This window comes from Nycticebus coucang, chromosome 4, assembly GCF_027406575.1.
Source record: "Nycticebus coucang isolate mNycCou1 chromosome 4, mNycCou1.pri, whole genome shotgun sequence".
Lineage (NCBI taxonomy): Eukaryota > Metazoa > Chordata > Mammalia > Primates > Lorisidae > Nycticebus > Nycticebus coucang.
In genome coordinates, this window is record NC_069783.1 from 85,153,846 (window position 1) to 85,298,024 (window position 144,179).

At 38.4% G+C, this 144,179-nt stretch overlaps 2 protein-coding genes, 1 long non-coding RNA gene and 1 other non-coding gene across 5 annotated transcripts; all 4 read right to left on the bottom strand.

The window, feature by feature from the left end:
* Positions 1-7,928: 7,928 nt before the first annotated feature.
* On the bottom strand, positions 7,929-54,435 carry CHMP3 (charged multivesicular body protein 3). The gene is made up of 6 exons (XM_053588102.1): positions 54,241-54,435; positions 43,233-43,293; positions 37,190-37,369; positions 13,121-13,242; positions 9,517-9,631; positions 7,929-8,458 (listed from the first exon to the last, which is right to left on the bottom strand). Exons 1-6 carry the CDS (start codon positions 54,283-54,285, stop codon positions 8,316-8,318), a joined length of 666 nt encoding a protein of 221 aa, XP_053444077.1. The 5' UTR covers positions 54,286-54,435; the 3' UTR covers positions 7,929-8,315.
* On the bottom strand, positions 19,300-19,407 carry LOC128585187 (U6 spliceosomal RNA). Its single transcript, XR_008379920.1, has one exon. It is a non-coding gene; the product is annotated as a U6 spliceosomal RNA (small nuclear RNA).
* Positions 54,436-57,068: 2,633 nt separating the features above from the next.
* LOC128583672 (uncharacterized) lies at positions 57,069-107,829 on the bottom strand. The gene is made up of 4 exons (XR_008379518.1): positions 106,200-107,829; positions 61,799-61,867; positions 60,434-60,457; positions 57,069-57,240 (listed from the first exon to the last, which is right to left on the bottom strand). It is a non-coding gene; the product is annotated as an uncharacterized LOC128583672 (long non-coding RNA).
* Positions 107,830-119,293: 11,464 nt separating this feature from the next.
* Positions 119,294-142,859, bottom strand: RNF103 (ring finger protein 103). Of its 2 annotated transcripts, none has more exons than XM_053588076.1 (5): positions 142,329-142,859; positions 141,671-142,130; positions 139,122-139,261; positions 129,744-129,859; positions 119,294-121,308 (listed from the first exon to the last, which is right to left on the bottom strand). In XM_053588076.1, exons 2-5 carry the CDS (start codon positions 141,894-141,896, stop codon positions 119,736-119,738), a joined length of 2,055 nt encoding a protein of 684 aa, XP_053444051.1. In that variant the 5' UTR covers positions 141,897-142,130; positions 142,329-142,859; the 3' UTR covers positions 119,294-119,735. The 2 variants fall into 2 exon arrangements, with proteins under 2 accessions (XP_053444051.1, XP_053444052.1); XM_053588077.1 differs by adding an exon at positions 129,317-129,403 and having other exon boundaries at positions 121,170-121,308; positions 141,671-142,859.
* Between the last annotated feature and the right edge of the window lie 1,320 nt (positions 142,860-144,179).

Consider the following 144,179-nt stretch of genomic DNA (forward strand, 5'->3'; position numbering starts at 1 on the left):
TAAGCTCTTCTTTGAAGGTTTGATAGAATTCTGATGTGAAGCTATGTGGACCAGGACATTTTTTTGTTGGAGATTTTTTATTGTTTCTTCCATCTTAGTTCTTTAAATCAGTTCGTTCAAGAATCCCATTTCTTATTAAGTCTAGGGAGAGGGTGTGATTCCAGGTATGAATCCATTTCCTCATAACTTATGTCTTCTCAGATCACAAGACAATAAAGGTGGAACTCAACTCGAACAAAAATGTTCATCCCCACACAAACACTTGGAAATTAAACAACTTTATGCTGAATGATAGTTGGGTTCAGGAAGAGATAAAAGAGGAAACATTGAATTCCTCAAACATAAATTGTCAAATTTCCAGGCATAGAGTTTCTTGTAGTACTTAGTGATGATCTCTTGTATCTCTGTGGCATCTGTTATTTCCCTTTTATCATTTCTGATTGAGATTATTAGAGATTTTACTTTTCTGTTTCTAGTTAATCTGGCCAAAGGTTTATAGATTTTATTTCTTTGAAAAACCAACTTTTTCTTATGTTAATTTTCTGAGTGATTCTTTGGTTTCAATTTCATTAATCTCTGATTTAATTTTGGTTATTTCTTTTCTTCTGCTGGGTTTGGGTTTAGATTTTTTTTTCCAATTCCTTAAGATGGTTCATGAGTTTGTTGATGGACTCTCTGTTTTTCAAATGTAGGTATATAATGGGATAAATTTCATCTTAAGACTGCTTTTGCTGTATCCCACAGGTTTTGGTAACTTGTGTCTTGTTATCATGTTTGAGGAATTCAATGATTTCCTCTTTTATGTCTTCCTAAACCCAACTATCATTCAGCATAAAGTTGTTTAATTTCCAAGTGTTTGTGTGGGGATGAATGTTTTTGTTCGAGTTGAGTTCCACATTTATTGTCTTGTGATCTGAGAAGACATAAGTTATAATTTCTATTTTAATTTTACTAAGGTTTTATTTGTATCCTAGGATGTGGTCAATTTTGGAGTATGTACCAGGTGCTGATGAGAAAAATGTATATTCTTTAGCTTTGGGATTATGTGTTCTGTCTAGCATCACATTCAAGTCCTTTGCACCTTTGTTTAGTTTCTATTTAGAGGATTTGTCCCGTTCTGTCTTAGGGGTGTTAAAGTCCTCAGCTATTATGGTGTTATGGGATATCATATTGCTCATACCACTCAAGGTCTGTTTCATAAATCTGGGAACATTTAAGTTGGGTGCATAAATATTTAAAATTGAAATGTCTTCTTATTGTATTGTTCCTGGACCAGTATGAAGTTCCATCTTTATCTTTCTTAACTTTAGTTGCTTTAAGTCCACTTGTATCTGAAAATGATGATGTAGCTCCTCAGCCCCTCCTTTCTTCTGATTTCCATTTGCTTGAAATACTGTTTCCATTCCTTAACCCCGAGTCTTGATTTATCCTTCAAGGCTAGGTGTATCTCCTGGAGACAGCATATGGATGGCTTGTGTTTTTTATCCAATCAGCCAGCCTGTGCTTCTTCAGTGGTGAATTCAGTCCATTGACATTTATTGAGAGAATTGATAAGTGTGGTAGAGTTCTAGCCATCTTATTTGTTAAAGTCCATTGTGTAGTTTTATCCATTGTGCTGTTGTAGAAACGAAGTTTTGGCCTTTAGCTTTTGGGTGTTTACTTTGCTGGTGGTCCATTGTGATGGTCAGTGTTGAGAAAAGGTCTAAGTATTTCCTATAATAGAGCTGATCTTGTGGCAGATTTCCTCCGTGCTTGTATATCCACAAAAGATTTGATTTCTCTATCAATTTTGAATCTTAGTTAAGCAGGATACAGAGTTCTGGGCTGAAAATTGTTTTAAGAATGTTAAAGGTGGATGACCATGCTCTTCTGGCTTGGAAGGTTTCAGTTGAAAAGTCTGTCTTCCTAATGGCTCTGCTTCTGTAGGTCAGTTGGCACTTCCTCTGGGATGCTGGCAGTATTTTTTCTTTCATCCTGACTTTGGACAGATTCATTACAATATGTTTTGGAGAGGCTCTGTTTGAGTTGAGATGACCTGGGGTTTGATATCCATCTGAAAGGAGTGTGTTGGAGTCTTTTGTAAAACTTGGGAAGTTTTTATTCATGATAGTGTCCAGCAGGGCCTCCATTCCTTTGGAACAATTTTCTTCCCCTTCCAGAATCCCTATTCTTCATATGTTTGAACACTTCATGGAGCGTTGTAGTTCTCTGAGCAACTATTCTACTTTCTCTTCTTTTCTGCCTCTTTAAGAACTTTATCCTTTAGCTCTGAGGTTCTTTCTTCTCCATGGTCTAATCTATTTTTGATAACTTCCTTTTTTTTTTTTTTAATTTTTTTTTTTGTAGAGACAGAGTCTCACTGTACTGCCCTCTGGTAGAGTGCCGTGGCGTCACACGGCTCACAGCAACCTCTAACTCTTGGGCTTACGTGATTCTCTTGCCTCAGCCTCCCAAGCAGCTGGGACTACAGGCACCCGCCATAACGCCCGGCTATTTTTTGTTGCAGTTTGGCCGGGGCTGGGTTTGAACCCGCCACCCTCGGCATATGGGGCCGGTGCCCTACTCACTGAGCCACAGGCGCCGCCCTACTGCATCTTTACATTCCCTGATTTTCTCCTTCCTTTCCTTTATCTCCACAATATCCTTCCTATATGCTATATATCTCTCCTCCAACTTTTGGTTCTGTCTTCCCATTTTCTCATCCGTTCTTTTTATTGTCTTTATCATCCATATTTTAAATTCCCCTTCTGTCAAATCTATTAATTCTTTCTAAATGGAGTCTTCTGCCATAGCTGCCTTATGGTCCCTTTGGGGGAGTGCCTGTTTTGGTTTTTTATGTTGTCTGAATTTTTCTGTTGGTTCCTCATGTGTTCTTGTTGACCTCCTTGTCCTCCTTTTTACTTTTTACTGCCTCCTTTGCTTCACATTACCTTGTTTCAAGCTCAGGTCTTGAAGTGGCCTTAGCCTGAGCAAATTCAAACTCTTCTTATGGCCAAATAAACATAAGTCTCAATGTATTGCAATATATCATGGGGACATTAGGTGGTGCTGTGGTTTTTGTAGGAGACAGGACAGCCAGCAACCTCTATGGTCCTTATTCTAAACTTAGTTGCCTTTGGTGATGACCTGATTATTTCCACAGCATTCAGACCCTGCCAGATTGGGATCGTAAAAGTTCACAAAACCCTCCAGGGGCAGGTTTCACGGTGCCCCCTGACTCCAGTTCCTGTGGGGTGCAAGAGTCCCTCAGCCTGTCCCAAGAGTGGAATTCTGATTCCGACAGGCAAAATTATGATGGCCATGCTTTTGGGCCCTGCTAAGACCTTCTCATGACCTTCCCACAATGGCAGCCCACTGGCCACTGAGAACTTCTCAGTATGGGTGCCTCACTACCCCCAAACCTACAGCAAATCGACTCTAACACCAGCATTCAAATCAGGTTACTGTATACTGTTCAATTCTGTCCACTCTTCCAAGCTTTCTACTCAGTATGCAGCTTCCCCCAACAACTGAAAACTCTGGAAAGGCTTCCTCCCATCCTGGACTTCAAAGGGGAGGCTGCTGATCCCAACCAGTCACAATCACTTGCCTAATTCATCAGATTTCCACTGCTTTGGATCATTCGCTGTATCCAGCCAACCACCTCCTCCCTGTGCTCCCTGAGCTATAACTCTGGGTAAGGTGCCCTCACTAGGTATAGCTGGCTTCTCTCTTTCCCCCCAGTCGTTCTATGAGAGCTCAGCTCATGATCTTTCTGGTCCACCATCTTGCTCCACCCACCCCCGACCCCAGCTCTAGAATTTTTAATGTGGTTCCATCTTACTTTTCTTTTTTTTTGGTAGAGACAGTCTCACCTGATCACCCTCGGTAGAGTGCCATGGTATCACACAGCTCACAGCAACTTCCAAATCCTTGGGCTTAGGCGACTCTCTTGACTCAGCCTCCCAAGTAGCTGGGACTACAGACGCCCACCACAACGCCCAGCTATTTTTTTGTTGCAGTTTGGCTGAGGCTGGGTTTGAACCCGCCACCCTCAGCATATGGGGCCGGTGCCCTACTTGCTGAGCCACAGGCACCACCCCTACTTCTCTTTATTGATATTCTCACTTTATTCATATAGTATTTTTCCAGTTTCCTATAGTTAAATGCCCTTGGTTTCCTTTAGTAACCTAGCTTTTCTTTCCAGGTTTTAGACAATCCACTGTATGTTTCAATTACAAGCTTTAGCCTCAGGCAGGTACACAATTTTTTGATTGCCTTACAATCTTTTTAAGCAATGCCTGCTACTTTTCTGCCAAGTAGGTTCAGTTATGCAAACTGGAGGTAAGCATACTGTGTTAGTCCCCACAGACAAGTAAGGACAAACATGCTGATTTGTGAATAAGGTCTGCTTTGTTCCCTCTGGAACCAGGGCCTAAGGACCCATGCTGAGAATGTAGGCTGTGCAGTTGGGGAGGGAGTGGGTTCAAGCAATCCTCCTGTATCAGCCTCCCCAAATGGCTAGGATTGTAGGTGTATGTCATCATGTCTTGCTATGTTGCCCAGACTGGTCTTAAATTCCTGTGCTCAAGTCATCTGCTTGTCTTGACATTCCAAAGCACTGCGATTACACATGTGAGCCACCATCCCTTAAAAAAGGTATTTCCTTTCTGTGGCTTAGACCTGAATTTCTGAAATGGTTCACGGGTCTGGGGGATGTTAATTCTGATGTCTCAAAACTATGTTGGTCAAATAAATTAGGAAAAAGTATATGAAAGCTGAAAAGTTGTAAAGGAACCTGTTTTATGTTTAGCTTAACCACTTTCCATGTTCATTTTACTGTTACATATTAGCATTTGAAGAGCACCTATCTCTAGGTAAAGACAAGAAAAATGATTGCAGTTATTCAAAGCTTTGAAAGCAGTATGATTTTTCTGGTGTTCTCATAACCACAGATAATGGGGTTATGGACAGGCCCTGAGCAGATGTGATAGTACTATTAATATCTGGGGACAAATATGAGTCATAACCCTTTCCCTTCAGGACTTCTGAGACAAACATCTAGAAATACACGTGTACAAGACAAGGGTGCCTAAGGACATGTGAGCCTTTGCAACTTGCATTGCTTATTGCTCAGGAAGCATCTTTGATTGATAGAAGAAATGGAGAAAGTTGGGAGGGGCAGGGAAGGTCAGGTTACAGCCTGCCTACAATGAACTAGGTGACCACCTGAAGCTGGAAAGTGATTTTTCAAAAGAGTAAGCTGTTTTGAAACAAGGGTGTTGGTGTGGAATGATAGCTTAAGTGCCCTTACAATTGAATAAATGGTTTTAATAGAGCACCAATTAGATCCTTATCTATAGTTAGGCTAGGGGAAGTGAAGATGCTGTTACTGCTTGACATAAGTTGAGTATCTAGAAGAAAACTTTTACGGCAGGTCTGCATAACCACTATTTGCCTTCCAGATCATAGATTTTTAGGACTAAGAAAATATCTGGCTCACTGTGCCTCCAACAGTGCTGTTGACTTAGCCTAAAAGCAAGAATGAAAATAACATGACTTCTTTAAAAATTAAAACAAATCTTATGTTTAGATGAAGAGGCAAAAGACCTAGAATAGCCAGCAAAATATTGAAAGAAAAGAACAAATTCAGAGAACTGACAGTACCCATCTTTAAGCCATACTGTAAAGCTACAATAATCAAGATAATGTGATATTGTTTAAATAAAGAGACAAATCAATTATTGGAAACAGACCCACATAAAGATAGTCAGTTGATCTTTCAGAGGGGAGCAAATACAATACAATGGAGAAAAGATGATCTTTCCAACAACAAATGGTGCTAGGTAACTGGACATCCACATGCAAAAAAAGAACCTAGACACAGGACTTTAATATTCTTTATAAACACTAACTCAAAATGGATACAGAACTAAATGTAAAACACAAAACTATAACTGTTATAAAATACTACAGGAGAAAAATCTAGATGACTTTCGGTTTGGTGGTACTATACCAAAGGCACAATCCATGAAAAATTGATATGCTGGATTTAAATAAAAGGAAACCATCTCTTAGTAAAAGACATTGTGAATGGTATGAGAAGGCAAACCACAGGCCGAGACAAAATATTTGCAGAAGACCTGTTAAAGGACTGTAATCCAAAACACATGACACTTAAAATTCAATAATCAGAAAATCCAATTAAAAAATGGGCCAAAGACCTAACAGACACCTCACCAAGAAGATATATAGATGGTAAGCATATGAAAAAAAAGTTCAGAATCATGTTGCTTAAAGCAATAATGAAATACCATTAAAAACCCAATAGCCAAAATCCAGGTAACTGAAAATACCAATGCTGGTAAGGATGTGGAGGAGCGGGAACTCTCAGTTACTGCCAGTGTAACTGGATATAGTACAGCCACTCTGAGAGTCTCTTAGAAAACTAGACATTTGCTCATACAATTGAGCTCCTTTGCATGTATGCAAATGAATTGACTTATGTCCACACAAAAACCTGCACACAGATGTTTACAGCAGCTCTATTCATAATGACTTCAGAACCAACCAAGATGTCTTTCAATAAGTGAAGGAATAAATTATGGTACATCCAGACAATGGAATATTATTTAGCACTAAAAACTGAGTAATCAAGCCATGAAAAGACATGGAGGAAACTTAAATGCATATATTTCTAAGTGAAAGAAGCCAGCCTGAAAGGCAATATATTGTGTGATTCAAAATATATAACATTCTAGAAAAGGCAAAACTTTATAACAGTAAAAGAAAACCAGTAGGAATTAAGGGAGGGAGGAGGAAATAGGTGGGGCACAAAGGAGTTTCAGTGCTGTGAAACTATTCTATGGTATACCATAGTGCTGAATACGTGACATTAAGTGTTTGTCAAACCCATAGAACAGACAACACCAAGAGTGAATCGTCATATAAATGATGTACTTTGGAAGATAATGATGTGTCAATGTAGAATGGAACAAATATACCATTCTGGTGTGGGATATTGATAAGAGGTAGAGGCTATGCATGTGTAGGGGCAGGCAGTGTATAGGAAATCTCTACATTTTCTGCTCAAATATGCTGGACTTAACAAATGATCTAAAAAATAGTTTATTTTAAAAACTATACCCTTAAGATGACATCAGGAGTAATAAGAGGGTCCTCTGGATTCAAGATTGCCATCTTCTATGATGAGACTAGAAGGACCCCATTGTTTCAAGATTTTGCTACAGAATCAACAAAAACCTGCGAGTAGTTGGTGTTTTTTCCCTCCCTGGCTAAGTTAGTACACACACAGGACTTGGACCAGAGGGATCTGGGTTTAAACTCCAGCTCTGCCACTGGAGCTGTTTTCCTTGTGAAGACTGAATGAGATCATCTATGTCAAAGGGCTCTGTAAACTGTCACACATATACAATTATTAAGTGTTGCTGAAATTATCTATAAATGTACCTTAGGAATGTCCTAGATGCATGAGATTTGGTTATGATACACGACCACAACCTGCCTCTCTTGGTCAGCTCCTGGCTTTGAGAATGTGCTAATGGATAGGCCCAAGTCCCATGTACTAGACAACCAGCTCAAAGCAGGGATAAGTAATGAGAGGGTGAAAAACTCTAATCCTACAGCTGTCTGTTCTTGGTGCAACTTGCAAAGGGAAGGAAGGGACAAAGGCCAAAAACACACCAGCCATGATACAGCCAACCAGCCAATGGGACGAGCACCACAATTCCCTAATGTCCTTTTGGTTAAACAGAAGACAATGAAGAAGAATGGCTCCCACATCATGACTGTGATGTGAAGGCTGGAAATAGCACCCTCGGGGCAGAAGTGACTTCTGCTGAGCTTCCAAGTCCCATACTCCTGGCTATAGCCCCTCCTCTCTTTGCAACACCTTGAAAGTTCATTACACATGATAATCTATGATGGGGCCAAGTGTTAAAGCAGAAATTTATTAAATCCATTTATATAGTGTTTTACAGACAAAAAAATGTAAAGTCCTCAACATTCAGGCAATCGTCTCTTTCCAGAAGTGCTTCATGAAACGGTGGATTTCTTTACCCTCCCCCAATTAAGATACTTCTGTTTATGCTCCTGAAAATGATCCATTTAATTACACCACCTTCCAAGGAAGAATCCCTTTGAGGTCCCAAAACTTCTGCAGATAATGAAGAGATACTAGCAGAGAACTTTCTCCAAAATGCAATGCCTCATGACAGAGCTGTAGTGCAAGAGGTACATGATGGTGGCTCTTCAGAGGAGTGTGTGTACACCTAGCATGTGAGCCACGAGGAAAGCTCAAGGGCCCAGCTGGCCCCCTAGCTGCGGAGTGTGGCCAGCCGGGACTGCATGGCCTCCAGAGCCTCTTCTTCCTCCTCATCCTCTGAGGCGGCCATTGCTCCTACAGGTACAGTCTCTGGAAGGGCATCAGTCACTTTACTGGGTGCCTTGCCCAATGCCCCTGAAAAGAAAGAGCAGTTAATACCATATTGGCTTAAGAGTGGTTCTTCTCTTTTCCCTGCCTTTCACTCCTAGATCAATCTGACAAATAGAGAAAAGGGGCAGTAAAACGGGCTGTTTGGGAGGGGATCTGCCGTACAAACAGCAATGTTAACAATACCAAAGTCATAATAATTGCAAAGAGTTTTGATTTTAAGAATCTTGGTTCAACTAGAAACTAAATAAACACATAAACATGTATAGAGAAAAGAAAAAAAAGAAAAAAGAAAAGAATCTTAGTTCTGAAGGACCTAAATTCCTAAACACCATTGAAACTTAAATTTAAAATCTTCTCCCTAAATAAAACCAAACAGTTTCTAAATCTTCACAAAGTGTTTTCTTGGAGTAACTGTCTCCTTTCTCCCAACAACTTAGAACAAATACTAAATCCCACCTATGTTTTAATTAATTATAAAACTCAGAAACTCTAGAAGTAAAAATTAAGTTTAAAAACCAATTAACCATCACCTAGATATAACTTTTTATTTATTCTCTCTTCCAGATTCTTGTAGACATTTTGTACACAAAAGGATACATTTCAGTAGCAAGGTTTTTTTCACATAATATATTGGGAAGACCTTTGCATGTTAATGAATACTTCAATATCATATATCACAGGTGTATAGTATTCCATTAAAATAGATACAGCTGATCTGATTACTATTATATTAGGCATTTAGCTTGTTTCAAACTTTTTACTATTATAAATAATGCTATTAAACTCCCAGAAGTTAATCTTTTAGGCCAAGGGCAAAAGAGTTACTGCCAAATTGATTTCAAGAAAGTTTGTACCATTTAAATTCCTAACAGCAGTATGTGAGAGAGATATTGCCCTTTACCATTAGGGAAACTCTAAAAATTTTAAGAATTCTTTATTTTTGTATTTTTTTTAAGATGGTTATAGATACCATGCTTATTTTTTAAGAACTTTTATACTATTAAAAAAAGTAGAAAGGAGTTATAGCTTAAAAAGCAAGAATAGCCATAAAAGAAGAGAAAGAGTGAATCTCATGTTCATACCTGCTGTAATTTCAAACAGAATTTTGTCAATTTCCATCTCTGCTGCTTCCTCCATTTCTTCCTGATCATCCATGCTTTCAAAAGTGTCCTCTAACATCTCCTCTATGATCCCAGCCTACACACAGAATAAACACATTGCTTCCTTCAACTATTAAATCTATTTCCATCAAACATCAAGCACCCCTAAACACCATCAGGACCACCTTCCAGTCTCTCCAAGTCCAGTCTACCCTTCTGAGGGTTAACAGTTGGCCAAAGGAAACACTGGATGCTGTCCTCTGCAGAGAGCCAACAAAGGCCCAAAAAGAAATGGGTCTCCAAGTTCAGCACTAAGCTTGGGGAGTGCCACTACTAGCTAGCAGCAGAGCTTCCCAAGAAACTCAAACTATAAATGGCAATACTTGGGGAACAACTTGCTGATAGATGAGTGTGTTCCCTGCCTGTGGCTATTTTGGGAAGTACCCTAACATTGCAAATATAATCTGTGAATGCAGGAGCTAGAATACAGTATGAAAAATGGTTGGAGTCCCCTGAGATATCATCTAACCCCAGTGAGAATGGCCCACATCACAAAGTCTCAAAACTGCAGATGCTGGCGTGGATGTGGAGAGAAGGGAACACTTTTACACTGCTGGTGGGACTGCAAACTAGTACAACCTTTCTGGAAGGAAGTATGGAGAAACCTCAAAACACTCAACCTAGACCTCCCATTCGATCCTGCAATCCCATTACTGGGCATCTACCCAGAAGGAAAAAAATCCTTTTATCATAAGGACACTTGTACTAGACTGTTTATTGCAGCTCAATTTACCATTGCCAAAATGTGGAAACAGCCGAAATGCCCACCAACCCAGGAATGGATTAACAAGCTGTGGTATATGTATACCATGGAATACTATTCAGCCATTAAAAAAAATGGAGACTTTACATCCTTCGTATTAACCTGGATGGAAGTGGAAGACATTATTCTTAGTAAAGCATCACAAAAATGGAGAAGCATGAATCCTATGTACTCAATCTTGATATGAGGACAATTAATGACAATTAAGGTTATGGGGGGGGAGAAGCAGAAAGAGGGATGGAGGGAGGAGGGTGGGGCCTTAGTGTGTGTCACACTTTATGGGGGCAAGACATGATTGCAAGAGGGACTTTACCTAACAATTGCAATCAGTGTAACTGGCTTATTGTACCCTCAATGAATCCCCAACAATAAAAAAAAAAAAAAAGAAAAAAAAAAAGAAAAATGGTTGGAGTCATAGTAGTAGATACTGTGTTAACAAGAACAGTTAGGAATCCAGAAAAAGCCTGAAGGACTTTTTTTTTTGCAGTTTCTGGCCGGGGCTGGGCTTGAACCTGCCACCTCTGGCATATAGGGCCGGCACCCTACCCCTTTGAGCCACAGGTGCCACCCTGACTGAAGAACTTTGCAGGATATCCAAGTTACAGCTGCTGGCCTAGGGTAATCTGGTAGGTCTGCAAGGATCAATCAATTCACCCACTCCCAGCAAAACTAAAACAATGTTTCTAGGCCCAACAAGGTAAGGGAAGCCCTGTGCTTTGCCCTAACGGTGGCACCACTGCAGACACAAGTGAATGGCTCTAACACCAGCCCAACACAATCAGGCCTTGCAGTCTTCCTGCTTAGCAGTACCTTTAACCCCCAAAGTTCTACCAAGAGTTCTTTGTTATCGAAGCAGAACAGCTCCCTTCAGTGTCAAAAAGGGGACTGCTGACATCTCGAACAGAAGAGGTAGAAAGATGCTGAGCAGTTATAGTGGAGGGCAGAAGAAAAGCATGGATTCACGTTTCTGAGAAGTTGCCAGAGAAAAAAAATCTTGATTGCTTGTCACCTGAAAGAAATGAGCTCCTAGTTTTGTAATGTTCGGTGACTCAAGGAGCAGCAAGATGTGCAGCAACTACAGCTCTGGCCCCCTGTACTCAGCAACTCTCACTATGCTGACGGGATCAAACTTAAAGCAACTCTATCCTACCCACGTTTCTTCTAAGGATGAATCTAGCTAGTACCCTATACTTCCCTTCTTCAGATCCTTTCCTTCTAACCAAAATGAACAAATTCATTCATGGTCACCTAGCTGGGGTCTGAGGGCCTTCCAAAATGGAAGTCATCTTAGTGCTGGGAATACTATAAAACATGTTCAGCAAACACTTGCTAACTGGTTTAAAGAGCCCACAAGAATCCTGATTGTAATAGTCCTTCACATTCTGGAGGCAGAAGTTGTCACTCGTTCAGTCATTCAATTGGCAACCATTCAAATCCCTGCTGTGTGCCATAAAACAGGCTAGGCTCTGGAGATAATGAGAATGAATAGGATTGTGCCCCTGCCCTCCAGGAGATGAACTTCTATGGGAGCTTCAGTATTTACTATATGGAAGCCTTCTGCCAAATTTATATTATTCCACTATTCAGAAACCATTGTAAAAAATACCCCAGATTCTAAAAACAGCACTTCCCTCCAATCTTGGTGTCTATATGACCTAACATGAGTAGGCCTGAGAAGCATTCCAAAAATTTTCATGATATCCAGTTCTAGATCTACAGTCACCAACTTGGGGCCAAGACATCCACATACCACTTTTAAAGCACATACCCTCCTGACCCAGCTCCTTCCTTACTGCTTCTGCCCAAGGAATTCTCATTCCAAAGACCTGGCCCGGGGTGTTTTATGTTGCTTCTCTTTTCTATTATTTTCTTCACCAGTCCCTCTCACCATGTCTTATAACCTTCTGTATAGTTCAAGTTCATCACTGAAACTCCCCAAGAGAAAGGGAGGTGATTTCTATGCACAAACTCTACACAGTGATTTGAGATGCACATTCTTAGTTGTCAGGCCAAGTTCTGAAGCATGAAACAGTACTTGTATAAGGGATTTCCCATCACCATTTCCTCTGTGACAGCTCAAGTGATAAGGTCAGGCGCTTATGCTCCAACTCCGTATCTTCACTTACAATAAGGTGACTTCAGGCTAGTTACCTGGCAGCTCAAAGATTCAGCTTCCTTCTGTCTAAAAAGGTGACAAAAATACCTACCTTTCCAGGCTGGCTGGGAGAACTGGCTGGGATAACGAGTCTGGTGTATCCCTGGCTCTGGGGGCTCAGTGACAGTGCCCTCCTTGTCCCTATTACTATCTGAAGGCCACCAGAGACAGGCCTTTGTCAGACCCTGATCCTGGGGATTGGCAGCTATTTATGTACTTTCTATTTGGTTCTCAGTCTCTCTCTTTTTTAGTTTAAAATAGGGATCAGCAAACTACAGCCTGTAAGTTGAATCTAGTCTGCTACCTATTTTTGTAATGTTTCTTTCCACCATGGAGACTGCAAACCATAGCCCCTTAATTTCTAAATGGTTGTTCCCTGAATCTTCCACCTCCCCTAGAGCTCTGGGTGTACTTTTATGTCTTCTAAGGAACACTTTGCAATCTGACCCAGACTCTGCCATGTTCAGTTTCAACATGTTCACAGCTGCTCCTTAAATTCATTTCTGTCCAGCAGCTGCTGTCTGTCCATTCCTACCCACACATACTCCTAACCCCTGCTACTTCCTGAATCACTCAGTGCTTTGGGAAAAGAAGCAGGGCTAAGTAACCTTCATCATCTCTTTAGATAGTTCCCGCATGGTGGCCTGGATTTCTGGGATCTTCACAAGACTTTGCATAGCCTTCATCACTTCTGTGCTCTTCTGCAGGGAGCCAGCCACTCGCAGAACCGCTGAAAGCAAAGGGGTATAGTCAGGATTGCTCAACGAGATGGAATAAAGAGAGATAGCCAAATGATTAGCCATTCCAATAAATGGGATCAGTAGCAGACAGACTCCCAAAGTTATTTTATGTACCTTTAAACTACATTACTGTGTTGTGTTAGTTGAACAAAAGACTGACTTTTCTAAATTGTGAGCTACCTAGGGTTGCAATTCTCTGCACGTGCAGCCTACCTGGCCAACCTACAGATTGGCGTGCCTGAAGTCCTAAAACTGACCTTTTTAGGGAAGGAAGCCTGCTAGAAATCACTGTGACACCCAAGACAACTCACAAATCAGAAGAACAGCTCTAGATCTTGTAAGGGACACACTGGAAAACAGAATGTTTTAGGCTGCCCAAGTAGAACTACCCATATACCACACACCAGCCTACGGACAGTGTTTAGTCTGCCTGGACCTTGTCACTCACTAGTCCTCAGAAAAATGAGAGAAACTTGGATAAGATACAGTGAATGTGAGGTCTGACAATTAAGTTCGCAAATTTATCTTAGAAAAAAGTGGTACATACTTTTTGCTGAATGTCACCAGGGTCACCTTTGAAGAACTCCCCTTGGGAATCTATGCACTGACTCCAGTGCCTAGTCTACCCTTCAAAGCAATTTTGGAACTTTCTATCTGGAATGGCCATCTGGGCTCTCATATTACCCTTGATGTCCTGAATGCCACCAAAATGCCTTCCTTTCCATACTTCCTTTATCTCTGAGTAAAGGAAAAAGACCAGGCAAGAGGGAGAGTGTTCCAACACAATTATTCGTTTACTAACTAAATATTCCCTCATAAGACAGTACTGTGTGAGCTGGTACACTGTAGCGAAGTAAAAGCTATGAATTGCTGGCCAAGATTTTCAGTTATGATTTTCCTGTTTCCCTATCAATGTTTACTTGGTCTGCTCTGCTTCTCACAGTCAGTTGATGATTGTGATGCAAATTTAACAAATTTCTGCAATGTTTTCATCAGTTCTACTTGTTACTAGCTGCCCTGACCTCTCTTCATCAGTGGCGCTTTCATTCCCCTCAGAAAAAACATTTAATCCACTTGTACACAGACGTTTTCTTCATGATATTATTCCCATAAACTTAGGCTAACATGTCCCTGGATTTCACTTCCACTATTGCCAAGTTTAATAAGAAATTTATAAATTTTCGTTCACTGCTGTAATTCAAGCTCCAACATTCTTGCAACAGCACACAAAAACATGCAACAACAATAATGCCACTCAGCAAGACACTGCTACACGCTGACAAAAGCACAGACGTGAGACACTGATATATACCAAAGTTATAAAACCTTACCAAGTTGTTTACACAGTGCTGCCAATGTAAGTGCATATCGCAAGTTCAGGAACTTAATTGTCAGACCCTGGGTACTATATGTGTTATCAGTGTTAGGTGGTTACATTGCTTGCTGGGGAGAAACATTCTGTAGTCTGAGATCACATGAATACTACAATCTTCATTATAAGAAATCATGGTGGTAGCACAAGATTATTTCCTCCCCTTTATCCCAAATATCTTTAACATGACAAATAGTTGGCAACCCTCCAAATCTCTTTTGGAATTTCATAAGACTTAAAGTTCTGAGAACTGTTACACATCAAGCTCTTCACAAACAATGACACACAGACTTCCTCCAGGGCTATGGCTCTTGGCTAAGCCAGGAGTCACCACAAGTTTACTTCTAATGGAATCCAGACCCTAGGAAGCTTTCACATCCAAGGGAAAACAGAGTGACTGGGGAATTGTCTATCTGGCACATGTAACAATTGTGATTTTTCTAAAGGAGTAAAGAAGTTTGCTAGTTGCAAAGAATACTTCATTTCTCTTAACATCAGAATAGGAAAGTAAAATATTTACTAATTAAAATTAGTATAAAGATAGAAGAAGTGTCAAGAATCTGTGTATGGCTAAAATAAGCAATAAATTACATAAATATGGAATTATAATGATATCAAAAAGATATTCTAAAATATAAAGTTATTACTCATTATTGCATGAAGATGAAAAGAAAAAAGTAAACATAAAGCAAATTCCATATAATTCTATTTATTAAATGATAAAAGTTTGCTGTCTATATGGGCCTACGTCTTACCCTTAATTTGCATCCTGAGTTTGTAACCCAGCGAGAGTGCCTGAACATAGCCTACTTCATAAACTTTCTTGAGCTGAATTAGTAAAAATAAGTAGAAAGATGGGAGACAGGGAAAAAACTATGACTAGAAATATTAAATAACAAATCACTTGTATTTTGAAAAAGGTATAAATTTCTGATTATTAAACAAAACAAAGAGGCAATGTAGTAAGAAAAAAAGGAGCAAAAATAAACTCAGAAATAAAACTTGTTACAGAAAGATTTAAACTGATAACCAATCCAAATGGATTGGAGACATGGATTTTTAAAAGGTCAACCTAAATGCATATTGTACACTTGTTGACTCAAAAGAGGTTGCTATGTTTGGATGTGTCTCCCTCCAAATTTAGGTGTTGTCAATATGGCAGTGTTAAGAAGTCGGGGTTTTAAGAAGTGATGTGGCCATGAGGCTCCACCATCATGAATTGGAATGCTGTTATAAAAGACACTGAAGAGTGGAGTTCACCCTCCCATGCCCTTCTGTCTTCTGCAATATGAAGACACAGTGTTTCCATCCTCCATAGGATGCAGCTCTCACCAGATACTGACTCTGCTGGCACCTTGATCTTGGACTTTATGGCCTCTAGAACTGTACAAAATAAATTTCTATATTCTTTATAAATCGCCCAGCCTCAGGTATTCTTTAATAGCCGCACAAAATAAACTTAGATAAAAGCTTGGACAAAAATATATTTTTTACGTTCCAAAAAGAAAAAGGCAGGTATAACAGATAATTATTTCATAATAAAAAGTCGCACCTTCAAAAGAATGAGAAGCCACAAGTTGCAAGAAAATATTGACATTAATACTTTCAAAAAGACATTATCTGTTAAAGGACTATTATCCACAACATACAAAGAACTCTTAAAACTCAACAATAAGAAAACAATAAAATTAAAACATAGGCAAAAAGCCTGAATAGACACCTCACCAGAATGTTGTACGGATGGCAAGTAAGCATATGAGAAAATGTTCAAAATCATACGTCATGAAGAGACTGCACTAAAAAAACCTATTAGAATGGGCAAAATCCAGACCACTGACACTAAATGCTAGCAAGGATATGGAGCCACAGGAATTTTCATTCATTACTGAGGAGAATGCAAAATGGTATAGCCACTTTGGAAGACACTTTGTCAGTTTCTTAACAAAACTAGACATATACTTACCATATGATCCAGCAATCATGCAGCTTGGTATTTACCCAAATGAATTAAAAACTTACATCCACAAAGAAACCTGAACACAGACGTTAATAGCAGGTTTGCTTATAATTGCCAAAACTTAGAAGTGACTAAGATGTCTTTCAGTAGCTGTATGGATAAACCACTACATCTAGACAATGGAATATTATTCAGTGTAAAAACAAAAGAGCTATCAAACCATGAAAAGACATGGGGGAAACCTAAGTGCATATTACTAAGTGAAAGAAACCAATCTGAAAAGGCAACATATTGTATGATTCAAACTATATGACATTCTAGAAAAGACAAAACTATGGAGACAGTAAAAAAAAGTGCTTGCTAAGGGTTGGGGTGGGGAAGATGAATAAATGGAGTTTCAGGGCAGTGAAATTATTCCGTATGATACTGTGATGGTGAATTCATAGCATTATGTATTTGTCCAAACCTACAGGATGTACAGCACCAAGAGCGAGCCCTAATATAAATTATGGACTTTATATTACATTGTTACATAATGAGTAATAAGGACGTATCAATGTAGGTTTATTGATTGTAACAAATGTACCACTCTGGTTTGGGATGCTGATAGTGGTGGAGACTATGGGGTGAGGTTGCGGTACACGGAAATTTTGTACTTTCTACTCATTTTTTCTGTGAACCTAAAACTGCTCTCTATATCAGTTTACTGAAAAACAGCATCTATACCCTTAAGATTAAATTAAAAGTAGCAGCCTGGCCCTATAGATTTAAGTCTAAAATTGTGTATGCTGAGACTAGAAGGACCCCACTGCAGCCACACCCAACATAAGGATTTCCCTTCAAAATCTACAAAAGCCAATTTGGAAGAGAGTGGCTGGGCTTTTTTTCTCCCTTGTTAATTTAGTGCACATATGACTTGGACCACAGAGAGTTGGGTTTGAACCCCAGCTCTGTCATTTCCTGACTGTAATTTAGGACAGGTCTCTTCAGCCATCTGAGCTGTTTTCCTCATTTGTGAAGACTGAATGAGATCACATACGTAAAAGTCTTGTAAACTATCACACACATGCAAATATAAAGTGCTACTGCTGAATTATTTATAAACAAATGCATCTTATGAATGTCCCGGATGTGTGAGAGTTGGCTCTGATGGATGACACACCTCACCTCTCACTGGCTGACTCCTGACTTGGAGAAAGTGCTGATGAACAGGCCCAAGTTCCATGAACAAGACAACCAGCTGAAAGTAGGGACAGACAATGAGAGAGTAAAAGAAACCTAATCCCATAGCTCTTTTATAAGGCACTGTGGTCATGTTTTCTATTACCCACTGCTAAACATATTCTTCAATAATACAACAAAAGGAAACAAAAATCTCACTCATCATATTTTATGAAGTATATATAACACTAATTCTAAAGTCCAAACAAAACCCCAATCACAGAAGTACTATATGATATTCTATGGAACTCAGGTGCTATTTAAAATACTAACAGTGTCTTCAAATAGATTGTATGTGTATAAACCCATTAAGACCAAAGTTGATTCTTATTCAAAAGGCTTGGGAGGCTTACTGCCAAAATACTGCATTTAGAAAACAAGAACATACATCATATACTTTTTTTTTTTTTTTTAGACAGAGTCTCATTTTGTTGCCCTCAGTAGAGTGCCGTGGCGTAGAGTTCACAGCAACCTCAAACTCTTGGGTTCAAGCGATTGTCTGGCTTGAGCAGTAGCTGGGATCACAGGCACCCACCACAGTGCCTGGCTATTTTTTAGAGACTGGGTCTCACTCTTGTTCAGGCTAGTCTCGAACCCATGAGCTCAGGCAATCCACCAGCCTTGGCCTCCCAGAGTGCTAGGATTACAGGTGCACTTGGCCTAGTGTGTTTTTTTGAGCTCAGAACAGAGAATAAAATTTTTCTAATCAAAAAGAACTGCTCTCAACTGTCATTACTGTTGAGTAATGTTGAATGGCTTGAAAAAATAACTTTTGCTGCAGACTTGACAATGTTAATAAATTAAAATTAAAAGCCAAAATAGTCCTTTTACACATATGTGAAACTTATACTGCAGTAAAGTCATGATATACAAGAATATAAGTAGCATCAGGGTAGTGCATATGTCCAACTGGGTTAATAATATGTTGGGCACACAACACAATCAATAATTAGTTAGTTGAATGCAAAAATTAATCAATCAATCTACAAACAAAGAATTATTTAATAGCAGATGCCAGAAGTATGTGTTAGACTAAAACACAAATTCTTCTCTAAAATCTTCAAAAACCAAAGCATTTATAGTATTGTCTTATATTTAATCAAAGTATTCTTATATTTAAATGTTAAAATGTCACTAAATTTTATGTGTAAATGGTTAAATGGCAAATTTTGTCATGTATATTTTACCTACCATAATAAAAAAAGTCCCGCCCAAAAGTTAAAATTCCACAGAAAATATTACTAAGTCAGTACTATAAAAACTAGCTGATCACATTTAAAATTAACAAAATCAAAATAACACAGAGAGGATCATGAAATAAAATGGGTGGCATTTCACTGATCACAACTTTTGCTGCCCCTAGGCCTGACTGCAGACCTCCCTGGGTTCCAAGATCTCTCCAACTTGAGGGCCACTTCCCATGTTCCTCTCTCAGTGTGGGTTACCAGGCTCTACTAAAAGCTCTACACAATGGAGACTTTCTGGACAAAGTTTTTTAAAACTATGAAAATGCTTCACAAATTTGTATTCATCCTTGTTCAGAGGCCATGCTAATTCTCTCTGTACCATTCTAATTTTTAGTATACATGCTGCTCAAGAAAGCACTAGATTTCTTTTGTATTTGGCAAGGTACTCACTGTTTTATTTCCATTCCCTAGCATTGTGCCTGACAGAGCCAACACGCAAATATTTGTTGAGTGAACCAGTAAATGAATTCAGAAGAGAACAAGGAAAAATGGCGCAGTACCCATAGCTCAGAGGTTAGGGCGCCGGCCACATACACCAAGGGGTGGGTTTGAACCCAATCTAGGCCTGCTAAACAACAATGACAACCGCAACAACAACAACAAAATAGCCAGGCATTGTGGCGGGTACCTGTAGTCCCAGCTATTTGGGAGGCTGAGGCAAGAGAATCGCTTAAGCCCAAGAGTTTGAGGTTGCTGTGAGTTGTGATGCCACTGCACTCTACCAAGGGTGACATAGTGAGACTGTTCCAAAAAATTTGAATTAAATTAAAAAAAATAAAAAGAAAGAAAACTATCATATTCAAATTGGGGGAAAATGATAGCAAGCAACAGAAAGACTCAATCAAGTGCTTCCAAATACATACTACATATTTAATATTAGGTCAGAAAGATGGCTTTTTCTTTTTTGTTTTGTTGACCATAAAAATTCCAGAATATTTCTTCATAAAAATAGACAAGAACAAGTTTCAGATGGCAAAAGGGTGGAAAGGAATTCCAACAAATAGGAACAAACTAGTTCTCTAGTTTAAAAGTACAGACATAGAATGACTGTATCCTGCTGACAACTGATATAGGATAAGAAACTAAAAACCAGAAATAAAGAGAAAAGGATTAAAAGGACATTTTAAAAACATTTTATTGTGGAGAATTTATCATTTCACAAAAGAGATATGGATGTCAAATGAAAAGATATGTCTAATCATTAGCCATTAGGGAAATGCAAAATAAAAGTATAATCAGCACCACACACCTATCAGAATGACTAAAATAAAAACAGTGACAACACCAAATGCTGGAGAAGATGCATAAAACCTAGACCACTCAAACATTGGCTAGTTGGAATTTATAGTCTCTCTAGGCCAGTGGTTCTCAACCTTCCTAATGCCACAGCCCTTTAATACAGTTTCTGTGGGTTGTGACCCACAGGTTGAGAACTGCTGCTCTAGGCAATTTGATAAAAAAAAAATTTTTTTTTTTTTTGAGACAGACCCTCACTCTGTTGCCATGCGTAGAGTGCCATGGTGCATAGCCCACAGCAATTTCTACCTCTTGGGCTTAAGTAATTCTCTTGCTTTAGCTTCCTGGGTAGCTCAGACTCTAGGCATTCCCAACCACGCCCAGCTAGTTTTTTTGTTTGTCAACCATTTTTTTGGTAGAGATGGGGTCTTGCTCTTGCTCAGGCTGTTCTCAAACTCCTGAGCTCAAGCAATCCACCCACCTTGGCATCCCAAAGTGCTAGGATTACAGAAGTGAACCACAATGCCCGGCCTAATTTGATAATTTCTTATACACAAGAATAAAACCCAGCAATTATTTTATTGGGCATTTATCCTACAGAAATGAAGACTTATGTTAATATAAAAACATGTACACTTTTATAGCAGTTTTATTCCTAATAGCCAATAACTGGAAACAACCCAGAAGTCCTACGATGGGTCAGTGGTTAAAGAAATTGTGATATATCCATATGATGGAATATTACTCAGCAATAAAAAATTAACTATTGATACATTCAAAAACCTGGGTTTCTGGACAATTATGCTGAGTGAAGAAAAGCCGATCCCAAAAGGTTATATACTACATAATTCCATTTATGTTTTATTCTTGAAATGACTAAATTATAGAAATGGTAAACAAATTAGCAGTTGCCAGAGAACATGGAGAGGGTGAAGATGTGAGGAAAGTAGGTATGGCTATAAAGAGCATGGAAATGTTCTGTCGCTTGACCACATCAATGCTAATATCCTAACTGTGATACTGTACTCCAGTTCTGCAAGATACTACAGCTGAAGAATACCAGGTAAAGGGTCCACAGAATTATCTGCATTATTTCTTACAACTGCATGTGTGAGAGCTGTATTTTTCTAAAAATAAAACCTTAATTTTAAAAAACTGTCTAAAAAAAAAAATAGAAAAGAGAATATAAAAATAAAGGAACATTACACTGTTGTGCCTGACAGAAATTCAAATGAAAAACATACGGATAGATGAGAATATTTCAGATTGTATATGAAACCAGCACATTGTACCCCTTGATTGCACTAGTGTACACAGCTATGATTTAACAATAAAAGAAAAACATAAGGATATTATGTACATAAAAACAATTTCTGCTATAAACATTATATAATAACAATAACCAAATATGGAAGTGAAATAGCTAAATAGCTTCACAATCAGTACAATGCAAAAACTAATAGAAATATTCTGAAAAGAATTTGGATTCCAATAATGAAAGTAACAAAAACAGAAGTCACTCTACCTATCACAGCCTCTTATGGGAATTACAGATAAATTTTAAAAGTCTGAAAATAATATTAGAAATGTCGTCAACAGCAAAATGTAACTCTTTGGTAGAAATGGCCCAGGAGAATAATATAGTCACAAACTAGGATGATAGTGTGGTTTTTAAAAGCCAACTTAAAATTGACACAAGGAATAAGATTATAAGAAAATAGAGAATCTTATGATGCTATTTCACAATAATGACAAATGAAATCTAACATAAGTGATATTAACCACATTCAAGGCTTAAAAGTAAAATTCTTTTAAAAGACTGAGATACTTCTTTTTGTAATTAGATTAAGAAAAATAAGTTTCCAAAGACACATCTAAGACAATAAAAAATAAAGAACAGAAAGATAAAAGAAAAAGAAGCTGGCTTGGTGCTCGTAGCACAGTGGTTACGGCGCCAGCCACATACACTGAAGTTGGCAGTTTGGAACCCGGCCCGGACCAGCTAACCAACAATGACAACTGCAACAAAAAAAGCCGGGCTTTGTGGCAGGTGCCTGTAGTCTCAGCTACTTGGGAGGCTGAGACAAGAGAATCGCTTAAGCCTAAGAGTTTGAGGTTGCTGTGAGCTGTGACGCCATAGTACTCTACCCAGGGTGTCATAGTGAGACTCTGTCTCCAAAAAAAGAAGAAGCTAGTACATTCTACAATATGGGGAACCAAAACCTAAGAGGATGACAGTCATAAAATACTGTAACAATGTACCTTTAACAAACTTTTAAAATTTAAAGTCATGCTTATATAGGACTTCTATGCTACCACTTGAAAAAACATTTTGAAGTATTTTAAAAAGACATATATGGTAGAGACAATAAAATTAAAAGAAAAGCTCAAAAGGGTGAGTTGACTCCATAAATGTAGGCTAGAGTTTTTCAACAACCGCACTTTGACAGTTTGGGTAGGATAATTCTTTTCTTGTAGGTAGCTGTTTTATTCATTCTGGAGCATTTAGTAGCACCTTCGATTTCTGCTAGCTAGATTCCAGTAGCAATACTGCTAACCCCCAGCTGTGACAACCAAAACTATCTCCAAACACTGCCAAATGCCCCTCAATGAGAGCAGTGACCAAGGCTAACAAAAGTACTACAGCTGAGATTAAATTCAGCTGTGAGCATCTCTAGCGCTAAAGTGAAAGAACTGACCAGTGCCATCTTAGGAGTTAAGTTTCGCTTTCTCTGCCATATCACTCAGTAAGTTTCACTTTCCAGACAAGCCCAGGCAATTCCCCCAAATCATGAGACAACTGCCCACCAATCAAGGACCCCCACCTAACCAATCCAGAAGCACCTCCTTTGTTTCAAACTGTGCATGCCCACCCACTGCTCCAGACCATAAGAACCCCCTGGTCCAGAGCTCGAGGCTCCTGGCCCGGATCCATTGCAGCAGAGCCCCTCATTGCAAGCTCGAGCTTGCAATAAAAGGTTCTTTTGCTTTTACATCGGACTCAGCTCCCTGGTGGTCTTTGTGGGGGATTTCGAGATCTGGGCACAAGAAAAGCACAAGGGTATTTTGGTTGAAAGGTAGTATTGGTAGAGGCACACTATCTCACTGAGAAAGGTATTTCTTCAGCACTAGGTTCTAAAATAAATTTTTTTTCTTTTTCTTTTTTTTCTGGAATAAGTAACTTTTTATTTTATTTTTTTTTCTAAAATAAATTTCTCCCTTTTTTTTTATATTAAGGAATACTAAAGTACACAAAATTAACTGACTACACTAGTAAGTGTACAGAAGTCACAGAAATAATCTTCATATGGCTATTCTTACCCATAATCAAAAAAACAAAGAATTGTATGAAAAGAGCTCAGTAAAAACATTTCTTTAAGAAGCAAAGCTGAAAGGAGTGTGAAGGTCCAGCTTGCTGCAAGGATAGGACTTTAAAATTCTAGAGGGACAAATGTCTCATGTCACTCTCATTTAATGCCAATGATATGTTCTTCTTACACTATATTTACAGAGTATAAAATAAACATTTGTATGAATTACAATTAAATTAAATACAAAACCATCATCATTTGTTAGGGAGGTAGATGATGTTTTTCCTCCCTTTAAAAATTTTTCTTTTTTCAATACTCTATATATTCCATAGTTGTTTAAAAAATTTCATTTCATGTTATGTTTGTATAGGGGAAAATAATATTTCATTTGAAAAGAAATTGCACACTGTAGAATTTGAATTTATATAAGTTTTGAAGGAGAAAACTTAAAACCACTGTGTAAACAGCACCATGGACAGATAATACGTAACAAATACATACTTATTTTAGAAAACTACTTACTGTTCAGCAAGCCTTAAAAAAACTGAATTTTAATCTTGTATATACTGAATCACAGTTAAACATTAAATGCCAAATAAAGTTCTTTCTTACCTATGATAGTCTAGTAGTCCTGAAAGATAAGGTGCCTGAAGCCAAAACAAGGAATTGGTGAAGATTAACTTTCGTTTTATGTATTTCTGTACCACTTTTAAAGTAGTATGTCTGTATCACTTCTAAATTAAAGATACTAAAAAAGTATTTTAAAATGTGTTTTGATTCAACAAATCAGTTTAAATTTCACAAATGTTATGTCTGACCAAAGATTCATACCTTGCAGACTCACTTTCTAGTACTCCAATTAAAGCACAGAAACAAAACAAAGAAAAAAGGCGAATGTAGCTAGGCATCCTTTGTCTGACATCATCATGCTGTCCCTACCATCTATGAGCTTAGATATATGTATTTTAACAAAATATATCTATAACATAAAATTATTATTTATAACCATTTTTAAATGTATAGTTAAGTGGCCTCAGTTTGTGCAACCATCACCATCTAATCTCCAGAAATTTTCTCATTTTCCCAAACTGAAACTGTACCCATCAAACACTAAATCCCCACTTACTGGCTCAGTGCCTGTAGCTCAAGCAGCTGAGGTGCCAGCCACAAACACCAGAGCTCGTGGGTTCAAATCCAGCCTGCACCTGCCAAACAACAATGACAACTACAACCAAAAAATAGCTGGGTGTTGTGGTGGGTGCCTGTAGTCCCAGCTACTTGGGAGGCTGAGACAAGAGAATCGCTGAAGCCCAGGAGTTGAAGGTTGCTATGAGCTGTGATGCCATGGCACTCTACCCAGGGCAATAGCTTGAGGCTCTGTCTCAAAAATAAATAAATAATAAATCCCCACTTACTTATCCTCCTTATCCTTGGCAACCACCATTGTACTCTGTCTCTAAATTTGTCTACTCTAGGTACCTCATGTGAGTAGAATCACACAGTATTTGTCCTTTTAGATGTTTATTTCACTCAGCATAACATCTCCAAGGTTCATCTACATTGTAGCATGTACTGTAATTACCTTCCTTTTTAAGGCCAAATGATATTCTACTGTATGGACATAACACATTCTGTTTACCCATTCATCTGCTGATAGACACCTTCCATCTTTTGGCTATTATCAGTGCTGCTACTATGAACATAGGCATGCAAATACCTGCTTGAGTCCTTGCTTTCCAAATTTTTGGGGTATATACGCAGAAATAGAATTGCTGGATTATATGGTAATTCTATTTCCTGTCCCACCTTTGAACCTCTCTTTTAACCCTCTCCCCCAATCAAAACATATTCATCATCTGTCTCATTCTGCAAGGAGCTGCTGTCAGAAAGCTGTCACTTACAAAGCATGTAATCATGACAATGTATTAATAGCTGACAAAGCTTAACAGATTATCCCTCCTAGGGCATCTGCATTTTAATAGGGGAACATCTCAAGTAAAAGGAATGACTTTGTCAAAGTGTAGCTTTTCAAAGTAGTAATAGACTAGGGGTGGGATGGGGGTCATGGTAAGACAGACAAAGACTTCTCAGGAACTCTGGTTACTCTGGAAAACTATTTCTAGTTTCCTCCTTTTCCATTCCTTTCTACTCTGTCCCAAGTTCTCTCCTGTTATCTTCTCTACTATACTTAATCTCCTAACATGCAACACTCTACTATAAACCCTCTCAACAATACTCTCCAGGGTCCCTCCAGCCAGCATTATGCTTAGGTGCTGAGGAAGCAAGGTAAACCAAACAGCCATTAATCTCATGGAGCTAGTCCGGTCAGCTCCAAGGGGAATCTCCTTTCCCTCTTAGACCTGTTCCTCCTCCTGTGTTTCCAGTGTCTTTTTTTTTTTTTTTTTTTGAAACGAGGGTCTCACTTTGTCACCCAGAGTGAAGCTCAGTGACACTCACTGCAACCTTGAACTCCTGGGCTCAATTCTCCAGTCCCAGCCTCCTAGCAGCTGGATTACAGGCAAGTCCCGCCACGTCTGGCTAATTTTTCTTTTTTTTAATAGAGACAGGGGTCTCACTATGTTCCCTAGGCTTCCAGTGTCTTTTAATGGCCCTGTTATTTTTTCAGATTCAAGGGCTCAGAGCATCTCAGGTTTGTTTATACCTTCACCAAGTCCTATTCACTCTGCATCCAGAGTAGTTCATAGCATCCTCTCTTTCACTCTGTACCCACTAGACCAATTTTTTCAGTCACCCTATCCCATGCATTACTTCTCAGGTCCCCCTGCCTCCAATCTTATTGCATTGTCCCTCCCTGCAATGTGCTTACCACGTGCCTATGAAATGAAATAAAATTCCTTGGCCTCGGCCAAGTGTAGTGGCTGACCACCTGTAATACCAGCACTTTGGTCTGGACCAGACTTTGTCTCTTTAAAAAAATTTCCTCAGGCTAACTCTCAGAATTCTGACTCCAACTTACTCTTCCAGCTTCCCCTCTCACTGCTCCCTTTCGGTCTCTCCTGTCAAACTGTTTCCTGAACACAGCCTGAAACATTTCACCATGCCTTTGTGCATCTAATCCCTTTGTACTCAGATGCCTCCCTAATTCTCCCCAAAATAGTTTTCCTCTGAACTCCCACTGCATTTCATCTGCACCAGTGCTACAGCACATCACACTTGGATCTTTTCTTTCAAAACCTTGCTTTCCTAATGGCTATATGAATTATCTTCTTCACCTCCCTGCTCATCTTCTCAAGCCATCCCTCATCCTTGCTCCGTATCTCCCAGACCATCCTATGGTGCTGTGAAGACACAGTCATGTTAACCCTTGGGCCCCCATTTTCTTCTTGGCATTATCCCCATAAACTTAGAGTAACAAGTCCCTAATTTTACTTCCACTCTTGCTAAGTTTAGCAAGAAATTTACAAACATTTGTTCATTGTTTGAATTCAAGCTCTGACATTCTTGAATGGCATACAAAAACATACAATAATGAACACCATTCAGCAAGACATTGCCATACCTGGACACGAACAAACACAGCTGTGAAACACTGATATACCAAGGTTATAAACCCTTATCAAGTTATTTGTATAGTGTTGCCAACATAAGCACATGGTGGCAAGTTTACAAATTTATTGTTGCAAACTTAGTTTTGACCTTATAGATCCTCCTGAAAGAGCTCTGGAACTCTCCTGAGTCATGGAGACGAGACCTTGAAAATCACTGTTCTAGAAAGAATACATGCAGAATTGACGAATTCCTATATGAACCTACTGCAATTTAGTTTTGACACTTCAAGTGAAGAAAAGAGCAAAATTACAAAGGTATTATTCTAGACTGCACTTTCCACAGTAAACACTCAAACAACTCACACTATTGCAAAGAAATCTGTAAAACCAGCTTAAAAGCTCACAAAAAAAATACATTGAGAAAATGTGAAATAAGCCAATGACAAACTTCTTTTGTTAAATCATTCTGCTACTCATTTAATAATATCAAGGGTATATATTAGGAAAGAACAATACCATCATTTGAAGATGCTACCAGATTTATTCTCTTCACAAACATTAACTGAGCCAGACACTGTTTTGGTAGCTGGAGATATATTAGTAGAGATATATCAGTAGACTAGATAAGGTCTCTGGTTTAGATCTCTGCAAGGAGACATTCAATTTACAAGCTCAAAATAAATGAACAAGTTAATTTCAGATACTTATAAAGGCTATAAGGAAATTAAAGGTAATGTTGTGATAGTAATAAAATAATGGTGGGGGAGGGAGGCAGACCTTAAGAAAGGCTTCACCCAACACCTGAATCTGAACCATGACTTCAATGCTTGAATGACAAGAAGGAGTGATCCATTTAAAGACGTGGGGAAGAATGTGCCTAGCAGAGAAAAAAATCAAGTGGGAAGGTTCTATGACAGAAATAAGCTCAGCTAGTTCAAGGAATAGAAAAGTCAGTATGACTGGACAGAAAGTAGAAAAGTGAAAAGCAGGAGATGAGGTCAGAGAAACTGACAGACACCCAAGGTCTTATAGATCAAACTAAGAACCGGGGTTTTCTTTTCATTTGTTTGTTTGTTTGAGACATGGTCTCACTATGTCGCCCTGGGTAGAGTGTCCTGGTGTCACAGCTCATAGTAACCTCAAACTCTTGGGCTTAAGCGCTTCTCTTGCCTCAGCCTCCCAAGTAGTGGGGACTACGGGTAAGAACCCGGGTTTTAATTTAAATGCACTGAGAAATCAGTGTTTTAAAAATAGAATACCATGATCACATATTCATTTTGTGAAGATAATTTGAATTCTGTGTAACATATGAATTATAGTTGAGTGAGTATACAAGCAAGACGACTTTTAAGAGGCTATTCTAATCCAGGCAAGACCTGATACTAGCTTGACATAGGACGTCACTATTTACATAAGTAGAAAAATATAAAGCTCTACTATAGCGGCAGTGTTATAGGACTATGAAGGAAAGGAAAGATATTAAGAATGAATCCTAGGTTTTTGGCTTGAGAAAACTGGACAGATGGTGGTTCCAATGAAGACATGAAAAAGATTGGAAGATGAGCAAGTAGTAGGGGAAAAGAAATCAAGATTGTTTTATATGAGTGTATTAATTTTGAGATAAGACATCTAAGTGGAGATGCCGACAACCCACTCAGAGATATAAAGTCAGGCTTGAAGATAAAAATTTGAAAATCAATAGCATTTAAAGGCACAGAGTTAGATGAGATCAACTAGATGAAGGAGTACAGATGAAAGAGAGCAAAGGAACAGAAGGGAGCCCTAAAGCAGCGTCTTAACATTTTAAGACCAAAGGATACTGTTTTCAATTATGATAAAGCCACAGATATTTAAAACAAACATAATATATCATTAGGGTATATATTTAAAAAATATACCCTGGATTTATGTGCAGTACATATGAGAATATTTATGTTTACAACCGAAAGGGTATGTTAGGAAAAAGACGTTTTTCATGCATATTAATGGTTATTTATTATGATTATAACTGCTTGACAAGGTATTCTGGAATCAGTACACAGGAAGAAAGGGTGAAGACAAAGCTCAAGTTTAGTAGCTCCATTAGAAATACTAAACAAGAGCAGCCCTGCGACCCACGATCCCCACCTTCCCGGACTTCTAGAAGAGCTGCACCGCGACCTGCGACAGGCACCCTCCCGGACCTCCAAAGAGCTGCACCAGGACCCGGTACCCCGCCCTCCGGGCTTCCCCACGCCCTGACCAGAAACTCCCGGAACCGCACAACCCCGCGTCCTTCCTCCTGTACCCTCCCTGCCTCCACACCAGCCCACTCCTCTGGCCAGTGACTCTGGAAGCCGTGTGCCCACCAGAGCCCTTCCTGCCTCTGTGCAGAGCCCTTCTGGCCAGAGACTGCTGGAACCTTGGGCCCTTTGTGCCAAAGTCCATGGGTACCAGGCACTCCCAGAACCATGTGCACCACCCCCCCACCCTGTCCCTGGATCTGGGGGTGTCACACTCTGGAGCTGCTCCCACAACCAGAACTCCCTGGCTGGGCAGCCCCAGAAGAGCTACACAGGGTCACTCCCTACAAAGATCCAGCAACAATAGAGTGATCCCCCCGGGGTCTAATCTGGGAGAGACACTACCCCAACTCTGAGGACGGCCAGAGGCAGAGGTGAAAACAATCGTGAGACAAAATCAACAGAAAAACTTTGGCAGTCTGAATAATCAGAGTAGATCAACTCCCCCAAGAAACAATGGGGCAGACACAGCACAAGACCCCATGCACAAACAAATAGCTGAGATGACAGAAATCGAATTCAGAATCTGGATAGCAAATAAGATGGAATTAGAATTCCAAGCAGTAACCCAAAATATGTCTCAAGAATTCATCGAATTCAAAGACCAAATGACCAAAGATTTTGACACATTGAGACAAGAAGTTGCAGCCCTCAAAGATCTGAGAAACACAACAGAATCCCTCAGTAACAGAATGGAGCAAACAGAAGAAAGGATTTCTGACACTGAAGACAAAGCTTTCGAACGCTCCCAAACTCTCAAAGAGGAAGATAAATAGAGGGCAAAAACAGATCACTCTCTCAGAGAGCTCTGGGATAATTCTAAGAAAACCAATATTCGTCTTATAAGGATCCCCAAAAGCAACAAAGTGGCTTCACAAGGCACCGAGTCTCTTCTCCATGAGATTATGAAGAAGAACTTTCCAGACATGCCAAGAGATTCTGAAATTCATTTAGCAGACAGTTTCAGAACTCCAGCACAACTTAACCCCAATAAGACATCCTCCAGACACATCATAATCAACTTCACTAAAGTTAATATGAAGGAGAAAATTCTGAAAGCAGCCAGACAGATGAAAGAAAACCATTACCTACAAGGGGAAGAGTATTAGAATAACTGCAGATCTCTATGCTGAAACCTTTCAAGCTAGAAGAGGATGGTCATCGACTTTTAATCTCCTAAAACAAAATAACTTTCAACCCAGGATCCTGTACCCAGCTAAACTGAGTTTCATTTATGATGGAGAAATTAAATACTTCAATGACATTCACATGTTGAAGAAATTTGCCATAACTAACCAGCTCTTCAGGATATTCTCAGACCTATCCTCCATAAAGACCAGCATAATCCTCCACCACAAAAGTAAACCCACCCAGAAAATTTTGATCAAATTCCAACTTGCACAGTCGCAAAATGATTAACAATGTCTACTGGACTCTCGAAAGGCTTATCAATATTCTCAATTAATGTGAATGGTTTAAATTGTCCTCTAAAGAGGCACACGTTGGCTGACTGGATACAAAAACTCAAGCCAGATATCTGCTGCATACAAGAATCTCACCTTACATTAAAAGACAAATATAGGGCGGCGCCTGTGGCTCAGTGAGTAGGGCGCCGGCCCCATATGCCGAGGGTGGCGGGTTCAAACCCAGCCCCGGCCAAACTGCAACAAAAAATAGCTGGGCATTGCGGCGGGCGCCTGTGGTCCCAGCTGCTTGGGAGGCTGAGGCAAGAGAATCGTGTAAGCCCAAGAGTTAGAGGTTGCTGTGAGACGTGTGACGCCACGGCATTCTACCCGAGGGCAGTATAGTGAAACTCTGTCTCTACAAAAAAAAAAAAAAAAAGACAAATATAGACTCAAGGTGAAGGGATGGTCATGTATACTCCAGGCAAATGGAAAGCAGAAAAAAGCAGGCGTTGCAATCCTAATCACAGATGCAATAGGCTTTAAACCAACCAAAATAAGGAAGGATGAGGATGGACACTTCATATTTGTTAAAGGCAATACTCAATATGATGAGATTTCAATTATTAATATCTATGCACCCAACCAGAACTCACCTCAATTCATAAGAGAAACTAACAGACATGAGCAAATTGATTTCCTCCAGTTCCATAGTAGTCGGAGATCTTAACACCCCTTAAGCAGTGCTGAATAGATCCTCCAAAAAGAAGCTAAGCAAAGAAATTTTAGATTTAAACTTAACCACTCAACATCTGGACTTAACAGACATCGACAGAACATTTCATCCCAACAAAACTGAATACACATTCTTCTCATCAGCCCACAGAACATACTCCAAAATCGACCACATCCTAGGCCACAAATGTAACCTCAGCGAATTTTAAAAAATAGAAATTATTCCTTGCATCTTCTCAGACCATCATGGAATAAAAGTTGAACTCAATAACAACAGGAATCTGCATACCCATACAAAAACATGGAAGCTAAATAACCTTATGGTGAAGGATAGATGGGTTATAGACGAGATTAAGAAGGAAATCACCAAATTTTTGTAACAAAACAACAATGAAGACACGAATTATCAGAACCTCTGGGATACTGCAAAGGCAGTCCTAAAAGGGAAATTTATAGCACTGCAAGCCTTCCTCAAGAAAACGGAAAGAGAGGAAGTTAATAACTTAATGGGACATCTAAGCAACTGGAGAAGGAAGAATATTCCAACCCCAAACCCAGCAGAAGAAAAGAAATAACCAAAATCAGAGCAGAATTAAATAAAATTGAAAACAAAAGAATTATACAACTGATCAATAAATCCAAAAGTTGGCTTTTTGAAAAGGTCAATAAAATAGATAAACCTTTGGCCAACCTAACCAGGAAAAAAAGAGTAAAATCTCTAATTTCATCAATCAGAAATGGTAAAGATGAAATAACAACAGACCCCTCATAAATTCAAAAAATCCTTAATGAATATTACAAGAAACTTTACTCTCTGAAATATGAAAATCTGAAATATGAAAATTTGAAAGAGATTGACCAATACCTGGAAGTACGCCATCCACCAAGACTTAGGCAGAATGAAGGCGAAATGTTGAACAGGCCTATATCAAGTTCTGAAATAGCATCAACTATACAAAATCTCCCTAAAAAGAAAAGCCCAGGACCAGATGGCTTTATGCCAGAATTCTACCAAACCTTTAAAGAAGAATTAGTATCTATATTACTAAACCTCTTCCAAAATACAGAAAAAGAAGGAATAATACCCAACACATTCTATGAAGCAAACATCACCTTTATCCCTAAACCAGGTAAAGACCCAACAAGAAAAGAAAATTATAGACCAATATCACTAATATCACTAATGAATATTGATGCAAAATTACTCAATAAGATCCTAACAAACAGAATCCAACAACACATCAAAAAAAGTATACACCACAACCAAGTGGGATTTATCCCAGGGTCTCAAGGCTGGTTCAATGCATGTAAACCTATAAATGTAATTCAGCACATAAACAAACTAAAATAAAATAAAGACCATATGATTCTCTCAATTGATGCAGAAAAAGCTTTTGACAATATCCAGCATCCCTTCATGATCAGAACACTTAAGAAAATTGGTATAGAAGGGACATTTCTTAAAGTAATAGAGGCCATCTATAGCAAACCCACAGCCAATATCATATTGAATGGAGTTAAATTGAAATCATTTCCACTTAGATCAGGAACCAGGCAAGGTTGCCCTTTGTCTCCATGGCTCTTTAACATTGTAATGGAAGTTTTAGCCATGAAGGCTACGTTGAACAGTTTGATGAGAATATTTCAGATTGTATGTGAAACCAGCACATTGTACCCCACGATTGCACAAACGTACACAGCTATGATTTAACAATAAAAAAAAAGAAATATTAAACAAGATGACATTTCATGAAGATTAAAATGTCTGACAATATCAAAGGTTGGTGAAAGGTATGGAAAAACTCTCTTGTCCATTGCTACTATAAACATAAATTAGTAAAGCCTCTTTGGAAAGCAATTTTGTAATTCTAGCAAAATTTAAACCCAGATATTTACCAGCCATTCTACCCAGTATATAATTGTCTTAAACCTTTATACAAAATTGAAAACAACCTAAATGTTATTCCATCCAGTACTTCAAATGAATGAACTACCTCTACATTTATTATTCAAAATCACAATGATAAACAGGGGGAGAAGATGTGGGAAGGTGTATCTAGCACGATGCCATTTATACAAATTTTAAGATTCATAATTGTGGTTTCCTCTGGGGATGATGGGAGAGAAGAGAATGAAATTGAGAAGGGGCATTAAAGGAGCTTCAACTTAAGTAATAATGTTTTATTTCTTTTATAATATAAAAGCAGGAAAATACAACAAAATATTAAACTTTATCTGTTCCAGATAACAGGCACAGAAGCATTTAATATATTATCCTCTATGTTTTCATCTTCAAAACTGGGGAAAAGAGTTATACATACACTGTTTTATTTACAGGGGAAAAAAGGCAAAATAAGCAAAGTGTTTTCTGATGTTGGTTCAGTAAAGCCAATAGAGAAAAATTTTTAAATAAGCTTATCATAATCAATTTAACATGCATCTTTTCAGCATGTTACAGGAAAAATAAGGAACAAATATGCAACTTTCAAAGCTGGCTGTTAAGAGTCAAAAGTATTTACTCAAGCTTTTAAAATGACAGATAAGATTACACTATTGCTTTATGGCACTGAATACTCAGCTAGATCAAAAGGCATTATCTAAGTAATATATTCAGTATTTAAAGGCCTAAATTCCTCACTTTAGGACACAACTTATCTTTATAGGTGAAGATAATCTTTATAGTTTTTTAATAAGATGTGGTACAGTATGTTTTATATATATACATACATACATACATATATACATACAGTTTTTGGCCAGGGCTGGGTTTGAACCCACCACCTGCGGCATATGGGGCTGGTACCCTACTCCTTTGAGCCACAGGCACCGCCTGTGTTATATTTTTTTATTCCTTTCCAACCCATAATTATTCTCTTCAGTATCTCAAAAAAGAAATTAATGGCACATTCATTGTTAGACATATTTAAAAACACATTGAAAAATGTTAAAATTGAACATGAAGAAATACTTTCTGAGCCAAATACAAATAAATAATGCATTTGGCACCATCCTATAAATTTAAAATATTCAGTCTTCTAGCTTCTTACAACAGATAAAATGTATCTATCTAATGAAATATGCATCAATAGAGTAGGTGATAGAAAGCTGAAGATACTCTTTAGTGAAAAATTTCTCCATCATTTCTTTTTTTTTTTTGAGAGCCAAGGTCTTTTCATATTGGCCAAGCTAGAGTGCAGTGACTATTACAGGTACAGTTATTACAAACTGCACCTCCAAACTCCTGAGCTCAAATGATCTTCCCACCTGGGACTACAGGTGCATGCCACCACACCCAGCTTCTCCAGAATTTCTGAATCTGTATTCAATCTAAATATCCCAGTCACTTTGCTACCACTGTCAAGAACTATAATTCTGAGTTAAGACTTCCTAATTTGGGTGGCGCCTGTGGCTCAAAGGAGTAGGGCGCCGGCCCCATATGCTGGATGTGGCGGGTTCAAAGCCAGCCTCGGCCAAAAATTGCCAAAAAAAAAAAAAAAGAATTCATAATTTAATGAAAAAATGCTCATCATCCTTAATCATCAGAGAAATGCAAATCAAAACCACTGTGAGATATCATCTAACTCCAGTAAGATTAGCCCACATTACAAAATCCCAAAACTACAGATCTTGGCGTGGATGCGGAGAGAAGGGAACGCTTCTACACTGCTGGTGGGAATGCAAGCTAATATGACCTTTTTGGAAAGAAGTTTGGAGAACACTCAAGGAACTAAGAGTAGACCTACTGTTCGATCCTGCAATTCCTCTGCTAGGTGTATACCCAGATGATCAAAAATCATTTTACAACAGACATTTGCACCAGAATGTTTACTGCAGCCCAATTCATAATAGCCAAGACATGGAAACAGCCCAAGTGCCCATCAACCCAATCCAAACTGTGGGATTAACAAACTGTGGTATATATACACTGTGGAATACTATACAGCCATAAAAAAGATGGAGACTTCACATCTTTTCTGTTTATCTGGGTGGAGCTGGAACATATTCTTCTTAGTAAAGTATCTCAAGAATGAAAAAAAAAGTATCCAATGTACTCAATACTACTATGAAATCAATATATAATCACCTATACACCCATATGAATGGCAAAACATAACTATAGTCCAGAAAGTAGAAGGGAAGAGGAGAGAGGGGGAGGGCAGGGGGGAGGGCATTTGGGGGAACCTCACCTAATGTGCATGATGCAATGGTACATTTAGAAACTATTAAGAAATGAGTATAATTGTGATAGATGTGTTACTTAGTTCAATGTAAGCATTTCACATTGTATATCAAAGCAGTACCCTGAACCCCATAAATGCATAAATGTACAAAGTAATGATTTAATAAAAGAAAAGAAAAGAAAAGAAAAAAGACTTCCTAATTTAAGGTCAGGCACAGTGCCCCATGCCTATAATCCTAACACTCTGGAAGGCTGAGGTGGGTGGATTGCCCTGAGCTCACAGGTTCAAGACCAGTTTAAGCAAGAGATCCTGTCTCTAAAAATAGCCAGATGTTGTGGCAGGTGCCTGTAGTCCCAGCTACTCGGGAGGCTGAGGCAAGAGAATCGCTTAAGCCCATGAGTTGGAGGTTGCTGTGATATATGACGCCACAGCCCTCTACCAAGGGTGACAAAGTGAGACTCTATCTCAAAAAAAAAAAAAAGAAAGAAAGAAAAGAAAAAGACTTTCTAATGTAAAGAATAAGAAAAGAAACCACCTGGATGTAAAATTTAACCTGTGACTCAAGCCATCACTAACATGGAAACAGATACCTGTGAAAGACCACAAATAGCACGGTGCTAGATACTGAAAGGAAATAAAATGGTGTTTATTTTAATTTTAAATACCATGGGTTTTTAAAAGTCATCTAAAATTCATGGTTCACATGTATGCTGAATACCCATTATGTGGCCTGCAGATTCCTAAGATGTGAGGAAGCATTACGTAGACAGTCAGCCATAGGGCAGAAAAGGAGGCAGCTGAAAGCCAAAGCTACCCAACTTGGTTTAAAATTTTCTCTGGGAAAATTTGCTCTTGGCCAAGGCTTAGAGGAAATTTGTCTTCATCCTCCCTCTCATATACAGGCCGGCCTCTTACCCTTACAACTCAATTCTTAGGTCACTTGATAACATTGTTCAATTTACCCTAACTTCCAAACAAAGTAGATTTTTATTTTTACTTTGAAAACGATGGCAAAAGAAATGAATAATAAAATAATTATTACTATATTTTGTATTAGATCTAACTAAGACAATACAAAAAATAAAAAAAATTAGGCTCAGTGGCCCATGTTTGCAATCCCAACACTTTAGGAGACATAGGTGGGCAGATAATTTGAGGCCAGAAGTTTGAGATCAGCCTGGGCAATACAGTAAGTCTCTCTCTATATAAAAAATTAAGTATTAGCTGTGTATGGTAGTGTGCTCCTGTAATCCCAGCTACTTGGGAGACGGGATGGGAAGATTACTTGAGCCCAAGAGTTTGATACTGCTGTGAGTTATGATGACATCACTGCACTCCAGCCTGGGTGACAGAGTGACCTGTACCTAAAAAAGTAAAAAATAAAAACCAGTGCTGAGTTCTTCCTATTCAAGGAAACCCATATTGGTAGTAATAGTGACAACATCTGCATTACAAGGTGACTATAAGGTAACTGCAACCTTACCAAGTTGATTCTTCATACCCATAAGCACCGAGTTCATGTGCGCTTTGGATGCATAGAGTTTGCTCACAGCCTTCCTTGACCTGATCATCTCCTTGGCCAAAACTACACAGACATCCTTCTGACCCTTCTTGGCAGCATCTTTCACAGATCGTTTCACTTTTTCTTCTTCTCTTTGGATATCTAAATTTAGAACAAAACACCAAAAATCAAGGGTAAATCTGATTAATTGAAAATAAATCTGAAATCCATTCTTAACATGATATAAATGTGTCTATTAAAAACACAGGGGAATACAAATGAAATCGAAACAATGTGGTAGACAGTCATCATTTCTAGAAACATTAAAGTGGTTTAAAAGTTAAAAGAAAAGTATGATTTCATTATACTTGACAAAATTTCAAAACACCTTTGCAAACACATTCTAACATTTGTTGATATTGCTCTAAGGACTTTAAAAATATTGTAAATGCATTCCTGAGCTTATTCCAATAATCAACAAGTAGTATTCCTACTTGTTGGAATTACAGAAGTACAATTTTCATGCAATCACTAATGATTTACAAAAACTTGTAATTTAAAGAAACCCTGAATATATTAAAAGTCTCATATTGGCATCAGATAGAGGTAAGGTCTACATTATATCTCTTATGACTATCATTTTTTATAATTTTGAAAACTGTAATAAAACACACGTAACATAAAATTTACTATCTTAATCATTAGGTGTACAATCCAGTAGTATGAAATATAGTCACATTATTGTACAACTATTACTACTATCCAGAACTTGCTTTCATCTTTTAAAATCGAAACTCTGTTCCCATTTAACAGTAAGTCTCCTCTATTCCCCCTTCCCTCTGCAAACCACCATTCTACTTTCTGTCACTATAAATCTGACTAGGCTTGGTACTTCATATAAGTGCAATCATATAATACTTGTCTTTTTGTAACTTGCTTATTTCATTTAGCATAATGTCCTCAAGGTTTATCCACATTTTAGCATGTGCTAGAATTTCCTTCCTTTTTAAGGCTCAATAATACTATGTTGTATATTTATACCATATTTTACTTAACCATTCACCTGTTCATAGACATCTGGTTTTTGTGAACAATGTTATAAACTAAAAATATCTCTGAAAGACTTTGCTAAACTAAAAATATCTCTGAAAGACTTTGCTTTCAATTCTTTTGTGTATATTCTCAAAAGTGGAGAGGTAATTCTATTTTTGATTTTTGTGGATGTGCCATACTGTTTTCTATAGTGGCTACATCAGTTTATATTCGTAGCAACAATGCATAGGGTTCCAATTTCCCCACATATTTATTCAACACTTGTTGAGTTTTGTTGTTTGATTATAGTCATCCTAAAGGTGGTATCAAACTGTGGCTATGCCTTGCATTTCCCTAATGATTAGTAAAGTTGCACATCTTTTCATGTGGTTATTGAGCATTTGTATAGCTTTTTGGAACAATTCCAAAAGTATATTCAAGTCCTCTGAACATTTCCAAATCGAGTTTTTCTATTGTTGGTGAGTTTTATAAGCTCTGCATATATTCTCGATGACAATCCCTTAGCAGATAAATTATCTGCAAACACTTTTTACCATTCTATGAGTTGCTAATTTTTCCTGTTGATAAGTATCTCTTTATGCACAAAAGTTTTCAATTTCATGAAGTCCATTGTCTATTCTTCTTTATTTGTTATGGTATTTATTTGGTTTTAAGACAAGAGTCTTGCTCTGTCACCCTGCTAGAATGCAGTGGTGTCATAGCAGCTCACAGTAACCTCAGACTCCTGGGCTGAAAGGATCCTCCTATCTCAGGCTATGGAATGGCTGGGACAACTGGCACACACCACCATGCCTCACTAACTTTTGTCTATTTATTGTAGAGACAAGGTCTCACTCTTGTTCAGGCTGATCTCAAACTCCTGACCTCAAGCAATCCGCCTCAGCCTCCCAAAGTCCCAGACCAGTTTGTCTATTCTTAATATTGTGAAGTTTTGCCCTACATTTTTTCCTAAGAGTTTTATAGTTTTAACTCTTAAAGTCTTTATCCAATTGAGTTATTTTTGTATACAATGTTAGGTAAGGGTCCAAATGCAATCTTTTGTATATAGATATCCAGTTTTCCCAATACCATTTGTTGAAAAGACTACCCTTTCCCCCAGTGAATGGTACTGGCAACATTGTTAAAAACCAAGTGACAACAGACACTTGGTTTTAATTCCATTCCAAATTTTTTTTTTTTTTCAATTTTCAAGTAAAGCTTTATTCTTTTAACTCTCCATTCCAAATTTATGTATCTGTCTTTACAACAGTACTACACTGATTTTTTTTTCCTTTGTAGCTCTGCAGTAAGTTCTGAAATCAGGAAGTAAGTCCTCCAACTTTGTTCTTTTTTTTCCAACATTATTTCTATATTCAGGGTCCACTTCTGAAAAAAAGTCATCAACCTTGTTTTCTTTTTTGCTTTGTCACCCAGGGTAGAGAGCAGTGACAGTATCAAAGCTCACTGAAGCTTCAAACTCCCAGGTTCAATTAATCCTCCCAACTTAGCCTCCCGAGTAGCTGGGACTATAGACGCATGTCACCACAACCAGTTTTTTTTTTTTTTGGAGACAGTCTCACTTTGTCGCCCCTGGTAGAGTGATGTGCCGTTATAGCTCACAGCAACCTCCAACTCTTGGGCTCAAGTGATTCTCTTGCCTCAGACGCCCAAGTAGCTGCGACTACAGGCACTTACCACAACGCCCGGCTATTTTTAGAAATGAAGTCTTGCTCTGGCTCAGGGTGATCTCGAACCCATGAGCTCAGCCGATCCACCACTTTGGCCTCCAGAGTGCGAGGAGTACATACGTGATCCACTGCGCCTGGTCCACATCCAGCTATTTAAAAAATACTCTTTGTAGAGCAGTCTCACTGTGTTGCCTAGGCTGCTATCAAACTCTTGGCCTCAAGCAATCTTCCTGCCCAGGCTCACAAAGTGCTAGGATTGCAGGTGTGAGGACACTTCACCTGGATGTCATTAGGATTTTGACAGGGCTTGCATGAATCTGTGAGACTGTTTTGGGTAGTACTTATATCTTAATATTAAGTCTACAAACAATATTAAAATCTATGAACATGGATTGTCTTTCCATTTATGTATGTCTTATTTCTTTCAGCAATGTTTTGTAGTTTTTATTATACAAATCTTTCACGCATTTGGTTAAATAATTTCCTAAGTATTTTATTCTTTTTTATGCTAGTGCAAAATAGGTTTTCTTAATTTCCTTTTCAGATTGTCCATTTTTAGTATATAGAAATGCAACTGATTTTATTTTGTATCCTGCTACTTACTTTTTTAAAGTAGTTCTAATAGTCGTGGGGTTGTTTTGGTATTATATTTAGGGTTTTATACACACTTATGATACCTGTGAACAGCAATCTTCTTATTTCTTCCTTTTCTATTTGGATCCTTTGTACTTAATCAAACTGCATAATTCAGTGGTTCTCAACCTTCCTAATGCTGTGGACCTTTAATACAGTTGAGAACCCCTGGCCTAATTTCTCTGGCTAGAACTTCAGTACTATGTTTAAGAGAAATGGCAAAACTGAACATATTTCCCTTGTTCCTGATCCTAGAAGAAAAGCCTTCAGTCTTTCACTATTTAGCACAAAATCCCCTGTGGTTATTTTCATATATGCCTTTTACTATGTTAAGGTAACTTTCTTCTATTATTTCAAGGTTCTTATCATGAAAGGGTGTTGAATTTGTCAAATGCATTTCCTGTACCAATTGAGATAATCAGGTGAGTTTTTCTCCCTTTATTCTGTTAATGTGATATATATTACTTTGGTCAATTTCTGAATATTGAATCACCATTGCATTACAGGATAAATCACATTTGGCCATGATACATAATCCTTTTAATATGTTGCTGGATTTGGTTTGCTAGTATTTTGTAGAGGATTTTTGCACCAATGTTCATAAGGAGATGTTAGTCTCTAGTTTTCTCACAGCATCTTTGTCTGATTTGGTGTCAAGGCAGTGCTAGCCCCATAGAATGAGTTCATCAATTATTTTAAAGTTTGAGATGAACTGGTGTTAGTTCTTCTTTGAATGTTTGGTAGAATTCATCAGTGAAGCTATCAGCTCCAGGGCTTGTTTGTCAAGATGTTTTTTATTATTATTATTATTATTATTACTGACTCAATCTCCTTACTAGCTGTTTAAAAATCCTCATCTGCTAATTCAATCACCTGGCTTTCTCTGGGTCTATTTCTCTTGCCTGACTTTTCTTCTGTTTGAGGGTCACATTCCCCTGCTTCTTCATAGTAATTTTTCACAGGATATTGGCCATTGTGACTGCCTCGTTGTTGGGTGTCTGAATTTTGCAGTCCTCCACTGGACAATGTTAAGCCCAACTTTGTCAGGCAGTTAAGTTACTTGCAGGTCAGCTTTCTAGTCTTATTTTTAAGTCTTGTTTGTTGGTATGGGCTTATGGGTAGCCTTTACTCTAGGGCTACCTTACCCTTAGTACTAAGGTGTGACTGTTTTGAGGTCTCTACTGAATGCCCCAGAAGTTCAACAAAGTCTCTTTACTATGTCTAATCAGAATTCAGCTACCTCTCAACCTTTTATAAGCTCTGAGAATTGTTCAGCTTATACTTTCTTGGAGTTGTTCTGTTCTCTGTAATTCTTTTTTGCCCAGTGTCTTCAAGTTTCATTCTAAGTAAACACAGCTTAGTGTTCAGCCAAAGATGCAAAAAAAATCCTATGCAGATACTTGAAATACTGAGTATTTCCCTTCCCTTCTTTCTGAAACACTGCCCCACAAATCCCAGCCATTTCAGCCTCCCTGAACCCTGATTTCTGCCTCCTCAATTCAGTGAAACCTCTATGTTCTGTTTAGAATCTCCTTCTATGGGCTTTGATCCTACAAATATCTCTAGGCAGAAAGACAGGTCCATATTACGGCTTTCTGTTTCTTTTCTCTCAGTGATCACAATTCTGTATGGCCAGCTATTTTTGAAAACAGCTATTTCATAGATTTTTCATACTTTTTTCTTTCTTTCTTTGTCCAAATTTTTCTTTACAATAGGAGTGCAAGTTCAAGTCCAGAACCAATTTACTCCATTATGTCTTGGAATGGAATTCTCCTCTCCATTTTTTTTTTCTTTTAAAAGAGACAGAACCTCGGGGGCGGCGCCTGTGGCTCAAGGAGTAGGGCGCCGGTCCCATATGCTGGAGGTGGCGGGTTCAAAACCAGCCCCGGCCAAAAACCACAAAAAAAAAAAAAAAAGAGACAGAACCTCACTATGTCGCCCTCAGTACAGTGCTGTGGCATCATAGCTCACAGCAACCTCAAACTCCTGGGCTTAAGCGATTCTCTTGCCTCAGCCTCTCAGTAGCTGGGACTACAGGCGCCCACCACAATGCCTGGCTATTTATTTGTTGCAGGTGGCACCAGCCAGGTTTGAACCTGCCAACCTCGGTATATGTGGCTGGCGCTGTAACCACTGTGCTATGGGCACCAAGCCAACAGCAGTTACTTTCTGACCAACCTTCAATTCTTTATAAGGCAGTGATATTGAGATACATTTACGGTATTAATTCCTCTCCAATCATAGAAGTCTTAAAAATCATCGAAGTTTTAAACGTTACCATCTCTTTGCAAATCACCTTAATTAAAAAGTGGGACTCAAAAAAACCTAATTTTATTTAGAAATACATTTTTCTCAACTTACAGTCATGCTAAGATAAACAGTGTAGTAATAATGGAATTGCATTCTTTCTTATACGCAATTTATTTTATTTCAATTCCATAAAAGACATTTCTTTTATGGAAGAAGAGCAAGAGGTTTCTTTTGCTCTTACATAAAGTTTCTCTTAATCATCTCTTTTTAAATAGTAATAGAATTAAAAAGCAAAATCAGTAGAGTTGTAAATAATATAGGACTAACTATGTCTTACAATATGTAAATGCACTTTATTTTTATGAACTGAAGCAAAACATGCCAAGAGAGTGGAGAAGAGGAGACATAAAATGATAATTTACCTCTTATTTGCCTGTCAACAACTCTCATTTCCTTTCGTATCTTCAATGACCATTCATTGACCTGGGAAAGATTTTAGAAAAAGAATTACAAGAGAAGCCAACATTCCTAATTCAATCACTTTAAAAGAATTTTATAATAATTCTACATTTATTCCAGATCAAAAATAAAGCCATTTTCAAAGGTATAACTTTAGAGCCAAATTCTACTTTAAAAAATTCTCATCTTTTTATTCACAGTACATAGAAGTTGTAAGCTATTCAAAGAATCTTATCTAAAGGCAGGAAGTAAGAAGTACTTTATATAAAACCTAGGGAGTATGGCATTCTGTGGGTACCCAAAGAATTTATCAAGAAGATTTTTGAAATCTTCAAAATCCCAGAAGATTTTCAAGATATGCATAGGCACAGATAGTATTAAGGGCTTCAGAAGACGTTCATCTTTAACATGTAATCAGTTCAAAAACTGCTTTACCTATTGTAAGAATGCATCTTTTCTTTCTTCCCTTTAACAATAATACATTTCCATTTTACAAAAGAAGAACATTCCCCCACCCACGTCTCCTATTACCACAGTATAGTTCCCTGATGGGCAAAAAACTCTGAAGCTCTGAACATACAGCTGACTGAAAATACCATATTAGTGTAGGTGTTGAGAAAGTAGTAAACGACTCTACCGATTACTAAATTGTTATACAAATGAATTGTTTTCTTTTTTTTTTGAGACAGAGCCTCAAGCTGTCGCTCTGGGTAGAGTGCCGTAGCATTACAGCTCATAGCAACCTCCAACCCTTCCTGGGCTCAAGCGATTCTCTTGCCTCCGCCTCCCAAGTAGCTGGGACTACAGGCGCCCACCACAACGCCTGGCTATTTTTGGTTGCAGCCGTCACTGTTGTTTGGCAGGCCTGGGCTGGATTCGAACCCACCAGCTCAGGTGTCTGTGGCTAGCGCCTTAGACACTTGAGCCACAGGCGCCGAGCCCAAATGAACTGTTTTCTAATGCTTCACTTTTCAAAAAAAAAAAATTTGAAGGAAAACCTGAGTTGTCAGCTGATTAATCATTAAAAGTCAATTTTATATTAAATCACTGTGTGCTTCTTGGCAGATGACTCAGAGAAGGGACAATGCCATAACAAAACTCTTTCTATTATCATTTGTTTATTGTATTAACAGGGATTCCTAGCACTTGAGCCTAATAAATCATAAAAGAGAAATAGAATTGATGGTGAATCTTTTTAGCATTCATTCATATAGTATTCACCCATGGACACAAACTAAATGACATAAAAAGTCCATATCATTAGAAGATACATTTTTAATAAATTTCACTTTTAATATTTAATAATTATTTAACAAAATCTGTAAAATATTTTTATGCAACAATAATAGTAATAATTTATGGAAGTTGTTGGAATCAAAATGGACTAGTGTTTAAAAAACCCTAACCCAGCTGGAAAAGACTAAGAAGTGAGGGTTCTTCACATTTGCATGCCTTAACAAAAATTATTGCAAACGACTACAAAAACCACAACCTTACACAAAGGCCACCACAACTTTACACAAAAAATACTTCTGCAAGGACTTCTGCCTAGCAACTGCCTGTCCAACCTCAGACTGTCATCACCCTTGTTATTGGTCTTTCTAGCCAAGGATAATCATTTCAAAACAATTGTGTAATCCTTTTTTTCTTTAAAAACCTTTACCTTCATTTACCTCCATGAATACACATACAGTTTACTATTCCCACTTTAATGCTCTAGTCTCAAATAAACATTTTCTTTTAGAGAGCCTCTCTGCTTTTTATTTATTTAAATTGACAAACTGTACTCGGCAGAAATATTTAAGCATTTAAACTGTATATGATTATACAATTGTTTTAATTTTCTTTTTTTTTTTTTCTTTTAAGAACTACCAAGTAGGGCAGCGCCTGTGGCTCAGTGAGTATGGCGCTGGCCCCATATACTGAGGGTGGCGGGTTCAAAACCAGCCCCTGCCAAACTGCAACAAAAAAGTAGCCAGGTGTTCTGGTGGGCGCCTGTATTTCCAGCTACTCGGGAGGCTGAGGCAAGAGAATCGCTTAAGCCCATGAGTTGGAGGTTGCTGTGAGCTGTGACGCCATGGCACTCTACCAAGGGTGATAAAGTGAGACTCCGTCTCTAAAAAAAAAAAAAAGAAAGAAAGAAAGAAAAGAACTACCAAATAAAATGGACAATTTTAAAAATATAATGTTAGGTTTATGTACATTTTTTGCAAGTGAAATTATATAATAAAATTAACCATTTTAAAGTGGTTAATTTTAAATTCAGTGGCATTTAGCACATTTACAACGTTGTACAACCACCAACTCTCTAGGTTCAAAACACTTTGAACAATTCAGAAGAACACACTATATACCCTTTAAATAATCTTTCTACCACCCCCCAAATCCCCCCAAACATTAATTTACTATCTCAATGGAACTGAATATTTCATATAAAAGGAAGCATACAATGTGTGACCTTTTGTTTCTGGTTTCTATATTAAATGAGATGTTTTCAAGGTCATCCATGTTGTAGCATGTAACAGTCACCTTAGAAGCACTCCCCTTAGGAAGCTATGCACTGATGCCAGAATCTAGTCCACCCTTCAAAGCCAGCTTAGAACTCTTTTTCTGGAATGGCTACCAGAGCTGTCATTGTATGAAGTCTGACAATTAAGTCTGAAAACTCGTCCTTGAAAATGTGCTACATAACTAATTGCTGAGTGAGTATCACTACATTCACCAGATGATCAAGAGAAGTACTCTTAAGATGACTGTAGGGATATTCAGGAATAAGGTATGTAGCACTTTTTCTAGGATGAGTTCACAAATTTGTCAGACTTCATATGCCTTAAAGTGCAATTTCATGTCTTTTCACAGTGGAGTCACTATTTTACATTGCCACTGGCAATGTAAAACATTCCTATTTCTCCACATCTTATCAATACCTGTTATTTTCCAGTTATTTGTGATAGTTGATTTGCTAAGTGTGAAGTAGTATCTCACTGTGGTTTTGATTTGCATTTTCTTTTTTTTCCTCAGTAAAACAGATAGGCCTTTTTATTATGAAATGGTATTAACAATTATATATAAATGGCTCTGATTTGTATCTGATAATAATCCAGTTTTCATATGTGAACACTAAGTGAACTGCATTTTTTTAAATGCCTAATGAAGTTATACATCTTTTCACGTGCTTATTGGCTATTTGTATGTCTCCTTCAGAGAACTGTCTACTTATGTCTTCTGTTCATTTTTTAATTGGGTTGTACGTCTTCTTGTTGAGCTATGATCGTGCCACTGCATTCTAGGCTGGGTGACAGAGCAAGACTCTGTCTCAAAAAAAGAAAAAAGAAAAAGATATATTGGAAACACATGGGGTAATTTAAATATGACTTGATATTACACTAAGAAAATTTTGTTCATTGTATAGAATTTCTATATTTTCTAGAGACCACTCTGAAATGTGAAATCTGTAATATTCTTCAAAATGATTAAGCAAAAAAATTGTTTATCAAATTATAGTCAAAGGCTTTTAATATCTGAATTTAGATGATCAGTGCAGTATGTGGGTTTTCATTATACTATTTGCTATACTATGAATGTTTGCACATCACCCAAAACTCTTATCTTTAAATCTTAACCCTCAAGGTGATGGAATTATGGGGTAGGGCCTTTTGAGAAGTGATTAGGTCCCTTAGGAATGGGAATAATGCCCATATACATAGGCCCACAAGACCTTTTTTGCCTCCCTACTACATGAGAGAACAGCAAGAAGATGCCATCTAAAAAAAGCAGGGCCTTCACCAAACACCAAATCTTCCAGTGCCTTGATCTTGGACTTCCCAGTCACCATGTGCCTTGATCTTGGACTTCCCAGTCTCATAAATGCAGAAAATACATTTCTGTTGTACACAAGATATTTTATATTATTTCCATTGTTTAGGTTAAATAGTTGGCCAAGAAAAATGTCTATAAAAAGAAAATGAATAAAAATGAAGACTTTGACAACAGTCTTGGGTTTTTGTTTTTTCTAAGCGTTTCCAAATCTTAATATATGTACTCAGTTTTAGGTTACTGACTTGACATACAAAAATAAGGTAGGATGGGTGTGGTGGCTCACGCCTGTAATCCTAGCACTCTGGGAGGCCGACGTGTGTGGCTTGCCCTGAGCTCAGGAGTTTGAGACCATCCTGAGCCAGAGCAAGACCCCCGTCTCTACAAAAAAAAAAAAAAAAAGCCAGGCATTGTGGCAGACACTTGTAGTCGCAGCTACTTGGGAGGCTGAGGCAAGGGAATCGCTTCAACCCAAGAGTTGGAAGTTGCTGTGAGCTATGATAGCACAGCACTCTACCAAGGGCCACAAAGTGAGACTCTGTCTGAATAAAAAATAAATAATTAATAATAAAAAACTTCAAACTAAAACGATTGAAAACTAAAAAATAAATTCAAAAAATAAGAAAAATAAAAATAAGGTAGATAACTCTTTATAAGGAATAGTGCTGAAATTTGGAAAGGAGCACTTCCATGTTGTGATTGTTAATAGTAGACTGTTTGCTGTTGCTATTGCAGGTTACTTATTTCCTGTTCTTTTACAAGGTCATACAATTACATTGGTGAATTCATCCTAGAAAAAGTGCTACATACCTCATTGCTGAATATCACTGTGGTCACCTTTGAAGTAGACCCCACGGAAAGCTATGCACCAACGCCCATGGCTAAACCACTCTTCAAAGCACTTTTTCTAGGATGAGTTCACAAACTGTCGAACCTCCAAAAAATTCCATAATTGCTCTGAAGGGTGGACTAAACATTGGCCTCAGTGCATAGCTTCCCAAGAGGAGTAACTTGAAAATGACCATAGCGATATTCAGCAATGAGGTATATAACACTTCTGTGATGAGTTCAAGAACTTAGTTGTCTGATCTCGTATGTCAGCTCAATCATGCTGTATTATCAAATGTCCAAGTGCTTTCTCTCACCATCTCTATTTCTGTCCAAGTACTTAATGAGCATTTTACTTTTACTGGAGTTCAATGTTATGTCTACAAAGTAGGTGACAGAGCATAAATAAAAACATATTCCTCGCTTCCAAGTAGCTTACAATTTTGCTGAGAACACAAAGTAGAAGTGGAAAATATTCTCCCAAGTTAGCACTGTGTCTATCTTCTCTGATCTCTTTAATTTGTTCCAAAACCAAGCTTTTTAGCTTTTTTCCTCCATCATCACCATTCTCATCAAACCTGTTTTTCTGAATTCTCTCCATTTTAGTTCATGGCACTGCCATTCAGAGGAATGAATGGATAGGTTTGATTAGAGGGTAGGACTAAACTGAAACCTGAGAATCATCTTTGCACTCTTATTCCTCATGTAGTAGATATCACATTCTGACTATACAGCCTAAACATTTCTAAACTCGTTTTATCCTCTCCATTCCCACTGTTATTCAAGACCTCCATTACCTCTCACTTAGACCACTAACTGGCCTCCCAACATAAAACTCTTCTAACCACTATTGCCCTAAACCACTGTTCTGAATGCTCTCATCTTTAGTCAGCATGACACAAAGACCTTTGCTAATCTATCCTCCTACCTACCTTTCCAATGTTACATCTTACCACTACCATCACTACTCCTACGCCCTACTTAGAACAGCATTTCATTCTCCAACGATTCTGAACTTTCTCGTGGTTCCTCCAACCTATGTTCCACACTTCTAGCCTTGCACATGCAGTTCACTGTAGTAGGAACACCTACCTGCCCACCTGGCTCTTATGACTTCTTGTGACAAGACCCAGAGACCCTCCCTGACCCTCCCCTTCCCCAACCTGAAGAGTTAATCACTCCCTCCACTGTGACATCATAGACTTTGTATTTATTTATACTGATGCCCTAAAATATAAGTATTTGCTCACACGTCAGTCTCCCTAGTAAACTATATTTTTTAAGTCATCATTCTCTTCTTTTTTTTTGCAGTTTCTGGCTGGGGCCGGGGCTGAACCCACCACCTCCGGTATGTGGGGCCAGCGCCCTACTCCTTGAGCCACAGGTGCCACCCATCATTCTCTTATTTTTATAAACCTGACTTCAAATGAACACACACCAAAATATTGCAATCTTTGTTGAATGAACTAAGTGAATAAAGCTTTATCTTTTTCTCTATCTCCCTGTCTCATTTTCTTCCCTTTTCTGATAGTATCCTACAGGTCATGACTCAGTATAAGGACATAAGTTACACACATGAATTAAGAATTCTGATGCCACAGAAGGTGGCACTCCACCCAAAGGCTAAATCAGTGAAGTCCATAAGTAGGACAACACAATTTTCCAGAAGGACAGCAAGTCCAAAAGAAGAAATCTCTTTCCAACAGAATCTCATGTCCCCCGATTCCCATACCAAGAATGTCACAGGTTTCTAAATGGAGTATAAGGCACTCTTCATCTTCAGCAGGTCCAGTACTGTTTTCACCTGTACCCTTTAATTCAGAACAGGTTTTACCACTAAGATGTCTCCACCAAAGTGTCTGAGATGTCTACGGGTAAATAAAGACTTTAGTCTAGGGGTAAATCTAGACTTCAGTTTAGCAGTGATTGCCAACCAGTGTGCCATGGCATACTGGAACGCCACAAAAATTTTTAAAGACCATTAATTAAATATTTTTTGAAAGTTCAGAGCACAGTACATTCTTTTTCCATTCTTTTCATCAACATAATTTAAGTGTGCCATGGAATTTTAACTAGAGGTTCAAGTGTGCTGTGAGATAAAAAAAAAAAAAAGGTTGAAAAACACTGCTAGAGAGACTACTTACTTAGCTAATGTTTTCCTGGAAAATTCTTGAAACACTGCTCTTCTTGGGACTCCCTGACCTTAAACCTAACCTTATTCTGATACTCATCACTCAACAAACCTTAAACCTTACCTAACCTTATTCTGATACTCACTCATCATTCAACAAACATTTATTTAGCACCTATTCTATGCCGTATACTTTATCAGAGTACTTGGACCACCACCATAATGTATCTTACTTGCCTGACCTGATGTCATCATGGCCTAAATCGTACCATGTGTGACAACCACAATGGTATAGCATAACTGCATCTGGCCCCTGCTCATCCTCTGTCAGAACCTGGGCCCACATACCTACATCTTCCCAGCCCCCAGCAGAAGGCATACTCAAAAGAGTTGCCCAGCTGGGACTAGAGCATTTAGTCAATTCCCTCTTTCTCTAACCCCTTTCTGTCAACATTATCACATTTTTAAAAATGTGCTTTAGTTTCTATTTATGAAGTTGAGTATTTTATTTCTTACGGAAAACCAAACTAACATTATTTATCTTCTTGTTCATATATGGTTCTCAAACTTTGTGTGTGCTTCAGCCGCTTTACAGAGAAAAAAGAATTTTCCATCTGTTATGGTTAATTTTAGCTGTCACCTCAAGTGACTTTACAGATACCCACATAGCTCTAAAGCACTATCTTGGGGTATATCTACGAGGGTGTTTCTGGAAAAGACTAGCACTTGTATCAGTGGACTAAGAAAGATATACTCTCACTCAGTGTGGGTGGACCCCATCCAACTGATTGAGGGCCTGGATAAAACAAAAAGTAGAGGAAAAGTGAATTCTTATTCTGTCTCTTTTGAAGCTGAGACACCCTTTTTCTGTCCTTGGATATCAGAACTCCAAGTTCTCCAGCCGCTGAACTCTCCAACTTCCATCATCCATGACCCCGCCAGATTCTCAGGCCTTCAGCCTTAGAACGAGACACCAACTTCCATCATTCTCCAACTTGTCATGGGACTTAGCCCCCATAATCACAAGTTAATTTCCATATTAAATTCCCTCTCCTCTATCTATCTATCCATCCTGATGGTTCTGTTTTTCTGGAGAACCCTAATACACCATCCCTATTTTATTGGCATTTTCTTGAATTACAGATTCATGCTAAATAACTGTAGCAAGTGACAAAACTCCTGGTTTCTAAGTCACAAGGTGTGAAAGAGATTCTAATGGTTAGTAAAAGCCAAAACTAAAGCAGATAATCTTTCGACAAACTAAAACATATATTCAGAACTAAAAGGGTACCTTGAAGAACTGAAGAGAACTCGAAAGAAAATCTTAGCAGGGTTATCTCCAGCACCAGATAAAGTGGATCATCTAACACTAAAAATCCTACTAAATCAATGGTTCTCTACCTTTCTAATGCCACAATCCTTTAATATAGTTCCTCATGTTGTGGTGACCCCCAACCATAAAATTATTTTCGTTGCTACTTCCTAACTATATAATTTTGCTACTGTTAAGAATAGTAATGTAAATATCTGATATGCAGGATGTATTTTTAGTGCAACCCCTTTGTAACAACCCACAGGTTGTGAACCGCTGTACTAAATACTCAAGAACCCATTCCTAGTTGGAAAGGGTGTGGAAAACATGACAGTAAATGGTTAATTTATTGCTGATCATTCTGGCCTGGAGGTGCTCACTCTAATCTCTGAACTCCTATAACATATATATGGTACCCAATCCAAACTTTTTTTTTTTTTTTTTTTTTTGTAGAGACAGAGTCTCACTTTATCGTCCTAGCTAGATTGCCGTGGCGGGTCACACAGCTCACAGCAACCTTCAGTTCCTGGGCTTAGGCGATTCTCTTGCCTCAGCCTCCCGAGTAGCTGGGACTACAGGCGCTTGCCACAACACCCGGCTATTTTTTTGTTGCAGTTTGGCCAGAGCTGGGTTCAAACCCGCCACCCTCGGTATATGGGGCCAGCGCCCTACCCACTGAGCCACAGATTTGTTCTTGAAATGTTTATCTTATTTGCTAGAAGTTAAGCTCTTTGGCTTCTTATTTCATCTTTACAATCCCCCTTTGGGAGTCTGCATAAATACACGACATAACATTATGAATACAGGCCTTAGAATACTTAGTAGATTATAACCTTTGGTGCTATAATTTGACTTTGGGAAATTGCTCAAACACTCTAAGCCTCAGTTCCACACCTGTAAAGTAGGTAATAACAGTACCTACATTGTAACGTTCAGAGTCCCAACAGAGTATTTAGCACAAGGCCTGGTATGTTAGCTAAAAATGGTAGCTAAAACTAATCTTTATACATCCTACAACCTTGCTACTCAAGTGCAGAAATGCAGCATCAAAATCACCTGGAAGCTTGTTAGAAATCTCAGGCCCTACTCCAGACCTACTAAATCAAATTTTGAATTCTGACCCGATGCCTATTGAAAAGTACCCACATTAATGCTTAAGAAGTACTACTCTACAACACCTGGACTTATTCATAATGGGAAAAGTTCCTTTTACTTAATAATTTCCATTCCTTTTATTTAATAATTTCACTTGTTCAGTTCTGGTAGGCATGTTTTTAAAACCAGTCTCACACATCAACCCTACCACATTCTGGTGTTAATTAGCTTTCCCAGGAAGGTTACCCTCCTGAAAAAGTATACAGACATTGTGTTCTTAGCAATTATATTCATCATTTAAAAATAGTCAGAGTGTTACATAAGTAATACATACACTGTTAAACAATAGTTTAAACAGTAAAAAGACCATTTCCCCAGGATCTTTTTTATTTGCTTACCCAGAATCAATGAATGGCAACACTAAGACCAAACACTGAAGGTAATAAAAAATTCTCCCTAACATCAAAAACACACTTCTAAAATAACAAGCACATTAGAACATACACATGCTTCAAAATGTGCATCTATATGTATAATGTTCTGCAGTTTATAAAATGTTAACTCTTATTTAAGTTCCATAATTTTTATTTTACCAGGGAGCAAAACTGAAAAAGTTGTCTGATGAAAATACTGACCTTAGATTAATAAAATATTAACAGCAACACACATATTATGTGCCAGAAACTACATGATGCATGAGATGGTTTTAAAAATATGCCTGCCAGAGATAAGAAAGTAAAATCATGTATTAAAGGATTTTGGGTTTTTCCTGTTATGAACAAGTCTAGATGTTATACAGCAGTGCTTCTCTGGCATTAACGAGTATATCATTAGAGGTCCTGTCATAATTCAAATTCCTATTCAGGAGGTCTGGGGTAGGGAACGAGATTTCTAACAAGCTCTCGGGTAATATTTACGGTGCTGGTCTGCATCTGAACAGCAAGGCTGTAATTACCATTACTTAAAAAACTTTACATCATTTAATCTTCAATTACTCTGAAATTACAGTATTACCATTCTTATACAACTATTGCACAGGGAAGTTAACGTTCCCAAGCTCACAGAGCTAAGATGTGGGGAAGCAGGATTCCAACTTAGATTCAGATTCCTGACTCTGATTCCTGACTCTGCAGGCCACTTTCAACTGCTTGCCTCCCAACATTATCTCAATAAACAGGCAGAACCGGAGTTCGAAGCCCATTCCAGAGCTATCATCCGATCGTACTCTTCTGGGTTGGATTCCAGGTAGAACTAAAGTGTCTGACATCAACATAAAAGGTTGTATTGCAGAACAAAGAGGAAATAGAGACTCTCAGTCGATATAGGGAGGCAAAAGAAAAAGGGCTGCAGGTGCCTGGACCTTCCAGCGGTCGAAACCGATCCTCCCGGAACAACGCTCCGGGGAAAGGAAGGTTAGCCGGGTGGTCCACGGACACACCGGCGGGAGGAGGCGGGACCTGCGCTGGGAAAAGGTTCCGGGCGGGACATACCAACACGAGGAGGGGGAAGGGTTTCCAGAGCCCAGGTCAGCGTCGCTGCCTCTGCGCCCGGTGGCAAAGTTGAGAAAGTCGTCATCCAGCCCTTGGCCACCTGGTCGACAGCCGAGGTACCAAGAACTCTGTCCTACTACAGACGACTCCTTAAGGACTCTTCCTGCGGCCCCTCAGTCGAGTGGGAGGCCCCGGAAATGGGGGCCGGGCAGCCGGTGAGGAGAAGTGTCCGGTCGTTTACCAATTCTACTACGCCCCACAAAAATCCACCCGCTCATTTGCCGCCGCTGTAGCCTTACCAGCTCTTTGGGAGGCTTCTCCTGGGTTTTTCCAAACAGCCCCATGACGAACTAAACTCGTCTTGCCCCTTCCGGCTTTCCGTTCCCTGCGCCAAGGCAGGTCACGGCAGCCGCCTGGGCGGGGCTGGCCGGGAGAGAGAGAGAGTCCAGACGCCCAGAGAAGGGAGTGGCAGCAGTGGGGGGCGGTGCGCATGCGTGGAGGCATGCGCATACTAAGATTTGGGCGGGGGTATCTGGAAAGGATTACGTCATGTGTGCAAGTTCGCGGGGGGGGAATGTGTAGTGAAGACAACAAACTAGGCGTTTTTCGTGAGTTGTGGAAGTGAGTGCTGCGAAAGATACATATTTATTGACTACACTTGGTGACTGTAGTTGCTCCTGATACTTCACTCAAACTTACATGTTTTTGCATCCAAAATCTGTATTTCTGTCCAGACATGTACATTTACAATCACTTTCCGAACATCTTCGTCTTTGTGTGCTGTAGGTACTTCACAGGCACAAATCAGAAATGAACTCTTCTTCCTCCTGCCAAATTTACTCCTACGCTCTGCCGGCACCACCGTCACCTAGTCCCTAAAACTTAGACGTCGTGTTCTCTCCCCGTCTTCCCGAGGTCCAACGATTCTAAGTTTTCATTATGTGCAAATTTCAGTCCTCTCCTTTCCATCCCAACTGTCGCAGTTTTTATTCAGGCCATTTCCGACGTGAGTAATACCTACCTGGCACTTTTCATATGTGTGTAATCGTACACCCCACACCGACTGTCGACCAGCTGGCCAAGGGCTGAATGACGACTTAATCAGATTCTCAAAGGAATCTTACTAAAGAGGAGTACACACATTTTAGCAGGTTCCTGGTGGAACCTACGTGTAGGTAGGCTGTTGTTTGCTGTCATTAGCCCACCTGATGACAGAATATTTAGTACCTTAGTACTACATTCTCCCCCTGGTGGGAACGTAAAATGGTATAACCACTTTCACAAAATGAAAACATTTTGTCAATTTCTTTTTTCTTTTTCTTTCTTTCTTTTTTTTTTTTTTTTGAGACAGAGTCACACTATTTCGCCCTCAGTACAGTGCTGTGGCGTCACAGCTCACAGCAACCTCAAACTCTTGGGCTTAAGCGATTCTCGTGCCTCAGCCTCCGAAGTAGCTGGGACTACAGGCACCCGCCACGATGCCGGCTATTTTTTGGTTGTAGTTGTCATTGTTGTTTAGCAGGCCCAGGCTGGTTTGGAACCAGGCAGCCCCAGTGTTTGTGGCTGGTGCCCTACCCATTTCTTTCTTTCTTTCTTTTTTTTTTTTTTTTTTTTGCAGGTTTTGGCCGGGGCTGGGTTTGAACCCGCCACCTCCAGTACATGAGGCCTGCGCCCTACTTCTTTGAGCCACAGGCCCCGCCCCATGCCAATTTCTTAAAATGCTAACCATACACCCATCTTATGCCCCAGCCATTCCATTCCTAGCTGTTTACCTGAAAGGGAAAAAATTGAATATCCTTATAAGGACTTGCACACAAATGTTCTCAGCAGCTCTATTTGCAGTGGCAAAAAACTGGAAACAAGCCAAATATTCATCAAGTGAATGGATAAACCAATGGTGATAGATCCATCTAGAAGAATACTGAGCAGTAAAGAACAAACTATTAATAACTGCAACAACATAGATGACTCTTAAAATAATTATGCTGATAACTCTTACCTGAACAGGTAATATACAAGCTGAGATCTGAAGGATAAGCTAGCAGAAAGATGAAGACTATCCAGAGCAAAAGAAACAGATGCACCAAAGAGCCTTCCCTGTTACAAGGAGGTGTTTTAGGCAATGAGATACAGAGCCCATCAGTACTGACAGAATCTATAAACACATCAGTGTGGATCCTCCTCAGCACCTAATAACACTATACATCTTCTTTCCACACGTTTTCTGGGCTCCACCCTCAGCAATATGCGCTCTCCACTTGTGTCCTGATTTTTGCCTTGGCATTAGACAAAGCACTCCCTAGCTGCAGCTGAGGCTATAGTTTGTCCTTCCTACTTGGACCTCAGGAAGCAAGTTACAGATCCTCCCACCTGCTAAGACTCACACATCTGAGGGGGTGGGAAGAACTAAGTGAGCAGGCATTCTAGCTCTTTGTTCTTGCCAAACACAGCAAGTGTTTAGCAGGATCACACTCCCCTGCCATATGTTCATGTAGACGTTTATTCACACACATTTTCAAAGGCTTTATGTGCATTCTCCTGATCCCTGAAAAATATTATAAATAGGTGCATATCCTTGACTTGAGAGGCACATCAGTGCTTGTGCCTTAAATCTTTTCCTGAATTTGAATAGAAATAAATGAAAAAGAGAAAGGACTGTTTTTCCTTTATATCCTGGTTTGTCCTTGCTTATCTTACTAAAGCTATCTTAAGGAGCTTCCTGGCTCACATCTGTTCCCTATTTGCCAGGTAGATTGGTAATTGAAATGCTTTGGGCAAGAAAATCACAACCCAATTCTGACAAGAATTTTGGCCTGCTAAAGCCCAGATACACCTTGTTTTGTACAACAGATGGCCCCCAGAAATGTTGGATATAAACTAATCTTTGGAAACTGAATTCCCTTCTATGACTTATATAAGAATTTGGAATGGATTCATCTTCATTTCTGAGTAAGCTTCAGGACTAAGGAGCTCCTAACCCACGGCTGATGTCTTGCAATAAGGCAAAGACAAACCTTGAGTCATCATCTCCTGGCCATATCCAACCTTCCTTCACCAACTTTACCAATAATTCTGTTAGTTCCTAGGACTACAATGACAAAGTACCACAAACCGGGTAGCTTAAGATAACAGAAATTTATTATTTCAAAGTTCTTCAGGCTGGAAGTCCAAAATCAAGGTGTCAGCAGGGCCATACTCCCTCTGAGACTCTGGGGAGAATCTTTTCTTGCCTCTTCCTAGCTTCTGGTGATAGCTGCCAATCATTGGCATTCCTTGACTTGTAGCTGCATCACTCCAATCTGCTATGAAAATATGACAATTATTCTATTTCTAAATAAAATTGCATTACGAGGCACTAGCAGGGGTCCTCAAACTACAGCCCATGGGCCACATGAGGCGATGTGATTGTATTCCCATTTTATTTTTTTTACTTCAAAATAAGATATGTGCAGTGTGCATAGGAATTTGTCCATAGTTTTTTTTAAACTATAGTCTGGCCCTCCAATGGTCTGAGGGACAGTGAACTGGCCCCCTGTTTAGAAACTTTGAGGACCCCTGCACTAGGGGTTAGGACTTTAAGATAATCTTTTGAGAGGGCATGATTCAATCTATAAAAACCCTCATTTACACACATGGGTGCCTCACTTGAAAGGAACAAAGAGTTAGGTATTTTAAAATAACAAACATCTATCCTTCATAATGAACCCCAAAGTATGAGGCAATCTTCACTTGGAAGGGAAAGTAGATCTCTCAACCCACTTGAGAGGTAATGTTTGGAGGTTGTTTGTACCTTCACCTAGGGAATCACAATAATCGCCGTGGCGATGCTCCGCATTGCCCTTAGAGCATCTTTTCTACCACTAAAGCTCCTCTCCTGGTGATTCATGTGCCTTCCCTTATTTCCTCAAGCAAAAATAAAGCCTAAAGTTTTGTTTAAAATCCAGCTATCCAAAAACAGAATCAGAATTAGAAGAGTAACACACAACTTACACATTCAACGTTACTGTGGCCTGGGTGTTGTAAAAACCCACCATTAATACAGACATATGGAGAATTTTGATAAAGTACAATCAGAGTTATTTTATGGATGATCTCCTTAAAAAGTGAGAGAAATCAGGAATGTCTACTAATAACAGGAAAATGGGATCTTGTTTGTGTAACTTTTTAAAAAATATATAAAATCTATAGATGGCAAAGTGCACAGGTCTTAAGTATATAACATGATGAATTTTTACATATATAACTATAAAAGCAGTATGTAGATCAATGTTTAAAATATTTTCAAAGTCTAAAAGCTCCCCCTGGTTGGTATAGCATTTAGAAATAAAAAAAAGAAAAAAGGAAAAAGCTCCCTCATGCCCATTTTCAGTCAGTACTTTCAAAAGAAAACCATTATTCTGATTTCTATCTGCATAGATTAGTTTTGCCTGTTCTTCAACTTCATAAAAAGGGAATAACATACCATACTTGGTTTAAATGTTTGGGCAGTGGAACAAGAGGCAAGGCTTTTGGTTAGGCAAAGTGGTGAAGTAAAATTGAGATCCCTTAAAGTTGGGAGCTTTGAAGATCTCATCCTCAGAAAAAAAAAAAAAAGGCCAGGGAAAAAATAATCTATTTGCTGACAAAGGGAACCAACAAGAAAATGTATGTCTCAGGATATAGCTCTGGTGAAAAATTTAAAATAAGAGGTTTTCATGTTTAAATTTATACTACCTCCATAGTATTGGAAATTCTAAACCTAGATATTAATTTAAATTACTCCTAGATTTATAACATCATGGGTAGTTGGCAGAAGCCACGAAGGCTCTTTTTAAATGAATATACCCAAATCCAAGCAGTATATTGATCCTACAGAGTAAGAGCAACAAAAATTACCAAATACTACATATACAAGCAGACAAATAGCTACGGCCAAGGGTAAATTTAAAAAAGCATCACAATTATGCTCCACAGCACTTCAGATATTAGAATTCTCAAATGTAGAATATAAAATGTTATGCTTAAAATGTTGACAGAAATAAAAGAGGAACTTGAAAGAAACAACAGACCATAAAAAAATGACCAGGTAAAATTAAAAGAATTTAATTCTTTATTAAATTCTTAAATTCATTTATTTAAAAAAATGTTAAATTATTTAACATTCATTGAATAAATATTAATTAAATTTAATATTTAATAATTTTAATATTTATAAATATTAAATTTTAAATGTGATGTTTAATAAATAAATAATTTAAATATTAAATTTATTAAATAAATTATTTTAGAATAAAAGAATTTCTAGATATGAAAAATAATAGTAATTAAAGTAGAAAGGCTGAGTGACTAAATAAACTTCAGTGAATAAATTAAGTAGCAGATTAGGGCAGCACCTGAGGCTCAAGGAGCAGGGCTCTGGCCCCATATACCAGGTGGTGGATTTGAACCCAACCCCGGCCAAAGCTGAAAAAAAAAAAAATAAGTAGCAGATTAAACATAATTCAAGAAAAAATAAATGAGGAAGATAGGTATGAATTATCCAAAATAATAATAATCTTAGAGAGACATTAAAACATGAGCTTATAAGAAAGATGAGATACAGATGTTAGAATATGGGTGTCTCTTATATGTTTAATTGAAGTGCAAGAAAGATTGAAATGAGAAACTGAGACATGATTTTGAAAGGATAATGGCTACGAATTTCCCAAATTGATTAACATATTAATCTTAGCACTTGGGAAGCTGAGGTGGGTGGACTGGCTAAGCTCACAGGTTCGAGACCAGCCAGCCAGAACAAGAACCCATCTCTAAAAAATAGCCAAGTGTTGTGGCGGGCACCTGTACTCCCAGCTGCTTGGGAGGCTAAGGCAAGAGAATTGCTTGAGCCCAAGAGTTGAAGGTTGCTGTGAGCTGTGACACCACAGCACTCTACTGAGGGTGACATAGTGAGACTCTGTCTGAAAAAAATTAAATTAAATTTAAAAAGAATCAGGAAGTAGCCATATGTCACTTAATTATGAGGACATGTTCTGAGAAATATGTTGTTAGGTGATTTCATATTTGTGTGAATATCATGGAATATGTATGCTATATAAACCTAGATGGTACAGGCAACTACACGCATAGGCCATATAGTGAAGCCTATTGATCCTAGACTACAAATCTGTATAGCACATTATGGTGCTGAATAAAATAAGTAATTGTAACATAATGGTAAATATTTATATATCTAAACATATCTAAGGATAGAAAAAATACAGTAAAAATATGGTATTATAATCTTATGGTACTGTTTTAATATATATCCTCTGTTGTTGCCTAAAGATTGTTACGCAACGCATAACTGTATGCAACGCATAACTGTACATAAATCTCAGGCAGGTTAAATGAAAACAGCTACACTTTATAGTAGCAGTGCAGAATATCAAAGACACAGAAATGATCTTAGAAGCAATCAGAGAGAAAAGACAGACATATACAGAAGGACAACAATCAGACTGACACTGGCAATACCCTTCTCAGTAGCAACACAGGAAGCTGAAAGAAAGTAAAAGAACATCTTCAAAGTGCTGAGGGAAAAAAAAAATCCCCCAACAATTAACTTATAGTTATATGCTCTGCTAAGTAGTCACCCCTAAAAGAGGGTAAAATTAAGATATTTTCAGGGAGTATAAAAAAAACTAACAACACACACACAAAACCCACCAGCTAGCAGATCAACACTAAACAAAATTCTAAGGAATGTATTGTAGAAATACTAACAGTGTTCTCAGAAGGAAGGCCTTAGATACACGAAGAAAGTCATGACAAATAATTTAATGAACTTGTGGTTCACCTTTTAAAAAGTTGATTATGTTAAAAAATCTTATTAGGGAAGTTTTAAAAGGTAATTTTCAAAAATTTAAAACTTAAAAAGTATCTAGATATGGTAGTGCTTGTCTGGAGTCCCAGCTGCTTATGAGGCTGAGATAGGAGAATCATTTGAGCCCAGGAGTTTGAAGCAGCATTGACCTAGAAATAGACCACTGTACTTCACTTGGGAGACAAAGTGAGACCAACCTCATCTCAAAAAAGCAAAAAAAAAAAAAAAAAAAGCAGTACTTCCAAACAAAATGGTAGAGGAAAAATAGAATTAAGAATATTACTCTAACCAGGAAACTTTGATATCCTACAATGTCATCAGAGGGTAGATCAGTGTAAAGAGTAAAGAGATTTGGCAGAATACATCTGGCATCAGTAATTGCAGAAAAATATAACTGTTTAATGACTGTTATTTTACAGAATGAATAAAGCAAGCATACAAATTAAAAAAAAAAAGAATATTACTCTAAATAAGATAAGAAGGAAGACATAGAAAAGTCCAGAAAAGTAGAAGGCACAAAAGGAAATGGCAGAATTTAATTAATTAAATTAAAATAAAGCTGTGTCAATATTCATAATGAAATGGATAAACTTGGCTCAGCACCTGTAGTTCAAGTGGCTAAGATGCCAGCCACATACACCAGAGCTGGCAGGTTCAAATCCAGCCTGGGCCCACCAAACAACAGTGACAACTATAACCAAAAAATCGCTAGGCATTGTGGAGGGTGCCTGTAATCCCAGCTACTTGGAAGACTGAGGCAAGAGAATCGCTTAAAACCAGGAGTTTGAGGTTGCTGTGGGCTATGACGCCACGGCACTCTACCCAGGGTGACAGCTTGAGGCTCTGTCTCAAAAAAAAAAAAAAAAAAAAGAAAGAAGGAGGTAGGGAGGGAGGGAAGAAGGAAGGAAGGACAGAAGGAAGGAAGGAAGGAAGGAGGGAGGGAGGGAGGGAGGGAAGGAAGGAAGGAAGGAAGGGAGGGAGGGAGGAAGGGAGGAAGGAAGGAAGGAAGGACTTACCAGTAAAAAGAGATTTTCAGACTGGATTTCTTTACATCAAGTTTTAAGCTGTTTATATAAGACACACACCTACAACACAGGATATAGAAAGATTGAAAGTAAAAAAGCGAAGAAAAACATAGAAAACATATTTACCAAACATATATTTACCAAAATAAAGCTATTATAACTAGCTTATTATCAGATGAAATAGATTCTAAGGCAAAATAACTTTTTATGAATAAGGGTTTTCAATTTACCTGGAGGCTAATCATATAATCTCAAAAAAAAAAAAAGAAACAAAAATCAACAGAATTTCAAAAAGAAATACATAAACCCACTATATTAGTCTTCTTAAGCTGTCATACAAAATACCAAAGACTGGGTGGCTGAAACAACAGAAATTTATTTTCTCACAACTCTGGAGGCTAGAAGACCCAAATCAAAGTGCTAGCAATATGGTTCCTGGTATGGACTCTTCCTGGTTTGCAGATGATCACCTTCTCACTGTGACCTCACATAGCCCCTTCTCTGTGTACCCACAGTGAGAGAGAGAGAGATCAATCTGTGGGAGACTTTTCCTCTTCTTTTTTTTTTTGTAGAGACAGAGTCTCACTTTACTGCCCTCGGTAGAGTGCTGTGGCATCACACAGCTCACAGCAACCTCCAACTCTTGGGCTTATGTGATTCTCTTGCCTCAGCCTCCCGAGCAGCTGGGAATACAGGCGCCCGCTACAACGCCCAGCTATTTTTTTGTTGTTGTTGTTGTTGTTGCAGTTTGGCCGGGGCTGGGTTTGAACCCACCACCCTCGGTATATGGGGCCAGCGCCCTACTCACTGAGCCACAGGTGCTGCCCTGACTTTTTCTCTTCTTACAAGAACAGCATCAGCTCTATCAGATTAGGACCTGTCTTTATGACATCATCTGACCTTAACTGCCTCTCCAAAGGCCCTATCTCCAAATACAGTCACACTGGAAGTTAGAGCTTCAACATCTCAATTTTAGGGGAATGTAAATCAGTCCATAACACCCTCCATCATGATGGAAAAATTTTAAGACTTTTCTTTCATTATTAATGGATCAATAAGACAACTGTTTGATTAGGACAGAGAGAAGACATGAAAACAAGGTGTACTTTGTCATATACCATACATATCAAATAAAGAATAACTTACTACACATAGAATATTTACCAAAATTGGCTATGTCCTAGAATATAAAGGAAGTGAAGAAATCATTCTGATACACATCCCATTACATGACCACATTTCAATTGGGTGGATATCATTTACAAAAAGAACATACAAAAAAACTGGCAATGTAAGAATATATTTCCAAATAACTCATAAGTCAAAGAAGAAATTATAATGGAAATTGGGGAGTCTGGATTTCCCCCACACGTAGCATTAACAAGGTTATCCTAGGTGGTGTCAGAAGTGGCCTAGTGGAAATCTAGAACTTTCCTTGTCACCCAATGATAATGAGAACAGTCCCAGAACAGTGTCTTTTGTGACCAAATGAAGATTCAAAACTCCCAGGTTTGCCTCCACTAAAGAGGAACCTCTCCTGGATCTCACTGGAGATAGAGTAGTGAACTTGGACTTCTATCTGTGCCTGGAAGTAACAAGGTAGCACCCCCACTTTTCCTACCAAAGCAGTATCAGAGAAAGCCAGCAGAAATGGAGGTTTATATAAGATGCAGGGTCTCAGAGCATAATATGAAAATGTCCAGGTTTCAAATAAAAATCACTCATCATACCAGTAATCAGGAAGATTTCAGACTCAATGAAAAGAGATAATAGATGCTTTACTAGGTTGAATAGTGTCTCCCCCAAATTCATGTCTTCTCTGAGCATGAAAATGTGATGTTATTTGGAAATAGAGTCTTTGAAGATAAATCAAATTAAGATGAAGTCATACAGGACTAGGATAGGCCCTAAATCCAATATGACTGGTGTATGTGTTTATGATGGAAATTTAGACACACAGGGGAGACAGCCACATACAGACAGAGGCAAAGAATAGAGTGGTGTGTCTAAATACCAAAGAACACCAAAGATGTCTGCAATCACCAGAAGCTGAAAGAGGCAAGGAATGACTCATCCCTAGAGCCTTCAGTGGGAGTCTGGCCCTGCAACACTTTGATTTCAGCCTTCTGAGCATCAAGAACCATAAAAGAATAAATTTCTGTTGTTTTAAGCTACCTTGTTCATGAAATTTGTTACTAATAATAGATAACAAGACCAAGATGACTGAGATGTTAGAATGATCTAATAAAGACTTTTTAAAAGACTGAGATGTTAGAATGATCTAATAAAGACTTTTTAAAATTTATTTTTTAGTTGACAAAGATTGCATATATTTATGGCATTCTAAATGATGTTTTAGAATATGTGTATACTGTGGAATGACTAAATTGAGCTAATTAATCTATATGTTACTTTTTTGCGATGAGAACACTTAAAATCTACCTTTAGCAATTTTCAAGCATACAATACATTGTTACTAACTACAGTCTCCACGTGGTATGATAGATATTTTGAACTTATTCCTCCTAACTAAAATTTTGTATCTTTTGGTTTACATCTCCCTAATCCCCTTTCCCCCACCCTGATCTCCAGGAAACTATCATTCTATTCCCTGCTTTTCTGAGCTTGGTGTTTCTTTTAGATTCCACCTAGAAGTTATATCATACAGTATTTGTCTTTCTGTGACAGACATTGTACTTAACATGATGTCCTCCAGGTTCATTCATGTTGTCAGAAATAACAGGATTTCCTCTTTTTAAAGGCCAAATAGTATTCCATTGTGTATATATACCATATTTTCTTTACCAATTCATCCATTTGTGGACCCTCAGGTTTGATTCCCTATTTTGGCAGTTGTGAATAATACTGCAAATGAACATGAGAGTACAGATACATCTTTGACATACTAATTTCATACTATTTCTTTTAGATATATACTTAGTAGAGGGATTGCTAAATCATATGGTAGTTCTATTTTTAATTATTGAGGAAATGCTGTAATGTTTTCCATAATGGCTATATTCTAACAAAGAGGTTTAAACAGCTATGATTAAAATAAATGCTTCGACAGCAATTAAAAATATGCTTGAAAAATGAAAAAAAATAGAAAATCTCAGCAAAGAAAGGGAAGATTTAAAGAAGAACCAAATGTTAATTTTAGAATTGAAAAATGTAATAACCAAAATAAAAATCTCAGTGGATGGGCTCAACAGTATATTAGAGACAGCAAATGAAAAAAAACAGCAACAGTGAAATAGAAAATAGAACATTATAAAAATTACACAATCTGAACAACAGAGAGAAAATAGACTGAAAAGAAAAATAGAACAGAACCTCAGAGACCTGTGAAACTATATAGATACAGATATATAGATAGATAATATTTGTATCATCAAAGTCCCAAAAGAAAAGAAAGAGAGCAGAGCTTAAAAAGTACTAAAACCAGTAAGAGAAAAATGACACCTTACCTATATGGGAAAACTATTTAAGTAACAGTGGTTTTCTCCTCAGAAACCATAGAAAGTGATACAATGTTTTTTAAGTACTAGAAGAAAAGAAAATTGTCAATCCAGAATTCTGTAATTCTAGATGCAAAGAAAATATTCTTTTATTATTATTTTTTTTTATTAAATATAACCTTGTACATTGATGCATTTATGGGGTTCAGGATACTGCTTCAATATACAATGTGAAATGCTTAATGAAATAAGTAACACATCCATCACAATTATACTCATTTCTTAATAGTTTTGAAATGTACCATTGCATCATGCACATTAGGTGAGGTCCCCCCAAAGACCCTCGCTCCTCCCATACTCCCCCTCCCCTCCCCTCTTTCTCCTCTTCCCTTCTACTTTCTGGACTATGGTTATGTTTTGCCATTCACATGAGTATGTAGGTGATTATATATTGATTTCATAGTAGTATTGAGTACATTGGATACTTTTTTTCCATTCTTGAGATACTTTACTAAGAAGAATATGTTCCAGCTCCACCCAGGTAAACATAAAAGATGTGAAGTCTCCATCTTTTTATGGCTGCATAGTATTCCATGGTGTACATATACCACAATTTGTTAATCCATTCATGGGTCGATGGGCACTTGGGCTGTTTCCATGTCTTGGCTATTATGAATTGGGTTGCAATAAACATTCTTGTGCAAATGTCTTTGTTGTAAAATAATTTTTGATCATCTGGAGTAGAGGAATTGCAGGATTGAACGGTAGGTCTACTTTTAATTCCTTGAGTGTTCTCCAAACTTCTTTTTTTATTAAATCATAGCTGCATGCCTCAATGCAATCATGAGGTACAATGTGCTGGTTTTATATACAATTTGAAATATTTTCATCAAACTGGTTAACATAGCCTTCACAGCATTTTCTTAGTTATTGTGTTAAGATGCTTATACTCTACATTTAGTAAATTCACATGTACCCTTGTAAGATGCACTGTAGGTGTGATACTCCCTCCACCCATCCTCTCCTCTTTCCCCATATTCTGGGGCTATAATTGTGTTACAGCCTTCATGTGAAAGCTATAAATTGGTTTCATATCTAAACTTCTTTCCAAAAATGTCGTATTAGCTTTCATTCCCACCAGCAGTGTAGAAGCATTCCCTTCTTTCCGCATTCACACCAATGTCACATCTCATTCCTGACACCACTTGTCAGGGCCCAGGACTAGCCAGGTCTCAGGCCCAGCTTAACTAGCTTCCGACGCGGACTGCTAAGTTACCTTGCTCAGGTCTCTTAGGTGCCTAAGGGCTATCTACTTTAGCTGGAGAGAGAGAGTGTCTTAGAGACAGTAAAGCAGTCTTAGAATAGATAGATCTTAGTCTTTAGTATAGCCTGGTAATCTTCAGCAGAGAGACGCTGTGCTGGTGTTCTGCAGGCAGAAGAGGAGACAGAGTCAGAGTAAGCAAGTCCGTGATAGAAAATGCATGCCCCTGACTGCTTTCTCCTCCGGCCTAATATAAGGCTCATCTTGTGCCTCTCAACACGACAGGTGTAGAGACTGCCAATTCACCAGTGCTCTCATCTCGCAAGCTCTCATGCTTGTTAGGAGAGCTAAATCCCTCTCCATGCCCTTTCCACCCAGGTGTTTCATTATTGAGCTATACAGGTATTTCTATAACTCTAACTCCTCCTAGCCATAGGCTATGCGGGCTGCTACACACCAACATATGTAGTTTTGGGATTTTGTGATGTGGGCTAATCTTGCTGGAGTTAGATGATATGTCAAAGTGGTTTTGATTTGCATTTCTCTGATGATTAAGGATGATGAGCATTTTTTCATGTGTTTGTAGGCCATGTGCCTGTCTTCATCAGAGAAGTTTCTGTTCAAATCCCTTGCCCACATAGAAATGGGGTTGTTTATTTTCTTATCGATTAGTTTGAGTTCTCTGTAGATTCTAGTTATCAGACCTTTGTCAGAAGCATAACCTGCCAAAATCTTCTCCCATTCTGAATGTTGTCTGATTTACTTACTGTGCTCTTGGCTGCGCAAAAGTTTTTTAGTTTGATCAGATCCCAGTAATGTATTTTTGGTGTTGCTTCAATTGCCGGAGGAGTCCTCCTCATAAAATATTCTCCCAGGCCGGGAAGACTTCATGAAGAAGACTGCCATGGCAATTGCAACAACAACAAAAATAAACAAATGGGACTTCATTAAACTGAAAAGCTTCTGTACAGCTAAGGAGACAATAACCAAAGCAAAGAGACAACCTACACAATGGGAAATGATATTTGCATATTTTCAATCAGACAAAAGCTTGATAACTAGGATCTATAGAGAACTCAAATTAATCCACATGAAAAAAGCCAACAATCCCATATATCAATGGGCAAGAGACATGAATAGAACTTTCTCTAAAGACGACAGACGAATGGCTAACAAACACATGAAAAAATGTTCATCATCTCTATATATTAGAGAAATGCAAATCAAAACAACCCTGAGATATCATCTAACCCCAGTGAGAATGGCCCACATCACAAAATCTCAAAAATGCAGATGCTGGCGTGGATGTGGAGAGAAGGGAACACTTTTACACTGCTGGTGGGACTGCAAACTAGTACAACCTTTCTGGAAGGAAGTATGGAGAAACCTCAAAGCACTCAACCTAGACCTCCCATTCGATCCTGCAATCCCATTACTGGGCATCTACCCAGAAGGAAAAAAATCCTTTTATCATAAGGACACTTGTACTAGACTGTTTATTGCAGCTCAATTTACAATCGCCAAAATGTGGAAACAGCCTAAATGCCCACCAACCCAGGAATGGATTAACAAGCTGTGGTATATGTATACCATGGAATACTATTCAGCCATTAAAAAAAATGGAGACTTTACATCCTTCGTATTAACCTGGATGGAGGTGGAAGACATTATTCTCAGTAAAGCATCACAAGAATGGAGAAGCATGAATCCTATGTACTTAATCTTGATATGAGGACAATTAATGACAATTAAGGTTATGGGGGGGGGAAGAAGAAAGAGGGATGGAGGGAGGGGGGTGGGGCCTTAGTGTGTGTCACACTTTATGGGGGCAAGACATGATTGCAAGAGGGACTTTACCTAACAATTGCAATCAGTGTAACTGGCTTATTGTACCCTCAATGAACCCCCAACAATAAAAATAAATAAATAAATAAATAAATTTAAAAAAAAAGAAAAGCTTTGATATAAAAGAAAAAAAAAAAAATTCTCCCAGGCCAATTCCTTCAAGTGTTTTCTCTGCAGTCTCTTCTAGTATTTTTATAGTTCCATGTCTTAAGTTTAAATCTTTTATCCAGTGAGAATCAATTTTTGTTAATAGTGAAAGGTGGGAGTCCAGTTTCAGTCTTCTACAGGTTGCCAGCCAGTTCACCCAGCACCATTTGTTAAATAGGGAGTCTTTCCCCCACTGAATATTTTTGATAGGCTTGTTGAAGATCAAATGATAAGTAGCTGGGTTCATCTCTTGGTTCTCTATTCTGTTCCATAAACCCACCACTCTGTTTTTGTGCCAGTACCATGCTGTTTTGATCACTATAGATTTATAGTATAGCCTGAAGGCTGGTAACATGATACCTCCTGATTTGTTCTTATTTCTGAGTAATGTATTTGCCATTCGAGTTTTTTTCTGATTTCATATAAGACAAAGTACTATTTTTTCAAATTCTTTAAAGTATGACAATGGTGCTTTAATAGGATTGCATTAAATCTGTAGATTGCTTTGGGTAGTATGGACATTTTAACAATGTTGATTCTTCCCAGCCATGAGCATGGTATGTTTTTCCATTTGTTAACATCTTCAGCTATTTTTTTTCTCAGAGTTTCATAGTTCTCTTTATAGAGATCTTTCAAGTCCTCTGTTAGGTAAATTCTCAGATATTTCATCTTCTTTGGCACTATTGTGAAAGGAATAGAGTCTTTGACTATATTTTCAGCTTGATTATTATTGGCACATATAAAAGCTACTGACTTGTAAGTATTGATTTTGTGTCCTGAGACACTGCTGTATTCCTTGATCATGTCTAAGAGTTTTGAACTTGAGTCCCTGGGATTTTCCAGGTATAGGATCATATCATCAGCAAAGAGTGAGAGTTTGATCTCCTCTGATCCTATTTGGATACTCTTGATCGCTTTCTCTTGCCTGATTGCAATGGCTAAGACTTCTATTACTATGTTGAATAACAGTGGAGACAGTGGGCATCTTTGCCTCATACCTGATCTGAGTGGAAACGTTTTCAATTTTACACCATTCAATATGATACTGGCTGTAGGTTTGCTGTAAATGGCCTCTATCAGTTTATGAAAGGTCCCCTTTATGCCTGTTTTCTTAAGAATTCTGATCATGAAAGGATGCTGGATATTATCAAAGGCTTTTTCTGCATCAATTGAGAGAATCATATGGTCTTTGTTTTTTATTTTATTGATGTGATGTATTATATTAATAGATTTGCATATGTTGAACCAACCCTGTAACCCCAAAATAAAACCAACTGCATCACGGTGTATAATTTTTTTGATGTGTTGTTGAATTCTGTTTGCTAAGATCTTATTGAATATTTTTGCATCGATATTCATTAATGATATTGGTCTATAATTTTCTTTCTTTGATGGATCCTTCCTGGTTTGGGTATCAGGGTGATATTTGCTTCATTGAATGTGTTGGGAAGTATTCCTTCTTTTTCTATGCTTTGGAAAACGTTGTATAATATAGGCACTAATTCCTCTTGAAAGGTTTGATAGAATTCAGATGTGAAGCCATCTGGTCCTGGACTTTTCTTTTTGGGGAGATTTCATTTTGTTGATGCTATTTCAGTGATTGATATAGGTCTATTCAACATTTCTAATTCTTTCTGGTTGAGTCTAGGAAGGTGGTGTGCTTCCATGTATTGGTCCATCTCCTTCAGATTTTCATATTTCTGGGAATAGACATTTTTGTAGTAATCACTAAGGATTTTTTGAATTTGTAAAGCGTCTGTTGTTATTTCTTCTTTATGGTTTCTGATAGATGATATTAGAGATTTTACTTTTCTATTTCTGGATAGGTTGGCCAAAGGTTTATCAATTTGGTTAATCTTTTCAAAGAAACAACTTTTCGTTTTGTTGATCTTCTGAATGATTCTTCTGTTTTCAATTTCATTTAATTCTTCCCTAATTTTGGCTATTTCTTTTCTTCTGCTGGGTTTGGGGTTGCACTGTTCTTCCTTTTCCAGTTGCTTGAGATGATCCATTAAGTTGTTGGCTTCCTCTCTTTCTGTTTTCTTATTTTTTTTATTACATCATAACTGTATACATTGATATGATCATGGGGCATCATACACTCGCTTCATAAACCATTTGACACATTTTTATCACAGTGGTTAACATAGCCTTTCCAGTGTTATCTCAGTTACTGTGCCAAAACATTTACATTCTACATTTACCAAGTTTCACAAATACCCCTGTAATATGCACCATCTTTCTGTTTTCTTGATGAAGGCTTCCAATGCTATAAATCTCCCTTTTAGGACTACCTTTGCAGTATCCCACAGGTTTTGATAATTTGTGTCTTCATTATCATTTTGTTCCAAAATTTGGGTGATTTCCTTCTTAATCTTATCTTTGACCCAGCTATCATTCAGCCTAAGATTATTTAGTTTCCATGACTTCATTTGAGTATGAAGATTCCTGTTGCTGTTGAGTTCAACTTTTATTCCATGGTGGTCCGAGAAGATACAAGGAATAATTTCTATACTTTTACATTTGCTGAGGTTAGACTTCTGTCCTAGAATATGATCTATTTTGGAAGATGACCCAGGGGCTGATGAGAAGAATGTATATTCAGTTTTATTAGGGTGAAATGTTCTATAGAGGTCTGTAAAGTCCAGTCGTTCTAGGGTCAAGTTTAATCATATTTCTTTGTTTAGTTTCTTCTTGGAGGATCTATCCAAAACTGTCAAAGGGGTGTTAAAATCTCCAACTATTATAGTTCAGGAAGATACCAAGTTGTTCATATCTATTAGGGTCTGCTTTATGAATTGAGGAGCATTCTGGTAGGGTGCATAAATGTTAATTATCAAAATCTCTTCATATTGGGTGTTTCCCTTGACAAATATGTAGTGACCTTCCTTACCTTTCTTTATCTTTGTTGGTTTAAAGCCAATTGTATCTGCTACTGAAATTGTACCCCCTGCTTTTTTTCTGGTTTCCATTTGCCTGTATTATACAAGTCCATCCCTTCACCCTGACTCTATTTTTATCCTTTAAGGTAAGGTGAGATTCTTGTATACATCAGATATCCATTCTGAGTTTATGTATCCAGTCAGCCAGCCTGTGCCTCTTTAGAGGACAATTTAAACCATTCACATTAATTGAGAAAATTGATAAACCTGGCTGTGTTTTGGGTGTCATGATTTTCAGATGTCCAGTGGACATTTTTAATCCTTTCACCACTGTGGAAGTGGGTTTTGTTCAAAAATTTCTGAGTGAGTTTACTTTGGCGGTAGAGCATTGTGCTGGTCATTGAGGATGGGTCTGAGAATATCCTGGAGAGCTGGTTTAGTTATGGCAAATTTCTTTAATGTTTGTATGTCATTAAAGTATTTGATTTCTCCATCACAGATGAAACTCAGTTTAGCTGGATACCGGATGTTGTATCCAGCTGGAAGGTGTTTTGTTTTAGGAGATTTAAGGTCAATGACCATCTTCTTCTGGCTTGAAATGTTTCTGCTAAGAGATCTGCAGTCATTCTGATACTTCTCCCTTTGTAGGTGATACTTTTCTTACATCTGGCTGCTTGCAGAATTTTCTCCTTCATTTTAACTTTGGAAAAGTTAATCACAATGTGTCTAGGAGATGTTTTATTTGGATTGAGTCTTGCTGGGGTTCTGAAACTGTCTGCTATCTGAAGTTCTGTATCTCTTGCAATGCTTGGGAAATTCTCCTCCAAAATCTCTTGGAGTAAAGCATCTGTACCTTTAGGACCATCCTCTTCTCTTTTGGGAATTCCTATAAGACGAATGTTTGATCTTTTGGAGTGATCCCACAACTCTCTCAGGGAATGATTAGTTTTTGCTCTCCATTTGTCTGCCTCTTTGAGTGTTTGGGAATGTTCAAAAGCTTTGTCTTCAGTTTCAGAGATCCTTTCTTCTGCCTGGTCAACTCTATTAGTGAGGGATTCTACTGTATTTTGGAGCTCTTCAACAACGTTTTTGTTTCCTTGAGCTCTGCTATCTCTTTTCTCATTATGTCCATATCTTCGGTGACTTGGGCTTTGAGTTCATGAGTTTCTTGAGACAACTTTAGAACCACTCATTGGAATTCAATTTCTATCATTTCTTCCATTCTATTAATCTTATTTGCAACCCATATTCTGAATTTGATTTCTGATATTGCTGCCATTTGTCTATGCATGGCATCTTCAGTTGTACCTCCTTTGTCATTTCTTGGAGGGGAGAGGGGGTTGATCTACTTTGGTTATTCATGTTGCCAGAGTTCTTCTGTTGGGTCCACACCATGTTTATTTTCCACCATTTTGTTATTAAAATTGGTAGGGTGAGATTGAATTGGGCTTTCCAGGTAGTAGAGATAGCCCCTTACCAAAGTGCTAGGCTTTATAATTGTGGCTTATCTCCTACAACCTTACAAAGACCCTTTTCAGAGTTTTGGCCAGAGACTCTGAGAACCTACTTGGTGAGATAGCACAAGCTAGCTCTGTTTTGATATCAGCCAACCTCTACCCTATCCTAAGAAACCACAGTATTAGGTTTAAATCTCAACTATGTAGAGATACAAACAGCTGTGGTGCCCAGCACCCACCCTTCAGTTATTTTCTGCTACAGAAATTTGAAGGTCAACCTCAGAATGTCCGTGAATGGATAGCCCCAGGCATGGGTTCCAATTAAATTGTTACAAGCAGTGAAAATCCTGCTCAGCAGAGAGGGAGTCAAGGGTCTCCAACAGCACAATTGGAGCCAGGGATCCACAATCCCACCTGCCAGATTCAGTCCACACTGTTGTCCACTTCTCTGCTTACAGGCCCAGTTGGAGCCAAGGGCCACGCCCCCACCCTGGTCTCAGTCCACACCCAGCTAGCCTCTGCTTGCCAGACCAGTTGGAGTCAGGGGACTATGCCCCCACCTGCCAGTCTCAGTCCACTGCCTGGCAAGCCTCTGTTCACAGGCTTTGTTAGAGTCAGGGCACCAGACCCTGCCTGCAGGTCTCAGTTCTTACCCGGTAAGCCTCTGCTCACAGCCCCACTAGAGACAGGGGATCACATTCTAGTCCTTGGGTCTTGTTAACACCCAGCAAGTCACTGCTTGAGGGTTCTGTTGGAATCAGGGGACCACACCCTTGCTCTCAGGTTTTAGTCCACACCTACCAAGCCTCTACTCACAGGCCCAGTAGAGGCTGGGGACCAGCCCTGTCTGCTGAACTCAGTCCACATAGGGCAACCACTCTTCTGCTGTGGGTGCCGTCAGAGCCAGGGGTTCTGCACCCCCACCTGCCAGATACAGCCCAAACCGAGGGTCAACACCACCACTGGCTGGGCATAGTCATACCAGGGGACTGCTCATTCTCCCACCGAGTGTCCCTTTCTTCCTACACCCTCGTTCACAGATAGTCTGCAGCAGGCCTCCTACTTGGAGGAGAGGTCTCCCATCCTCTAGTTGATAGGATTTGTACCTGTAATTTCTTTTCTTAAATGGTCTTCTTGGAGTTACAGCTTGCCAAACTTCTTCTCCATTAGTCACAGATTCCATCCTGATGGTTGGCGGTCTACACTATGCCCAGATCACTCAGTACAAGACCAAACACTCTGTGCTGTGCAGGGGGCAGAACTTCAGACTGCCATGCAACGGGGAAAGGGTGGACTGGGAGTTTGGACTTGTTGGAGAAAACATCTGTTCGATTTTATGCATGGTGGGGTGTAGTCTAGGTTCATAAGTGAGACCTCCCTGAAGAAAGAGACCTGGAGTTTAGTGGCTCTCTCCAGCGAGGTAAAATGAGAGGTCTTTTGTTCCCTGCTTGTTCACAGATACTCTGATTCAGGCCTCCTACTTGGGGGAGAGGTCTCCCATCCTCTAGTTGATAGGCTTTGTACCTATAATTTGTTTTCTTGAATGTTCTTCCTTGGAGTTACAGCTTGCCAAACTTCTTGCTTGGCTCAGCTCCCCACCTTTGGCTTCATAGAGTCCAATTCCAGTTTTTCTTCCTTTGCTTAGGAGCCTCTGCAGAGGGTTGCTACCAGTCAGCCATCTTCCCAGAATTCCCAAAGAAAATATTCTTCAGGAATGAGGGCGTGGTGCTTAATTTTAAGGGTAAACATGACTAAATTAAGGGACACTTAGGTAGGTGGTAAGGTATTATTTCTGGGTGTGCCTATAAAGGTTTTTCCAGAGATGATTGGCATATAAGTCAGTGGACTGAATGGGAAAGATCCACACACAATGTGGATAGGCACCAACTTGGTTAGGGGCCAACACAGAAAAAAAAAAAAAAAAAGCAGAGGAAAGGCTCTCTTCTGGAGCTTGAACATCCTTCTTCTCTTGTCCTTAGACATCAGAATTCCAGATTTTCTGGCCTTTGGGATTTGCACCAGTGCCTTCCTGGATTCTCAAGCTTTTGGCCTTGGACTAAAAGTTATATCATCATGTTATGGGTTCTTTTAGACCTGGACTGAATCATGCCACCAGCTTCCCAGGGTTTCCATCTTGGGACTTGTAACCCTGCATAATCACATAAGCCAAATCCCCTAATAAATCCTCTCACATCTGTGTATCTATCTATCTATCTATCTATCCATCTATCTATCTCCTATTGGTTCTATTTCTCTGGAAAACTCTCACTATTATGAAAGAGAATCAAGAGATTCTTAAATAAAACTAAGAGAATTTGTCACCAGGTTTCAAATAAAAAAGAAAATTCTTTAAACAGAAAGGATATGATAAAAGAAGGAACTCAGGGACAGCAGAAAGGAAGAAAGAACACTGTAGACAAAAATATGAATAATACAATAGGTTTTTATTTACTTTGAATTCTCTTTGAATTTTCTAAATTGCTTTTATAGTTAAAGTGAAAATTGTAATAGTGGTAAGATGGTTCTAAATCCATGTAGAAGAAATAGTTAAGATAATTGTATTATCTTGTATTATATTATTATGAAAAAGGGACCCAAATCGAAGAAAGGTTTCTATGCGTCACTCAAACTGGCTAAATGATGGCACCAGTATCTGTGATAAGTTTTTTATATATAAGGTAATAGCTACAGCAATTCCTAAAGTTCTGTGTAAAGACATACACTCAAAAATACCACAGATGTTAATGATCAGGGAAATGCAAATCAAAACCACAGTAATATCCACTCTACACACAAAAAAATGGCTGAAATAATAATTTATAATAATAATAAAAGCCAGATAATAACAAACGTTTGTGAACATTTGGAAAAATTGGAACCATCTTACACAGCTGACAAGAATATGGTTACAAGCGAGTAACAGCCTCCCTGCAACACGGCACAGTGAGTCTGGGGAGATAAGACTTCAGGTATCTCTGGCTGGTGGGATCTGCCTATAATCATCCCTTTGAGGATACAGAAAGACAGCAAGGGACTTCTGGACCCCAAGAGGAGGATAAAAACAGTGGAAAAATGGCAAGTGGTTGTGTGTGTCTGATTGACCTAATGCCACCGGCAGCCATAAGTACAAGCAGCAGTGGGATGCAAACTGAAAAGGCCTTAACTGTGAACTGTTTTGGTGTTTTTGGACTTGGCACTCAGTTGAACTGCCTTCGGGGAGAGCTTGAGCAGGACTGCAGAGAACTGTGGGTATTGTCTAGGGCCCCAGACTGAGCCGCAGAGCCGGATGGAACTAATAGTGTTCAGCTGTGGGCCACTGGGAGCCATTGTGAGAGAACTGCACCAGCAAACTCCGCCCTTGGGGTTGTAGAGCAAGGATCAGGCAGGAGCTAGTAACCTAGTGACTGAGCAGCCTAAAAGCGGGGACTGAGCTGCCTTACAGCCTTAACCCTCAGGGGCAGAGTGAGACTGGTTTTGGCACACTGGAGCCTTGGGCTGTTGCCCTGGGTAGAGTGCCGTGGCATTACAGCTCATAGCAACCTCCAACTCCTGGGCTTAGTGCCACCAGGACCTCCATAAGAGCTGTGCTGTGACCCCCAATCAACGACCCATGCCCACCTGGCCTCCGCATGTCCCGACCAGGAACTGCGGGAGCCGCGCAAACCTGCATCCTTCCTCCTGTACCCTCCCTGCCTCCACACTAGCCTGCTCATCTGGCCAGGGACTCTGGTAGCCGTGTGCCCCCCAGAGCCCTCCCTGCCTCTGCGCAGAGCCCTTCTCCAGGCCAGAGACTGCTGGAGCTTGGGTTCTCTGTGCCAAAGTCACTGGGCACCAGGCACTCCCAGAACCGTGCGCACCACCTCCCACACTGTTGCTGGATCTGAGTGTGTCACACTTCGGAGCTGCTTCCACAACCAGAACTCCCTGGCTGGGGCAGCCCCAGAGGAACTATGCAGGGCCACTCCCTACAAAGATCCAGCAACAATAGAGTGATCCCTCTGGGGTCTAATCTTGGAGAGACACCTCCCCAACTCTGAGGACAGCCAGAGGCAACAATGAAAAACAATCATGAGGTGAAGTCAACAGAAAAACTCTGGCAATATGAATAGTCAGAGTAGATCAACTCCCCCAAGGATCAATGGGGCAGACACAGCACAAGATTCCATGCACAAACAAATAGCTGAAATGTCAGAAATTGAATTCAGAATCTGGATAGCAAATAAGATCGAACTAGAATTCCAAGCAGTAACCCAAAAGATATCTCAAGAATTAAATGAATTCAAAGACCAAATTACCAAAGATTTTGACACATTGAGATGAGAAGTTGCAGCCCTCAAAGATCTGAGAAACACAGTAGAATCCCTCAGTAACAGAATGGAGCAAGCAGAAGAAAGGATTTCTGACATTGAAGACAAAGCCTTCAAATGCTCCCAAACTCTCAAAGAGGAAGAGAAATGGAGGGCAAAAACAGATCACTCTCTCAGACAGCTCTGGGATAATTTGAAGAAAACCAATATTTGTCTTATAGGGATCCCCAAAAGCGACAAAGTGGCTTAACAAGGCACAGAGTCTCTTCTCCAGGAGATTATGAAGGAGGACTTTGCAGACATGCCAAGAGATTCTGAAATTCAAATAGCAGACAGTTTCAGAATTCCAGCACGACTCAACCCAAATAAGACATCCTCCAGACACATCATAATCAACTTCACTAAAGTTAATATGAAGGATAAAATTCTCAAAGCAGCCAGATGAAACAAAAACATCACCTACAAGGGCAAGAATATTAGAATAACTGCAGATCTCTATGCTGAAACCTTTCAAGCTAGAAGAGGATGGTCATCGACTTTTAATCTCCTAAAACAAAATAACTTTCAACCCAGGATCCTGTACCCAGCTAAACTGAGTTTCATTTATGATGGAGAAATTAAACACTTCAATGACATTCACATGTTGAAGAAATTTGCCACAACTAAACCAGCTCTCCAGGATATTCTCAGACCTATCCTCCATAAAGACCAGCATAATCCTCCACCACAAAAGTAAACTCACCCAGAAAATTTTGATCAAATTCCAACTTCCACAGTCACAAAAGGATTAACAATGTCCACCAGACTCTCAAAAGGCTTATCAATATTCTCAATTAATGTGAATGGTTTAAATTGTCCTATAAAGAGGCACACGTTGGCTGACTGGATACAAAAACTCAAGCCAGATATATTCTGCATATAAGAACTGCATCTTGGGGTGGCTCCTGTGGCTAAGTGGGTAGGGCACTGACCCCATATGCCAAGGGTGATGGGTTCAAACCGGCCCTGGCCAAACTGCAACAAAAAAATAGCCGAGCGTTGTGGTGGGAGCCTGTAGTCCCAGCTACTTGGGAGGCTGAGGCAAGAGAATCACCTAAACTCAGGAGTTGGAGGTTGCTGTGAGCTGTGATGCCACAGCACTCTACCATGGGTGACAAAGTGAGACTCTGTCTCTACACAAAAAAGAACTGCATCTTACATTAAAAGACAAATTTAGACTCAAGGTGAAGGGATGGTCATCTATACTCCAGGCAAATGGAAAGCAGAAAAAAGCAGGTGTTGCATCCTATTCGCAGATACAATAGGCTTTAAACCAACCGAAATAAGGAAGGACAAGGATGGACACTTCATATTTGTTAAAGGTAATACTCAATATGATGAGATCTCTATTATTAATATTTATGCACCCAACCAGAACACACCTCAATTTATAAGAGAAACTCTAACAGACATGAGCAACTTGATTTCCTCCAGTTTTATAGTAGTTGGAGATTTTAACACCCCTTCATCAGTGCTGGATAGATCCTCCAAAAAGAAGCTAAGCAAAGAAATTTTAGATTTAAATGTTCAACATCTGGACTTAACAGACATCTACAGATCATTTCATCCCAACGAAACTGAAAACACATTTTTCTCATCAGCCCACAGAACATACTCCAAAATCGACCACATCCTAGACTACAAATCTAACCTCAAAATTATTCCTTGTATCTTCTCAGACCATCATGGAATAAAAGTTGAACTCAATAACAACAGGAATCTGCATACCCATACAAAAACATGGAAGCTAAATAACCTTATGGTGAAAGATAGATGGGTTATAGACAAGATTAAGAAGGAAATCACCAAATTTTTAGAACAAAACAACAACGAAGACATGAATTATCAGAATCTCTGGGATACTGCAAAGGCACTCCTAAGAGGGAAATTTATAGCACTGCAAGCCTTCCTCAAGAAAATGGAAAAAGAGGAAGTTAATAACTTAATGGGACATCTAAGCAACTGGAGAAGGAAGAATATTCCAACCCCAAACCCAGCAGAAGAAAAGAAATAACCAAAATCAGAGCAGAATTAAATAAAATTGAAAACAAAAGAATTATACAACTGATCAATAAATCCAAAAGTTGGCTTTTTGAAAAGGTCAATAAAATAGATAAACCTTTGGCCAACCTAACCAGGAAAAAAAGAGTAAAATCTCTAATTTCATCAATCAGAAATGGTAAAGATGAAATAACAACAGACCCCTCATAAACTCAAAAAATCCTTAATGAATATTACAAGAAACTTTACTCTCTGAAATATGAAAATCTGAAATATGAAAATTTGAAAGAAATTGACCAATACCTGGAAGTACACCACCTACTAAGACTTAGGCAGAATGAAGGCGAAATGTTGAACAGGCCTATATCAAGTTCTGAAATAGCATCAACTATACAAAATCTCCCTAAAAAGAAAAGCCCAGGACCAGATGGCTTTATGCCAGAATTCTACCAAACCTTTAAAGAAGAATTAGTATCTATATTACTAAACCTCTTCCAAAATATAGAAAAAGAAGGACTACTACCCAACACATTCTATGAAGCAAACATCACCTTTATCCCTAAACCAGGGAAAGACCCAAAAGAAAATAGAATTATAGACCAATATCACTAATGAATATTGATGCAAAATTACTCAATAAGACCTTAACAAACAGAATCCAAGAACACATCAAACAAATTATATACCATGACCAAGTGGGATTTATCCCAGGGTCTCAAGGCTGGTTCTATAAATGTAATTCAGCACATAAACAAATTAAAAAATAAGGACCATATGATTCTTTCAATTGATGCAGAAAAAGCTTTTGATAATATCCAGCATCACTTCATGATCAGAACACTTAAGAAAATTGGTATAGAAGGGACATTTCTTAAAATAATAGAGGCCATCGACAGCAAACCCACAGCTAATATCGTATTGAATGAGTTAAATTGAAATCATTTCCACTTAGATCAGGAACCAGGGAAGGTTGCCCATTGTCTCCATTGCTCTTTAACATTGTAATGGAAGTTTTAGCTATTGCAATTAGGGAAGAAAAGGCGATCAAGGGTATCCACATAGGGTCAGAAGAGATCAAACTTTCACTCTTCACAGATGATATGATCGTATATCTGGAAATCACTAGGGATTCTATTACAAAACTTTTAGAAGTGATCAAGGAATACAGCAATGTCTCAGGCTACAAAATCAACACCCATAAATCTGTAGCCTTTATATATACCAACAATAACCAAGCTGAAAAAACTGTCAAGGACTCTATTCCTTTCACAGTAGTGCCAAAGAAGATGAAATATTTGGGAGTATACCTAACAAAGGACATGAAAGAACTCTACAAAGAGAACTATGAAACTTTAAGAAAAGAAATAGCTGAAGATGTTAACAAATGGAAAAACATACCATGCTCATGGATGGGAAGAACCAACATTGGTATAATACCTATACTACCCAAAGCAATATATAATTTTAATGCAATTCCTATTAAAGCTTCATTGTCATATTTTAAAGATCTTGAAAAAATAATACTTCATTTTATATGGAATCAGAAAAAACCTTGAATAGCCAAAACATTACTCTGCAATAAAAACAAAGCAGGAGGAATCATGCTACCAGACCTGAAACTGTACTATAAATCAGTAGTGATCAAAACAGCATGGTACTGGCACAAAAACAGAGAAGTAGATGTCTGGAACAGAATAGAGAACCAAGAGATGAATCCAGCCACTTACCGTTATTTGATCTTTGAGAAGCCAATTAAAAACATTCAGTGGGGAGAGGGAGGCGGAGCAAGATGGCAGCCGAGTAACAGCTTCCTTGCATCTGGGCACCGTGAGTCTGGGGAGATAGGACTCCAGGCATCTCTGGCTGGTGGGAACTGCCTATCATCACTCCTATGAAAATACAGGGAGTCAGCGAGAGACTTCTGGACCCCAAGAGGAGGACTAAAACAGTGGAAAGCCGGCAAGTGGTCGCGTGTGTTCAATCCGTCTAAACCCGCCCACAACTGTAAGTTCAGTAGCAGCGAGACTGCAAACCAGAAAGGCCTTACCTGTGAACTGTTTTGATGTCCTTGGACTTGGCACTGAGTTGAACTGCCTTGGGGAAGGCCTGAGCGGGAGTGCGGAGAACTTTGGCCGTTGTCTAGGGCCCCAGTCTGAGCCGCTGAGCCAGACGGAGCTGATAGTGTTTGGCGGTGGGTCACACGGATCCATTGTCAGTGATCTGCCCCGGCAAGCTCTGCCCTCAGGGTCGCAGAGCTAGAAATGGGTGGGAGCTGGTAACCCAGCAACCAAGTAGCCTAAGGGTGGGGTCTGAGCCGCCTTGCAGCCCTAACCCTCAGGGGCAGAGTGAGATCGGTTTTGGCACACTGAGTAAGTGCATAGCCACTTCAGCAGCGATTCCAGCGAGAAAGCTGGGAAAGCTTCTGCTCAGCAAGTTTACAAGTTCAAAGTGCCTTTTAAGTAGGCTGAAGAGAGATTTAGGGTGTCTACCTGCTGGGGTTTGAGAAATCAGCAGCCTCCAGTCGTATCAGAACTGTGACTAACATCTCATACCCCAGAAGACCACGTGTTGCCCAGACAATATTCAATAACATATACAAACTGCTTTGTTTTTGGTTGTGTATTTTTTTCTTCTTTTTGTTTTTGGTTTGGTTGTTTTTTTTGTTTGTTTATTTTGACGTTGCTGATGTTCTTTTGTTTTTTTAATTTCAATCTTTTCCACACAGATCCCTTTTTCTTTCTCAATTTTCCTAGTTTAATTATAATTTCCCATTGCTGCCTTTTTTAATAACTTCAACTTCATTTTTGCTAGTGTTTCTACCGATATAATTTGGTTTTTCACCCAATTTTATCCCCGTAAAGTTTTCTGTTTGCTTCTTTTGGTTTGATTTAAAGCATTTTTGTCTTTCCTCTCTACTTGGTGGAGGTGGGGTACTGTGTCTGATCAGGTTAGCAAAGAGCTGCTGACCTCAAGGGAACCACGCAACTGGGCACCCCCAGAAGGTGGGGTTTTTTAAGGTTGTGTCAAAGTACCCTACTGTACACCTATATTGCCCTGTCTCCCTCTTTCTGTGCCTCTCTTCTTTTTGTCAATATTCCTTATACCCACCCCCTCTCCTTTCTCTATCTTTCTTTTTTTCTTATCACTTGGTCCTCCTTTCTTTCATCCCCTTTTTTTGCTCTTCAACCTTCTCACCCTTCTGGTCCTATAACCCTTAGTCCACAGGCACAAGAACTTAAAGAGCAAGAGGAAGTGAAAGGAAAATTAGGGCAAGGAAACAGATAAAAGAAATCACTCATGAGGAAGAATCAGCAGAAAACTCCAGGCAACATGAAGAACCAGTCTAGAACAACCCCACCAAGGGACCATGAGGTAGCTACTGCAGATGATTCCACCAGTATAGAAATGTTAGGAATGACAGAAAGGGAATTTAGAATACACATGTTGAAAACAATGAAATAAATGATGGAAACAATGAAGGAAATTGCTAATAAAGTGGAAAATAACCAAAAGGAAATCCAAAAACAGAATCAAATAAGAGATGAACGATATGAAGAATATAAAAAGGATATAGCAGACCTGAAGGAACTGAAACAGTCAATTAGGGAACTTAAAGATACAATGGAAAGTATCAGCAACAGGTTAGACCATGCAGAAGAAAGAATTTCAGAGGTAGAAGACAAAGTTCTTGAGATAACTCAGACAGTAAAAGAGGCAGAAAAGAAGAGAGAGAAAGCAGAACGTTCACTGTCAGAATTATGGGACTTTATGAAGCGTTCCAACATACGAGTTATAGGAATTCCAGAAGGGGAAGAAGAATGCCCCAGAGGAATGGAAGCCATACTAGAGAATATTATAAAAGAAAATTTCCCAAACATCACCAAAGAGTCTGACACACTGCTTTCAGAGGGATATCGGACCCCGGGTCGCCTCAACTCTAACCGAGCTTCTCCAAGACACATTGTGATGAACCTGTCCAAAGTCAAGACAAAAGAAAAGATTCTGCAAGCTGCCAGGAGTAAGCGCCAGTTGACCTACAGGGGCAAATCCATCAGAGTGACCGCAGACTTCTCTAATGAAACTTTCCAAGCAAGAAGACAATGGTCATCTACCTTTAATCTACTTAAACAGAACAATTTTCAGCCCAGAATTCTGTACCCTGCTAAGCTAAGCTTCAGAATTGACGGAGAAATCAAATCATTTACGGATATACAAACATTGAGGAAATTCGCCACAACAAGACCAGCTCTACAGGAAATACTTCAACCTGTTCTGCACACTGACCACCACAATGGATCAGCAGCAAAGTAAGAACTCAGAAATCAAAGGACAAAACCTAACCTCCACACTGATGCAAAAGATAAAATTAAGCAATGGACTCTCACCAAATAAGACGAATAGAATACTACCACACTTATCAATTATCTCAATAAATGTTAATGGCCTGAATTCCCCACTGAAGAGACATAGATTGGCTGACTGGATTAAAAAACACAAGCCATCCATTTGCTGTCTGCAAGAAACACACCTGGCCTCAAAAGACAAATTAAAGCTCTGAGTCAAGGGTTGGAAGACAATTTTTCAGGCAAACGGAATTCAGAAGAAAAGAGGAGTTGCAATCTTATTTTCAGATACATGTGGATTTAAAGCAACTAAAGTCAAAAAAGACAAAGATGGTCACTTTATATTGGTCAAGGGAAAACTACAACAAGAAGACATTTCCATTCTAAATATTTATGCACCCAATTTAAATGCTCCCAGATTCTTGAAGCAGACCTTACTCAGTCTGAGCAATATGATATCTGATAATACCATCATAACAGGGGACTTTAACACACCTCTTACAGAGCTGGACAGATCCTCTAAACAGAAATTAAACAAAGATGTAAGAGATTTAAATGAGACCCTAGAACAACTATGCTTGATAGATGCATATAGAACACTCCACCCCAAAGATAAAGAATATACATTCTTCTCACCACCCCATGGAACATTCTCCAAAATTGATCATATCCTGGGACACAAAACAAATATCAACAGAATCAGAAGAATTGAAATTTTACCTTGTATCTTTTCAGACCATAAGGCACTAAAGGTGGAACTCAACTCTAACAAAAATGCTCAAGCCCACCCAAAGGCATGGAAATTAAACAATCTTCTGTTGAATAACAGATGGGTGAAGGAAGAAATAAAACAGGAAATCATTAACTTCCTTGAGCATAACAACAATGAAGACACAAGCTACCAAAACCTGTGGGATACTGCAAAAGCAGTTTTGAGAGGAAAATTCATCGCTTTAGATGCCTACATTCGAAAAACAGAAAGAGAGCACATCAACAATCTCACAAGAGATCTTATGGAATTGGAAAAAGAAGAACAATCTAAGCCTAAACTCAGTAGAAGAAAAGAAATATCCAAAATCAAATCAGAGATCAATGAAATTGAAAACAAAAGAATCATTCAGAAAATTAATGAAACAAGGAGTTGGTTTTTTGAAAAAATAAATAAAATAGATAAACCATTAGCCAGACTAACTAGAAATAGAAAAGTAAAATCTCTAATAACCTCAATCAGAAACGATAAAGGGGAAATAACAACTGATCCCACAGAGATACAAGAGATCATCTCTGAATACTACCAGAAACTCTATGCCCAGAAATTTGACAATGTGAAGGAAATGGATTAATATTTGGAATCACACCCTCTCCCTAGACTTAGCCAGGAAGAAATAGACCTCCTGAACAGACCAATTTCAAGCACTGAGATCAAAGAAACAATAAAAAAGCTTCCAACTAAAAAATGCCCTGGTCCAGATGGCTTCACTCCAGAATTCTATCAAACCTTCAAGGAAGAGCTTATTCCTGTACTGCAGAAATTATTCCAAAAAACTGAGGAAGAAGGAATCTTCCCCAACACATTCTATGAAGCAAACATCACCCTGATACCAAAACCAGGAAAAGACCCAAACAAAAAGGAGAATTTCAGACCAATCTCACTCATGAACATAGACGCAAAAATTCTCAACAAAATCCTAGCCAATAGATTACAGCTTATCATCAAAAAAGTCATTCATCATGATCAAGTAGGCTTCATCCCAGGGATGCAAGGCTGGTTTAACATACGCAAGTCTATAAACGTTATCCACCATATTAACAGAGGCAAAAATAAAGATCACATGATCCTCTCAATAGATGCAGAAAAAGCATTTGATAAAATCCAGCATCCTTTTCTAATTAGAACTCTGAAGAGTATAGGCATAGGTGGCACATTTCTAAAACTGATTGAAGCTATCTATGACAAACCCACAGCCAATATTTTACTGAATGGAGTAAAACTGAAAGCTTTTCCTCTTAGAACTGGAACCAGACAAGGTTGTCCTCTGTCACCTTTACTATTCAACGTAGTGCTGGAAGTTCTAGCCAATACAATTAGGCAAGACAAGGAAATAAAGGGAATCCAAATGGGAGCAGAGGAGGTCAAACTCTCCCTCTTTGCTGACGACATGATCTTATACTTAGAGAACCCCAAAGACTCAACCACAAGACTCCTAGAAGTCATCAAAAAATACAGTAATGTTTCAGGATATAAAATCAATGTCCACAAGTCAGTAGCTTTTGTATACACCAATAACAGTCAAGATGAGAAGCTAATTAAGGACACAACTCCCTTCACCATAGTTTCAAAGAAAATGAAATACCTAGGAATATACCTAACGAAGGAGGTGAAGGACCTCTATAAAGAAAACTATGAAATCCTCAGAAAGGAAATAGCAGAGGATATTAACAAATGGAAGAACATACCATGCTCATGGATGGGAAGAATCAACATTGTTAAAATGTCTATACTTCCCAAAGCTATCTACCTATTCAATGCCATTCCTATCAAAGTATCTACATCGTACTTTCAAGATTTGGAAAAAATGATTCTGCGTTTTGTATGGAACCGGAAAAAACCCCGTATAGCTAAGGCAGTTCTTTGTAACAAAAATAAAGCTGGGGGCGTCAGCATACCAGATTTTAGTCTGTACTACAAAGCCATAGTGCTCAAGACAGCATGGTACTGGCACAAAAACAGAGACATAGACACTTGGAATCGAATTGAACACCAAGAAATGAAACTAACATCTTACAACCACCTAATCTTTGATAAACCAAACAAGAACTTACCTTGGGGGAAAGACTCCCTATTCAATAAATGGTGTTGGGAGAACTGGATGTCTACATGTAAAAGACTGAAACTGGACCCACACCTTTCCCCACTCACAAAAATTGATTCAAGATGGATAAAGGACTTAAATTTAAGGCATGAAACAATAAAAATCCTCAAAGAAAGCATAGGAAAAACACTGGAAGATATTGGCCTGGGGGAAGACTTCATGAAGAAGACTGCCATGGCAATTGCAACAACATCAAAAATAAACAAATGGGACTTCATTAAACTGAAAAGCTTCTGTACAGCTAAGGACACAATAACCAAAGCAAAGAGACAACCTACACAATGGGAAAGGATATTTGCATATTTTCAATCAGACAAAAACTTGATAACCAGGATCTATAGAGAACTCAAATTAATCCACATGAAAAAAGTCAACAATCCCTTATATCAATGGGCAAGAGACATGAATAGAACTTTCTCTAAAGATGACAGACGAATGGCTAACAAACATATGAAAAAATGTTCATCATCTCTATATATTAGAGAAATGCAAATCAAAACAACCCTGAGATATCATCTAACCCCAGTGAGAATGGCCCACATCTCAAAATCTCAAAACTGCAGATGCTGGCGTGGATGTGGAGAGAAGGGAACACTTTTACACTGCTGGTGGGACTGCAAACTAGTACAACCTTTCTGGAAGGAAGTATGGAGAAAACTCAAAGCACTCAACCTAGACCTCCCATTCGATCCTGCAATCCCATTACTGGGCATCTACCCAGAAGGAAAAAAATCCTTTTATCATAAGGACACTTGTACTAGACTGTTTATGGCAGCTCAATTTACCATTGCCAAAATGTGGAAACAGCCTAAATGCCCACCAACCCAGGAATGGATTAACAAGCTGTGGTATATGTATACCATGGAATACTATTCAGCTATTAAAAAAAATGGAGACTTTACATCCTTCGTATTAACCTGGATGGAAGTGGAAGACATTATTCTTAGTAAAGCATCACAAGAATGGAGAAGCATGAATCCTATGTACTCAATCTTGATATGAGGACAATTAATGACAATTAAGTTTATGGGGGGGGAAGCAGAAAGAGGGATGGAGGGAGGAGGGTGGGGCCTTAGTGTGTGTCACACTTTATGGGGGCAAGACATGATTGCAAGAGGGACTTTACCTAACAATTGCAATCAGTGTAACTGGCTTATTGTACCCTCAATGAATCCCCAACAATAAAAAAAAAAAAAAAAAAACATTCAGTGGGGAAAAGATTCCCTATTTAACAAATGGTGCTGGGTGAACTGGCTGGTGATGTGTAAAAAACTGAAACTGGACCCACACCTTTAACCATTAACTAAGATAGACTCTCACTGGATAAAAGATTTAAATTTAAGACATGAAACTATAAAAATACTTGAAGAAAGTGCAGGGAAAACTCTTGAAGGAATCGGCCTGGTTGAATATTTTATGAGGAGGACTCCCCAGGCAATTGAAGCAGTATCAAAAATACACTACTGGGACCTGATCAAACTAAAAAGCTTCTGCACAGCCAAGAACATAGTAAGGAAAGTAAGCAGACAGCCCTCAGAATGGGAGAAAATATTTGCAGGTTATACCTTCGACAAAGGTCTAATAACCAGAATCCACAGAGAACTGAAACGTATTAGCAACAAAAGAACACGTGATCCCATCTCAGGGTGGGCAAGGGACTTGAAGTGAAACTTCTCTAAAGAAGACAGACACACAATCTACAAACACATGAAAAAAAGCTCATCATCCTTAATCATCAGAGAAATGCAAATCAAAACTACTTTTAGATATCACCTAACCCCAGTAAGAGTAGCCCACATAACAAAATACCAAAACCAGAAATGTTGGCGTGGATGTGGAGGAAAGGGCACACTTCTACACTGCTGGTGGGAATGCACACTAATACGTTTCTTCTGGAAGGATGTTTGGAGAATACTTAGAGACCTAAAAATAGACCTGCCATTCGATCCTATAATTCCTTTACTAGGTTTATACCCAGAAGACCAAAAATCACAATATAACAAAGACATCTGTACCAGAATGTTTATTGCAGCCCAATTCATAATTGCTAAGTCATGGAAGAAGCCCTAGTGCCCATTGACCCACTAATGGACTAGCAAATTGTGGTACATGTGTACCATGGAATATTATGCAGCCTTAAAGAAATACGGAGACTTTACCTCTTTCATGTTTACATGGATGGAGCTGGAACATATTCTTCTTAGCAAAGTATCTCAGGAATGGAAGAAAAAGTGTCCAATGTACTCAGCCCTACTATGAAGCTAAATTATAGCTTTCACATGAAGGCTGTAGCCCAACTATAGCACAAGACTATGAGGAAAGGGCTAAGGAAGGGAAAGGGAGGGGGGAGGTTATGGTGGAGGGAAGGTAATGGGTGAGGCCACACCTACTGTGCATCTTAGAATGGCTACAGGCAAAATTTACTAAAGGCAGAATACAAATGTGTACATACAATAACTAAGAAAATGCCATGAAGGCTACGTTGAACAGTTTGATGAGAATATTTCAGATTGTATATAAAACCAGCACATTGTACCCCTTGATTGCACTAATGTACACAGCTATGATTTAACAATAAGAAAAAAATGTAACATGGTGCAGCAACTTTGGAAAACAGTGAGGCAGTTCCTTAAAGACATAGATACCAGACTTGGTGCCCATAGCTCAGTGATAAGGGTGCCAGCCACATACAGAGGGGCTACTGAGTTCAAACCAGGCCAGACCTGCTAAACAACAATGACAATACAACCAAAAAATAGCCAGGCATTGTGGCAGGTGCCTGTAGTCCTAGCTATTCTTGGAAGGCTGATGCAAGAGAATCTCTTAAGCCCAAGAGTTTGAGGTTGCTGTGAGGTGTGATGCCACAGCACTCTACTGAGGGTGCATAGTGAGATTGTCTCAAAAAAAAAAAAAATATATATATATATACTATATCTATATATGTTATATATTATAGATTATATATATTATATATAAATTTATAGATACCATATGATCTAGCAATTTCACTCTAGGTATAGATAACCAAGGAATGAAAGTATATGCCCACACAAAAACTTGTACACAGGTATTCATAGCAACATTATTTATAATTGCCAAAAATATAAACAATACAAATGTTCATCATCTAATGAATGGATAAATAAAAGTGGTGTATCCATATAAGAATACTACTCAATCATAAAAATAAATGAGGTACTGAATCAAGCTACAATGTAGTTGAAAAGCTGAAAATATTACACTAAGCAAAAGAAACCAGACCCAAAGGACACAAATTTTATGACTGATCTATATGAAAGGCCATAATAGGCAAATTTATAGAGAGAAGTTAGATTATTGGTTTCCAGGGGCTGGCAGGAAACCAAAATGAGTTCTAACTGCTAATAACATGAGGTTTCTTTTTGGATGAAGAAAATCTTTTGGAATTAAACAGTGGTACTTGTTGCCCAGCCTTGTAAATATACTAAAAGCCATTGAATTGTATGCTTTAAGTAGATGGCTTATATAGAATTTGAATTATCTCTAAATAAAGAAATTTTAAAACACTATAGATATGCCAAAATTGAATTATAAAAAAATGTTCAAGTAACCCATAAAAAGATAGGAAAACAGAGATGACAAACAGAAAACAAAATATAAAAAGGCAGATTTAGCCCTAACATATTAATAATTATATTAAAAGTATATGGTCCAAATACAACAATTAAAAGAGATTGTCAAAGTAGACTAAAAAACATGACCCAATTGGGTGGCACCTGTGGCTCAAGGAGTAGGGCGCCGGTCCCATATGCCGGAGGTGGTGGGTTCAAACCCAGCCCTGGCCAAAAACCACAAAAAAAAAAAAAAAAAATGACCCAATTGTATTTTGTCTGCAATAAACTCACTTCAAATATAATGATACAGGAATGTTGAAAGTAAGAGGAGAGAAAAAGCTATACCATGGAAACACAAATCAATGGAAAGTAGGTATGCCTATATTAATACATTAGACAAAAGTAGACCTCAGATAAAAGAAAGTTACCAAAGTATGAGGCACACTATTATAATAAAAGTATCTATCTCCAAGAAGATATTACAACTCTAAATATGCATACACCAACCAAAGAACTGAAAAGTAAGTGAAGTTAAAATGAATAGAACTGAAATGAAGAAATAAACCAATGTATAATTATAGCTAGACACTTAACACCTCTCTTTCAATAATTGATAGACAACTCAACAGAAAAGAAGCAAGGATATAAAAGAATATCATTGACCAACAGAATCTGATCACCGTATGTAGAACACTCTACCCAACAAAAGAATACACATTTTTCTCAAAACCCCATGCCAAGACAGACTATATATCCTTGACCATAAAACAAACCTCAAGAAATTTAAAATAATTGAAATCATACCATTCGTCAGCCATGATGGTATCAAACTGGAACTCAATAACAGACAAATGCCCCTCAAACACTTAGAAACTAAAAAACACACTTCTAAATAATCAATGAATCAAAGAAAAAGTCTCAAGAGAAATTTTTCAAAAATACATGGAAGTGAATGAAAATGAAAATACAATGTATTAATGTATGTGTGATATAGCTAAAGATGTGTCGAGAGGACATTGATAGTGCCTCATGGATACATTAGAAAAGAAAAAATGTTTCAAGTAATTTAAGTTTCTACCTCAAAAACAAAAAGAGGAGGCTCAGCACCCATAGCTCAGTAGTTAGGGCGCCAGCCACATACACTGAGGCAAATGGGTTTGAACCCAGCCCAGGCCTGCTAAACAACAATGACAACTGCAACAAAAAAATAGCTGGGCATTGTGGTGGGTGCCTGTAGTCCCAGCTACTTGGGAGGTTGAGGCAAGAGAATCGCTTAAGCTCAAGAGTTTGAGGTTGCTGTGGGCTGTGACGCCACGGCACTCTACCAAGGGGGACATAGTGAGACTCTGTCTCGGAAAAAAAAAAGAGGAAAACAAACACAAGAAAAGTGATAAAGATAAGAGCAGAAATCAGTGAAATTGAAAACAGAAAAGCCATTGACAACATTAATGAAACAAAGTGCTGGTTCTTTGAAAAGACCAATACAATTGACATACATCTAGAAAGACTGACAAAAAATGAAAGAGAAAGGACATAAAATAACAATATTTCAGGAATGAAATGGAATATTACTACAGTCCCTACAAACACCAAAAGAATAATAAGGAATGAAATGAACTAATTTCCTCCAACACAAACTACTACCACAAGCTACTACAAGTCCTTAAAATGAAATACATAATAAAAAAGATAAAATTTAAAGAAATTGAATTTATAATTTTAAAACTCTCCAGAAAGAAATCTCTAGGCCCAGATGGTTAGACTGAAGAATTCCATCAATGTTTAAAGAAGGATTAATACTAACAATACAAATCTTTTCCAGAAAATAGAAAATCGAACACTTCCTAATTTATTTTATAAACTTAGCACTACCAGTATTTCAAAACATAGATATAGATAACAGCATAAAAGGCCAACATAATGGCTCATGCCTCTAATCCTAGCACTCTGGGAGGCTGAAGTGGGTGGATCACTTGACCTCAGAAGTTCGAGACCAGACTGAGCAAGACCAAGACTCTGTCTCTAAAAAATAGCCAAGCTTTGTGGCAGATGCCTGAGGTCCCAGCTACTCAGGAGACTGAGGCAAAAGGATCACTTGAGCCCTGGAGTTTGAGGTTGTTGTGAGCTATGCTGCCACAGCACTTTACCAAGGATGACAAAGTGAGACTGTGTCTCAAAAAAGCAAACAAACAAAACAAAGAAAATAAAATAGCATAAAATAAGAAAACTACATACTAAAATCCCTCATGAATATAGACATAAACATTCTTAACAAAATAAAGCAAACAGAATTCAGCAATATATAAAAAGAGGTATGCAGCATGACCAAGTGGGAATTATTCCAGGGATGAAAGGTTGGTGCAACATTTAAAAAAAAGATTCATAGGCTAAAAGATAAAAATGACAGGAATATATCAATCTATGCAGAAAAACGCATTTGACAAAATTCAATAACCATTCATTGTTAAAAAAATTTTTTTCAGAAAAATAGAAACTGAGGGGAACTTCCTCAGTTTGATAAAGACCTACAGAAAACCTGCAGCTAACATTAAACTTAATGATGAAAGACGGAATGTTTTCCTACAAAAATTGTGATATCCGCTTTAAGCACTCAACATAGTGTTGGAAGTTCTAGCCACTGCAATAAGGTAAGAAAAGGAAATAAAAGGCATACAAATCACACAGGAAGAAGTCAAACTTTTGTTGTTTGGGTATGATTGTCTATGTAAAACCCCCAAGACATCTAACAAAACTTCTTAGAACTAAAAGTGAGTTCTATAAGGTCCAAGGTAAAGATAAATTTACAAAAATATTTCTATATAGCATTTTTATATACTAGCAATGAACACATGACTGGCAATATTAAAAATACAATTTATAATCACTCACAAATGAAAAACTTGGGTATAACTCTAACAAAACATGTATAGAAATGTTGTATGCTGAAAATCACACAATACTGATGAAAGAAATCAAAGATCTAAATAAAATGGAGACACATACCATGTTCATGGATTGGAAAAGGCAACATAATACAGATGTCAATTATTTCCATGTTGATACACAGGTGTGACACAATTTTTACCCCAAAAGGGTAACATACAAAGATATATTGGTTTTCCATACAAAAGGAACAATTAGAAAATGAAATTTGTAAAACATTGTCATTTACAATTGCATGAGAAAAATAAAATACCTAAAAATAAACAGAGTGAAAGATGTACAAGACCATTTTACAGGCAACCACAAAATACTGGTTATAGAAATTAAAGAAGATCTAAAAACATGGAAAGATGTAGCATATTCTTGTATTGGGAGACTATTGTTAAGATATCTATTTTCCCCCAAAATGATCTATAGATTTAATAGAATATCAATTAAAACCCTTGTAGGGCTTTTGGTGGTGGGTATTGATAAGCTAATTTGCTAATTTTATGTGGAAAAGCAAATACTAAAGTTGGAGGATTTATGCTACCTGACATCAATAGCATTTTAAAATTATAATTACTAAAATAGTGTAGTGTTTGTTTAAAATTATTATAGAGAACCATGAAACTGAATAGAGAACCCAGTAGCAGAAACATACATAACACTGTCACCTGATTTACAAAAAGTGCCATCACAATTCAGTGGAAGAAATAATATTTTTTCATTAAGTTTTCTAGGTCAATTTACATATACATAAGAAAAAAATCACTACTTGGCACCACACACAAAATTAATTTGGGATGGATTGAAGACTGAATAATGACAGGTAAAAAAGCAAAGCATCTAGAACAAAACATAGGAAAATATTTTTCTGACTTTGAGGTAGTCAAAGATAACCAAAGTGAATACAAATTTTAATTAGCTACAAAGTAAAAAATTATTAAATTGGACTTTTCAAACAATAAGAACTTATTTATTTATTTCTTGTATTCCCAGTTTTTTCTTTTACTTTTTTAGAGACAGAGTCTCACTTTATTGCCCTCAGTAGTGCTGTGGCATCACAGCTCACAGCAACCTCCAACTCCAGGGCTTAGGCAATTCTCTTGCCTCAGCCTCCCAAGTAGCTATGGCCCACCAGAATGCCCATCTATTTTTTTTTGTTGCAGTTTGGGAGGGGCCGGGTTTGAACCCGCCACCCTTGTTACATGGGGCCAGTGCCCTACCCACTTAGCCACAGGCACCACCCAACATTAAGAACTTCTATTCACCAAAAGATATCATTCAGAGAGTAAAAAGGGAAGCCACAGACTGTTACATACAATACAGCCTCTATAGTTGACTAGCTCCCTATACTGATTACCTCAAGTTGACCTAATTTTTATAGACTGGGCATGAACCATATGTTGTGTATCAGTACAATAGGCCTAATTCCTTGTGTTGACCGGTTGGTTACAGTCCCTTGGGTGGTGAACTTACAGAAGTTCTACTGTCTGGAATATATATGTGTGTGTGTGTGTGTTTCCTACAATTTAATTACAAAGTAACTCATCACAATTTTTATTTTTTTTAAAGTAAATTTATTTCAGGTTACTGTGAAGGCACAAGCAACCAGGGCAAAATATTTGATTTTGTTAGGTAGAGTTTGTCTTGTGGTTATGTCCCACACACAAAATGTGTGCCAACTCCCCCCAGCCCATGCCCATTCAGTGAAAGCACCCCAACCCCTGTCCCCTCCTGTGTGACCCCTCCCCCCAACTTGAATCGAAATTAGTTTTTCTCCTATTTGGGCATGCATTGGATTGTCTACTGACTTCATATTAGTACTGAGTACATTGGATATTTGCTTTTCCATTCTTGTGATACTTTACTGAGAAGAATGTGTTTCAACTCCATCTAGGACAGTGGTTCTCAATCTTCCTAATGCCATGACCCTTTAATACAGTTCCTGTGGGTCGTGACCCACAGGCTGAGAACTGCTGATCCAGGATATCACAAAAGTTGTGAATTCACATGGTTGAACAGTATTCCATGATGTGCATGTACCACAATTTGTTATTCCATTCCTGAGTTGATGGGCATTTAGGTTGTTTCCACATCCTGGCAATTATAATTTGAGCTGCAATAAACAGTCTGGTGCAAATGTCCTTATGGTAAAATTATTTTTTTTCTTCTGGGTAGATACCTGGTAGTGAGATTGCAGAGTCAAATGGGAAATCTAATTTGAGATCTTTGAGGAGTCTCCATATTTCTTTTATAGAGACTGTATGAATTTGCAGTCCCACCAGCAATGTAAAAGTGTTCTCCTCTCTCCACATTCATGCCAGCATCTGCAGCTTTGGGACTTTGGGATGTAGGCTAATCTTACTGGGGTATATTGATATCTCAGGGTGGTTTTGGTTTGCATTTCTCTGATGATTAGTGACATTGAACATTTTTTCATTTTTGTTAGTCATTTCTCTGTCATTCTTAGAGAATGTTCTTTTCATGTCTCTTGCCCAGTGATATATGGGAATGCTGGCTCTTTTGATGGTTTGAGTTCTTGTAAATCCTAGCTGTCAAGCCTTTGTCCAATTTGTAAAATCCAAATATCTTTCCCCATTCTGAAGATTGTATATTTGCTTTGGTTGTTGTTTCCTTAGCTGTACAGAAGATTTTCAGTTTAAGTAAGTCTTGTTTATTTATTTTTTGTTGTTGCTGCAATTGCCACAGAAGTCTTCATAAAATCTTTCCCCAGGCCAATATCTTCAAGTGTTTTCCTTGCACTTTCTTGGAAGATTTTTATTGTGTCATGCCTTAGATTTAAATCTTTTATCCAACTTGAATCAATTTTTGTTAAGTGGTGAGAGGTGCGGGTCCAGTTTCAGTCTTTTACATGTGCTTATCCAGTTCTCCCAGCACCATTTATTAAATAGGCATTCATTCCCCCAGTATATGTTCTTGTTTGGTGTATCAAAGATCAGGTGGCTGTGAGATGTTAGTTTCTTCTCATGGTTATCTATTCAGTTCCAAATGTCTATGTCTCTATTATTTTGCCAAACCATGCTGTTTTGATCACTACGGCCTTGTAGTATAGCTGAAAGTCTGGTAGGGTGATGCCCCTGGCTTTGTTTCTATTACTACGAATTGCCTTGGCTGTATGAGATTTCTTCTGGTTCTATACAAAACAAAGAATTATTTTTTCCAAATCTTGAAAGTATGATGTTGGTATTTTAATGGAGATTGTATTGAATCTGTAGATTGCTTTGGGAAGTATGAACATTTTAACAATGTTGATTCTTCCCAGCCATGAGCATGGTATGTTCTTCCAATTATTAATATCTTCTGCGATTTCTTTTCTTAGGGTTTTGTTATTTTCTTTGTAGAGGTCCTTCACTGTGAATAGTAGATAGGTTGACTTCTCAGCGGAGCACCCCACCTCAATTCTGAGGTAACCAGGGAGAATGCCTGCAGAAGGCAATTCCTAGGGATTCTTTAGAATCCCCAAAGAGGAAAAGAATCTGGAGGTGCTTGCCTACCTGATTAGGACAGATTAGGCCCGTGCATCTGAGAGTCAACAGATGGAAGGGATTAAACTCTTCAAATATGTAGATAAACTAGAAAACCTGGTTTACTTCCCCTACTGAACAGACCTGTTCTTCCCATCTCCTTTCTCCACCCCTGGCTGTTTACCCACCCCCTACCACTTACTCTGGCTTTCTCTCTATCCAGTCTTCCTAGGAACTTGGGATTCTTTCAACCTTATCTTTCACATATGCACTTTTGCTAAAAACTAATAACAACCTTCTCAAGAGGCCGGGAAGATGCTGTATTATCTCAGGGCTGCATTATCTTTGTCTACTTAGCCTGAGATAGTGGAAGCCATGTTCCAGGCATCCTCAGACTTGTTTTTCCTTAAAATTCATGCTGAGCAGTCTTTTCCAATGTTGTTCCCCAGCCAGCGATTAAACTGGGTCTGGGTCTGCCGTTCCAGAGCATTAACCCCCTACACATAACCTCTTTTGTTAGGTATATTCCTAGGTATTTCATTTTCTTTGAAGCTACAGTGAAGGGAATTGTGTCCTTGATCAGCTTCTCAACTTGGCTGTTATTGGCATATACAAAGGCTACTGATTTGTGGACACTGATTTTATATACTGAGACATTACTGTATTATTAATATTATTATTATTTTTAGATAGACAGAGTCTCACTTTGTCGCCCTTGGTAGAGTGCCCTGGCATCACAGCTCACAACAACCTCCAGCTCTTGGGCTTAGGCGATTCTCTTGCCTCAGTCTTCCGAGTAGCTGGGACTATAGGTGCCCGCCACAACGCCCGGCTACTTTTTTTTTCTTGTTGCAGTTTGGTGGCCGGGGCAGGTTCGAAACTGCCACCCTTGGTATATGGGGCCGGCACCCTACTCACTGAGCCACAGGCGCCACCCTATTATTATTATTATTATTGTTATTATTTGAGACAGGGTCTCACTTTGTCACCCTGGGTAGAGTGCTGTGGTTTCATAGCTCATGGCAACCTCAAACTCTTGGACTCAAGCAATTCTCTTGCCTCACCCTCCCCAGTAGCTGGGACTACAAGTGCCCACCACACCACCAGGCTATTTTTATTTTTATTTTTATTTAGAGAGAGGAGGCTCACTCTTACTCAGGCTAGTCTCTGTGAGCTCACTCAGACAATCCACCCACTTCAGCCTCCCAGAGTTCTAGGATTACAGGTGTGAGACACCATGCCTGGCCCATTGCTATATATATATATATATATATATATATATATATATATATTTTTTTTTTTTTTTTTTTTTTTTATCACTTCCAGGAGTCTTGTGTTTGAATCTCTGGGGTTCTCTAAGTATAAGATCATATCTTCAACAGGTGCCCGCCACAATACCCAGAGAGAGAGTTTGACCTCCTCTGCATCCATTTGGAGGCCCTTTATTTCCTTCTCTTGCCTGATTATACTGGCTAGAACTTCCAGCACTATGTTCAATAGTAGTGGCAATAGAGGAAAACCTTGTCTGGTTCCAGTTCTAAGTGGAAAAGCTTTCAGTTTTACTCCGTTCGGTATAATATTAGCTGTGGGTTTGTCATAGATGGCTTCGATCAGTTTTTTTTTTTAATTAAATCATAGCTGTGTACATTGATATAGTCATGGGGCATCATTCCAGTCAGTTTAAGAAATGTGCCACCTATGCCTAATTTCTTAAGTCTCCTAGTTAGAAAAGGATGCTGAGTTTTATTGAATGATTTTTCTGTATTCTATTTTTCTGCACTTTATTGAGAAGACCATATGGTCTTTGTTATTTATTCCTTCTATTGATACGGTGAATTATATTTATGGATTTGCGTGTTAAACCAGCCTTGCATCACTGGGATGAAACATAATTGATCATGATGTATAACTGTTTTAATGTATAGCTACGATTGATTGGGTAGGATTTTAATGAGAATTTTTGCATCTATATTCATTAGTGAAATTGGTCTGAAGTTCTCTTTTTCAGTTGGATCTTTTCCTGGATCAGGGTGATGTTTGCTTCATAGAATGTGTTGGGAAAGATTCCTTCCTTCTCAATTTTTTGAAATAATTTCTGCAGTATGTGTATAAGCTCTTCGTCAAAGGTTTGATAGAATTCTGTTGTGATGCCATGTAGACCAGGGCATTATTTTGTTAGGGGATTTTTTTATTGTTTTTTTTTTTGATGTCAGTGCTTGAAATTGGTCTGTTTAAGAGATCTATTTCTTTTTGTTTAAGTATAGGGAAAGAGTGTGATTCCAGGTATTGATTTATTTCCTCCACATAGTCAACATTTCTGAGCATAGAGTTTCTTGTAGTAGTCAGAGATAATCTCTTGTATTTCTGTGGCATCTGTTGTTATTTCCCCTTTATTATTTATTGTTTTTTTTTGTTGTTGTTTTGTTTTTGAGACAGATTCTCACTTTGTTGCCCTTGGTAGAGTGGTGTAGCATCACAGCTCACAGCAAACTCCAGCTTTTGTGCTTAGGCGATTCTCTTGCCTCAGCCTCCTGAGTAGCTGGGATTGCAGGTGCCCACCACAATACCCAGCTATTTTTGTTGTTGTTGTTGTTGTTGTTGCAGTTTGGCCGGGGCCAGGTTTGAACCTGCCATCTTTGGTGTATGGGGCCAGCGCCCTACTCACTGAGTCACAGGTGCCGCCCTGCTTTTTGTTTTTGACAGAGCCTCACTATGTTGCCCTCGGTAGAGTGCTGTGGCATCACAGCTCACAGCAACCTCAAATTCTTGGGCTTAAGTGATTCTCTTTTTCTCAGCCTTCCGAGTAGCTGGAACTACAGGTGCCTAACACAAGACCCAGCTATTTTTGTTGTTGTAGTTGTCATTGTTGTTTAACAGGCCCGGCCTGGGTTCGAACCTGTCAGCCCCAGTGTATGTGGCCAGCGCCCTAACTACTGAGCTATGGGTGCCAAGCCCCTTTATTATTTCTGATTAAAGTTATTAGAGATTTTACTTTTCTGTTTCTAGTTAATCTGGCCAAAGTTTTATCAATTTTATTTATTTTTTCGAAGAACCAACTTTTTGTTTTGTTAATTTTCTGAATGATTCTTTTGTTTTCAATTTCACTCATTTCTGACATAATTTTGGTTATTTATTTTCTTCTGCTGGGTTTGGGATTAGATTGTTCTTCTTTTTCCAAATCCATAAGATGATTCATGAGTTTGTTGATGTGTTGTCTTTCTGTTTTTCGAATGTGGGCATCTAATGTGATAAATTTTCCTCTTAAGACTGCTTTTGCTGTATCCCACAGGTTTTGGTAACTTGTTTCTTCATTGTTGTTTTGTGTGAGAAATTTCACAATTTCCTCCTTTATGTCTTCCTGGACCCAACTATCATTCAACATCAGGTTGTTTAATTTCCATGCCTTTGTGTGGGGATGAATGTTTTTGTTGGAGTTGAGGTCCACCTTTATTGCATTGCGGTCTGGGAAGATACAAGGCATAATTTCTATTCTTTTAATTTGTATCCTAGGATGTGATCTATTTTGAAGTATGTTCCCTGGGCTGATGAGAAAAATGTATATTGTTTAGCTTTGGGATGGTTTGTTCTACATATGTCTGTTAATCCCATTTGCTTTAGGGTCACATTTAAGTCCTTTGTGTTTTTGTTTAGTTTCTCTTTAGAGGATCTGTTCAGGCTCAGTGCCCGTAGCACAGTGGTTATGGTGCCAGCCACATACATCAAGAGTGGTGGGCTCGAACCCAGCCCAGGTGAGATAAACAACAATGACAACTGCAACAAGAAATAGCCAGGTGTTGTAGTGGGCACTTGTAGCCCTAGCTACTTGGGAGGCTGAGGCAAGAGAATTGCGTAAGCCCAAGAGTTTGAAGTTGCTGTGAGTTGTAATGCCATGGCACTCTACCAAGGGTGACATAGTGAGACTCTGTCTCAAGAAAAAAAAAAAAAAAAAAAGAAAAGAAAGACAAAAGAAAGGATCTGTTCAGTTCTGTTAGAGGGGTATTAAAGTCCTGGGTATTATGGTGTTATGAGATATCATATTGCTTAGACCCTTCAAGGTCTGTTTTATAAATATGGGGGCATTTAAGTTGGGTACATAAATATTTATAATTGAAATGTCTTCTTGTTGTATTGTTCCCTTGACCAGAATGAAGTGTCCACTTTTGTCTTTCTTAACTTTAGTTGCTTTAAATCCACTTGCATCTAAAAATACGATTGCAACCCCTCCTTTCTTTTGATTTCCATTTGCTTGAAATATTGGGGCTATTTTTTTGTTTTTTGGTTTTTTTTGGTTGTTGTTTTTGTTTTTGCAGTTTTTGGCCAGGGCTGGGTTTGAACCCACTACCCTCAGTATATGGGGCTAGCACCCTACTCCTTGAGCCACAGGCACCGCCCACTTGAAATATTGTTTTCCATCCCTTAACCGTGAGTCTATTTTTTTTTTTTTTGTAGAGACAGAGTCTCACTTTACCACCCTTGGTAGAGTTTCATGATGTCACAGGACTCACAGCAACCTCCTGCTCCTGGGCTTTCACAATTCTCCTGCCTCAGCCTCCCGAGAAGCTGGGACTACAGGCACCCGCCACAACGCCCAGCTATTTTTTGGTTGCAGTTCAGCCGGGGCTGGGTTTGAACCCACCACCCTTGGTATATGGGGCCAGCATCCTACTCACTGAGCCACAGGAACCACCCTAAACTTGAGTCTTGATTTGTCCTTCAAGGCTAGGTGCATTTCCTGGAGACAACATGATAGCTTGTGCTTTTCTATCCAGTTACCAGCCCATGCCCCTTCAGTAGGGAATTTGAGCCATTAACATTTTTTGAGAAAATTGATAAGTGTGGTGGAATTCTATTCCTCTTACTTTGTGAAAGTCTGTTGTAGAATTTTATCCTTTGCACCACTGTAGAAACTAAGTTTTTATCTTTAGCTTCTGGGTGATTACTTTGCTGGTGGTCCATTGTGATGGTCAGTGGTGAAAATAGGTCTAAGTATATCCTGTATAGCTGGTTGTGTTGTGGCAAATTTCCTCAGTGTTTGCATATCCACAAAAGATTTTATTTCTCCATCAATTTTGAAGGTTAGTTTAGCAAGGTACCAAATTCTGGGCTAAAAATTATTTTAAGAATTTTGAAGGTGGCTTGAGGCTGAGCCACCTTCAGCCACCTGAGCAAGCACTTCTTGCTTCAGTGCTTAGGATTGGCCACATGCACTGGGGCCAGTGGGTTTGAACCTGGCCCAGGCCTGCTAAACAATGACAAGAACAACAACAAAATAAACTGGTGGTCTCAGCACCTGTAGCTCAGCAGCTAGGGTGCCAACCACATACACTGGAGCTGGTAGGTTCAAACCTAGCCTGGCCTGCCAAACAACAATGACAACTACAACCCAAAATAGGTGAACATTGTGGTGGACACCTGTACTCCCAGCTACTTGGGAGGTTGAGGCAAGAGAATTGCTTAAGACCAAGAATTTGAGGTTGCTGTGAGCCGTGATGCCACAGCACTCTACCAAGGGCGACATAATTACACTCTGTCTAAAAAAAAAAAAATGATGGTGGATGACCATTCTCTTCTGGCTTGGAAAGTTTCAGTTGAAAAGTCTGCTGTTACCCTAGTAGCTCTGCCCCTGTAAGTCAGTTTGTGCTTATTTACCTGCCTGCTTGCAGAATTTTTTCTTTCATCTTGACTTGGTTGTTGGTGGTGGGGTTTTTTGTTTGTTTGTTTTGAGACAGTCTCACTATGTTGCCCTCGGTAGAGTGCCATAGTGTTACAGCTCACAGCAACCTCAAACTCTTGGGCTTAAGTGATTCTCTTGCCTCAGCCTTGCAAGTAGCAGGGACTACAGGTGCCCGCCACAGCACCCGGCTACTTTTATGTTGTAGTTGTCATTGTTGTTTAGCAGGCCCTGGCCAGGTTCAAACCCACCAGCTCTGGTGTATGTGGCCAGCACCCTAAGCACTGAGCTATAGGGGCTGAGCCTCATCTTGACTTTGGGCAGGTTTATTACAATGTGCCTTGGAGAAGCTCTGTTTGAGTTGAGATGAGCTTGGGTCTGATATCCTTCTTCTTCTTCTTTTTTTTTTTTTTTGAGACAGAGTCTCAAGCTTTCACCCTGGGTAGAGTGCTGTGGCATCATAGCTCACAGCAACCTCCAACTCAGGCTCTAGCAATCTTCTTGCTTCAGTTTTTTTCTAGTTTTTAGTAGAGACAGGGTCATGCTCTTTGCTCAGACTGGTCTCAAAATCATGAGCATAAGCAATTCATGCATCTTGGCCTCCCAGAGTGCTAGGATTACAGGTGTGAGCCAGCACACCTGTCCTTTGATATCCTTCTAAAAGGAGTGTGTCAGAATCTTTAGTAAAACTTGGGAAGTTTTCATTTATGATAATATCTAGCAGGGCTTCTATTCTTTTGGAACAATCTTCTTCCCCTTCAGGGATCCCTATTGTTCATATGTTTGAATGCTTTGCAAAGTCTCATAGTTCTCTGAACAACTGTTCTGCTTTCTCTCTCTCTCTCTTTTTTTTTTTTTTGCAATTTTTGGCCAGGGCTGGGTTTGAACCTGTCACCTCTGGCATATGGGTCCAGCGCCCTACTCCGTTGAGCCATAGGCACTGCTCCTTTCTCTCTCTTCTTTTCTGCCTCTTTAACTACATGGGTTAACTCCAGAACTTTAGCTTCTATCTCTGAAGTTCTTTCTTCTCCGTGGTCTAATCAATTTCTTATAGTTTCTACTGCATCCTTATATTCCTTGATTTTTTTCCCTTCATTTCCTTAATCTCTATCATATCCTTTCTATATTCTACATATCTCTCATCCTTCTCTTGGTTCTGTATTTCTACTGTCTTGTCTAGTCCCTTTATTGTCTTTATCATTGATATTTTAAATTCCCTTCCTGTCAAATCCATTAATTCCTTATAGGTAGAGTTCTCTGTAGTAGCTGCCTCATGGTCCCTTGGGGGACTTGCTCTGTTTCGGTTTTTCAGGTTGCCTGAATTTTTCTGTTGGTTCTTTTTCATGTATGCTTTCTTCTTGTTCGCTTCCTTATCCTCCTTTGCTTTAAATTACCTCTTGGAACTTAGGTACTGAAGTGGCCTCCTGGTATAAGACCAAAAGGAAGAGAGGGGTAAAGAGCAAGCAGGGAGAATGAAGAGGAAAAGAAAGAAAAAAGAAAAGAGAAGTAAAGAGAAAAATAGAAGATAAAGAAGAAAAGGAAGGGGGGGTGAGAGAAAATAATTAATAATAGGAGTGAAGGAGGATAGGAAGAGCGAATGAGAGTGATAAGAGAAATGGTATTGATTGAAATTTTGCTAAGGCCACACCTGTAATTCAAGGATTTCGGGGACTGGGCTGGGTGAGTTCCTTGAAATCAGGAGTTCCTTACCAGCCTGAGCAAAGCCAGACCCTACCTCTGCCAAAACTAGGAAGAGAAAGTAAAGAGTAAAAATAAAAAACAAGAAAGAAAAAATAAATAAAAGTTAAAAGAAAAAAGAAAAATTTTGCAGTATGGACTTGCCAATACTGTCTTTCCAGGACCAAAAGTAGAAGGGCTCCCTAGACCATGATCTCTTAGCCTTCTTGAGTCAAACTACTGTTGTGGCCTCCCAGCCAGACCAATGCCATGCTGCCCCAGCACTCAGAGAAAAAAGAAAAATATACTACTAGTAAAAGAAAAATAGATAAAGAAAGTTAAAAATACAGTTGTATCATATAAATGAGAGAGAGGGAAGAGGAAAAAAGACAGAAAGAATACCAAAAAAATGAGGGGACATCTTAGCTGTTGTACTTGTGGTTTATTTAGGAAAGATGAGAAGAGTAGAAAAGTCTTTAACCAAAGAGAGAAAGAAGGAAAGGTGTGAATTAGAGAGAGAGAATAAATGAGGCTGAAATACTGTAACCAAAAAAGACAGGAGCCCTTGCTCTTGATGAAAGTAAAAATGGAAGTTAAGAATAGAACCAAAGAAACAAATCAACAAAAACGAAGCAAAGCAAAACAAAACAAGCTCAATTAGCCAAAAACAGCAGTAACTGGCTCGGTGCCTGTGGTTCAGTGGCTAGGGCGCCAGACACATACACTGGAGCTGGTGGGTTCAAACCCAGCCCGGGTCTGCCAGACAACAATGACGACAAAGACGACGACGACGACGACGACGACAACAACAACAACAACAACAAAGTAGCTGGGCATTGTGGCATGCACCTGTAGTCCCAGCTACTTGGGAGGCTGAGGCAAGAGAATCGCTTAAGTCCATGAGTTTGAGGTTGCTGTGAGCTATGATACACGGCACTCTACTGAGGGTGACATAATAAGACTCTGTCCAAAAATAAAATTAAAAAAAAAAAACAGCAGCAACTCAGCATCAAAGAAAAGAAAAAAGAAACTTAAAAAAAATCTATATATTTATATATGTTATATATATAAAACTATATATATATATATCAAGATATATATATATATATCCTGGAAAGAAGCAAGTTTAATAGGAACTTATATATGTTGCAATATATTGCCAGGACACCAGGTGGTGTTATGATTTTAGGAATGAAGAACACAGCCAGGAACCTCTCTCTAATTTCCTGGCATGGTCCTGATTCCTAATTTAGTTGCCCTTGGTGATCGCCTGATTGTTTCCTCAGCATTCAGTCCCCACCAGGTTGGGATCTTAAAGCTCTCCAGAATTCTTTGGAGGAAAGTCTCACAGTGCCCTCTGACAACAGTTCTCCACCCAGCCTGGAGTGGGAGCCCAATCTAGGCAGGCAGAAAGAGACAGACATGCTTGAGGCCCCTGAGGGGAGGCCCATCCACCCAACCTTCTCATGGACCTTCCCACAATGACATCCCCTGGCAGCCAGGACCTTCCCAGTATGGCTGTCTCATCAGCCACCAATCCAGTGGCAAATCCACTCCACTCAGTATTCAAATCTGGTTGCTGTATACTATTCAAGTCCCCCTACCCTTTCAAGCTTTCCACTCAATGCACAGCTTCCCCCCCAAACTGAAAGAGAGATGGGAGGCTTCCTCCCATTCCCAGACCTCTATGGAAGGGCTGGCTGTTCCCACCAGCTCCCAGGCACTTGCCTACTGAATCAGACATCCATAGCTCCAGATCACCTGCAGACCACCACCTTACTGCGCTCCTGGAGCCTCAAGGCAAAATCATCACAATTTTTAAAATGAGCAACATACCTGAATAGGCACTTTACGAAAGAATATATTTAATTTGCCAATGGGAGTACAAAAAGGATGATCAACATCATTATTCATCAGAGAAACAAATTTCAGAAATAACATAATAAAAATACTATTAAAAGCACTGACAAGATCAAGTATTTGAAAATCACATGGAGCTACAGGGACTTATATGTTGCTGGCTACAGTATACATTGGTACAACCAGTTTGAAATGTTCTTTAGCAACATCTACTAAAGCTAAACATATATAAGTCTTATGAAAAAACAATTCCATCCTTTGTTATGTACTTAACGTAAATAGGTACTTATGTTCACTGAAATTCTTACATAATAATTTTCAAAGTAGCTTTATTTATAACCACCATAAGTGAAAAAAATCTAAATGTTCATCAGCAATAAAATTAATACATAAATTGTGTGATATTATTATACAACAATATTAATTTGAAAAGAAAGAACTACAGATATATGCAACATTATGGCTGAATTTCATAGCAACCACCTTGCTTTGCTTAGGTGTGAGCTTTCTGTACTGCAGTCAGGAAATTGCCCTATATAGAGAGCTGGGTAACTGCAGGGCTTACCTTGTTAGTTTCCCTTCTCTCAGGGATCTCATTATCTCAGTCTTGTTTTGCCTATTATCCATTGTCTGAAAACAACTGCCTGATAAATGTTTGTCTGACTACATAGTTATTTATGGAAAGAGGACTAGTCCGGTAGTAGTTACTCTATCATGGCCAGAAGTAGAAACCCTGAGTCATTCTTGAGAGGTAAGAACTGCACTTAGGAAAACTATATGTTGGCATGGAGAGAGGAAAGATGACTATATGACTGTAGGAGCTTTTACTCAGACTGAGACTATAACTATAGCGCAAGGTATTTAGGTGGAATGATGGCTAGCAAATTTTAAATGTGGTATGGTTAAGATGCTGTAATAGGTAAAGACTAAGTGACTTTATAACAGAGACTCCAAAATGTAATGATGTAAATAAAATAGAATTTTATTTATGTTTCATGAATATCCCTCTGTTTTATGAACAGCCCTGTAATTTACCCCTGTAGGGTAGCTCTACTCTATAAGGTCATGCAGGAACTCAGGCTGGGGAGGCAATTCTGTCCACCAATCACACTATCTTTCAAGGTTGCATAAGTTATTACCATATCTTGCAAGTTGGAAGTAGAGAAGAAAGAGTGATAATACACATGTTCAGTGCCTTCAGTCAAGACCTGAAAGTGGCATGCATCACTTTTGCTTACATTCCATTGGTAAGAATTAGTTATGTTGGCCCATACCTAGCTATAATGGGGGCTGAAAAATATAGTTGACAATTGGGTATTTGTTCAGCTGAATTGCTAAAATATACTGACCAAAAACAAAGCAAAGCTGTCCCTTCTCACCACCCCTTTTTACATCATACTGAAATTCCTACCTATTGCAATAAGACAGGAAAAGAAAATAAAAGGTATACTGATTAGAAAGGAAGAAATAAAACTCTTTGTCCACAGATGAAATGATCATCTATGTAGAAAATCCAGAAGAATTGATACACACCAAAAAAAAAAAAAAAAAAAAAAAAAAATCAAAACCGCCTGGAACTAGTAAGTGACTATAGCAAAGTTGCAAGATAAAATGTTAACCTGTAAATGTCAATTGCTTTCCTATACAGTCCCCCAATTTATGATGATTCAGATTACAATTCTTTGATTTTATGATGTTGTAAAAGGGATAGGCAACTTAGACTTCAAGCACTGGTGATTATTTGGCCAATGGCTCTCAGGGCTACATTTTTTACTTATGATATTTTCAACTTAGGTTTATTGGGATGTAACCCCATTGTAAGTAGAGGAGCACCAAGTGGAATTTGAAATTAAAAATGCAATACTAGTTACATTAGCAACCTCCCCAATATGAAATTCTTAAGTATAAATCTGACAAAGTACAAGATCTATGTGAATAAAATTACGAAACTCTGATTTTAAAAAAATCAAAGATTAACTAAATAAATGAAAGGATGTTCTATGTTCCTGAGTAGGAAGACTCAATATTGTCGAGGTGTCAGTTCTTCCCAATGTGATGTATAGATTCAATAAAATTTCAATCAAAATCCCAACAAGTTACCTTTTAGATATTGACAAACTAAATCCTCTGATTTTACACAAAGGAGCAAAAGATCTATAACAGCCAACATAATATTTCAAGAGAAGAACAACGTTGGATGACTGATATCACACAACTTCAAGACTTACTATAAAACCACAATAATAACACCACAATTAAAACAGTGTGGTACTGTTAAAAGAATAGACAGATAGATCAATGGAACAGAATATACAGCCCAGAAATAACCATACATAAATACAGTTGTCCATTGCTATCTGTAGGGATTGGTTCCTGGACCTCCTGAGGATACCAAAGTCCATGAAAGTTCAAGTCTCTCATATAAAATGGCATAATATTTTCATATAACTTATGCATATCCCTGTGTATATTAGATAATCTCTAGATAACTTATTATACCTAATAGAATATTAATGTCATATAAATAGTTGTTATACTGTATTATTGAGGGAATATGTCCATTACAGATGCCAATTTTTTCAAATATTTTGTATCCATGGTTGATTTCACAGATGCAGAACGTACATATATGGGGCCCAAATGAATAGTCAACTGATCTTTAGCATAAGAAGAAAGGCAATACTAGGGAGGAAAAAGATGGTCTTTCCAACAAATGGTGCTGGGACAACTGGACATCCACATACAAAACAAAAACAAATCGAATCTGGACATGGATTTTATATCCCACACAAAAATTAACTCAAAATGGATCACCAACATAAATGTAAAATGAAAAACTATAAAACTCCTAGAAGATAGCATAGGAGAAAATAGAATGATCTTGGGTTTGGAGATAATGTAATACCAAAGACATAATGCATGAAAGAAAAAATTGATAAGCCGGATTTCATTAAGAGTAAAAATAGCTTTGTAAAAGACACTGTCAAGAGAATATAAAGACAAGTCACAGAAAATTGAAGAAAATATTTGCAATAAACTCTTCTGATAAGACTGTTTGTTACCCCAAATATAAAAAGAACTCTTTAAATTCAGCAATGTGATGGTATGTGCCTATAATCACAGCTGCTCTGAAGGCTGAGTGAGAGAATTGCTTGGGCCCAGGAGTTTGAGACTAATCTGTGCAATATAATGAGACCCCCCCCTCAAAAAAATTCTTTAAAATTAACAATAGCAAAAATCTCAACAAAATTAAAAAATAGTCCAAAGACCTTAAAAGACATCTCAATATCACAGAAAATATACTGATGACAAATAAGCATATGAAAAGATGTTCTACATCATATGTCCTCAAGGAAATGCAAGTTAAAATATAAAGAGGGCTGGGCTCACACCTGTAGTCCCAGTGCTGTGGGAGGCCGAGGCAGGTGGATTGCCTGAGCTCAGAGGTTCGAGACTGGTATGAGCAGCAGTGAGCCAGAGTAAGACCCCGTCTCTACTAACAACATCAAAAACAGCCCGACGTTGTGGTGGGTGTCTGTAATCCAGCTACTGGGGAGGCAACGGGAAAGAGCATCGCCAGAGGAAGAAGAAAATGAACAACAAAAAAAAGAGTACTTTAAAATATAATGAGATACCACTATACACCTACTAGAATGGCCAAAATCTGGAGCATTGACAATACCAAACACTGATGAGGACAGGGAGTAAAAAGAACTCTCATGGGAACTCAACATGGAAGCTATTTTGGAAGATAGTTTGTAAGTTTCTTATAAAACTAAACATACTCTTACCATATGAACTAGCAATAATATTCATTCAAAGGAGTTGAAAACAAAAACATAAGCATGGCCAAGGAAGGGGAAGGAAGGGGGAGGTTGTGGTGGAGGGAGGGTAATGGGTGGGGCCACACCTACGGTGCATCTTAGAATGGGTACAGGCAAAACTTACTAAATGCAGAATACAAATGTCTACATACAATAACTAAGAAAATGCCATGAAGGCTACGCTGAACAGTTTGATGAGAATATTTTAGATTGTATATGAAACCAGCACATTGTACCCCTTGATTGCACTAATGTACACAGCTATGATTTAACAATTAAAAAAAAAACAAAAAAACATAAGCATGGATGTTTATAGCTGCTTTCTTCATAATCATCCAAACTCAGAATCAATCAAGATCTCTTTCAGAAGGTGAATGGGTAAACTGTGATGCATCCAGACAATGAGGAATATTATTGAGGGAATATACTTATTTAGTGTTAAAAAGAATGAGCTATCAAGCCATGAAAAGATATGGAGAAAATTTAAGTGCATATTAAGTGCAAGTGAAAGAAGCCAATTTGAAAAGGTTATATACTTTATGTTTCCAACTTACAGGACATGCTGGAAAAAGGCAAAACTATGGAGACTTTAAAAGATCAGTGGTTTCTAGATGTTGAAGGGAGGAAAGGATGAATAGGCAAGCATAAGATTTTTTAGACAGTAAAACTACTATGTTTGATACTATAATGGTAGATACATGCCATTATCATTTGTCTAAATCCATAGGATGTATAACATGAAAACTGAAACCTAGTGTAAACTATGGATTTTGATAAATGATGATACATCAGTATAGGTTCGTAGATTGCAATAAATGTATCACTCTTTCAAGAATGTTGGTAGCAAAGGAGGCAGAGTATGTGTGGGGATAGAGGATTTATGAGAAATATCTGTACCTTCTGCTTTATTTTGCTGTCTAATAAAAAATTAAATATAGTAGAATGGAAGAATGGGAGAATGGATTAGAATGGGGAGAGATGTTCAGAAGGCTGTCTTGGGTACTTGTGGGTCATCCAAGTGAAGTGACCAGCAAATCATCTATACACAGATCTAGTACTGGACAGAGCATTCTGGACTGAAGATATAGATTCAGAAAGCATCAGGATGTAAATGGGAGTTAAAGTCATGAGGATGAAGAAATCACCCAAACTCTAAGGAAAAAATAACTCTGAAGAAATGGGGAGAAGAAAATTCCAGGATTCAGATTATGAAAAAGAGATGAAAGAAGCAGGTGAAGCAGAAGCAGTAGTAACCAGAGGTTCAAGGGAAAGGAATTTCAAGGAGGAGTGGCCAACAGATTCACCATATGCAGAAAGTTCAGGTAATGTAAGTACAAAATTGTATTCATTGGATTTAAGTATTAATCCAGTCATATTTCTTTCAATAAACATATGAAGAATAATTAAATGACTGTTGAATGAAATAATAAAGACTGAAAATAACAGAAGGCAAAAGGGCCTATTAAAGCAATGGAAGAGGGTTATTTTTAGCGGGGATATAGCTGAAACAAGATTGGCCACAAGTTGATAATTGGTGAAGTTGGTCACATGGAGATTAATTATATTAATCTACTTTTGTATGTGATTGAATTTTTCCAGGAAAAAGAAAGATTTAAAAAAGATTTTTTTGAAAGATATCCTCCCAAAAGGAAAACCATAGACTTGGAAGAATTTATGCAATAAATATATTTGACAAAGGACTAAAATCCAGAATATATAAATAACTCCTAGAATTCAGTAAAAATACAGACAGCAACTCAGTAGAAAAATGGGCAAAAGATTTTAACGAGCACTTTACAAAGAGGTTTTTCAAATGGCCAATAAACATGTGACAATTGTCTTATCCTCATTGGTCCTCAGAGAAATAAATATTAGAACCACAAAGAGATATATCTCTATACACTCACCAGAAATGCTAACATGAAAAAAAAAGTAAGATCAAGCATTAGCAAGAATGTAGGACTCTGGAACTTTCACATACTGCTAAAGAAAATGTAAACTGGCCATTTTAGAAAACTATCAGTGTCTACCAAATCTCAAAATAGGCATACTCACTAACCCAGAAACTTCACTCTCAAGAGAAATGTGAACATATATGTACCAAAGGTATATTCAAGAATATTCAAGGCCAGGCACAGTGGCTCATGCCTGTAATCCTAGTACTTTGGAAAGCCAAAGTGGGAGAAACTTTTAAGCTAGGAGTTCAAGACCAACCTAAGAAGCATAGTGAGACACGGTCTCTATTAAAAAAAAAGAAAGAAAGAAAAGAAAAAGTAGTCAGGCATGGTAGTGCATGCCTGTAAGTCCCAGTACTTGGGAGGCTGAGGCATGAGGATCACTTGATCATTGAGGTTGCAACAAGTTATGATGATGCCACTGTATTCCAGCCTGGGTAACAGAGATAGACTCTGTCTTAAAGTTAAAAAAAATTAAAAGGAATAGTCATAGTAGTACTATTTGTAACTTCCAAAAAGTGAAAATAAGCTAAATGATCATCACAACACAATAGGAACTAAACTGTGGTATGTTCATACACAGCAATAAAAATGAACAAACTACTTCTACACACAGGAAAATGAACTTCAGAAGCATATTTGTAAATGAGAGAAACTATACACAAAAGACTACATCCTGTACAATTGCACTTGTATAACATTTAAAAGGAGGCAAAACTGGCTGGGCGTGGTGGCTCTCTGGGAGGCCGAGACAGGTTGATTCCCTGAGCTCAGGAGTTGGAGATGAGTCTCAGCAAGAGCGAGATCCCATCTCTACAAAAAAAAAAAGAAAGAAAGAAATTGGCAGAGCGTTGTGTCGGACACCTATAGTCCCAGCCACTTGGGAGTCTAAGGCAAGAATATCATTTGAGCCCAAGAATTTGAGATTGCTGTGAGCTATGATGATGCCATGGCACTCAATCCCAGGGCAACAGAGTGAGACTCTGTCTCAAAAAAAAAAAAAAAAAAAAAAAAAAATTCCTTAGGTGGCTGGAAGTGGTTAAAGGGATGTGGGTAGATGGTGAGCATACTGCTCATTTGTTCCCTCTCTTTCCTATCCCAGCCTTCTCCTTTTCAGTTAATACATGTTGTGAATTAAAACATCAAAAGCTCTTTTGAGACATCAAAAGCCCTTTCCACTTCCTATTGTTTTCTCCAAAGGAATATTATTTCAGAAAATATTAGTACTGTATTCAGACCATAGAATAATCCTCAGATAAACATGTAACTTATAGTTTAACACACATATTCCTTGACTAACAAATCCAAGCTGTTTGAACAAACTCTAGGTCTCTTATTAACAAATTCCAAAAAAAAATAAAGATTTTTCCAGAATGGATTAACCACATACATTCTAGGGTTTTTTTCTTTAAATTCTGTGTAACCCAATCTGGTGTATATATTAGTCAGGAACCTGCCTTTTGCTTTGGTAGTATTACCCCTCATCCCTAGCCACAAAAATATAGCAGAGTCCATGTAAATCTGCCCTAATTGCATAACAGCAGGGAATATGCTTGACTGAAGCAGAAGAAAGCTGCTTTCATCTCTCCTGTTCCCTTTTGTGGAGATGCTCAGAGTAATGGAATGAGTTTTGTGCTGAACACATGAGGATGGTTTTTAATGCCTTACAGTTCACAGGTTTCTCTCTAAAATAAAAATCCTGGTTAAATATGTACAATTTTGATGAATGGAAAATATTCTGTATTTCAGAGCAAGTAGGTTACATTAGAATTAGCATTTTCAAAAGATAAACACCTGACTCATCCTCCTTTCCAAAGATGATGACCTGGGACGTGTCCAACAAAGCAGTCAGATCTGGGCTTCCAGCACTTACTGTTGCTGTGCTGCCAGCGAACTGCACTCTTTTATGTGGATCCTGGCAGGTGGAAAGTTTATAGATTTTTGCAAATGTTGCATGCCTTTTGTTAGATGATGAGTGTGCCAATTCTTCACAGGGACATCAAGAATCTAAATTGGATTAAGTGATCTTCAAACCTGCTTCTGATATTTAGATTCTATAATTTCAAACAGAAAAACTGTAAGAATCATGTCCTTCCCCCCCAAAAAAAAACAAAACTAGGTGCTTTTAAAGCAAAGCAATATACATGAAGATTTGTCACTGTCCACCATGTCCAATACTAACAAATAATTTTAACAACATTGTTTTAAAAGCCCAAGATATTGCTGTGTTTGGCATTTTAAGAGGTATCTCCTACTCAAGCACCTGGCAACAAAACTAGGAATCAGCTTGAGGAATTCTGTTCCAAAGACCTACTGTTTTAGCCATTTGGCTCAGGAATTAAGTTAAAATAAATGGAAAGCACGTAAACAACAAAAACAAAAGCTACCCTGAAAATATCAGAGTTTTAACTTTTCTTTTTCTGTGTCTGAAATCCTGCCACTTCATTTTTTGTGAAAAGACTTCATAAATAAGTTACCCATGTGGAAATGTCACCAGACACTGCTTTATCAACAAATAGATGGCATTCTCAAAGTATCTTCCCAAATGAAAAAAGCTTACAGAATTTTAGAACAGTAGCAATACTAAATATGTACTGCATATGAAAATCATTTTTAGATTATACAACTGATGGCATGGTTTATGGGAAGAGTGATGAGACTGTTAGGCATTAAACCTTTGCAAGGGCATTCAAAGTACAAGATTTCTATCCTAATGTAACCCCTCAAATGTCCTTTATGTCAATACTAAGTATATTTTAAAACAGAGTGTAAATAAGAGTATTCAAATACCATTCAACATCTAATGTAAAGAACCTATTTTTCCATTATGCACTTAAACAATAACAGGTACCAGGCATACCTTGTTTTATTGTGCTTCACTTTACTGCACTTCACAGATAATTTTTTACAAATTGAGGGATTATAAAAGATGGAGACTTTACACCTTTTGTATTAACCTGGATGGAGGTAGAACACATTCTTCTTAGTAAAGCATCACAAGAATGGAGAAGAATCCAATGTACTCAATTATAATATGAAGGCAGTAGATGGTCTAATACAAGGTGGGGGGTAGAGAATTGAGGGAGTGGGGATAGGGGATGGGGGGGTCATGGTGCATGGCACACCTCTTGGGGGAGGACAAATATAAGAGGGACTTTACCTAACCAATGCAATCAGTGTAACCTAATTCTTTGTACCCTCAATGACTATCAAACAATGAAAAAATTAAAATAAAATCAAAGATCACACACACACACAAAAAAACTTTTAAGAAAAAAAAAATGAACTGAAGGCTTATGGCAATATTGCCTGGAACAAGCCTATCAGTGCCATTTGTCCAAGAGTATGAGCTCATTTTGTGGCTCTGTGTCACATTTTGATAATTCTTGTAATACTTCAAGCTTTTTCATTATTGTGTCTGTTGTGATGATCTGTGATAAGTGATCTTTGATGTTACTATTGCAATTTGTCTTTGGGTGCTAGGAAGTGTGACCATGTTAAGACAGCAAATTTAATCAATAAATGTTGTATGTGTTCTGACTGCTCCATTGACTGGCAGCCCTCCCACTCCAACCTGTCTCTCTTCCTTTCCTTAGGCCTCCCTAGTCCTTGTGACATCAGAATATTGAATTTAGATCAATTAAAAACCCCACGATGGTTTCCAAGTGTTCAAGTAAGAGTTGTAGGTCCCTCACTTTAAATCAAAAGCTAGAAATGATTAAGCTTAATGAAGAAGGCATCCTGAAAAACTGAGATAGGCTGAAAGCTAGTCTCTTCTGCCAAGTGAATGCAAAGGAAAAATTCTTGAAGGAAATGAAAAGTGCTACTCCACACATGAATTATAAGAAAGTGACTTACTGCTGGTAGGGAGAAAGTTTTAGTGATCTGGATAAGGCAAACTACTCACAACATTCCCTTAAACCTAAATTTAATCCAGTGCAAGACCCTAATTCTTTTCAGTTCTATGAAGGCTGAGAGAGGTGAGGAAGCTACACACGAAAAGTCGTTAGCTAGCAGAAGCTGGTTTGTGAGGTTTAATTAAAGCAGTCTCCATGACATAAAAACGCAAGTGTTGATGTAGAAACAGAAGCAAGTTATCCAGAAGATCTTAATTTGCTGTCTTGATGAAGGTGGCTACTCTAAACACAGATTTTCAGTGTAGATATAAAAAACTTCTATTAAAAGAAGATGCCATCTAGAACTTTCAGAGATAGAGAGAAGCTAATGCCTGGCTTCAAAGGACAGCCTGGGACAAAGCTTCCCCCTCTGAGGGATCTGGGAAAAGCGAACTGAAAATCTCCTAGAAAGGATTCACCATTCTAGGTGCCATTAAGAACATTTATGATTCATGGGAGGAGGTCAAAATAGCAGCATTAAGAGAGGTTTGGAAGAAGCTAGTTCCCACACACAGGAATGACTTTTAGGAGCTCAAGACTTCGGAGGAGGTAACTGTAAATGTGATGGAAACAACAGCAAGAGAACAAGAAGTCTGAAGATGTGACTGAATTGCTGTAATCTCATGATAAAACTTAGAGTTGACTTGGTGGCCGTAACACAGTGGTTACAGTGCCAGCCACATACACTGAAGCTGGTGAATTTGAACCCAGCCCGGGCCAGCTAAACCAACAATTGCAACAACAACAAAACAATAGTTGGGCGTCGTGGTGGGCACCTGTAATCCCAGCTACTTGGGAGGCTGAGGCACTAGAATCACTTAAGCCCAAGAGTCTGAGGTTGCTGTAAGCTGGGATGCCACAGCACTCTATTGAAGGCGACAATGTAAGACTGTTTCAAAAAACAAAACAAACAAACAAAAACAACAAAAAAGCTTGAAGAGTTGCTTCTTATGGATGAGCAAACAAAGTGGTTTTTTGAGATGGAATCTACTCCTGGGCGAAGATGCTGTGAACATTGTTGAAATAACACAAAAGGATTTATAGTATTACATAAACTTAGTTGATAAAGCAGCAGCTCAATCAATCCCCCCGCTTTGGCCTCCCGACCAGCCAAGACTGTAAGTATGCAAAACCATACACAACTGATTTTTCTGTTTTAGAGATGGAGTTTTGCTTTGTTGCCCTGGCTGGCCTTCATCTCCTGCCCTAAGCTTTCTTTTTAAACAATAGGTTTAGAATATGTCAAGCTTGAATATTTCCTTCAATTCCCCACCTCCAGGAAAATCTGACAAAAGCATTTTCTATGCTTAACAATTAAGAGATGAGTCAAGCTCATCTTTATTGACCTGGACCTTTGGCAATTATTTTCCCCTAATTTCATTGTAACACTTTATCGCATGTCTAATATTCAGAATGCGTATTTTGTGCCATGCACTGTAGACACATAGATGAATAAACACTATTCCTGCCCTAAAGGAACTCAGCCAAATAAAACCCATGTAGAGTTTTAATTCAATGCAGCTAAGTATGACAGGCACCTGTAAGGTATTATTGGGATACAGAAAGGCACACGTCAGTTTGCTGTGTTGTTGTTGATATTAAGTTTGATCACCTGAGTAAGGTGACATTCACTTGAGTGTCTATTGTATAGATATCTTTGTTTCTTTGTAAGCCTGGTGAGGAAGGAGAGGATGGGTAGGAATGTATAGAATTTCTAGAGGAAGCAGGATCTTACCAAAGCAGAGAGGAAGGGTTGAGTACACCAGGTAGAGGGAAAAGCAAAGCACTATATGGACTATCATGATTCGTCTAAGAGGTAGGCCAGGAACAGGTTATGAAGAACCATGAAAGCCAGTGGAAGAGCCAGTGTTGATTTGTCTTCTAAGCTAATCATCTTCAAGGTACGGTGTACCGTGGAATACTGGAGGAGAGAATTTAATTGTCTTTCTAAATTTTCATACTTTTATGTCACTTCATAATAGACTATATATTGAATATATAACTTTTGTGTATACTTCATAATAGAATATATACTGAATATATACTATATATTTTTCATTAACTGCGAACAGGACCTTACAAGGAGAGCTGGGGTTGGGGAAAGAGGATAAAAAGCTGTTTTAGACTAAGTACTTAAAAGCATCCAGAAGGAGCTGTCCAGCAGACGGCTACATATGAAACTGAAGATCTGGGAGGGTCTTTTACTTGCATGTGTAGATTTGGGGAACTTCCAACGAAATGCTGAGAGAAAAGAGCAGTGGACCAACGGCAGAACCCCAGAAAACACTAACATTTACAGTAATATCGTTACTTTTTTCAAAAGAAAGACCAAAGCACAAAGGAGCAGTACTTGCACTACTTCTTTAAAAGCTCCCCAAAATATAAATACAAGAGTTAGTAACACCAGATCTTACTATTCCATTAGCACATGAAAGCGAGGCACAATGCACCATGAAGGGGAAAAAAAATGTTTGTTTGTACTCCAGCAGCAACTCAGAATGAGATAACTTTCTTACCATTTTGGATGGTATTCAATTAAGAAATTTAAAAGTCCACCATAAAACTTGGGCACTCAGAAGAAATGGCTGATTATGGATCAGAGAAAACAGAAAATAAGCCTGAATACCTTGTGTCAAACAGGAAGTGCTTTGAGAGTAAAGTACCTGATAAATGTAAACAGTTATGATTTAATAAAAAAAAAGTAAAGGGACATGTCAATAGGACATTAGAGCTGGCTTAGAGGGACTCCCCCTTGCCAACTTCAGGATAAATTCATTAACAAAAAGAGTAATAAATTTTAACATACAGAATATTTTAAAAAATTGAGTGAATAGTAATATTCAAAGTGTTAAAGATAAATGGAAAGCTCTTGTTCACAAAAAAATGCCAGCTAAAAAATGTAGACGGAATTAGAAAATCCCTGTTGCAACTCCTACTTAACATCAGAGTGCAGCAAAATTCATTAATGGATGTTAAAACCATTGCATTGAAGATTATGGAGGAAAGGGATATTTACATCATCTCACAGGTTCCTTCTTTAAAAAAGTATCTTACAATGGAAAGATGAAGTATACATCACTTTCACCAAATTTAGCATCATCAACAATAGGATGACATCATGTGCCTTCTGATGTCAAACAAATGGGAAGTACATTATCATCCTAGGCAATATTCTTTAATTTAAATCCAATCATGAAACACTCAAGACAAATCAAGAATGTGGAGAATTCTATAAGTCAACTAGCCTTTACTCTTTAAAAATTTTATTATCAGAAAGGGGGAATTTCTGTAAAAGAAAGGATAAAAAGAAGGAGACAAAAACCAATGATCTTTGACTTCATAATAAAATAAAAAATATATAAAGAGGTAAACTTTCTTTAGGTGCAACTGGGAAGTATGGATTATATATTAGATATTACTGAATCAATGTTAATTTCATGGGTGTGATAATGGTATCGTGGTTAGGCAAAAGAATGCCCTTCTTAGGAGATATATGGTAATACAGTTAGGAGCGAAATAGTGAAGCATCATGATGACTGAATTTATTTTCGAAAGGATAGGCGAAAAAAGATGAGAAAGAAAAACTATATATACACATAATGGAGATAAAACAAACATAACAGTGAATGCATGGTGACTTAGATAAAGAGAAATGGATGTTCGTTATACCATCTTTACAACTTTTCCATAGTAATGAAAATTTTCAAAATAAAAAGTCAGGAAAAAATCTATGTGTAGCTAATATGCTCTAGTTGATTTTATTTAGATAAATGTACTAAATATGAATAAATTTAATGCTTTTTAAAAGACCCACCATAGAATTCTTTCCCATCATAGCCAATCAAGATAAAAGATGAACTAATGTCACCTCTAGCCAGAGTCAGCAACATAATTTCTTTGACTTACCTGTGAAATTAACTAACAAACACCTATAGCACTTAGCCACCTTATCAAAAACAATTTAACGTTGGCAAACCTGTAATCTTCTGGTTTTAAAATAATTTATTTCATAGATTTGTTTTAATTTCATGTTTCAGAGCATACATTATTTAACCAAGAGGTGCTGGACAGAGATTGTAAAAAGGGAGGAAACATTTAGGATAAGAAACCAGCTCAATTCCATTAGAATTTCATCTTACCTTATAAAGTCTTGCTAGGATAAATTTCTATCATACTCCTTTTGTGCTTACAAAAAACATTAACTTCTGAATTTCCAATGTTGTAAATAAAAATTTTTACAATTAAGTATGCATTCAATTGACGCACAAGGCAACCAAATAAATTCTGTCATCAACATTAGCATAATGTGTATTTCCTGTCACTGCACTAACATTAAACTAAACTTCAAACCACAAAACATTGTGACTAACATTAAAAAGGCAAGCTGTAAGATACTCAAAGCTTATAAAGGACAAATTGCACATGGTTAAGATGGGACGTCATTTGACAAGGGCTGGTGTTGTGCATATGGCTGCTTTTTTTTATATGAAGGCCACCGGCATACAGGGCAACAGTGTCGGCCCCCAGCCAACCACATCACAATGCAATTTTGATGAAACACATGACCACAAGGCAACCCCATTAACAAACATCCATTTTCAAAATTCTCTAGGCAAACAACACATTCAGTACAGTGCAGCATGTCAGCAGGCCAAGTTAACCAATCAGGTTCCATGTCTTCATTAGTGTTATATGATCCATATGACCTCCCCTTCCTTTCATATGGGCTGGTCTGACAATATTTATTGGCACATGAACAAGCCTCAGAATCACAAAGACTTGCTATTCCTGGAGAATTGTGAAGTATGCTTTGTTTATCTTCAAATGCTTCCTTCTCACTGCTAAAAGTGTCTGTGTTCTCACTGTCAGAATCATTTTCAATATCTTGAGAACCCTCTGACATTTCCTCTTCAGACCGGACTCCAAGACATTTGAATCGCCACATTGGTAAGTTTTTTATATAATCAGTTGGTATCAGAGGGTGAAGCCAAAGGTCAGGGAAAGCTAACCGCTCCAAGAATAAGTCAGGGTCTTCATCCCAATCAGATTCTACAGGGAAGTTCTGAAAAGAAGCAATTGGGTGGAAGAGGTAGCTGGTGTACCAGTCCCACAGACTTGATAACCATTCTAAGTTATTGGCATTGACTTCATCATTGTTGTTGCGCCGTCTCTTCTTCTCAAAGTAATCAATTAGTAAACCATGTCCAAGGTATGTACTGAGAAATAGGGCTGGGTGTGAAGAATAAAACATCCAGTCTGCCCTTACCCACGAAGCCAGTGTGGTTGTATTGGAATATCTCAACAACTTTAAGCTGTACTCATAAAAGCTATCTAAGTAAGGGAGCTGTAAAAAGCCCAACACAGGGAGCCAGGAAATAATTAACAGAGAATTATATGTCCCTAAAGTGCTTATGAGAACCACAAATCGCTTAATGGTAGCTCCTTGTGTAATAAATAAGTCCATCCAAGCCATAAGATTTACTAGAACCAAGCTCAAAACAAACAGATCATTTACTTCGGGTTGTAAAGAGCGCAAAAATGAATCCAGGGCCTGAAGGGATATAAATTCACCTGTGTGGTTTCCGTATCTGTAACTTCCTTCAGGAGTTCTAAGTATATATGAGGGCATGTTATATACACCAATATCTGTCATGTAACTCTTGTTGTCCCAATTTTCCACATTAACAAAAATAAACTCAACTCTTCCAGTAAACTTTATACTTAGTGCAGAGAAGAAAGCTGGGGGTTGGTCAAGGTTTGCAAATAGGTATATTTTTACCCAATACTGATCAGTTTTATTCCATTCTTCTTTCAAATGCTCAACATTATAAATGGTTTTGATTCGAGAAGCTGCATGAGCAGTGATCCATTTAAAAATGTGCTCTACTTCAACCTTGCGTCCACTGTATTCTTTAAGCATGACTTTCCCTTTAGAAGTACTTGTTTGAGGAACAGACATAATGAGTGTAGATCGTACCCAGCCTCTTCTCCTGCAATATCTACAAGAGAGCAAACTGTGAGTAAAGGGCTAGGCTGTTGTATAAACAATTTATCTTCCTCTTATAAATTTCTTCCCCAAACAAATAATCTCCAAATAATCAAAGTACCAATACATGGCAGTTGTGCAAGAGGAAAAGCAAGCTTTTTATAGTTTGTTCTGTATTTCTATGTTTCTATTTTTTTTTTAAAGAAAATGTATTGAAAAGTCTTGAGTCAAAGGATCAGCAAATACTTTAGCATATCTTATGTACCTACTACTGCATTATGTGCTAAGATCCAAAAAGATAATAGATAATAGGTAAATAATTCCTATTTTCAAGGGATTTTAAATCCTATTAAGGAGATAAAACAGTCAAAAACCATGTATGTGTTCTTGTTAATGCAGAAGTTCAAAGAAACAAAGTATCATTGTGAGTTTGAGCTGGTAAAGATTTTATGAAAGCTTTGGAAATTGAACTGGTTCTTTAAGGATGGTTAGAATTCATACAGGTGGAAGAGAGAGAAGAAAACAGATTATCCCATACTCTGAATCCATGACTCGGTGCAAGGTCCTTGAGGCTAGGAGTCATGCATGCCCATGTATTAATTAAAGCACCTACCACGATGCCTGATGCACAGAGGTACTGCTACAGAGTAGTCTGCTCAAAAGCTAATCTAGAAAAGAGCAACTGCAAGCTCCATACATTTCTATATTCTTGTATCTCTTCAATATAAACCAAAAAGAGAAGTATTTAACATGGGGGAAATAAAGAAAGTATGTAGAATAAGAGATTCAGTCCCCATTTTATAGCAGAGATTTAAGTCATTTGTTCAGATTTATCCGGCAGGGTCATAACTCTACTCCTTTTGCAAGAGACAGCTTCTTGCTATGAGATTTGTGATATCCATCCATCCCCCCCCAAGAAGCTAGGTAACAAATGAAAGGAAATAATGAAAAATGAGAACAGCTATTGTATCACAGCAGAGAGATTATAAGATAAAATATTTTCTTCTGTTTTCTGTTTTTGAGACACTCGCACTCTGTCACCCAGGATAGAGTGCCATGGTGTCAGCCTAGCTTACGGCAACCTCAAACTCATGGGTTCCAGCAACCCTCCTATCTTAGGCTCCCAAGTAGCCGGGACTGTAACTGCCTACCACAACACCCAGCTAATTTTTTCTACTTTTTAGAGACAGGGTCTTGCTCTTCTTCAGGCTTGTCTCGAACTCCTGAGGTTAAGGGAACCACTCACCTTAACCTTCAACAGAGCTATGATTATAGAAATAAGCAACCTCACCTGGTCCCATTTTCATTTTTTTTAAGTATTTTTTTCCATAAACCTACCATGTGGAATTTTACAATATCCAAATTTTACCTCAATGAAGTTGTAGAAAGAAAATCTACCACATATATATACCTTTTGTCCATTACAGGTTTGTAAATGGATAGTAATAAATCTGATTTCTTATTTTGCTACTCTGAGTATTAACGTAAAAATCATAAATGTTATTCTTTACTTAGCATGATTATCTTATTAAATTAAATAAGCATCATGATTAGATATCAAGAGAGAACAAGCTTGACGTATGGTAGCATATAGGTTTATAATGATAACATAACTAATTTTATCTCAAGAATTTTGTGATATAGTTGTAGATAAGTGAAGACAACATGTTATATCTCAAAGACAAGGTTAGTAATGACTCTGTGAAACTATTTGGGTTACTCAGAATCACAGATCATGACTCTTAGCTTCTTGTGGAGTTGATTCACTTCCCTAATGAGATAGAATCTACTAATATCAATACTATTTTAACTAAAATGGTTTGGAAAGTGCATATTTCTACAAAATAATCTTCTATCCAGTGCAAAATAACTCATTAACATGAATTCTATTTTTACCCTCTCCAACAAAACAAGTCAAACATGTCTGGATAATTCTCTTATTAACATATTAAATATCCTTAATTAGCTTAAATGTTTTAATTGAATATGACACTTGTGATGACACATTTCGACTCTTGGCCATTCTTTTTATCTTCTAGTAATTACCATGGCTTCTCATCTGTTTCATAAATTAAATGCCAGTCTTTCTGACAGAAAACCTTATTCTGTAAAAAGGACATGGTCTAAGTGTATACATTTCTTTAGGTAAGAGTATATGTCATGTGCTTTCTTTTCAGTTCACAGCTAAGTGACAATTTTAAGATTTATCATTCTGCCTAGAACTTAAGAGTAAAATTCCAAAGAAAATTCCAAATGTCATCATATATTTTTCAAATTAAATGTTTTTCAGACTTGGAAAAGATCTCTAATACTTACAAAACAGCAGGCTACTAATATATAGTTCTCTAAACACTGTTCTAAAGAAATAAAAACATAAATATAGCATATCATATTAATTTTAAAATTCTACTGCTAAACAGAAATAAAAACTAATATATATATTGTTTTTAAGAATATATTGTATGCCCTTATATTAATATAAACAACTTTACTGCCAATTAAAAAAAATTTTTTTTTTTTTTTTTGAGACAGTCTTAAGCTGTCGTCTTGGGTAGAGTGCCGTGATGTCACAGCTCACAGCAACCTCTAAACTCTTGGGCTTCAGCGATTCTCTTGCCTCAGCCTCCTAGGTAGCTGGGACTATAGGCACCCTCCACAATACCTGGATATTTTTTGGTTGTAGTTGTCACTGTTGTTTGGCAGGCCTGGGCTGGATTTGGTGCATGTGGCTGGCACCCTAGCCACTGAGCTATAGGCGCTAAACCTAAAAAATATACTTTTTAAAGGTCTGAATAGGGCGGCGCCTGTGGCTCAAGGAGAAGGGCGCCGGTCCCATATGCCGGAGGTGAAGGGTTCAAACCTAGCCCCAGTGAAAAACCAGAAGAAAAAAAAAAAAAAGAGGGGCGGCACCTGTGGCTTAGTCGGTAGGGCGCCGGCCCCATATACCGAGGGTGACGGGTTCAAACCTGGCCCCAGCCAAACTGCAACCAAAAAATAAAAAAAAAAAATAGCCGGGCGTTGTGGTGGGCGCCTGTAGTCCCAGCTACTTGGGAGGCTGAGGCAAGAGAATCGCTGAAGCCCAGGAGTTGGAAGTTGCTGTGAGCTGTGTGAGGCCACGGCACTCTACCGAGGGCCATAAAGTGAGACTCTGTCTCTACAAAAAAAAAAAAAAAAAGAAAAGAAAGGTCTGAATAAATTCAGTGACAATATCATGAAAACATTCTCTACTTCTTAAAGTAAATCTTTCGAGCTCTCTTACGAACTTTTTGAGATCTCTTAGAGAATAAAAAGACTAAAAATGATAGGAAATATGGCTAGGGAGTTTTGGTATTCTAGTTTCTGGAGTGGCATGCTATATTTAAAAAGAAAATTTGGGCTCGGTTCCTATAGCTAAAGCAGCTAAGGCGCCAGCCACATATACCAGAGCTGGCAGGTTCGAATCCAGCCTGGGCCTGCCAAACAACAATGACAACTACAACAAAAAAATAGCTGGGCATTGTGGTAGATGCCTGTAGTCCCAGCAACTTGGGAAGCTGAGGCAAGAGAATCACTTAAGCCCAGGAGTTGGAGGTTGCTGTGAGCTGTGATGGCACAGCACTCTACCGAGGCTCTGTCTCAAAAAAATAAATAAAAATAAAAATAATTTAAAAATAAATAAATAAATAAAAATAAAACTTGGTGTTTCTATTTCTGTATGCTATTTCTTCAGAGATCATTGGCCTCCTTGGCTTTCCTGGCTCTCTTTCCAATTCTCCATTCCTTTTCCCTTCTCCTTCCCTGCTTATAAGGCCCCATCCCTGACATACTTTTTTTTTGAGAGTCTCACTTTGTTGCCCTGGGTAGAGTGCCGTGGCATCACAGCTCACAGCAACCTCCAACTCTTGGGCTTAAGTTATTCTCTTGCCTCAGCCTCCTAAGTAGCTGGGACTACAGGCACATGCTACAATGCCCAGCTACTTTTTTGTTGTAGTTGTCATTGTTGTTTAGCGGGCCTGGGCCAGGTTCAAACCTGCCAACCCCGGTGTACGTGGCCAGCACCCTAACCACGGAGCTACTGATGCCAAGCCAACACTCTCATCATAAGCTTTCCCTTATACCATTCAGCTCCTACAATTCCCATGTTGCCCATCTTCTCTTTGCTATCCCCTATAGCTCATGCTCCTCCAGCCCCATACACTCATAAATACCACCTCATCTACTTTCTCCAAAAAAGAGCAGACTGTGGACCTGACAGGAAAATCTCTTTGAAATAGATCTCTTTGTTGGGGAAGGAGAGGAGGTAGACTCAGGCAAGACTAATCCTGCTGGGTATAAAGAGAAAGAAACTGTTACAACTAGTCAGGGTGAGAAGCTGCCCAGAAGTAGTAGTCCTAAATGTTCTCAGGGGAGCTGCTATGGTTTGGATAGGTTTGTTTGTCCCTACCAAATCTCATGTTGAAATTTGAACCCCGGTTTTCGAGGTGGCTCATGCCTGTAATCCTAGCACTCTGGGAGGCCCAGGCAGGTGGATCAGCTGGACACAGGAGTTTGAGACTAGCCTGTGCAAAGCAAGACTCCCCTCTCTACTAAAAATAGAAAACCTTGCAAGAGGTTGTGGCAGGCACATGTAGTCCCTGCTACTCGGGAGGCTGAGGCAAGAGGATCACTTAAGCCCAAGAGTTTGATATTGCTGTGAGGTATGACACCAGGGCACTCAACCCAGGGCACAAGAGTGAGACTGTCAAAAAAAAAAAAAGGAAAGAAAGAAAGAAAGAAAAAGAAATTTGATCTCCAATGTGGCAGTGTTGGGAGGCGGGGCCTAGTGGGAGGTATTTGGGTCATGGGGTGGACCTGATACCTCTAGGTAGGAAGTTTTTTCTTTTCTTTCTTTCTTTTTTTTTTTTGCAGTTTTTGGTCTGGGGCCGGGTTTGAACCTGCCACCTCCGGTATATGGGGCTGGAGCTCTACTCCTTGAGCCACAGACTCCGCCCTAGGTAGGAAGTTTTAGCTGTCAAAAAGACTAGGTTAGTTCTTATGGGAAAGGATTAGTTCCCAAGAGACAAAGCTATTATAAAGCCAGAATGCCCCAAAGGTTTGGTCCCTCTTTGCACACATCCCTTCTTCCCTTTGAACTCCTCCTTGTTTTGGCTGCACAAAATCTTTCAACACATGCCCGAGCCATGTTTCTTGTACAATGTGCAGAACTGTGAGCTAAATAAACTTTTCTTTAAAAATAATCCAGCCTCAGGTATTCTTTTATAGAAACACAAAACAGACTAAGACAGGAGCAGAACAGATCAGAAAAGTACAGCTGTACAATGGAACCAGTATATTGAATGAGGCTGCCCTAGAGACCACCTAGAGAAGGAATTACAGTCAAAGAAAGCAGCACAGATAGTGGAATACAGAGTTTTGGGATTTAAAAAAATCTGAAATCAAGACGATGACTCAATTATTCAGTATGTGATTAAGACACTTTCTGAATAACACTATTCTCTGCCCACTAACACCCTGCATTGAAATTCTAAACACTTTTTTCTGTATCTCTGTATTTTGTTCCTCTACATCTCCACAGAAAAAAATTGACCCTGACTAAGCACAGCTTCTAAGGCAAGAACAGTTCTTATTCTAGTCGGAAGGCTTTCCAAATGAGGAGATAACATAGTATCAAAACTTACACAAGTCAATGTGCATCAAAATCATCTTTGTGATGAAACTTAAGATGAGAAGTGATTTTTTAAAAACAAAAAATTATAGCTGTAATCAACAAAAAAGCAAAACGTTACTTTAAAAAAGATCTCTTCAATCAACAAATAAGAGGTAGGATTATTTGAAGGTAAAAGACTTAGAGGAAAATGGCTTGTATGTATTTCTTCACTATTCCTCAGATAACAGAATCACAAAGCTTTTCAAAAAAAAAAAAGGCAGAAAAATTTGTACCAAAATCCACTGGTGTGAATTATGACACTTTTGATGTATACTGCTTTATTAATATACACTAAAAGAAATCAACTCTTTCTATTTCAGTTTTTCATGATTAATAGATCATCTTCATTTTGTTATGCTTAGTTTACTTCTAATTTTTTTTTTTTTTTTTTTTTTGAGATAGGGTCTCACTCTGTCACCTGGATAGTGGCGTCATCATGGCTCAGTGTAATCTCACACTCCTGGGCTCAAGTGATCTTCCTGCCTCAGCCTCCTGAGAAGCCAGGACTTCAGGTGTATATCACCCTGCCTGGCTAATTTGTTTTTTAAATTATTTTGTAGAGACAAAACTTAGTCTTACTAAGTTGCCCAGGCTGGTCTTGAACTCCTCTGCTCAAGAGATCCTCTTGCCTCAGTCTCCCAAAGTGCTGAATTACAAGTGTGAGTCACTATGCCTGCCCTCTATTTCTGAATTGTTATTAAATATATCTTACATTAGATTTTAATATATTTAATCATATTTTTAAAATTTTGTATTTTATATTTTCTAATATATTTGTAAACTGCAGTTTTTAGAAAACGAATTCTGAATATTTTCAATAAGATAGTGATATTAATAATGACTTTTAGCATAAACTAAAAAATATAAAAATCTCAGCACTATCATTTATTCTGGTATTGTAATTATCAGTGAGGGGAAATAAAGGCCTTTCACTTAGAACCTATTTGGGAATGATGGAATCAGACCAAATGCCATGGTCTTTGGTAAAAGAAGGACAGAAGTAAGAATGGCTGCCTTCTCATAAGAACATTATGATTTACACTGTCTTGGGGTGGGTAAGGTAGCTCCTACCTGTGATCCTAGCCTTCTGGGAAGCCGAGGTGGGAGGATCACTTGGTCTCAGGAGTTTGAGATCAGCCTAAGCAAAAGCAAGACCCCATCTGTACTAAAAATAGAAAAATTAACTGGGCATGATGGGGGGTACCTATAACCCCAGCTACTCAGGAAGCTGAGGCAGGCAGATTACTGGAGATCTGGAATTGGAAGTTGGGTGAGCTATATGATGTCACAGCACTCTAGCCTGGGCAACAGAGTGGACTCTATCTCAAAAAACAAAACAAAACAAAAATATTTAGGTTATCTTAGACATTTCAATAAAAGACATCAGGCGTGATTCCGTGGTAAAGATGAGAATGAGAATGGGAGCTTTGTGAGTAGAGGAGGAAACTAAATGTGATTTAAGAGATACAGGAATTTCCCTTATCACCAACTTTTAGGAAAGCTCCTACCATAGATCTTACCCTACATTACTAGTGGACAAAACAAGAGTTATGAGGAGAGAAACATAGAACATAGGTAAGTCAGGCATATCTACCTACATGAAAAACTACCTAATACTGTAGGATTGTCTACATACATACCATATGCTTCCCTTTCCACACAAAACAAAATGTGGTACATGCTAATCTTATGTGAAATATTCATTGAATGGATGATTCAATGAATGAGTATAAGTACTAACTTGGTGGTACTAGAAATGAACAAAAAAAGCATTTCAAAGAAGAAATGATGGAATTAAAAAAAGGGGAAATCATGTGACATACTGAACAGTGGAGATAAAAAACAAAACAAAACAAAAATACCTCCAAGGAGTCTTATCTGAGAAAATAGGGGGGAAAAACCAGTAAAAGACAGAAAAAGGAAACATAGAAAAGACACATGGTTGATTAAAGCAAAAGATGATGAATCTGATTTGAGACTAGGTTTCAGGGAAAAGAACATATGTATGGATAGTCATAGAGTGGATGGAAATAAGCAAAGAAATAAAAACTAAAGGGCAGAATGATAGAGGATTTAGATCAGCAAGGGTCACCTAAAGCCATAAATGTTCAGTAGTCTCTTTGAAAAACAAAACTGAAATGAAAAAGACTGAAGATACCGTATTTTTTTTTTCTTACTTATTTTTCCACCCTTAGACTCTGGCCAAGAAGATAAAGTCTTAAGGGATATCTTTGATAGAAAGAACACAGAAGACTGAAAGACAGAGATAGGCAGAAAAAGATCTGAGAGAGAAATAAAGTAACTGTCAGTTTATCAAAAACTATTAATTAAGTACCTGGCGGCTTGGCGCCTGTAGCTCAGCAGCTAGGGCGCCAGCCACATACACCGGGGCTGGCAGGTTCCAACCCAGCCCAACCCAGGCCTGCCAAAAAAAAAAAAAAAAAAATTAAGTACCTGGATAACTAACAGTGTACTAGCCCTTATAATTAGCTTTAGGTTCAATACAGGGGTCCTCAAACTGCAGCCCGCAGGCCACATAAGGCAGTGTGATTGTATTTGTTTCCATTTTGTTTTTTTACTTCAAAATAAGATATGTGCAGTGTGCATAGGAATTTGTTCATAGTTTTTTTTTTTAAACTATAGTCCGGCCCTCCAGTGGTCTGAGGGACAGTGAACTGGCCTCCTGTTTAAAAAGTTTGAGGACCCCTATTTTGAAACAAGAAAGATCCTGGTCAGGACTCAAATTCGCCTAATCAACTTACCTGGGATCACTGGAACAGTTAAATGTGCCCGTACGTATTCCAAATCTTGACACCTTTTTTACCATTTTCTCCCAGTGAATTTTACCAACCAAGGGACTTCTGTCATTTGCTATGACCTATTTTTAAAAAAAGAAAAAAAGAAAGTTTAGTTACCTAAAATGGAGCCAAACCAACCACGTACATCCACAATATAATTTTACTCTTTTGAAAAAGATAATCTCTTCCCAGTTCTAATTTACTGTCTCACCCACTGCAATTCTTATAGAAGGAGCAACTAGCCAATTGGAAAAGACTTTAAGCAGTACATTAAATTCCCACATTCAGTTAACACTGGGGGAGAGTCAAAACCATCATTAAAAAGCTAGCCATGTTCTTCACCATGTGGCCTCTTCTCTAGAATCAAGTTATACAGGAAAAAAATGCCTATTGGAGTCATTTCTCTTTGCTTTGAAGAAAAAATTTTAAATAATAATCCAAATAAAGCTTACTAAAAATTATCACATGTAGGTTCAATGAGTTCAAATTTTTTAAAACTGTAATTATGGAGCCTTGAGTTAAATACGTATATTCCATCAAACTATGCTTTGACGAAATCAATAAATACAACTATTTATGTGGCTTTTTAACAATTATGAGACTCTAATATATAAAAAAATTACCATAATGAATGTTATATTCTTGAACTTCTATTTTAAATTTATAAATAGCTTTCAAGCACAATTAGGATTGGAAGAAGAAAAAGATTTTTTTTTTTTCAAAAAAGAAAAAGTCTACAGCCATACCACCCTGAATGTGCCCGATCTCGTCAAAAAAGAAAAAAAAAATCTAAATTAACTTTCAAAATATGTACTGACTTCTCTTACTATGTATTTATAAATATCAGCCTTTCTCTTCCCTAACATCTTTTCCTTTTATCCTCTAATTTTCTTATTTTGAATAAATGCAAAATTTCAATGAAGATACCAGTGAAAAACAATGTTAAAAACAAAACACAAAAATAAATAAGTAGGAATTTAAAGCCAAAAACGTCTGAAGTCATCATGAAATCATTTGTTGTAAGTCCAGGTTACATGGACCAAGTTTATTTTTATAAATTCTATATTACTGATACCATTCAATTCAAAATTACAACCCAATACTCTGTGAGTCTCTAATCCTTCTGGGAGGAAGGACCATTTTCATGTTCACAAAACCTCTAAGAAGTGAAGTTCCAGATGGTTGTGTGAAATGAGTGCCAAAAGTCAACTCCCTGGGGGAGAGGCAGGAGGTGGTGTACTACTTCATCTGAGGGCTCTCTGCTGGAAAGTCTAATAAATGTCAGCAGGCAGCAGAAGAAAGGGCATATGGTGATGAAGTTCACTTTACATGCCAAAAAGTCATTGTCCAATAACCTCTGAGATAGTCCTGATACTACCATCCTCATACTTTCAGAAACATGCATTCACATATAACATCTTCTAATGTAACTTTGACGCTTAATACAAACAATTTAGACCATTAAGCAAATGGTTTTGACAATACTTTTTAATGAAAATAAATGGTCTTATTAAGGGAAATGTGGGTTCTTACTCAAATGGTTGAGGTAACCAAGAAGAGGGTAATTGGAAGACATAGTCTGATTAGGTGAAAGCTCTTTTTGAGGAGGTTCATAATGGTTACACTACTCACTCCCTAGCTTCCACATTTTTCTGTAATCCAAAAGTACTTTATATGTTTTACCTGGGGAATCAAGCTTTTTTTTTTTTTTTTTTCACTAATCAAGAGTTAATATGGCAATTCTTTTAGTCAAGTAATTGAAGAAATCTTGAAATTATTTTGTGGATTCTTCAGGAGGATGAAGAAGTCTCTGTGCACTCATATCACCACACTCCCTGCTCTTTGCCCTCTTTTTAAAAGAACTCTCTTTTCAGACTTTTTCCCACGCCTTCATCAAGGTGACAACCAAAACATTTCAGGTCTGTGTGTATAACGGCATTGCTTCAAGGAGTTTAGAAACTGCCTTGTCAATGTAAATATGGTCCTACATCTAGGGGCATCTTTCAGTGAAGATACTGTTCATTGCACAGGTATCTTTCAGATATATGATAACAGCTCCAATGCTAGAAAGAGAAAAAGGAATGAAAAGGGGTTATTCTCAGGTACCTCCTGGTTCCAGCCAACAGTAGTAGAAGTGAAAGAGAAGAGTTGAGAACAGCACTGGGGCAGGTACAAGACTGTGCTCAACCCCAGGTCCTTATTTATTTAGCAGGCTATGCTAGCATCTGTTTTTGAAGAGTTTAAGGATCCTTGACTGAGAGAGCTACACAAAAATGAAAAATACCCTAAGCATTTTAAATGCTCCATAGCTATATTTATGCAACTAAAAAAATGCTTTGCGAATGAAAAATACCCTAAGCATTTTAAATGCTCCGTAGCTATATTTATGCAACTAAAAAAATACTTTGTCCAGTGTTCCATATAGTTAGTTTACTTGAAGGTTTAGCATACATTACATTTTGTGGAGGTTGAATTAAACAATTACCATAAAAATGTTAATATTTTCACAAAATAACTCATCTGGATGAGTCATACGGAACAACAAAATACTCTAAGCCTATTATTACTGTGTCACACCAGTAAGAGTCCCAAGTTTATATCTTATATCCTAAAAACATAAGCGATGATTCTGAGTGGCAACCACACTGCTAATCTAATAAAAAGGGGAGACGTATTCCTCAACAGTTCAGGAAGGAACGTTCTCTGTGGGGAATATTTTCAGATACTAGAAAAAAACTGAACAAAAGTACAGTTTGAGTTCCAGGGCTGTAACAGACTTGGCAACATAGGCCAGAAGGGAAGCAATGTTTCCATTCCCTTTACCAGGGTACGTGCCTCTCTGTACTGGCACCCTTACACTTGCTCAGCCATATATTCCTTGAAGTTAACATAGTGCCTTGCTCAAATGGGTGCTCATTAAATATTTAATAGAACCAAACTATTTCAGCTTTTGATAGTTTAGTAATTTATTCTATTTCTGATTACACAGATTCTCTCAAGGAAAGACTCCAAGTTTTTTATTTGTTATAAGGAAAGTCCCTTCCCCAGCAAACTGTCATCTGGAATGTTTTCTGGACAAACATTAGGATAAAGAGTACCTTGTTATATAACCGCCAACGTTTTTTGACCCTAGTGAGACATAAAGATGTCCAATTCAGTGCATTTAAAAACATCCTCTTTTTTTTCCTTTCTTTTTTTTTTTTTTTTTGAGACAAGAGTCTGACTCTGTTGCCTAAGCTAGAATGCCAGGTATCAGCCTAGCTCACAGCAACCTCTAAATCCTCCTGCCTCAGCCTCCCAAGTAGCTGGGACTACAGACATCTGACATTATACCTGGCTAATTTTTCTATTTTCAGTAGAGACAGGGTCTTGCTCTTGCTCAGGCTGGTCTTCATCTCCTGAGCTCAAGCAATCCTCCTGCCTTGGCTTCCCAAAGAGCTAGGATTATAGGCGTGAAATACCAGGCCCAGCCCCCAAATATACTTCTTTAAAAGTGGGGTTTTCTATTGACCAGAATATTTGGCATACCTCTTATAATATTGTTAATTCCCACATAGTAAGATCCAGGATTAATTAAATAACATAACCCCTTGCATCAATAGGAGTGCTGTGCTAGGATTTTTTTTTGCATTTCTCAACATTTTATTGTAACAGGGAGCTTCCACGTTCAAAATCATAGACTAACCCAAGTAAATATATGTAAACTGTACAAAATCATTAAAAGTGAGGACATATGATTGACAAAAATGAAATTCAATGGCATTTTAATTTTTTTTTGGTATTTTCACTAGCTTATATTATGAATAAACACAAATAAATGGTTTTTACCAATAAAAAATATACAATAAAGTGTCTTCTATTTATTTCACCTCCAGATTAGTGTCAAGTGATGAATAAATTAGAAACTCCCTGAACAAAACCACTGTTCTTTGAACAAAGACAAACAAGTTTAAAATCAGCTATTAACTCTTTTCAGTCAAATAGGAAATACATTAACTTCAGTTAATAATACTTCAGTCAATAATAATTCAGTAAATATTGACCCAGGGCTTTACTTCAAATATTTTGATGCTTTTCACTGCTACCTCACTTCAGGGTGACTTTAAATTCCTCTTTATAATGTGACACAACCAGTAAGGTACAAATATGTCCTCCTTTAAACTATGACAAAAGTCAAAACAAAGAAATAGAAATATTAAGATAAATCCATAAAACTGAACAATTATGCTAACTTTTCCATTTCAGAAGCTTACCCACTGTGCCATCTGCCCCTCTACCAGGAGTCTTTCGAAAGAAAAGTCACCATCTTCCATTTGTAATGCCAAGAAGATGATGTGTCAAAAAACCCACAAAACGGACGGCGCCTGTGGCTCAAGGAGTATGGCGCCGGTCCCATATGCCAGAGGTGGTGGGTTCAAACCCAGCCCCGACCAAAAACCACAAAAAAAAAAAAAAACCCACAAAACAGGCAAATGAATACCTAATGAAAGATATGAGTTAAAAACGAAGTAGAAAAACTCACTATGTTAGAAAGAACTGTTAGAAAAAAAAGAGGATTTAGCTCTTCACCTTCTATTATTGGTGGAGATGTCACATGTATGCTGCTACCTCGAAAATTAAAATTAGTTCTGTTCATTTCACATTACAAAGAATACTGGAAAGACATGGAAAAGCTTGAGATGGCGCCTGTGGCTCAGTGACTAGGGCGTCGGCCCAATATACTGAGAGTGGAGCGTTCAAACCCGGCCCCGGCTGACCTGTAACAAAAAAATAGCTGGGTGTTGTGGTGGGCGCCTGCAGTCCCAGCTACTTGGGAGGCTGAGGCAAGAAAATCGCCTAAGCCCAAGAGTTGGAGGTTGCTGTGAGCTGTGATGCCCCAGCACTCTACCAAGGGTGACAAAATGAGACTCTGCCTCTAAAAAAAAAACAAACAAAAAAAAAAGTAAAAGCTTTAAAATTTGAAAAAGATTGAACTATGGGATCTATGCATCTTTATCAATGAAAACATTCCTCACAGACTTAAAAAAATGATAAAGAGTCAGCTTCTTTTAAAACACAATAGTAATCACTGATCCATGGTTCCACTTTCCATGGTCAATCACAGTCCAAAAATATTATATACAATAAGGTATTTTAAGAGCAAGAGACCACATGCACATAAATTTTATTATAATCTACTGTTATAATTGTTCTATTTTATTAGTAGTTGTTAATGTCTTATTTAGCCTAACCTATAACTTAAACTTTATCATAGGTACATATGTATAGGAAAAAATATAGTGTATATGGGAATCAGTACTATCTGTGGTTTCAAGCACCCAATGGAAAGAGCAACTTAGATAAGAGCAACTACTGAAAATAGAAGAAAATAATTCAAATTATTAAAAACTGGATTCCTGAAAGTTATCCTTTTGATAAATATTCCCCGAGCTGAAACAATGGCAAGGAAGAGAGAGACTAATTCTCTTCTGTTACTAGCAGGTATTTTCAACTTTAAGTATAGTTTTTTTTAAAAAAAAAAAAAAAAAAAACCAACTCAGTCCTATTTTGAGAGCTTAAATGAGGATGTCTATGTTGATTAGCTTAGTTGGCTAGTTACAATGCCAAGGACAGGTTTCAATCTCACTCTTCTTAGTTGTCCTGCCAGAGATAGTTCTTCCAGACCAAGCCATATGACAGATGTAACCCACCAACCCCAAAGAACACAGGCCAGACAGTGGTAATCAGTGCAAACCTTAAGCATCACTGGAAAAATTGTGTGTATCATTTCCATACACAGAAAACCATATATATACACTGCATTTTTCCTAGGAGTCATTTTTTGACTATTAATACCTTTGAGGTTTAAATTTATTTTCAGAGAAAAATAATTTAGTGAGTAGAATTTATAATGCTAACATTCACTATCATTATTTGTTCTTTACTTCATTCAAATGACATCAAAGAATTCTTTGCCAATCTCTAACTCCTTAGCCTGCTTATTTTTCTCCTTAGGATTTTCCACTGATAACATATTAAGTATTTATTTATTTGGTGTCTGCCTCTCCCAAATGGAATATGAGCTGCCTGAGAGAGAAAGGACTTAGCATTATGTGTGTCCCTAGTATATCTCCTGGGCCCAGAACAAGGCCTGGCACACACGTATCTACTTAATAAACTGTTCCATGAATTGTGTCACCTATTAAGAGAGTTTAATCCATGGGTATCTTTAACAGGCAGCACAAAATAGTAGATTGTTTATAAACCAAGAACATATTGCTAACTAGTGAAACAGAATGTGTTTGTTGTCCTATATACCCAAAGAATTTCCAGACTTTTGGCATGGCTCTTCCAAGTTTCAAAGGTGCTCAGCATCTTCCTCTTTCATTTCTATGGCATTAGCCAAGGTGGGTGATGAAGGGCAGTGGGACTGGCTACTCAACTCAATCTCAGAAATAAAATCTAAAATTATCAAAGCTGGTTAAGTCTTTCTCAATTGGACTATTAGAAATAAATAACAGAGAAAAGAAATGAAATAACAATTTACTTATAAATTAAGGCTTTAAAAAAGTTATAGCTGGGCAGCGCCTGTGGCTCAGTAGGTAAGGCGCAGGCCCCATATACTGAGGGTGGCAGGTTCAAACCCGGCCCTGGCTGAACTGCAACCAAAAAATAGCTGGGCGTTGTGGCGGGCGCCTGTAGTCCCAGCTACTCGGGAGGCTGAGGTAAGAGAATCGCTTAAGCCCAGGAGTTGGAGGTTGCTGTGAGCTGTGTGATGCCATGGCACTCTACAGAGGGCCATAAAGTGAGACTCTGTCTCTACAAAAAAACAAACAAACAAACAAACAAAAAATGTTATAGCTTATTTTTCAATACCAATTAACACAGAAATAAATTAAAATGTAAACGGATAATATATAGACTGTACCCATACCCTCCAATATTCTCACATTGCTGAACTTAAAATTAGCGAATTCAATTATCTGGCAGGTAGAAGGTCAAATGCAATAGGAAGAATACAATAAAGGAAAGGCCATGAATGTCCAAAGCAATCTCCAGAAGAATTCCCAAATCACAACTCTTATAGACAGTGAATTACAATATTATTCCATCTTCTTTAAATGTATATGTATTTATTAAAGGCTACGTACAATAGAAAATCTAACTATCCACTATCACACTACTAGTCAGTGACAGTACCAGACCTGCAACTGAAGTCTCTGAACTCAAAGCTTTTTCTATCATATTTTGCAATCATTGTTCTCAGAAAGAAATACGAAGATGAAGCTATTTTTAATGTTCATACCCTGAACCAAAATTTGTAAAACCCAGCATGAAATGACAAAGAGCACTGGACAAAAAATCAGGGCACTGGGATTTGAACCTGGTTCAATATTACCAACCACTCCCCTGACCTTGGGCAAGCTACTTCACCTCTCAAAGCCTCAGAAGGGGTTAGGTCTGATATAACTTCTAAGCTTCAGCCACTCACATTAGTAATTTTAATCACATTCATGCTTTTAATTTATGTGATGTTAGGTGAACTCACAAAATTTAAATAACTTTATCTTTACCCTAAGCAATACTTATGAAATTACATGCTCAATATAGATTTTTTTAATTTATATTAAAATATATGATAACATGTGACCATAACCCATTTACCCTAAACTACACTTTGGGAAATATAAAAGATTATTTTTAAGGTCCTTCATAGCTCTAGATTTCTGATATGCTAATTAACTCAGTTTTGATATCAAGAAAAACAGGGGTTAAATCAGTCATGGTGGCTCATGCCTGTAATCTTAGCACTCTGGGAGCCCAAAGTAGGCAGATCACTTGAGTTCGAGACCAGCCTGAGCAAGAGTGAGACCCTCATCTCTAAAAATAGCCAGGTGTTGCAAATCAAAACCACTCTAAGATATCACCTAACCCCAGCAAGATTAGCCCACATCAGAAAGTCACTAAACACCAGATACTGGAGTGAATGTGGAGAGAAGGGAACACTCCTACACTGCTGATGGAATTGCAAACAAATACAGCCCTTTTGGAGAGAAGTATGGAGAATCCTCAAAGATATAAATGTAGACCTTCCATTTGACCCTGCAATCCCATTATTAGGTTATCTACCCAGAAGAACATAAATCATTTTACCACAAAGACATTTGCACTAATGTTTACTGTGGCTCAATTCATAATTGCCAAGTCATGGAAGCAACCTAAGTGCCCTCCAACCCATGAATGGATCAACAAACTGTGGTATATGTATACCATGGAATATTATGCAGCCATTAAAAAAGATGGCTGCATCTTTTATATTTACCTGGATGGAGATGAAATACATTCTTCTTAGTAAAGTATCACAAGAATGGAAAGATGAATATCCAATGTATCCCATACTAATATGAAATCAATATGTAAACAATTAAATGTTCCTCAAAATACGAAACACTATTATAGTCCACTTTGGAGATAGAGAGAAGTGGGAAGGTGGGGGGAGAACGTATGGCAGAAGGAGGAAGGACATGAGGCAGGATCTCAATTAATGTGCACACTGTGAGGGTGTACAACATGCCCCCTGGGTGAGGGACTCTTCTACAAATGCAACTTTACCATGGAAGTGAGAACAACCTAACCTAAATATTACACCCTCATACTATTTGAATAAAGTTTAAAAAATAAAAAATAGCCAAACGTTGTGGCAGGTGCCTGTACTACTTAGGAGGCTGAGGCAAGAAAATCACTGGAGCCCAAGAGTTAGAAGTTGCTGTGAGCTACAATGCCACAGCACTCTACCAAGGGCAACAAAGTGAGACTCTATCTCAAAAAAACACAAATGGGTTAAAAGGATAATACCATCATAAACAAAGTAATGAGCACCTTCCACCATTTCCTGCACAACAGCTGTCCCTCTATAATCACAAAGTTGTCTATTTCCCTAATGGAAGAATTCCTTTACTTTTACGTTAAGGTTCTTCCTTTACATACAAAAATTACTTGGGATACTGAATTCAAAACTGGAGTTAAAAAACTGAGACAAACAGTGCAAGTCACTAAATAAAAGTGGCATATATGTGTTTCTCACTTCAATGAACAGCCAGCTACTCAAATGGATTGTCTTCTGCTGATCTAAAAAAAATGTCAGCTCTCATTCCCTGACTTTCCCTTTCCCACTCTTAAATTTTCATGCTCCTTGGTTTCTAAGCCTCTTTAATAGGACACTGGAGCCTCCCTGTGAGAACTGAGTTATGTTTAAGAAATATGACACAAGTACACGTAAGCGTCACTGATATACAATATTTAAGTAAAAATAATTTCTTTCATGTTTCTCAAATTATCAAGAACTATCACTGCTTCTGATACCTGAACCAGCCAGATGCCATCTTTTGTATCTTCTACAAGCTCATAGAAGTGCATTTCACCACTGAAATTGGTACTAGAAACAGATTCAGATGCTTCTTCTTCCTTGAGAGCAGAATAGAGCTCACCTTCCATCAAGTCACCTGAAGAAAAAATAATAATATTAATAAGATTTCAAAACTCCTATGTCTCCAATTTCAACAGTTAATTCCATTTTTTACACTAAGAATCATCTTATTGTACTTTCACTGTATTCTGTTGAAAAGAACACTAGAGGCTCAGCGCCTGTAGATCAGCAGCTAGGGCACCAGCCACACACACCGGAGCTGGCGGGTTTGAATCCAGCCCGGGCCTGCCAAACAACAATGACAACTACAACCAAAAAATAGCCGGGCATTGTGGTGGATGCCTGTAGTTCCAGGTACTTGGAAGGCTGAGACAAGAGAATTGCTTGAGCCCAAGAGTTTGAGGTTGCTGTGAGCTGTGACGTGATGACATTCTACCGAGGGTGACAAAGTGACACTGTCTCAAAAAAAAAAAAAAAAGAAAAGAACACTAGAACCTGAATATACCATTTATGATTTATATGTTCAATAAATATGTAAAAAGTACTTACTATATTTTAGGCAGAAGTGAACAAACCAGATAAGAATCCCTAGAGTAGAGCTTATGTTCTAGTGGGGTCATCATATAATTATTAGAAAATTACTGAATTTTTAACAGTCTAAAAATCCATCACAAAATGAATTAGTTTTGTGTATGACATGGCTTATATGCTTCTTACTTAAAAGATTTAGAATTGGGTTCACAGAATTTGCCATCAGCCCTACTTAAAATATTAATAGCAGCAGAGTGTATAGGACTTAGAAGTTAGAATTTTACCTATTAGATAAAACAATCTTCACATAGAAATGCTAGAGCTTGTATCATGAAATAGAAACACTAAAATCGAATAATTTTTTAACTTTTGCCTTTAATATTAAACAGTGAGAAACCAGGCACTGTATCATGATAGCAGCAAAATGAAAAGTATTAAAAGTTAAACTGTCATACCAAGATTTTTCTGCTATAAAATGTGTAATCTGAGTCATATTTTTGTGGGCTGTGTGTATTTTTTAAGATTATATATGGACTCCTCATATATTCAATGTGACAAGTATTTTGGGGCCCAAAGGAAAGCAATAATAAATCAAGTATCAAATAAAAGTCAAAAGAAAAAATGTGTGATCAAATTTTTTACCATGAAAAATGATCTGGGTTTGGCAGTTAAGACACCGCTTCTTTCTAAACGGAGAGAATTTATTTATTAGAGATTTTTACTTTACTTACTTCATTTTTCCTTCCTGTGGTAGAACTGAAAGTTACCAAAAACCACTCAGTAAATATGGGGCAAGAATAATATACAATTTTATATTTTCTCTAAAAAAAATGTTACACTTTTTGCAGAATGGCTTTCCTTCCTCTACCCTAGTAGAGAGATACGAGTTTTATAACCCTTAATTTACAAATATGCAAGTGTTAAACGACTACTGCGTTCATATTCTCTATCACACTATATGGCTGGGGGGACTAAATAAGGAACATAATTTGTCTTGTAAAAGACACAGCTGACAGACACACTTGAAACAACAAAAAAGATAACCATCAGTTTCATTTGCTTCCTACAGCAACCCAGAATGTCTTTCTCAAATTACATTCCCCTTTCAGGAAGTTCTAAACAAAGATATACTTTGTCCAGCAGGGAAAAAAAATTAACTGTATTTCTCACCCAATACTACCCCAAACGGAGAGTTACTGAAAATACATTCTTTAAGATGTTAAATATTCTCTCAGGGCTGTATCAATTCTATTTCTCAGCCTATTACCTGATGCAAGGGTGCTTGCAATAAATACAGAAGACCAAAAAAAAGTTTACATCCAAGATAAAAAAATTTTTTTTAACTCTGACAGAAATATAGACTCAAACCCATTCTGTCAAATCTTCACCGAACTTAAAATAAGAAAAGCTAATACTGTTCAGTGCACACTTTATCTATATTCAAACTTATAATTTAACATTTCAACCTTAGGCCCAAATACCTCTTTCATATTAAGTATTCTAATGATGGTTTCCCCTCGGCTAGCTTGCTAGTACTGTAGAGACAAATACTGTTATTTAGAGACAACGTTTTAGAGTTTTTCTTGTCTTATATTCTTATGAACTTCAACTGACAATGCTTTCCAGTTTGCAACTGGTTGACATTCCCGAATTTTGAGAAAATCACTCAACTTAGTAAACTACACTAAGAACCTACGCTTTAAACTGTCATTAAAAAAAAAAAGCCTTAAGAAGAGACACCAATACCCCTACAAATAATGTCAGCCTCCTTATTAAAACGGACATCCACCTATTTTATTGTAGAAAACATGGACAAAGAAAACGTGGGCAGCTCTCCCAGCAGTCTGCTTAACCCTTCCAGGGAACGCCTCACTCCGGGGGAACGGCCAGGTACCAGGGGCACAGGTCGCTCCTCCACCCCAGGTGCAAGGGACCCCGGAAACCTGACACTCGCCTGACTTTTCCACCAGCTCCCGGACATCCTTCTTCTCCGGCAGCCCCGAGTAGCCCAGCCCCCGGCACTCCAAAATGGTCTTCAGCTTCTTGAAGCTCAGCGCCACCGGATCCACCAGCTGGGTGGCAAAGATGCCAGTTTCATACCACACAATGGCCTCAAAAAATCTGGCCAGGACGAACAGGACCAGAAAATAAAGGAGCAGGAAAAAAAGCTTCAGCCACATCTTCTCCGGTGTCTCCTCTCTTTCCACAGAGCTCGGAATGGGGGAAAGAGGAGGGTCTGGAGCCGGGGAGTTGTGGCTTCACGGCGGCCTGTGCTAGGGCACCGGGTCCGCGTGCTGGCCGGCCCGGCCGCCGTCACTGGCCAGTCATCCCCCGCCGGGAGACAGGTGATTTGGTATCCGCGCGGGTGTGAGGAAAAGACCAGGAGGGCAGAGGCGCAGAGACTCGCGCCGGGCCTTCCAGTCAAAAGGCGAGGAAAATAAAGGGGGAAAAGTCAGCAAAACCCATCCATTCAAAACCGACGGAGAGAACCCGCGGAGTAGAACAAAACCAGGGACGTTGCCCGGGCGGGGGACACTGACCCAGGCAGTGGGGATTGGCCCTCCGGTACCGTAATCTCAAAGGGGAGGGGGAGAGACCAAAAAATAATTTACATCCACAAAGGAAGCGGGGGTCCGGGCGGCAAGCCGAGGGCGGAGGGGCGGCGGTTGGTGCCGGACTCCCGCGGCGGCAGGTCAGGAAGGCGCGGCGGCCGGCCCGGCCAGGCCCGGGGCCCAGCGAGCCCGGCGCGGGGAGAGGCGGCCGCCGCAGCGCCCCGCCCGGCGCCCAGGCCCCAGGCCCCGCCGGTAGCCCAGGCTCCGCGAGAAGCGCGGCGGACACAGCGGCGGCGGCTCCAGGTTCGCTCCGGCCGGCGGGCGGGCGGCGCCTCTCAGGCAGGCGGGCACCGAGGCTCGGCCCAGGAGGGGGCGTCGCGGTCTCTGCAGAAGGAAATCAGGCGCGCGGGGCGGCGGTCCCAGAGGGGAAAAAAGCAAAAATAGGCCCTAAGAGGGCTATTGGGTTGCTTCCTGGCCACGCAGCGCGCGCCTCCCTCAGATGGACAGCATGGTCGCGGCCTCCGTCCCCGACAGCCCAGGCACCTCCCGAGGCCGCGCGGCCGTAGAACCCGGAGAAGTGGACCAGCTGCGGCCGCGGCCCCAGCCAAGACATAACAACTGACGTCGCGGCGGGGCGGGGCAGGGGCGGGGCCTCAAGGGGTGGGCCTACAGGGGCGGGGGTGGGAAAAAGGGGAAAAGCGGGGAAAGAGGCGGGCCGAGCGAGGGGGGGGAAGGAAGGGAGGAGCAACTGCCAGGCTGGGCTTTCCGTCGGCTCGCAAAGTTATCTCTCAGGGGTCTTCTCGGTTTTTACCCCTTTTGCCCTGCAGGTGTTTAGTAATCTGTTGTGTCTGGGGACTGGTCTTTGGACTGTATTACTATGTGTATTTTTTTTTTTAAATAGGCAGTTAACTATTTCTTAAAATCAGTAAAAATGGCAGCGTACATTTTATGCTGGGCTGTGGTGACTTGGGAAAATTTTGGTTTGGTTTCAGGTCATACAAGGTAAAACCAGGAAAAAATGTTTTTCCACCTCTACCTGAGAATATGGTTTGCTCACATACGTGTTGGAGGAGGTTTAGTCGAAAGAGATGTTAGAAGTAGGCCCACTTGTCCTGACTTCCTAGGACAAAGGTTAAGTGTTGATATGTCCAGGTGCAAAGTTCTGTGTGTTTTACTTTGTGACCCACCCTGAAGGTGGGTACCGCCAGCAAGTGGAACTTACAGAAAATGAGTAAAGCGGATAAGCATGCAATATCTGGTTCTGTATTGATTTAGCCCTAGTCAGGCATATTTTTTGTTTGCTTGTTTGTTTAGCGAGGCAGGTTCTTGCTCTGTTGCCCACACTGGAGTACAATGTCCTGATCACAACTCACTGCAAACTCCAACTCCCGGTCTCAAGTGATTCTCTTGCCTCAGCCTCCCCAGTAGCTGGAACTATAGGAAAGTACCACCTCCCCTGGCTAATTTTTTTTTTTTTTTTTTTTGGTAGATATGGAGCCTCACTGTGTTACCCAGGCTGGTCTCCAGCTCCTGCCTCATCTCCCAAAGTGGAATTACAGACCTGAGCCATAGCTTCAGGCTACAGCATACTTTTTTTTGTTTTAGAGACAGTGTCTCACTTTATTGCCTTCAGTAGAGTGCTGTGGCCACAGCTGATAGCAACCTCCAACTCCTGGGCTTAGGCGATTCTCTTGCCTCAGCCTCCCAAGTAGCTGGGACTACAGGCGCCCACCACAACTCCGGGCTATCTTTTTGTTGTAGTTTGGCCAGGGTCGGGTTTGAACCCACCACCCTTGGTATATGGGGCCGGTGCCCTACCCACTGGACGCCCCCCTAGAGCATACTCTTTATGTAAATCCTTGTGCCAGTCTTGAAGTCTGAGGGAGGAGTTGGGTTTATAAACTGAATAAG

Bases quoted from the DNA above. Each gene is read 5' to 3' on its own strand.
- RNF103 (XM_053588076.1), bottom strand. From the start codon at position 141,896: ATGTGGCTGAAGCTTTTTTTCCTGCTCCTTTATTTTCTGGTCCTGTTC. The intron at 139,262-141,670 runs GCGAGTGTCAGG...TTTTTTCTTCAG, and splicing joins GGAGCTGGTGGAAAAGTCAG to GTGACTTGATGGAAGGTGAG. The intron at 121,309-129,743 runs GTAAGTTGATTA...GCTCTCTTGTAG, and splicing joins AACTGTTCCAGTGATCCCAG to ATATTGCAGGAGAAGAGGCT.
- CHMP3 (XM_053588102.1), bottom strand. From the start codon at position 54,285: ATGGGGCTGTTTGGAAAAACCCAGGAGAAGCCTCCCAAAGAGCTG. The intron at 37,370-43,232 runs GTAAATTATCAT...TTCTAAATTTAG, and splicing joins TGTTGACAGGCAAATAAGAG to ATATCCAAAGAGAAGAAGAA. The intron at 9,632-13,120 runs GTTACTTAGCCC...TTCTGTGTGTAG, and splicing joins TATCTAAAGAGATGATGAAG to GCTGGGATCATAGAGGAGAT.